The sequence below is a fragment of the Arvicola amphibius genome, chromosome 11, assembly GCF_903992535.2.
Source record: "Arvicola amphibius chromosome 11, mArvAmp1.2, whole genome shotgun sequence".
In the NCBI taxonomy this organism is placed as follows: Eukaryota; Metazoa; Chordata; class Mammalia; order Rodentia; family Cricetidae; genus Arvicola; species Arvicola amphibius.
The window spans coordinates 105,598,963-105,743,141 of NC_052057.2; the positions used below are offsets into that span (position 1 = coordinate 105,598,963).

At 44.6% G+C, this 144,179-nt stretch overlaps 1 protein-coding gene and 1 pseudogene across 2 annotated transcripts; one reads left to right on the forward strand and one right to left on the reverse strand.

Annotated features, from left to right (window-relative positions):
- Nucleotides 1–16,026: 16,026 nt before the first annotated feature.
- Znf462 (zinc finger protein 462) lies at nucleotides 16,027–93,622 on the forward strand. 2 transcript variants are annotated; one of them, XM_038348075.1, is made up of 12 exons: nucleotides 16,027–16,246; nucleotides 16,940–22,560; nucleotides 23,319–23,483; nucleotides 25,847–25,950; nucleotides 29,081–29,199; nucleotides 32,390–32,581; nucleotides 61,545–61,812; nucleotides 63,197–63,333; nucleotides 72,158–72,381; nucleotides 85,441–85,573; nucleotides 91,874–91,997; nucleotides 93,385–93,622. In XM_038348075.1, exons 1-12 carry the CDS (start codon nucleotides 16,027–16,029, stop codon nucleotides 93,590–93,592), a joined length of 7,515 nt encoding a protein of 2,504 aa, XP_038204003.1. In that variant the 3' UTR covers nucleotides 93,593–93,622. The 2 variants fall into 2 exon arrangements, with proteins under 2 accessions (XP_038204003.1, XP_038204004.1); XM_038348076.1 differs by having other exon boundaries at nucleotides 16,940–19,971.
- A 32,459-nt stretch (nucleotides 93,623–126,081) lies between these two features.
- On the reverse strand, nucleotides 126,082–126,378 carry LOC119825903 (annotated as a pseudogene).
- Between the last annotated feature and the right edge of the window lie 17,801 nt (nucleotides 126,379–144,179).

A 144,179-nucleotide genomic window follows, 5' to 3' on the forward strand; every position in this document is an offset into this window, starting at 1 on the left:
ATATACTCCATCAACTGAGCTACACCGCCAGCTCTGTGGTTTATCAGTGTATAAATTTTGGTATAACTACAAGATGTCCTCTAAGTTATCCCCCCCCCTTTTTTTTTGCCAAATTCCACATTTAGATTTGTACCTTTTTAAAACTGATAGTCTCCTTTTCAGATTTTGTGATTATCTGAGAAATTATTCAGTAGAATATTAAAAATAATTACCCGAGTGCTCGGGAATCTGCCTCCTTTCCCCCAAGCTCTATTGCAAATAGGAACGATAGCCGCTGTTCTTGATTTGTCATTTATTCCCTCTCAATTTGGGCATTAAGGACTTCCGGAAGCCTCCACAGGCACTTGAAATCCTCTGTCAATATCCCACAGATACTTGAAGAACACAAAAGTGTGTTTTCTATTTCTAGGATCTAAAATTTGAAATGTATCTCTTAACTCAATTTTATTAATGATATTAATTATATTCTTAGTTGTCTTTCTCCATGCAGTCTGTTAAATGCTTATACCTATTTCTTGTGTCTGTTGCCATTGCTCTGGTGTCTAATTGGTGCTGCTAGGTGGGCACAGATTTTCATTGTAAATTCTCATTGTGGATTGTGCTCTTACATTATAGAGAATTTGTCTCTGTCATCTGTCTTGACTTTAGCCATGGATAATACTGATGAGAGGCTCTATTTTATTTTATTGTCCTTCTTGATACAACGCCATCACTCTCAAACTTCGTGTCATTTGGCTATATGTATTCTTCTATAAGCAGAACACAATCATAGTTTTAGTTTTTCATTTACTCTGGGATTCTCTCCAGAGAAGGGGGCAATCCAATTAACACATATCAATGGAACTCGCTCACTTGAACTTGGTTAACTGTCTACATTCTCGTTTCTATTTCCGCTGAATCTTCTTTGTCTTCTGCATTTACACCACCATCCACGTTGTCTTTGATTTCCTCCCTCTGGTGATTGAACGCTACATAATTTGTTCTATTTTATTACTAATTAAACATTCATTTTAATTAGCACACTTATACTTTTATCTGAAGTTTCATGGAATTATGTATTTATTTGTTTCGCTTTTTTTTTTATATTGTCAGTACTTCATTATCCCAGGCTGACCTCAAACCTACTACACAGTAGAGCATGAACTTGAACTTCTTATTCCCCTGTTTTCACTTCTTGAGCACTGAGATTATAGGAATGTGCCGCTACATAATTTTACGCGGTGTGGGTAATCAAAGCCAGGGCTTCGTGCATGCTAGACAAGAACTCTACCAGCTGAGCCACAGCCCCACCCCTTCCCCCTTTCATGAGTTTTATTAACTTCACTATCAGATATTTACATAATACTCGTGTGTGGGCTATGAATATTCACCTAAATATGGTTATTCTCTTCACGCCTCCCTGCCATTTTATTAAAATATTTTGAGGATTTTTTTTAACCTTGTGTATACTTTGGGGGCTATTACAGAATCATTTATTATTATCATTCAGTTAAAAGTTTATATTTTGTTCGCAAGTATTATAAATCGTTTGATTGTGGTTGAAAGGGCAAGCGGACTCAGTGCACACGGCCTCTACTAATTTGAGCATTCCCTCTTGAGATCTCGAGTTGGGAACTTTGCTTTTGCTTGAGTGTACCGCTTACCAGTGAGTACTTTTTAAAATTTCGTTTCTAATTATCTGTCTCTGTGTGGGTGTGTGCACATGAGTGGAGACGTCTGAGAAGATCAGCGGTATCAGGTCCCCAAGTGTAGCTGTGCGCAGCCCAGTGTGGGTGCTGGGAATCTAGGTCTGGTTCCTGCAAGAGGTACACTCTTGTTTACCTCTGAGCCATCTCTCCGGTGCCCCCAGTAGCCCTTTGAAAAGGAGTTAATCGCAAATACACTATTGTCTTCTGTTTTCATTTTTGTTAACGGTGGGCGTTTTAGTTGGGGACTGACAACATGGGTCCTATTTTTTTTTTTCTCAAGTCTGTGTAGACACTGCCTCCCTGTTGGCCATTGCTGAATGTCTCAGTGAAAAACCCCAAAGGCCACTTAGCATTTCCCCCGTCTGTCCCAAAGTGATTCGAGTTTCGTGTTTCCCCTTTGAAGCCCCCATCACCACGTGGCTCAGTTTTGATGACTCTGCCTTACTTTTTCCCAGGGCGTCAGCCACTCCGTCGCCTTAACTATTCTCTACCCCCAGATCTGAGCGTGTTTTGTTTGGCTTTGCTGTCGACTTCTAGACTACGTTTCATCTGTCTGTTGGATCTCTGCTCAGCCCTTATCTGTCATCTTTCCTACCTGCTTTCATCTGCTTGTCCCCCTTCCTCTGCCTCTCGCTCAGTGTTCTGAAGACTGTTTTCCATATCATCAACTTTGTTTTTGGTTTGCGGACTGTTCCTCTTCTAACTTTCATATATTTATTAGTTCTACAGTGGTATTATTTGCGGCATCAGTTTCTTTCTTCAAGTGCCAGCTGCCTTTGATCTCATTCCGATGTCTTATCATCTCATCTTTGATCTCATCCTCCATCGACTCTCTGTTAATTGCTATATCTAATAATTGTCTTCTGTGTCCTGTTCTTCCCGAAGAGATTGTTCATTGGTCTTTTCCATGCCATGTCTTCCTTGTACCCTCCTGCAGTATATTTTTCTTTAACTTGTTGATTGTGATGTAACTATTAGAACCGTTTCTGACCCCTTCCTCACCCCTACATTTTCTGGGTAGTAAAATCTCCTGAAGCCCAGCTCAGTTCTCCCCAAAGTGTGTTTGAGGCTGACTGGTTTGTTTTCTTTTGGAGTCCTCTAGCAGTCTAAGGGATCCTGGTTATGTTGTACACGGCTAACGATTTGTCTCTGAACTCCGATTTTAAAGTTTAAGCCCCGTTCCTTTATATTTTCCCTTAGCCAAGCTTTGGTTGGCAGCAGCACCCATCTCCCCTGGAAGTTCTTGGCTGTATCGATGCATAAACCCTTCTTTTAAGGAATTTGCGAACACCTTTGTGTTTTCTGGGGTTTCTTATTGACAGTTTAGCCTTGTGTTGCCCTGTTATACAGACATCAGCCCACTTGTCTTGTGGAGAAGGCTCATTCATTGCAAAGGCTTCCATTGTGGAAGATTCTAGAGTCCTGAGGCTTTACACAACTCTTAGAAGTATTCTGATCCATCCCTCACCCAGTCTTTTTGTTGTTGTTGTTTTTCAAGGCAGGGTTTCTCTGTGTAACAGTCCTTGCTGTCCTGGAACTAGCTCTTGTAGACCTGGTTGACCTTGAGTTCACAGAGGTCCACTTGCCTCTGCCTCCGGTGTGCTGGAATTAAAGGCTTGTGCCACCACCCCCCAGCCTCTTACTGGATCTTTAAAACTGTCTAATTAGTATTCATTTAATCACATTGTCTTGGGATGTTTCTTGGGATAAAGAGCTGTCTGTTCGCTCCAGGTGGGAAAGACATTGGCCAACCAAAGTGGGAAGTTCAGCTGGGTGAACCAATGTGTTTACTGAGGCACATTTATGAGAACTTGAGGGAGCCAGTCTCCTGAATAGCTAGCTTGGTACCCTAGGCCAGCCTTCTCCCTCCTTCGTAGGCCTCCTAAAACCCTGTGGTGCTGGAGGTCTGAGGGAAGTCTCAGGTAGCACCTCTGAGGAGGGTCTGGTTTAATCTCCTTCCCTGGTTGTGAAGGTCAACTCTTTCCCAGTTCCTGGGACCCAGCCATTGCTTTATTGTCTTGCTAATTTTGTTGTAAAGGGGGGCAGGAACAGCCTGAGGGTGGGGATTTCCCTGACTGATATTTGTGGGGCACACCTTTAATCCCAGCACTCGGGAGGCAGAGGCAGGTAGATCTCTTGAGTTCAAGGCCTACCTGGCCTGTGAGTTCCAGGACAGCCAGGGCTACATCGAGAAAGCCTGTCTCGAAAAACAAAGCAAAACAAAAACAACAGAAAGAAAGAGCGAAAGGAAGAAAAGAAGGAATGCCACTTTGCAGTGAGTTTGAGATGAAAATTTGTTCTTTGACTTGGCGAGAGTTACCAACAATGCTCTGGTGTTGTTGGTCTCAATGGCTCAGTGGATAAACCACTGGGAAGCTGTCTTCCTTGCCAGGTGTTTCTAACTGCGCTTCTGCTTTCTGCCTTCCATGGATCTGACCCTAATATTTCCAGGTGTCCCTAAGGCTCTCTCAGCTGAGCTCTTCAGTGACTTTGTTGACAGAGCACATTTTCTGTAAGAAACAAAACGATGTTTCTCACAGGGTGGATTTGGCAGGCATAAAGCTCCTCCATAACCTTGCTCTGACTCCGTGAACTTGGAGTCTGAAGAAAGGTAATTCAGTGCTACAGCGCTTCTTCCTCTCTTCATACCTTTGTCAACAATTTTCAATCTCCCCATGTGCTTTCCAAAAGGATGAACACGCCGCTTGCACGCCTAAGACGGTCTTTGAACACGCAACAGGTTTCGCACCTTTCCTGGTTTCCTGGGTCTGAATTCAGAGCAGAGGAGACGCTGGAGTGACAGGGTCTGCCTCCCCAGTGAGGAAACTCATCCTTCTACTGAGAAGAAACATGACTTGAAGTGGGAAAAGCTGTTGATAAGCATGTATGCCCTTACTGCTGACTTCCGTTCTCAAATTTTGAATGTCAAAAGTCCCGGGAAGTCTTGGATAGGTTACTTTTCTTAAGACTTCCGTTTATGGTCTGAAAGAGGAAGATGTTGGAGCAGGTTGGGCTAGCTAGTCTTTTAAGATTTCTTTTCTAGTAAATGTTCTGAGCCTGCAGATAATCAGCTTTTAGAGTAGATTCTTCTGGAAGGCTCAAATCACAGCATAGCTAAGGAGGGGAGCTGCTCCTACATAATGTGCTCAGCTTTTGTCTGCTGAACACAGTGTCTGTGTATAAGGGGGAGAAATGTTTCTTGTGCTTTGTGCTTTGTGGAGAAGCATAAAGTAGTGTAGTGGAGGTATGGTTTGCAGAGGGGACAAGTATCTATCAATTCAGACAGTTTAGCAGTGTGATATCTACATGAACTGAACAAGGCTACTGGAGATTCCTTCTCCATGGAAGAAGCCTTGGAATTCCTAGCATGTCAGTAATCACCCAGTGGCTGTAATGTGGCTTCATTTTTTTTTTTTTTTTTTTTTTTTTTGGTTTTTCGAGACAGGGTTTCTCTGTAGCTTTGGAGCCTGTCCTGAAACTAGCTCTTGTAGACCAGGCTGGTCTCGAACTCACAGAGATCCACCTGCCTCTGCCTCCCAAGTGCTGGGATTAAAGGCGTGCGCCACCACCACCCGGCCGTAATGTGGCTTCAATAGTTTTCTTTTTTCTTTCTTTTTTTTCTTTTTTTTAGTTTTATTGATTTTTATTGAGCTCTACATTTTTCTCTGCTCCCCTCCCTGCCTCTCCCTTCCCCTTCAACCCTCATCCATGGTCCCCATGCTCCTAATCTACTCAGGAGATCTTCTCTTTTTCTATTTCCCATGTAGATTAGATCCATGTATGTCTCTTAGGGTCCTCATTGTTGTCTAGGTTCTCTGGGATTGTGATTTGTAGGCTGGTTTCTTTGCTTTATGTTTAAAAACCACTTATAAATGAGTACATATGATAATTGTCTTTCTGGATCTGGGTTACCTCACTCAAAATGATGTTTTCTAGCTCCATCCATTTGCCTGCAAATTTCAAGATGTCATTTTTTTCTGCTGTGTAGTACTCCATTGTGTAAATGTACCATGTTTTCCTTATCCATTCTTCAGTCGAGAGGCATTTTGTTTGTTTCCAGGTTCTGGCTATGACAAACAAAGCTGCTATGAACATAATTGAGCACATGTCCTTGTGGCATGATTGAGCATCCTTTGGATATATACCCAAAAGTGGTATTACTGGGACTTAAGGAAGGTTGTTTCCTTATTTTCTGAGAAATTGCCACACTGACATCCAAAGGGGTTGTACCAGCTTGCATTCCCAGCAGCAATGCAGAAGTGTTCCCTTTTCCCCACAACCTTTCCAGCATAAGTTGCTATCAGTGTTTTTGATCTTGGCCATTCTTACAGGTGTAAGATGGAATCTCAGAGTTGTTTTGATTTGCATTTCTCTGATGACTAAGGATATTGAGCATTTCCTTAAGTGTCTTCCATCCATTTTAGATTCCTCTGTTGAGAGTTCTCTGTTTAGGTCTGTATTTTTTTTTATTGGGGTAATTTTTCTTTCAATAATCAGTTTCTTGAGTTCTTTGTATATTTTGGAGATCAGACCTCTGTCTGATGTGGGGTTGGTGAAGATCTTTTCCCATTCTGTAGGTTGTTGTTTTGTCTTATTGACTGTGTCCTTTGCTTTACAGAAGCTTTTCAGTTTCAGGAGGTCCCATTTATTAATTATTTCTCAGTGTCTGTGCTACTGGGGTTACAATTAGGAAGTGGTCTCCTGTGCCAATGCGTTCAAGTGTACGTCCCACTTTCCCTTCTATAAGTGTCAGTGTGGCTGGCTTTATGTTGAGGTCTTTGAACCATTTGGACTTGAGTTTTGTGCTTGGTGATAGATATGGATCTATTTTCACTCATTCATTTCGTGAGATGATGGCAGAATTGGCTCTGGTTGGAGTCACTGCTGGTGACATGGGGTTTGCACATGCTAATGGCCAGTCTTCTGTGGTATGTTTGACTCTGGTCTTTTGGAAGCTCTGACTCATTTATTCCCTTCCATGACTTTAGTTCAACTTCTATTTGCTGTGTGTCTGTTGTACTGAATAACTCTGTCCCCAGGACTGAGCATAACAATGTGAACAAGACAGATGTCGAAAACACAGATAGGCCTGTTTCATTCGGTTCATTTATTAAGGACAAAGCCAACTGAAATACTCTACTGCGTGTGTGTGTGTGTGTGTGTGTGTGTGTGTGTGTGTGTGTGCACGCCAGGGGGCAGAAAGATGGAGATCAAACCAGAAGCAAAGGAAATAGGAAGCCTGAGAGAAACTGAACATGCGCAGCCTTGGGAAGGGCATCTCATGGGGGAAGGTGGTGCCTAACATTAGATGGGTCTTGTCTGGAGAAGACCCTTGGAAACAGTCTTTGAATGCAGATGTGAATAATGGAAAGACAGCCACGGGAAGATGGTAAAAAGCAACCCAATGAACTCAATCAGCAAAGTGGCTTTTCAGATGTGAGAAAGAAATCTTGTAAAACTGGTGTCTTATATAAAAAGGTTGAATATCATGGTCTAATCTCTTAGTTTAGCCAAACGATCAAAGGAAGAGCCTCAAAAGACTTGCTCAAGATAAAGATGGCATACAGAGACATCACACTACTGTCACTTTTTGGTTTTAGTGGCCTGAGAACAAATTCTTTAATTGGCTGAATAGGCATTCCTGCAGACTCACCCACCAGCTCTTTCTTTCCTCTTTCTCTTTAATGGCACAGTAGTGAATCAGACAGCATATCTAAGTTTTTGGACAGAAGTGGGTCTTATCCTTAAAGATTTTTGGAATGTGGGGCTTGGCCAAGTGTCTAAGCACTATAAAGTCCATAGAGTTTCATGGGCAAGCATTGAGGTTTGTTGATAGTTCTTGGGGGACAGCAGTTGGCCAGAGCAGATTGATGTGGTGAAAAATATATTGGGAATTGTAAGAGAATAAATATTCCTTAGCTGTCAAAGACAGTCTCCTCGTGGCTCCTCGTGACTGGGTTGTTAGAGGGCTTGTTTGCCATGTACAAAGTTCTGGTTCCATAAACCAAGCATGGTGGTGCACAAGTATAATCTTAGCACTGGAGAGCTAGAGTCAGGAGAGTCAACAGTTCAAGCTTATCCTTAGCTTTGTAGTGAGTTTAAGACCAGCCTGAGACTCCTTTTCAAAAAGCAAAAGAAAAACAAACAAACCCAAGAGAAAAAAATCCCATTTATTATGTACCCATTAGTCTCTTATGTAAATAAATAGTATGTTGTTTTGTTTTGGTTTGTTTTTGTTTTTTATGGTTTTTTTTGGGGGGGGGCTGCTAATTTGACAAAAAAGGAACACAGTCTACTGAAAGGCTCTACTATGCTATGGTAGAAGCCAAGAGAAGATCAATATATGAACCAAACAGACATCCCCATCTTAGAATGCTTCATAAATAAAGACTGAATCTTATTTGAGGGCCCTGTAGACCCAGCCATGGCTTGGCTTTCCAGTGAGCATGCTGTCTAACACTCTCAATGCTAGATACCTGAGCAGCCCTGTCTTGTCATGCTTAGTGTTGTGTGAGAAAAGAAACTATCTGAAAGGGCAATTGTGTCATGGCCTAACCCTTTCAGGTAGATTTAAGTCAGTTCTCATGTAAGGAGTGTATCTAGTTTGATGGTTTCTTTTTTATTATTAAGAAATCCAGAATAAATTGGGAACATGGAGACCATGGGAGAGGGTTAAGGGGAGGGGAAGGGAAAGGAGAAAAATACATAGCTAAATAATATCAATTTTAAAAAAAGAAATTAAAAGCCGGGCGTTGGTGGTGCACACCTTTAATCCCAGCACTTGGGAAGCAGAGGCAGACGGGTGTCAGTTCCAGGCCAAGCTGTTCTACAAGAGCTAGTTTCAGGACAGGCCCCAAAATCTACAGAGAAACCCTGTCTCAAAAAACCAAAAGGGGAAAAAAAAAAGAAATTAATATGCTTTTAATTGACATATAGTGATTGTACATATCATTGGGTGTGCAGTGTGATTTTTTTTTTTTTAAAAAATATGTCCGTGTTGATCCTATTGGGGCCAATGGCATATCTATTGCTTCACCTGTATCATTTCTTTGTATGGCAACATTTGGAATCTTCCCTATTATTTATTGGAGAATTTAAATTAGCTACTGTCAGCTAAAGTTACCCCACAGTGCTATATGGAAGATTAGAAGTCATTCCACCCAGGGCCTGGAAGTTGCTCAGACAGTAGTGTTTAGCATGTCTGAGAGCCTGTGCTTGATCCTTAGCACCAGAAAAAAAAAATAAGTTTTATCTTTACAACTCTATTCAACCCTGCTAACCGTCTTCTCCCCACCTCTACCCCAACATCCTTCTCAGGATCTGTCTCTTTGAGTTTCCACATCTAAGAGGAAGTGTGGTCTTTATGATCTTCCATTCCATCCATGTCACCCATGAACTTGTCCAAACTTTTTGAGTAAACAGCAGGTGAACAAATCTCCCAAGAGATTGGATTGGGAGTGTGGTGCCTTCCCCAAATAAAAGGAGTTGCTCCGACAAATCTTTCTTAAATACTCCACAAGTCAGCACCTGTTCCCCATTATTGCCTTTGAGTTACAAGAGATACACAATAGGATGGTTTCCTTCATTGACACCCGATGGAGAGTTGATGTCCTTGTGTGTGACTGGGGCTTTAGGAGCCAGGAGCAGTTCGGGTTGTGAGGGCTCATCCAATGTCCAAGGCCAGTTGGCCTGGCAAGTCCCTGAGGAAAGAGGAAATGCTCATTTTTGGTCTTTCTTAACGTGGAAGATGGCTTTCAGGGAGGGTTCTGCTTACTTTGTGTCTTAATCAGCTCGGCAATAAAAACCCAGCAGCTTGTCTGCAACTTCCCTTTAATTTTACAATTTTGATAATGAGAGTCCTTATAGTGTGGAAAACCTAGCCCGCATTCTGAGGACTCTGTAAATGAACACCGCCATTTCCTATCTCTGCCATTAGGGTGAGATTTGGCTCTGGAAAAGAGAAATCAGTTCTCTCTTGTTTGAAATTTGAGGGTAAGAATGGCTTCAAAGTTTTCAAAGAACTTCCCTGCGAGCCCATGACATTTCAGGGAATCCTCCTGGCCTCATCACTTCTAATTTATTTATTTGACACCAAGAACATTTTCCCGTTATTTGAAAGAACATGATGAGCCAGGTTCTGATTTTTTTTTTTTTTTTTTTTGTCCTGGTTGCATTTTGAGAACTTTAGTGTGGGAGAGGCATCTTCATTTTGTTTCTAAACCACATCTCAAGAAAATGGCCCCAGACACTTCTCAGAACTGAGAGTTACCTGGTGAACAACAGGTTTGCCTCCATAGACAATGAAATCTGCCTCCATAGACAATGAAGTCTAAAGCTGCTAAGACACCACCCAGCTTCCTCCCTTTCTTTTCTTCTCCTTTCTCTCTTTTTATCTTCATGTTCAATCCACAGGCTTCCTTTGCTAAGGACAGGGGTGTTGGCAGACTGCCTATTGGCTGGTTGGCCTCAGTTCGCCTTATATCATTGCAAAGGAATGCCTGAATTCTCCACAAGGTCCATAGTATCTTTCTGTACAAGATACTCACTACTCGCTTTCGTAACAGGTTGCTCGGCCAGGATCACTTCTTGCTTACATAGCTGACATTTTTTTAGCTACTTAAAGTACGGCTCTTGATGCTCATCTCTTCTTAATGATGACCTCCACAGGTATTCGTTGTGAAATATTACTCTGGTGTGCTCTATGACATTGGAAACTTTATTTAGCAAAGCAATCCTAAAATAAGAGATAACTTGGAGACTCTCATCCTTGTGCGGACGGTGACTGGGTTGTTAATCTGCCAATTTCTTGCTTTAGACGTTCTGTTTGTGTACAAGGTCCTGCAGATGGACAAGATTGGTCATGTACCGCAGAGGCTGCATGCATTGGCAGGATTTGGTCTCAGGGTATTTCCTGCTACTGTTTCAATTTGGTTTCATATGGGGGGGGGGTTATATATATATATATATATATATATATGACTGCAAATTGCTCTCTTCTCAATATTTGTTTTTCAAGAACAGCTGTGTCTCCCTTCTGAATTCCTTAATTATTTATCCTCCCTGATAAGTTAAACCTTCCGTTAATGTGGTAAATTGCCAAGAGCACACAGCGCTGCTTAGATCATGTAGCAAACTGTATAAACATTTGATAGGACATTTGAAGACACCACATGCTGAGCCACGATCTATACGACTACCGAATGCTGTGGGATCAATGAAGGGAGCCCGGCGTTGGCCTCCTTTGTTGCTGTTTTCTTAACTAACACAGGAATGACACACACACACACCAGTTGTGCTGATTCAGAACAGGCCTGTCCTCAGTCTTGCTAAACCATCAGAGATCAAGTTCAACCAAAAAAATTAGCTAGTTCACCAATGCATACTCATATAATATACATATAGCTATAATATGTATATGAAATATGTGCTTGTATGATGAGACAATCTGTATTTGTAGCTGCATTCTCTCACTACTATTTCTGAAAGAGATTCCCAATTAGTACTATTGAAAGAGTCTTTCAATGGTTTTAAATAAGTAGACCTTTCTCTTTGGGCCCAGCAAGAGCACATGATTAATAATGACCCAAAACACCCTTCATTGCCAAAAGTAACAACTCTGAATTTACAGATTTGTCACTTAGTATTTGGCGCCTCCGTCTTATTCTTAGGTTCTGGGCTTGTTACTAGAAATATCAGCCTATTCCATCTCCTAGCCCGTTGACCTCATTGTGTGAATAGCCTCTGACCGGTAAATACACAGTTTTTCAGGGTGGTGGTTAGGCTGCTGATTTTTCTGGCCCGACTGTTGGGAGATTTATGCATCCTTTCTATTGCCTATCTTCTCCTCGGATGATTCATGCTTTTCCTCAGGGGAAAGTAAGAGAAGCAAGGACAAATAGCAGGCGTTAACTCGAGCCCTTCATTAGAATTGTGACTGAGGAGGTCTGGGGAGTTCGCTATCTACTAAATGAAAGTAGGTTTCTGGAGTGGACAGAGAAGGAGCACCTTCTGGTATATCTGGATCTGGTTCTCAAAGGCTTTGAAGGTTATAATTAGTTGCTACTTAATCACATAGCTGTGGGGCTTCACAGCTTCGGTTCTGTTCTGCAGTCCTGTGGTCAGAGAGAGGATTAGACAGGCAGGCCTGGATTGTATTCATTCGGCCACTTCCTGGAGGCAGTTAAAGACCACCTTCTACTCTTGGCCATCAAGCGAGAAGAGGAGCATTGGCCAAGCTGACCTGGACAAGGGTGGAAAGTGTCAGGGCTCTTGAGAAGGCCTTGAAGCGGCAAGGACACCTCCAGCCTCCAGTGACATGTGTGCTTGGAACGATACACAGTGACGCTGTGGTTTGACTGCCTTTTCCTCCCCAGAAGGGAAACCCGGGGCACAATGGACCCTGAAGTTCTTAGCACCAGTGGGTGGACAACGGCATCAATGAAAATTAGTGTTGAGGAGGAGAAAGTGCGGGATGTGTCCGTGCCACCCCTTTCTTCGTTCCTCTGTGTGTTTCCCAGATCTCTAGCATGGGCTGTATGTCTTCAAGACATTGCTGAACATAGCCAATGGATTTGGGAGTTTCTCAGCCAAACAGTGCAGTTGAAATTCAGACTTTTCAGGATGAAGCAAAGAAGTCATTCATGAAAACTAGTTTGAGGAACAGTTAAGATGGCTTAGGGGTTCCTGTACTGAGAACTGGTCACTGAGGGTGAAGGGCGTTTTAAAAGGAGGTACCCTTGCTTCACAGGTGTTGTCTCACCTGTGGCGGTAGATGTGGAGCTATGTGAAGGAAGAGAATTTGACCTTAAGGAGCCTGGAGATATGGGAGGGACAGGAGGTGGGGATGTCTGTTTGGTTTACGTAACGATCCCCTGACCTTTAAAAACAACATTCTTTTCAGTTGGTTCAGAGACTTCCATTTCTCCTCTTGATTGTGCTGATTTGGTAAGTGAGGAAAAGATCGTTAATCTCGTAGTCGCGCGTGTTATTAAATGAGGAAAGCCAGGCTCTTCACTTTGAATCACTGTTTCAAAGCAGACACTTCCTAGGTTAGTCTCTTCCAGTTGCTGCTCTTCTGAGTCCATGAAACAGTCAAAGATATAGGCTCCACCCCCCCCCTCCCCAATGTTATTGGCTTCTTAGAGGATTATGCTCTGCTCCACAAACATACCTCCTGACTGACGGATGGATGGCTCATCTCACATTCAGCATGCTTGGTGGCTGTCCTTTCCTACCACCCCGCTGCTCTTGCGGGTTTGCCCATGTGTACTTCTACAGTCTCATAAATATATCAAGTTCCTTGGATTGTTTGGGCCACGCTAGCCATTTCTGTTTTCTTCTCCTGTCAGCATTCAGGAGTGCCGTGTACACAAAGACAAAATGGCTTTCCAAGTAGGCTACATTCTCATTTCAGTATTGGTGCGAACATCAGATTGAAGGCCACTCAGCTCTACCTGCTGGTAGCCACATGAGCTGCCTGGAGATTAACCTCTTCTAAGGCTCTGAGCTATTTTTGAGGTCAAAACTGCAACAACATTAAAGCTAGAACCCATTAGAAAATCACTTTCATCATCTCTTTCTTTTTCCAAATCAGTGGCTCCTTTTTTCCCCCCTTCTGATCTTATAACCCTTTAATCTCCTTTGTAGCCGAACAAGGAGATTGTTAGTGTTTGCATCCAATGAGGTTAGCATCCTTGATAGATAACAGCTTCAGAAGACACCAAGATATTAGAGGAGTGTGTGGAGAGATGAACTTCATCTCGAGGTTGGACTGCCCCAATGCTGAAGGTGCTCCGCTCTCCTGGGCCATTTTTGTGGATGGTTTGCGCAAGCTAGGCTCAAAGTCTCCAAAAGAGACGCAGCAGAAAGCCCTTTGTTGCATTATTTCTAAAGGCTTGGAGTTTGGAGGGAAGGGATTTTGTTTTCCTCTGAGCTACACAATGGAGCTTTCACAGAACCTCCTTTAAAAGGAATAGCTACAGCCTTTGTGTTGAAGGGTGTGTCTTTTGGCAGGGTCTGCTGATGCAGACAGGCTGGCTGGTGATTAACAAAGGTCATTAGACTTTGGAATCTGGCTAGCAGCCTCGGATGGTTCGTCTTCTGTGTGTGGAAGGACGCCTCCCAAGAAACCAAGGCATTCTGGAGGTCCCCTCTCCAGGCCACCCCTAAATTTACTGCTCCAGGGACGTCCTGATCTAACCAGGATTCTGCTAGGACGAACGGTCCAGCCTATCAGTCATGGAATAAAAGAGCCTTTGGAGATCTTGGTGAATGGCATTTGAGGAGGAGAAAGGTGCTGCTTTTCGGGAAGAAATGAAAACAGTTCCTTCTTTGTTGGGAAGAGCAGAGCCTAGGAGGAGCGCCCAGCCTGCCCTTGTAGCGTTTCACTGGTGATTGTCAGCCTAGCAGAATCCAAGAGAAGCCATGTTGTGCACGGAGGAGAGGCTCTGAGCTAAAATGGCTGCTCCTCCAGCTCAGAGGACTAGGGCAGCTTAGTGAGTCTTAGAGGTTCAGTGACGCAGGAGCTCCTATCTCCTGGAAGTGTGATAAACACATTCAGCAGAGCTGTGGCTTGCTTGGCTGAGATGAAAGGACTAAGCTTGGGGGATGGGGAGTGCGCATTGGATGATCTGCTTTTTTTTTTTTTTCTGTGAAGCATTCTAAATGCAGGAGTCGTCTGCACCATGGAAAAATTTGTTTTCAGGTCTAATGGACTGTGCGAAAGGAGAAGTGGGGTGGGGCCTCAGTGACTGCTGTAATTTGATCCAGAGCTGATAGCAACCTCTTCCACACAATTTAGGCTGGTGCTCAGACATAAAAGCTTGTGTATCTGGAATATTGAGACTTAGTTAGCTGAAAGGACTCTGGTGCCCAAGTTCAATGTTTATTGAAATAGGATAAATTGCTGGGTGAAAGAAGAGGAGGCAAAATATCTGTCTCTGTCTCACTCTGCAAAGCTCTGTCCAAAACTGAACTTGGGCAGAACTTGCTTTAGCAGGCTCCTGGCCAAAGCATTCTTTGGTAGAAATCCCTCACGCCCTGGCTCCTTGCACTCAACTGACACATCATGACCGGACTTTGTTCCTCCAGCAGAAATCACATGACTTTTATGTGAGGTATAGAAAATGGCATCATAAAAAGATTTGGCTGCAGCTTGAATTCGTAAGACACTTGGTTCTAGATGACAAAGACTTCGTAGGGCTTGTGATGCACTTCATGTAACTTACTTGTTCAGATAGTAACCGGCTATCTCCACGTAGGAACATATGTTAACATAGGAAGAACTGCACCTTCCCAGTATGCTTTTGACTTCTTCACGGTGGGACTTTGCGTTGAGTTAGCATGAAGCTTTTCATAGATATTAGTCACACAGCAAATTACAGAATAAGACAAATGGACCACATTTTGCTTTATTTCACACTAGGCTCCCAGGTTGATTTTGTTGTTGTTTTGTATCCAAGTGTATACTTGATGATTGTAAAAAGGAAAAGGAAAGCCTTGATTCAGAAGCCCCTCTTGAGAACTACTAGTCTCTGTGGTCTTCAGGTAAACCGAAGTGCCAAAGTACAATCCGAAACCTGAAACTGAACTGTCATCTAAAGTTGGTTGCTTGGAAATCTCATGAGAAATATTTTATGACCTAATTAGACTGGAGAAGCTGTTAGGTTTTAATTGGTAGGTAGTAAAAGAGCGAATAACCACTTACCTCATGGGTGAGAGCTGCACTATTTGGGGAAAGGAAGAAAGATGTGAACCCCAGTATCAATAAAATTATTAAAATAATAAAAGCAGCACTAAAAGCCACAGCCATTTCTAAGAACCAATCCTATTAGCATTTGGTGTTAAAACACTGATGTAATAAGATGGAACTGGAGAAAAGAAATGGAAATTTCCTTGCCCTTTTCTGGGTATGTCCTCTTCCCTTCTAAGAAGATTCTAGTTCAAAAAGAAAAGGTCCAAGGAGAAATCAGAATCAATATTAAGTTACCTAGGATTCTGGATGTGGTGGAGAAACTCAAAAAAACTGCACAAACTTTTGAAGTATTAATGTTTCCTTGACAAGTGGCATTTGAAGATCTGTCAAAGCAGAAAACATTTATCTGGGGTTTCTTTCCTTTGAAGTTAGGAAATCAAGGACTTTGTCTCTATTGTATCTGATTGCCTTTCTGTGGCCAGTGTTCGAGTTGGCAAAGAGGAACAGGAGAAATGTACTGATGTTGGGTTTCATTTCCTTCACGAATCTGTAGCCTCTCAAGGTTTGTGGTGAGCGCCCTCCTCGTGATGCTTCCTTTTGTCTTCTGCCTCAGGTTCCTGATGTGAGAGAGGGTCGCCCCTGATCATGGAGGTGCTTCAGTGTGACGGCTGCGACTTCCGAGCCCCATCCTACGAAGATCTGAAGGCGCACATCCAGGATGTCCATACTGCGTTCTTGCAGCCCACTGATGTTGCAGAGGACAATGACGACGAGCCACCATCCGGGTCCATGAATGCTAGCAACCAGACAGAGGTGGAGTTTTCTTCTATAAAGGATGAGTTTGTGATTGCAGAAGATTTATCAGGTAATCCTGCACTAAACTTACATGTCTGATAGAGCTTAATTGCTCTTCCATTATGATGATGATGATGATGATGATGACTATTATTATTATTATTATTATTATTATTATTATTATTATTTTGTTTTTGTTTGTTTGTTTTTCGAGACAGGGTTTCTCTGCAGCTTTTAGAGCCTGTCCTGGAGACCAGGCTGGTCTCGAACACACAGAGATCCACCTGCCTCTGCCTCCCGAGTGCTGGGATTAAAGGTGTGCACCACCACCGCCCGGCTGACAATTATTATTATTAAATGGAAACCATAGCTCTTATGTGCAGCTTCTGTATTTTCTTGCTCCCTGTTAGCTAGTTTTACTATTTAGATATGATATTTCTCTTAGTTATCCTAGGTGTTGATCCCTGTAGTGTCCCTGTGTGTCCTCATTTTAAGTTTGAGAACAAAGAATCTTGGAAAGTTCTAGAATAAATCTTAGAGTTGATGAAAGTTGTCTTTATTCTGTACCTAAAGCTATCCATGACATCTTCACTGTTAGCGCTCTGTGGATGGTCTTCAGGACTTCATGTTAAGTCATCCTGCCTGTTGAATGTGGTACTTATTAGTGAAGAAAAACTGTAACCGTGCTGATTTGTGTGGTGAATCTTATATTCTCTTTTGTTTTACTTTTCTCATTTTGCTCTTAAATGTTCTCTTTATAAAGGTCAAAGTGCAGCTGCTTTGGGAAGCGGAAGTTACTATGGCCACAGTCCAGGATATTACGGTCAGCATATTGCCCCTAATCCCAAACCAACCAACAAATTTTTTCAGTGCAAGTTCTGCGTACGCTACTTCAGGTCAAAAAATCTCCTCATAGAACATACTAGGAAGGTCCATGGAGCTCAAGCTGAAGGGAGTCCACCAGGACCTCCTGTGCCAGGATCCTTAAATTATAATATCATGATGCACGAGGGATTTGGAAAGGTCTTCTCTTGCCAGTTCTGCACGTACAAGTCACCTCGGAGGGCAAGGATAATTAAGCATCAGAAGATGTACCACAAAAACAGTCTGAAGGAGACCGCGGCACCACCACCTGCTCCTGCCCCACTGCCAGATCCTGTGATCCCGCCCGTGTCCTTGCAGGACCCCTGCAAGGAACTCCCAGCGGAGGTTGTGGAGCGCAGCATCTTAGAATCCATGGTTAAGCCTTTGACCAAGTCTCGCGGTAACTTCTGTTGTGAGTGGTGCAGCTACCAGACCCCCCGCCGAGAGCGCTGGTGCGACCACATGATGAAGAAACACCGCAGTATGGTCAAGATCCTTTCTAATATCAGGCAGCAGCAAGAAGGGCCGAATACGCCGGAAGTGCAGAATAATAATGAACCCAGCCCCACGTCCACCTCCCCCTACCTGTCTATGAATGCTGCAAGCCGGGAGATGCCCAACACTAATGTCTCCAATTACAGGGGCTCCGTCGGCAACTCCGTCATGAGACCCAATTCTTCTTCAGCTTCCAAGTTTTCTTCTATGTCTTACCCTCAGATGAAGCCGAAGTCACCTCATAATTCTGGCCTTGTGAACTTGACGGATAGGTCCCGGTATGGAATGTCTGACCTGACTAATTCGTCGGCTGACCTGGACACGAACAGCATGCTGAATGACTCCAGCTCTGACGAGGAGTTAAATGAGATGGACAGCGAGAACGGCTTAAGTGTTATGGATCATCAGGCATCAGGCCTGACTGCAGAGCAGCTGATGGGCTCTGATGGCAACAAACTCTTAGAGACCAAGGGGATTCCGTTCAGGAGGTTCATGAATAGATTCCAGTGTCCCTTTTGTCCTTTCCTCACCATGCACCGGCGCAGCATTTCCCGCCACATAGAAAACATCCACTTGTCTGGAAAGACCGCCGTCTACAAATGTGATGAGTGTCCATTTACTTGTAAGAGCTCATTAAAACTGGGGGCTCACAAACAGTGTCACACGGGTACGTCCGATTGGGACGCTGTGAATTCGCAGAGTGAAAGCCTCTCTTCCTCTCTGAACGAAGGTATGGTCTCTTACGAGAGCGCCAGCATCAACGGTAGGAAGTCAGGAGTCATGTTGGATCCCTTGCAGCAGCAGCAGCAGCCGCCACAGCCACCGCCTCCGCCGCCGCCGCCACCGCCACCATCACAGCCGCTGCAGCAGCCGCCGCCGCCGCCGCAGCTGCAGCCACCACACCAGGTGCCACCCCAGTCGCAGCCACCACCAACGCAGCAGCCACAGCCACCCACACAGGTCCCACCCTTGCACCCTTATAAGTGCACCATGTGTAGTTACTCCACCATGACTCTAAAAGGGCTAAGAGTCCATCAGCAACACAAGCATTCCTTCTGCGACAACTTGCCAAAATTCGAGGGGCAGCCCTCAAGCCTACCACTGGAAAACGAGACAGAGAGCCACCCCTCTTCCAGCAACACTGTGAAGAAAAGTCAGACCTCAATTCTTGGGTTGTCCTCCAAGAATAACTTTGTAGCTAAGGCCTCTAGGAAGCTGGCAAATGACTTTCCTCTTGATTTGTCGCCCGTGAAGAAGCGGACGAGGATTGACGAGATAGCAAGCAACCTGCAGAGCAAAATCAACCAAACCAAACTGCAGGAGGATGCGATCATCAATGTCGAGGACGATGAGGAGGAAGAGGATGACAATGAAGTAGAGATAGAGGTTGAGCTAGACAGGGAAGAGGAGTCAGCAGAACCCATCCTGGAGGTTCCTGCTTCCTTCTCCGCCCAACAGATTTGGGCCAGAGACACCAGTGAGTCCCAGAAGGAGCCCAACTACAGAAGTATCACCCATGATTATAATGCTACCAATGGGGCCGAGATTGAACTCACGCTTTCTGAAGATGAAGAGGACTATTATGGCTCTTCAACAAGCATGAAAGATCACCAAGTGTCCAACGCAGCCCTGCTGAACACTCAACCCCCTATCTATGGGACGGAACACAATAGTGAAAATACAGATTTCGGTGACTCTGGAAGGCTTTACTATTGTAAACACTGTGACTTTAATAACAAATCTGCCCGGAGTGTTAGCACGCACTACCAGCGAATGCACCCCTACATTAAGTTCAGCTTTAGGTATATCTTGGATCCCAATGACCACAGCGCAGTGTACAGGTGTCTGGAATGCTACATCGACTACACCAACTTCGAAGACCTCCAGCAGCATTATGGTGAGCATCACCCAGAGGCCATGAATGTACTCAATTTTGACCATTCAGACCTGATCTACCGATGTCGCTTTTGTTCCTACACAAGCCCCAACGTAAGGAGCCTGATGCCGCATTACCAAAGAATGCATCCCACAGTCAAAATCAACAACGCCATGATCTTTTCGAGCTATGTCGTCGAGCAGCAGGAAGGGCTGAATGCTGAGTCCCAGACCCTGCGGGAGATTCTGAATTCGGCTCCCAAGAGCATGGCGACATCCACTCCCGTGGCTCGTGGTGGTGGTATGCCTGCTACGTTTAACAAAAACACTCCTCCCAAGACTTTTACTCCGGAATGTGAAAACCAGAAGGACCCTTCAGTCAACACGGTGGTCGTTTACGATTGCGATGTTTGCTCGTTTGCAAGCCCCAACATGCACTCTGTCTTGGTTCACTATCAGAAGAAACACCCTGAGGAAAAGGCCTCGTACTTTAGGATCCAGAAAACCATGCGCATGGTGTCTGTGGACAGAGGCTCTGCCCTTTCCCAATTATCATTTGAGGTGGGTGCTCCATTGTCTCCCAAAATGTCCAACATGGGTTCCCCACCCCCCCCACAGCCCCCACCACCAGACCTCAGCATTGAGCTTTACTACTGCAAACACTGCTCCTACAGCAACCGGTCGGTTGTGGGGGTGCTTGTCCACTACCAGAAAAGACACCCAGAAATCAAGGTCACTGCCAAATATATCAGACAGGCTCCCCCCACAGCAGCAATGCTGAGAGGGACCGAAGGGCTCCAAGATTCCCCTCGGCCTCCCGCCCCCATGCAGCTCAACCGGAGCAGCTCTGAGGGAGAATGCCCTCCCGTGGAGACGGAGATGTTCTTTTGCCAGCACTGTGATTACGGGAACCGGACAGTCAAAGGTGTCCTCATTCATTATCAGAAGAAGCACCGGGACTTCAAGGCCAACGCAGATGTCATCCGGCAGCACACGGCCACTATCAGAAGCCTCTGTGACCGAAACCAGAAGGCCGCCAGTTGTGTGCTTCTCCCGGCTTCTGGTATGGAGCGGGACAAGACAAAACTCCGAGCGCTCAAGTGCAGGCAGTGCTCATATACCTCCCCCTATTTCTATGCCCTGAGGAAGCATATCAAGAAAGACCACCCTGCCCTGAAGGCCACAGTCACGTCCATCATGCGATGGGCATTTCTGGATGGCTTGATAGAAGCTGGCTACCACTGTGAGTGGTGCATCTACTCCCACATGGAGCCCAGTGGCTTGCTCCTGCATTATCAAAGGAGGCACCCCGAGCACTATGTCGATTACACCTATATGGCTACCAAACTCTGGGCTGGGCCAGACCCATCCTCTCCCACACTCACCATGCCAGCTGAAGCCAAAACTTACAGGTGTAGGGACTGTGTTTTTGAAGCTGTCTCCATCTGGGACATCACCAATCATTACCAAGCGTTCCACCCCTGGGCCATGAACGGTGACGAGTCCGTGCTGCTGGATATCATCAAGGAGAAAGATGGCGTGGACAAGGCCATCCTTGCACCCGAGGAGTTGATAGGCCCCGTGAATTGTGAAAACAGTCTGCCCACCCCCCTCCCCGAGCAGGAAGCTGAGTGCCCAGAGGATGCAAGACTTTCCCCAGAGAAAAGCATTCATCTGGCTTCAGCGAACCCTGCCATCTCTTCCACCCCGTACCAGTGCACTGTGTGCCAGTCTGAGTACAACAACTTGCACGGCCTCCTCACCCACTACGGGAAGAAGCATCCTGGTATGAAAGTGAAGGCTGCTGATTTCGCACAGGATATTGACATCAACCCAGGGGCGGTCTACAAATGCAGGCATTGCCCCTACATCAACACCCGCATCCATGGCGTCCTAACCCACTACCAGAAGCGACACCCGGCCATCAAGGTGACCGCCGAGGACTTTGTGCACGATGTGGAGCAGTCTGCTGACATAACCCAGAATGACGTGGAGGAGACGAGCAGGATTTTCAAACAAGGGTACGGTGCCTACCGGTGTAAGCTATGTCCGTACACACACGGCACGCTGGAGAAACTCAAAATCCACTATGAGAAGTACCACAACCAGCCTGAGTTTGACGTCTTTTCCCCATCTCCCCCAAAGCTGCCTGTCTCCCTGGAGCCTGAGATAACCACTGAAGTGAGCCCCTCCCAGGTCTCAGTGACGGAGGAGGAGGTGGGAGAGGATCCCATGTCTACTTCTCACTTCTCTACCTCGCATCTGGTCTCCCACACTGTGTTCCGGTGCCAACTCTGCAAGTACTTCTGTTCCACGAGGAAGGGCATTGCCAGGCACTACCGGATCAAGCACAATAATGTCCGTGCCCAGCCCGAGGGCAAGAACAATCTCTTCAAGTGTGCCCTGTGTGCCTACACCAATCCCATTCGCAAGGGACTGGCAGCCCACTACCAGAAGCGCCACGACATTGATGCGTATTACACCCACTGCCTTGCGGCCTCCAGGACCATCAGCGACAAACCCAACAAGGTGATCATCCCATCCCCACCCAAAGACGACTCCCCTCAGCTGAGCGAGGAACTGCGACGGGCCGTGGAGAAGAAAAAGTGCTCCTTATGCTCCTTCCAGTCTTTTAGCAAGAAAGGCATCGTGTCTCATTATATGAAGCGCCACCCGGGGGTGTTCCCAAAAAAGCAACACGCCAGCAAGCTGGGGGGCTACTTCACGGCTGTCTATGCAGACGAACACGAGAAACCCCCGCTGATGGAAGAAGAAGAGAGAAGCGGCTTGGAGAGAACCGAGGTGGAGGGCGAAGCTCAGGACGTTGAGTGGCTCCCGTTCCGCTGCATCAAATGCTTCAAGCTGTCCTTCAGCACGGCCGAGTTGCTGTGCATGCATTACACAGACCACCACAGCCGGGACCTCAAGAGGGACTTCGTCATCCTCGGCAGCGGCCCCCGCTTCCAGAACTCCACCTTCCAGTGTAAGCACTGCGATAGCAAATTGCAAAGCACAGCCGAGCTGACCTCACACTTGAACGTTCACAATGAGGAATTCCAGAAGCGTGCCAAACGTCAGGAGAGGAGGAAACAGCTTTTGAGCAAGCAGAAATATGCAGATGGTGCTTTTGCAGATTTCAAACAAGAGAGGGTAAGGATATGTTTTGATTTCCCTTCCCCCAGGAGGCCTCTCATCACTGGTGCCCACACGCACTTCTTCGTTGCCAGCCAAACTGCTGCAGGCTTCCTAGTGACTTAGCTTGCCAGAGAGCTCAATAAGTCAATTAAACATCTCGAGCTTGATTATCCCCCGTTCTATACTCACCCCACTCCACGGTCCTGCTCCCCTCCTTTTCTCCCTCTGACTCCTCCCATGGCTCCCCAGGGGAGGTTTGGTGTGGTTTCTATGTATGTCTTCTTGCCAAGTAGTGTATGCTGAAGCCTAGTTAGACAATGCTTGATTTTCCGAAGGCATTTGTGGGGCTGTTTCTTGGTATCCTTAGCCCTTCTCAGCTATGGCTTGGTCTCTAATGTTTGTGTCAGGAACCTAACATCTCAAGGAATAGATTTTTGGTTTTTTTTTTTTTTTTTAAATTTTAAATCAAGAAGTTCGTTAAAGGAATAGCTGCGCAACATTTCACCTGTGTAGACAAAACTGGCCTGAAAGCCAGGGAACTTAGTAGCAGTTACGACGGGCTTCTCCACAGACCGAGCCTAACTGGGTTTTAGTGACTGCGTCTAGTAGGCAATGTGTCACGGCTGATGAAGTTGATTTATATATATATGATACTTGCCTCTGTCTCCTTGGTCTACCTCTTTAAAGTACAATATCCAGTAAACTGTAAGAGGGCAGTGCCTGCCTTTGTGGGAGGGTGTGGTGTACTGATGGCGATCACTGTATTTTACCAGCCTTTCGGTCACTTAGAAGAGGTGCCAAAGATCAAGGAGAGGAAAGTGGTGGGCTACAAGTGTAAATTCTGCGTGGAAGTGCACCCAACGCTTCGAGCCATCTGCAACCACCTCCGCAAACATGTCCAGTATGGCAATGTCCCGTCTGTGTCTGCTGCCGTGAAGGTGAGAAGGGGAAGGTCCAGGTACCTGGCGTGTATGTATGTGTGCAAACATATGTGCGTGTGTGCATGTGTGCATTCACGCGCGCATATCTGAGTTATTTATTAACCCATCACTTGAAACACTGGGCAGAGTGTGGCTTGAGATGCGGGCACTCTTGAGTTATGCTTGTCTCGCTTCGGCTTGTTTTGATTTCTTTGCAGGTTGGACCTTCCGAATCGTTCTGTTCAGGGAAAGGTTTGCCTTTGATATGGTTTCTGATTCTGGGGTCACGGTTTGGTGGACCAAGATGGTCCTGCATTCTCATGTAAGGAGGCTCGGGGTCATGCTATTTCATGCTGCTTGTCAGTAGATCATCGTTCTGAATTGCCAGAGCCCATGGGAGGAATTGAGTGGGCTCTGCTCCCATCACCTGGGCCTCTCACTGCCTCAGCCATACCGTCGTTTGCCCGAGCATGCGACAGTCCAGGAGAGTCCGCATTTTTCTTCTTTCTAGGTTCTTTGAGTTGTGCAAGGGGCATTGATCAAATATAAAGCTAACAACCTTTGAGACCTGGTTTGTCTGCTACACTCATCTTTCCATATTATGCAGCCAGTGTCTTCCATCCCCCGGCCCCTGCCTTTACTAGGACTATCGGTTTTGAATATCATAATCCAAAAGCAGTTGCTGTTTCAATTGCCAATTCTCCACCGTACCTTCTAGAATATAGTTAGGTACTTCCCGCTTCTGAACACAGAAATTAATTCAGGTTTCTGCCCTTTTCATCTGGATATTGGAATATGTTTTTTTTTTATTTGCTCTTTCTTCACTTTGTGTCCTGTTTACTCTGAAGGTAAAGCTTATCTTTTCTTGAACACTGAACCCTTGTCTTTGATGAGAACACAGGCAACCCAGGGACAAGGAAGGTAGCTTATACTTTGCTGTAGTGTGTCCCAGGCTTGCTTCCTAGACTCAGACGAGAGAAAACTTGGTAATCCAACGAGCTACTTCAAAAGTGGATAACATAAGAATCAGCCTACTCCTTAGCTTTTGGAATTAATCACACATTAACCTTTATTTGGAGGTGGCATTTTTATCTGCGAGATAGAGGCTGGGAGCAAAGATCTCTGCTCAGGTTCATTTCCAAATGGCCCAAAGTTCTTAGGTGACTAGTGTCTTAGTGACTATTCTATTGCTGTGAAGAAACACCATGACCAAGGCCAACTTTTTTTTTCGAGACAGGGTTTCTCTGTAGCATTGGAGTCTGTCCTGGAACTAGCTTTTGTAGACCAAGCTGCCCTCAAACTTACAGAGATTCACCTGCCTTTGCCTCTCGAGTGCTGGGATTAAAGGTGCGCCACCACCGCCCAGCAGCCAACTTTTATGAATGAAAGCATTTCATTGGGACTTTGCTTATAGTTTCAGAAAGGTAGTCCATTATTATCATGGTGGGTGTGTGGAGTGTGATGGACTACTAGCAGGCATGGTACTGGAGAAGTAGTTCAGAGTTTTATATCCTGATCTATAGGCAGCAGGGAGAGAGAGAAAGAGAGAGAGAGAGAGAGAGAGAGAGAGAGAGAGAGAGAGAGAGAGAGAGAGAGAGAGAGAGAGAGAGAGACTGGGCCTGACATGAACTTTTGAAACATCAAAACCCATCAAAACCCATCCCCAGTGACACATCTACAATAAGGACACACTCTTAATCCTTCCAAAAACGGTTCATCAATTAGGACTAAGCACACAAAATATGAATCTACAGGGGCCATTCTCATCCAAACCACTACAGCTAGACCACGCTTTTCCTCTCCCCTCTCTTCCCCTCCCCTCCCCTCTCTCCAGGTCCCCTCCTTTCTTCTCTTAGAGCTATAATCCTAATCCAACTTTATTTTGGAATAGAGATCACAATTTAAAATTTCTTTCTAAAACTGGTAATGAATAAACCATCTTTAGACCAGAAAAGTCCATGTCCCATGTCTCAGGCCCTCTAGTTCCAAAGTATGTCACCCCAAAACCAACACGCCTGTGAAAGAAATGCTACTCCAGCTTGCCCTCCCTCCGTGGGGAACCAGAGAGGCACAGGAGAGAACGCTGCCAGGAAACGCTGACAAGCTTGGGAGATTGACGGGTAAAGAAGAAAGCTGGGGTGATAACAATGGATATTTATTTTGTTGGTGGGGCATGTGTGTGTGTGTGGTTCTCTTAGCAGGAAGATGAGGACCCTTCCCACTTATTCCTGGATGGAGTGGAAGCAGCCAGAGACGACAGTGGCACCCTGGTGGGCCGGGTGGATGGTGGATACTGCTTGCTTGATGGAATGTTGGAGGATGAAACCCGCCCGGGGGGATACCATTGCAGTCAATGTGACCGAGTCCTGATGTCCATGCAGGGGCTGCGTTCTCATGAGAGGAGCCACCTGGCCCTGGCCATGTTTACCCGCGAGGACAAGTACAGCTGCCAGTATTGCTCCTTTGTTTCTGCTTTCCGACACAAGTAAGTGCCACTGGGTCGTCTGCCGTGGTCATTGGGAGAGGATATTTTAGAGAAGGTAGCTGAGCTGCAGCAGGAGACAGACAGACACTCAGATGAGCATGAAAGTTCAACTCCCAGTCCCTACCTGTGCTAAGGTATCCCCAAACAAAAGAGGGACCTTGGCCCTCACTCTTGCCATCTATAAAATGGGCCCAAGAAGAGTATTGAAAAGGTGACATTAGATTTGGCCAATATGGGCATTTAAAAATCGGGAACTTGTGGAATTGTTATGGTTTACCCAAGGGAAGAAGGTTTTACTGCTAGGGCTTCCAAATATTTAGCCAAAAGTTGAGTATCATTTGAAGAATTCAAATTCTGTTTTGGGAGTTGAGGCATGAAGTAGGCAAATGAGTCCTGTTAACCCGGTGACTCAAGAGTCACTGGAAGGTAACAAGGCTATGGAGACTAAGGATTTGCTTGGGGGCCAGCCAGGTAGAGAGGTAGGGGAAGGCACCCCTTGCCATACCTGGCAACTTGAGTTCAGTTCCTCGTACTTACATGGAGAAGTCGGGAGAACTGACCTATGCAAGTGGTGGCCTGATTCCCTTATGCATACTGTGGCAAGTGTATGGCAAAACATAAACACTCTCGTCTCTCTCTCTCTCTCTCTCCTCTCTCTCTCTCTCTCTCTCTCTCCTCTCTCTCTGTCCCCCCCTTACAAATTGTTAAAAAATTCTGGGGAGTCTAAGAAGCAGGAATGTACCATGTGCCATCACCCCACCATAGCTTTAAAAGCGGGAATTTGGGGTGATGGGGGGGTCTAAAAAGAGTAAACTTTTTGTCGCATAAATTTTCTTCCTCTTAAGGCTGGCAGAATATTGGAGGTAGCTAGCTAGCTTAACTCTTATTTCTGCTGCAGTTGAAAATCAGTGAGACTTGTTCGCTTCAAGGAAACCAAGTACGGGTGCAACTCTCGAAAGCAGGAGGAGGCCGTGTGTCTCCGGAGAGCAGGGTAGACAGCACACTTTTTATTCTGGTCCAGAGCCTGACATCTAATCCGTACTGCAGCACTAAACCTGGTGTTCTTTTCAGTTCCTTAAGTATTAAACCATACCACACAATACACACGGGCCCTCAGTAAGTTATTTTGAATAAAAGAATAATATATGCTGTGCACTCTGTCTTGGGAAAATATGAAGAAGAGTAGGATATGATTGACTTATGAGAAAGAATAACAGCAGCAAAAGGACTGGGGAGATGAGGTGCACTTTTTAAAATGAGATTTCAGTAAAGCGCTGTGAACTTTTTAAATGTTTTTCATCTTTATTTTATGTGTTTTTGCCTGCATGTATGTATGTATGTATGTATGTATGAGGGTGTTGTATCTCCTGGAACTGGAGTTACAGATACTTGTGAGCTGTCATGTGGTTGCTGGGAATTGAACCAGGGTTCTCTGGAAGAGCAGCCAGTGCTCTTAACTGCTGAGCCATCTCCCCAGTCCTGAGTGCTGTGAAATTTAACAAAGAACAATGCACCTTCTGCCTGGGAGAGAGTTGGGAGGGTTTTATGGACATTGAGTCGAGTCTTAACATGGGAAGGTAGACCTGCATAGTTTGAGATGCCAGAGGAGGGAGAAGAGAGGGTCTGAGGAGGAGAGCGTGTAAGTCTCTCTGAGGTCTTACCTGGTGGTTTGGTTTAAATAAGCTTTAACTTATGTGAAAAGGAATAGTGGAAGTTACCTCCTGGCTACCTAAATAGACATCCTATTAGGTTGTCTTTAAATGCCAGGAATTAGTACATTATAATTACAGTACTGGCAAAAGGAAGAGTCTGGAATGAGTAACATATTCATAATTACTAACAATTATTGCACCTGCTGATATAGCAGGCACTATCTTAAGTATCTTCAATTATTACCTCTTTCTATTTACAAAACAGCCCTATGAGCTATGGCCCCATTATCCTCTCTATATTATAGATGGAAAAAGTGAGGCCTGAAGAGACTAAAGAGTTTTCCTGAGGCCAAGTAGCTCATAAGTAAATAGCTGGGATTCTGTCTCAGTTGGTCTGACTGTGTAGCTCAGCCAGGGAGATCAATTTAGAAGAAATAATAGGAGCTCATTTAAGAAGTTAGGGGATTGGCTTCAGGAATGAATCGGTAAAGACCATGTAACAAAGTAGAAGTGGCATCCAGGTTTGAGTCTGGTTGGCTGAGAGAATGGCAGGGTCGTTTGCGGAAATGAGGAGAACTGGTTTTGTAGGAAAGTGTGCTGGGTTTGGGTAGAGCAGGTTAAGTGTGGGCTTAGCTAAAGGGCATCCAGAGGGAGCTGTCCGGAGGCCATCGGTCGTGTAGTGGTGGCTCTCAGAAGAACAGTACATGTTTCGGTGGTGAGCAGCAAGAGTTCCCTGTGAGTCATTGAGAATGGAATGCAGACCTCTGGAGTACTGTACAAATGAGAACATCCCACACCTTGTTGGTTAGCTTTATTATTTTTCAGACTAATAATTATTAAGAAGTGCTAGGGGTTCATTCTAATTAAGTCATGCCCTCATAAACCGCTTCTGGAAGAGTGATATGCGCAACCGTGGTTGCTGTTTATCAGGCAGGGTTTCGGCTCACCCCTTCCTTGCATGCACGATTCCTTGAAACACACTTGCACCGTGCTCTGTTTGGATAGAGATCAGAGGACAGGGCACCTGGTGGGAGCAGGAGTATGCCATGCATCTTGAGCTCTCTCTCGCGCTCTCTCTCTTTCTCTCTCTCTCTCTCTCTCTCTCTCTCTCTCTCTCTCTCTCTCTCTCTCTCTCTCTCTCTCTCTCTCTCTCTCTCTCCATGCAACTATCCTAGAATTTACCATGTAGCCAAGGCTGGTCTTGAACCCCTGATGCTCCTACCTCTACCTTCCAAGTACTATGATTATAGTCATGTGCAACCACACTGGGCTTCTAGAAAGATCCTTTAATCCAGATTCTCCTCCTGCTAAGATTCCTCTCGCAACTTGGCTTCTTTATTTATTGATTGGTAATGGCGTGCCGTATCATTAGAAAACAACAGGGAAGAATTGGAACAGTTTAGACGTCTAATGTTAGAAGGGGCAGTGGGGAAATGTTTGTGGTTTTTAATCCTGGTTCTCTTTTCTTCCATCTCAAGCTTGGATCGCCACATGCAGACCCATCACGGACACCACAAACCATTCCGCTGCAAACTCTGCTCTTTCAAGTCCTCCTACAACAGTCGGCTAAAGACACACATCCTCAAAGCCCATGCTGGTGAGTTGGTATACGTGGGATTCTTCAGCGGCTCTTGAATTGGCTACCTCATGAGTGAAATTTAAAGTCTCCTTGAATGAGCATGGTTTATTCCTGGGATGGCTACATGTTCAGTTTTAAAGAGAATGCAAAATTAAATTTTGTTCGTAAAACCAAAGTCATCACCAATGCTTTGTTTGGTTGATGCTACCAGGAGATTAGAATATGCTGGTTTGGTTTTAAAAGAAATTTCTGAATTTCCTTGGCTTGATCATGGAATTATATTAAAAGGGAACTCTTATATCCACTAAGCTAACTACCAACTGAGATAAAATGCAGCTAACAGAAAACCCAGGAAGCATGAGGTTTCTCAGGAGATGCCCTTAGGTAAGCCATGTTCTTCCACTTGAGTCACGTGTGTCCAGGAGCTGAGCTGTTTCTGTCACGGCATGGCATTCGTCCCAGGCTGTGCACTAAGCTGTGACAGCCATCATCATATTCATCCCTACAGCACTGCAAAGGGAGAGGCGTTATGTAATTCTCTCTGTGCCTTCTGCAGCATTGGTTCTGAACGGTCTCACAGAGGCTGCCCAGAGCCTGGCTCTTCACTTTTGCCACCCACTCACTCATACAGAACCCATATCGTTCCCCTGCTTCACGATCGTTAAACCTGTTAAGCTGTTTTAGAGCCATGAAACTGCTTAAGTCATACAAGTGCCCTTAGCCCCACTAGGGATCCAAGTTGGAGCAAGGAGACTAGCCATGTAGGCTGGTTTCTGGCAGTATTTTTATGTCTCTGGGAAACTTCTGAAGTCCAAGGAATGAGTAACTTCAGAGTTCATCTTACTTTTAGAAATTCGTGTAAATCCTAAATTATTCAGCAGGGACAGCATCCTGGTGAGCTTTTCTCATTGACTTTTGCCTAGTCAAAAGCCATTTTTACCAGTGGGGGGGGCTAGGTGAATGCTTTGGCCTAGGTGAAGGTCTTTAAACAGTCCAGATGTTGCAACTTCAAAATACTAAGTTGGGTGCATGCTTCTAGAGCTTATTAAGCTGGCTAGCCTCCTTGTGCTCAATAGTTGACCAGAAGAAGTATCCAGAAATAAAATAAAAGCAATATAATTCTGCTGTCAGTACACCATGGGAGCTTGACTCTGAGCCACTGAGAGATCCTTGGTTTGGAAAAAAGTCATATGTTTGCTATAAGCCTTTCAATTTGTCTATTCTCAATTGATTTATTTATTTTTATTGAAGTCTATAGATAGGGTCTTGCTATATAGCTCAGAGTGGCCTTGAACTCACTGTCTCCTGGTTTTTAAATTTAATCTTAAAAATAAACATTTAAGAAGCCAGGAGAGGGCATATCTTTAGTTCTTGCATTTGGGCAACTGAAGCAGGGGATTCCCAGAGTCCAGGAGTTTGAGCCAAGCTTCAGTAAGATAGGACATACCACCTTTAAGAAAATACATTTAAAGTGCATATTTAGTGAAGGAAATTTGAAAACAGAAGGAATCTATTCTGTCATTTAGTAATGCTATTCTGTGAAGGCTACTGTTACTATTTGATACTTCCTGTCAACTGTTTTCTGTATAATTATTTTTCACAGTTGTGATTATAATGTCTGTAAAGTACATTTAAGTTTCAACTCATTCTTAATTTTCTGTTTTATAACAAGTTCTCAAGAATTTATTTTAATGATGGTTCATCAAGAGCATATACCTACATTTGTCTAATTGTTTTCTTTTGTTCCAGAATCTAGGTTGTTTCATATCTTTTCCGCATATATAGTATAATTTTTTTCATCAAATTGTTTATTTACATTCTCTCTGTGTGTACCATTGTTTGAGTATGTGCCATTGCGTGCGTGTGTGTGTGTGTGTGTGTGTGTGTGTGTGTGTGCCCGTGGGCGAGTGTGTGTGCCATTGTGCATGTATAAGTCAGAAGACTTCTTGCAGGAGGCAGTTCCTTCTACCATGTGGGTTCCAGGATTATAGCTTGGGTCATGGCCTATGTCCTCACGTGCCTTTACCCACTGAGCCACCTTGTGAGTTTACAAATAATACTGAACTCCAAATGAGTGTCTCTGTATTAAGGTTGTATCCCTCCCTCCATCCCTCCCTTCCTCCCTCCCTCCACCCTCCTTCCTCCTTCCTCCTTCCTTCCCTCCCTTTCTCCTTGTCTCCCTTCCTTGCTCGTTGGGATTTTTGTGACCGTATCTGCTATTGCAGCCAGGCTGTCCTCAAACTCAAAGACTTCTTGCTTTAGCTCAAATGCTGGGGTTATTGGTATGAACCCCTATACCTGGCTTGTAAGCTATTTTCTTAATACTCTCAGGAGTAGGGTTATTAGATCGGGGGCCAAATTGCTCTCTTTTTATTCTAAATGAGATTGATTTCCAGATTGATCAGACTAGAGTATATCTGTTTGATATCAGACAAACTCACTGACAACCTTCATTCTTAAAATGTAAGAAAGGTGGATTACAGCAAAGGTAAGCCAGCCACACTCTTGTCTTAATTTGATCATGGCTTTCTGGGCTGTAGTTCAGTTCAAATGTATTATTTATGGGATGCTGAAAACAGTATCCATGTTCCCCTTCTCCCTTATGCTTAACACCTATAATTCTCCCTCCCAAAGACCTGTTCCATTTCAATACTGTTGTTCAGATAGGAAATGGAATTTCATGATGAGCTTACCCTCAACCTCAAATCGATGTGGGGAGAAAATGGTTAATGTGTCAGATGAGGAGCTGTATAGTTCAGCAAAATTAAACTTTGAGAATCAACACAGTAGCCCTCCCGTGGATGGACAGCATGCTTGGAAAAGCCATTGAGATAAAGAATTAAACTTAATGTTTTCTGGGGTCGACTGCAACCTGCCATGATCGCTTTTTAGCGTAGAGAAGGAAGAAGAGATTTAACCCTTTCAGAATTAGGTGGCACAGTGGATGGGGACCATCCTAAAACCTCACTGCTGTAGCTAGAACAGGAGACACACGGGCACAGGTGACTTTCCCATGGAGCTTCAGGGCTTCTACGTTAGGGCCTGCGATTGTGAGGATGGGCAGGGAGTTGTCCTCGGAGGGTTTCTAGACCAGGCACCCTTCGAGCGCATCTCCAGAGGGAGCCAGTTAACGGTGTGGTTTTGCTTTCTAGTCCTCGTCCTCCTGACTCCCACCTTTCCTCTCTACCTCACCACCGTCTCCTTCTAGGTGAACACGCCTACAAGTGTTCTTGGTGCTCCTTTTCCACCGTGACAATCAGCCAGTTGAAGGAACACTCCCTCAAGGTCCACGGAAAAGCCCTGACCCTTCCCCGGCCACGGATTGTCGGTCTCCTGTCCTCACACGCCCACCACTCCTCTCAAAAGGCGACCCCCACCGAGGAAGTGGAAGACTCCAACGGTAAGAATGGTTTCTCCAGATGGAATCACCCATAGAGGACGGAGTGAGCTGGGATTTTTTTTTTTTCTCTAGAGGAAATGCTTACGTGAAAATATGATGGTTCAAATGAAGGGAAAGAGAGAAAAACTCTGGGGTAGGAAGACGTGCACAGTCTAAATATGCATGGTGCCCCAGTAGTAATGTCCATGGATATCAATAGAGGATCATGCTGGCTAGGACGCGCCACGCCAGTGCTGGGTTCTTCTATGGTAGATTCTCGTGAGACAGGAATGGAATACAAGACAGACTCCGTGTTGTTTCGATGGCTGTCTCGTCTTGTAAGGAAATGTTCTGCGAGGTGTATGGAGTGTCGGTTGCGTAAGCTAGCCGAAGCTCAGAATAGATGGGAAGAGGGAGTGAATGGGGCTCTCTTATCAGAGCGGGTCACGTGACATGTTAGAGGTGTCCGTGTTTTCTTATAGCTGGCGTTTGTCGTGGAAGCATTAATTGGGAAATGGGTTTAGAATTGCCTTGCACCGTTTCAGTTTTGAAGGTCAGGCATGAGGAAGATGTTGAGAGATGTGCGTTGTGACCAAAGCGACAATCTTGACTTGGAGCCAGTTAGTCGGCATGGCTTTTGAGAGCAAAGGGACACCTTGTTGTTCTGGTCAGACCTGGGTTTTCCAGCTTTCCCAGAATGCCTGTAGGATGGGCTCTTTAGTGGAGAAATGGAGATATAGGAGAGCTTGGAGCTCCAACCTTCTCCTCTGATGCATGGTACCTTCCGTAGCACGTCTGAGCCAGTCTGAGCTGTGGTCTACGGTTCTCCCAGCTTAGGGGGCCTTTCTCCCAGGAGCTACTCTTCATCCATAGGAGGGGCTCAGTAGACAGAAAGTGGAGCATAGGCCTGGATTTCTATTGTCTCCCTCTGGCAGTCGTGTTTCCCTAGGCAGTCTTATTTCTATTCCTGTATGTGAGGTTGAATAATGATAGGTACGAGCCTCAGCTGCTTGTCCTGAGAGACTAATGAGATAAGGTGCCCACGTCAAATGCCCGCTGTGTCTGACACACAGCAAGTGTTGGTGAGTGGCCATTTTATTTCTGTGGTTTTCATCTTTTGGTCACAGTTGTGATCTTTGGGACCATTTATGGCGAGTGTGGATTTTGCTTATTCATGTGAGGGCTTAAATGAAGAGGTTCTTGACGGTGTCTCGAGACTGTGATAGCCCAGCTTGTCAACACAGACTAATTCTCAGGCTATCAAAACAGTAATTAACGACTTTTATTTGTGAAGTCTGTGAATAGGCGGGAAGAGAGAGGTGAGCCCTGAGACCGAAATTAAAATAAAATAAAAAGTCTTGAGCATCAGATAGCACTGGGAATGTAAGAACTTCTGACTCACGGGGGGTGGGGGGGGTTCTTATGGTGCCTATGAGGGATTGAGCGCATGACCTCCACAGATGTAGTTGTAACTGCAGAAGGAAGTCGGTGCTGTCTGTGTCTTTCGTAAGACTCTCCCGGCTACAGTGGCGGGAGAGTACCTGTGAAAGAATAAAGGAATAGCCCCCTTCACCCTCCGATTCTCCTCCCTGGGTGTGCGGGGGTTGTAGTGTATTGTGACCAGAGGGCAAAAATCAAATCTGTCCTAAATTGTAAGGTTTTTATTAATGTGAATTTTATTTATTTATTTATTTTTTTTGTCTGTTAATCTGAAATGGAAGCTATACTCCTGTAGCCACTTGGGTGAAACTGATCCACTTAAATACTATCCTGGTAAAGCCTTTTCCTAGGACAGTGCACTCAGTAGCAAACCTCCTTCGTCTGCCTTGCGAGTTTGGTCTCAGTCCCGGGATAAGGGGATCCCCTAGCTTCCTCACTCATTCTTCTCCGCCCAGGCTAAAAAGAGCTGGGTGCTGCCAACTCTCCGAACCTGTGCTGGCTGCAAGCTGGTCTAGGCAGAGACAAACCCTAAACAAACACAAGACGGTTCTGGCCCTCCAGCACCAGAAAATGAAATGCTTAGAAGACATCGGCTCGCACATCTGAGCTTACTACAGCCCCATGCCTGAATGAAGCATAACCTTCTTTTGTGTATGTGTGTGTGTGGGGGGGGGGGTGTCAGAGTCTCAGAAGCTGGGCTGTGGAGAGGGGTGGGTTCTCAGCAACACGGCGGTCTGACATTGAGTGACTGCAGCTCACAGCCGCGGGAAGGTAATTTCCTCTATGCGGTGCTGCTTTTTGTTTTCTGTCTTGAGAAAGGACACATTTGCTTGGAAGCTCTAGGTGGTAACCATTTGCGGAGACCGGCGCAAAACTCCTCGGCCCTGTGCTGTTTTTAATGCACATAAATAACCCATATCCAAGGACCAGCCACGATTAGTTTAATTTGATGACAAAAAAAGTTGATTAGGAGGTGGGCTGAACAGAAAGGAGGCAGCAGACAGGCTGTTCCAGGGAAGGATAATTGTGTGGACCGAGTAATTAATAGTGTGTGCATTCGATAAGTATTTTCTTCAAGCCCTGCTTTAGATCTTGCATTGTTTAGCACGGCCAGGAATGACTTAGGAGGCCCACGCTAGGAGGACTATTTGCCAGGCAACTCGTGGCGGATTCCTAGAAACAGCTCAGACTGGAGGACGGAAAAACAGCTGTGGGGCTAGACGGTAGCCTGTAAATCATGCTTTGAATGGTGTTTGAAACACACATGTGAAATCCAATTGCACATTTTAATAGGGAGAAGCTGTGGGGCTGTTGGCTCTCATTTAGGGTTTTCCCACACAGCAGATGCCAGGACCCTGTGAATGCATGAACCAAAAAAAATGTGTTGCAGGCCTAGGGGGAGTGGAGATCCATAAACCCAGGGAAATGGCCAGTATGTCCTTGGCTATCTAAATCCCTAGTGAGCAATGAGAGTAAAACGAGTTGACAAGCTCGCTGCTGTTTTGCAGTGGGCAAGCGCTTGCTGTCTTGAGAACAAGCCAGTTCTTTCTGGCAGAGGGAAATAGTCCAGAGGGGAGGTTCTGTCTCTGCTCGTCGCAGTCCTAACCCAGAGGGATGCGCTGAATGGGGGGGGGGAGGGGGAGGGAAGCTGAGAAAGGAAAACTGGGAGGTAGAGGGCAGCCCTCAACCCCAGCTGCCTGGCCACACACCTGTTCTGCGCTTCAGCAGGGCTCCTGGGCTCTGAGCTGTCAGTCTTGACATGTTTCACGACTCCTAAATACTTTGCATGATCAGTGTGGTTGGGAAGAAAAGCGACGGCTGTGCGTGTGGTATTGGTTTTGCGCGCTGGATAATGGGAAGTGGCACTCACTTGCTATTCAAAACAGTGCATTAAGGGAAGACAGTGAGGTTGTCAACAGAGGGAAGTGTTCCGCAGGGAGGTGTTTACCGTGTTCCTTCTCCTGCCATATAAGATATAGGACTGCCTTTTCTCAGGCTGTTTCCAAGTCTCCGCTTTCAGTCCAGAGAACTGCGTACAGGCACAGATATAAAGTAACAAAGAAAGTAGGCCAATGGAGTTCAGCCATGAGGTTGGTTTAGGCTGAGAAGCTATACAAGACATGAGCAATGGATATGTAACTGGTAATTCAGCCATGTCCTGCCTTTTTCCTCCTTGAATGTTTCCTGGCCAAAACCAACCAAGCAAGCTAACAAATTGTTTTTTTTTTCTGCCTATCCAGTCCTTTCTGCCGTATGTCCTTGCTTGCTTTAAGAATTAGCTACCATGAGACTATTAAAACAGACGGTAGAACGAGAGAGAGAGAGAGAGAGAGAGAGAGAGAGAGAGAGAGAGAGAGAGAACACCCTGACACCTAGTTAGCAGCCCCAAGAAAAACACAAAAAATTTAGTCATTATACCACTCCAATGGAGAAGTCTTTGATTTTGTGAATTATTGTAAAAAGTATAATGAGCCATGAGAACTTTTTTCAGTTTTGGCAATTTTGAGGTAACAGGAAAATGTAAGGAGCAATGTGATTTGTTTGTTTTTTAAGACAGACTGGTCTTGACCCCATCATATAGCTCAGGCTGCCCTCAAACTTACAGCTTTCAGAAAATGGGAGTCCTGGGCTTTTGCCACTGTTTCTGGCTGTTCTGTGACTATGTTCTGTGACCATAACATTTTCAGTTGCCTTTTGTTTTGGTTTGACTTGGTTTTCAAGATAGGGTTTCTCTGTAGCTTTGGAGCCTGTCCTGGAACTAGCTCTTGTAGACCAGGCTATCCTTGAACTCACAGAGATCCACCTGCCTCTGCCTTTCGAGTGCTGGGATTAAAGGCATGCACCACCACCTAGCTTTTAGTTGCCTTTTTAAAATTCTAGATTATAGAGTATTTGACAATCACCTTTTCTTAAAATGAGGTATATCTTCCTGAGGAACCATAGGCGCCTCGCCTCTGAAAATCCCAGTCCTCTACCTTCACTCAAAGTTGACTTCAGTTATTCTTTTCCTATCGCAGAATGCCTTCGTCAACCAACCCTGATGTTTCCTCCCCTCTCTAGCTGCTAACTTCTTCCTCCCTGCCCACATCTGTTAAATAAGCTCCACAGGGCACGTTGAAAGATTTTCTCCTTGACTGCGTCTTTCTATAGTTTATGACTTTTCCTTCCTTTGAAGCATGCTTTCTAAACTCTCAGGGCCCTGCCCTGATTTTTATCACTTCTGTCCCTTACCCGAAGGCTGTATTTGCACTTGTAGGTGTACCATGGTTCTGTCCCTGTTCTAAATGGGACAGTCAGGTAGGCATTTGGGAAATACAGTATTCTTGTAACTGGTTTCTTGGAAACTTCCTAGTTCTCAATTCAGTCCACTGTACTGAGTTCCCAGACTTATATAAACTCCCCAAAGCTAAGAGAGTTTATATCCATTTAAGAGAGATGTTCCAAAGACAACCATTTAAGGATGAAGCCTTGGGGACCATTCTCACCGAGAGTTTCTGATGCAACCATCATGCCATAGTGAGCAGATCCACCTTCACGTAGCATTTGAAGTATCGTCATTGTTCTCTACATGAGACCGACCATCAGTGTGGAAAGGAAACTGAAGGTTGAGATGGGGTAGCTGGAGAGGGATGGGTATTGCTAGAAGGTTGCCAGGTAACAGGGGTGCCTCTTGAAGTCAGTGTATACAGTTGTCCCTTCAGTGGACAGTTTATTTTTCATGTCTCTGAACATATGTTTTTGGGAAAAATGAAACCCAAGCTCAATGATCCTGTATAGACTGAAGCAGACTCTCAAAACTCGTTGATGAGTAGAACTTTTCTTTTCCCCGAAGGATTGTCCCACCAGGCTGCTGATATGAAGCGATGCAATGGCTCTAAAAGTCTCATTTGTGCAGCTCATCGTGGTCAACTTGGATAATGTGTGGAATATCCCAAGGTGTCAAATGCAAGACATGGGGAAAGTCTTACCAGCACTAGTGTGTGGGTGACGTGTGGGCAAGCGCAGAAGGAGGGTGGTGTCGAGGCTATCTCTAAACTATCAACTCATTTAGCCTTGACTGTGGTGCTACCTGACACCTAAAAACTGAGATCCGGGATAGCTGCTTTCTGCAGAGACGCTTTTCAGGTCTCTAAATAGGTCAGACATAAAATTCAACCTTTGAGAGGATCCAATTAGTTTGCTAGGGCATCAGACCTTCCACACAGGTTCCAATTGCAATCAGATTTCTCTTGGGGTGAAAGAGAGAGAGAGAGAGAGAGAGAGAGAGAGAGAGAGAGAGAGAGAGAGAGAGATATGGTTTCTCTAAAAACGACAGTAATGAAATCGAGACTTTTGCACGAATAACTGGAAGATACAAAGATTTACATCGTTTAGAGCACGTGGGATATAAGACATAATTTTAATGGCTTTGACTATCATTTTTAATAGGTTCAGCTGGTCTCAGAATGATGTGACCAGACACTACTAACCTTCCCTCTTTGACATCAGAATTCCTTCATAAAATGTAGTCTGTAGTTTATTTTATGCTTATTGCAAAGCACGGCAGTTCTATGGCAGTTCTACTATAGAGTCTTCAGAGTTGGTGGCTCCCTGAAAACAGAGTGGCATCAAAGACTCTAGATTGCACTATGTGGTCTCCAGAGGAAAAGCTCTAAGCACTGGCATGAGTGGCAGATAGAAACCCTCCAGATTGATGATTGTCTTGAACTTGATCGTGTGGTAGACTCTTCCAAAGAAACCCACATGCCTGGGATTTGGAACCTGAAATGCTTTTCAATTGTTTGACAGTGAATTTTAATGTTTTTGAGCCAGCCACATTTGTGTGTGTGTGTGTGTGTGTGTGTGTGTGTGGAAATAGATAACAGTTCAAGTGTAGACTTTCAATGTCCTGGGAACCTAGTCAACTAGCCCATCCCCCTCTCCGCAAGCCAACAGGGACATTTGGTCATCAGAAATGTAAATCGCCTATTACTGAGCACACTCATAACTAGTTCCAAGTCACACTGGAGTTGACTACGTAATTCCACATCTATCTTTGGTAGCCTTGGTGACTAGGTGGAGACTGCCTGCTGACTTCCAGAAGAAATGGCTTAGAGCAGTGGTTCTCAACCTTCCTAACACCATGATCCTTCAATACAGCTCCTCATGTTGTATGACCCCCCCACCATAAAATTCCTTTCATTGCTACCTCATAACTATAACTTTCTACTGTTATAAGTCATAATGCAATCATCTGTGTTTTCTGATGGTCTTGGGTGACACCCGTGACCCACAGGTTGAGAATCAATAACCTAAAAGAAAATAAACCCCATTTTTAACTATGTAGAAAATACATTGAGTTATTATTACTCCAGTCATTGAGAATAATATTTATTCTTTTTGGAAAGGAAAAAAATCTCATCATATTATTGCCTGTCTTGAGTTTTCTGTCACAGCAGCAAAATCTTGATGTGTTAGTTTGATTTTACTTAATCAAAAGCCCTTCAAGTTGTCCTGAGACTTACCTGACCCAGAAGTCCCCTCCTCTTGCAAATATGACTGTTTAAGAGAGAATTTTTTGCATGCCTCAGACAGGGTATGGAGTCTGCGAAGAACAGCAGGAACTAACTCTGATTCAGGGAGAAAGATGTGGGGTGTCACTGCTGGGGCGCAGGATTATGTCCCGAGAAAGATTGGCTTGTGAAAAGAATTCTTTTAAGTGCACAGTTGACAACAAGATACCAAAAATAGTTTTGGAAGCCATTACTCTTCTTCTTTTTAAAAGTTATCCAAGTTTTAATGATGTGACCGGGAAGGGACGTCGTAGTAATGCGCACATTTCTTACACTATTTAGAATCCTCTATCCCTGCAGAATAATCCCAGTGGTGGTGGTGGTAGTTCAACAAAAATAGAGTTATAAAGGAAGGTCAAGGCGGCGTGACTGGCCGAGGTTTCAGGTAGAGGATGTCTTTATTTTCTGCTGGGCTCCTTCCCTTTGCTACCGAGGCCCAGAGGGGAATCAGTTCTGGCCTCTGGGCTCTAATCCTTTTGCAAGCTCCACCCAGGGAGGTGTTAGGCAGAGTGCTGCTGGCCCAGCTTAAATTTCATAAAGCCGCACACCCGCTCCTGAGAGCCTGCTCCGCGGCTTGGGTCTCCAGCTTCCTAGGAGACACACACACAGTATTCTTAGGCGGGTCTCACAAGCCAAGCCCCTTACGTCATCTTTTATTTTTCACGCAGAGCGTAGTTCCCCGCCACAACTGCGGCTAAAGCCACTCGGACGTCAGACCTTCCCAACCCTTAATCTAGTTCTTAGTTTTTAGCATTGCTGGTGATTTTCCTCCCTTTGGGCCAGAGGGAAGGCCATCCATTGTAGTTTATATAAGGACTCGGCATGTCTCCTTGTTTGCTTCCTAAGTGATTAAAAGCAATCATTTTTATTGACTTAGCTCTGCTGATTGCCTTAAATTGATCATCGGCCTTAATACGTCTCATGAATGTGAGGTAAAAAATGATTAATTTGGTTTTATAAGAAGGGAACTGAAGTCCCAAGGGCTGAGACGATGAGGTTAAAAAAAAAAAAAATCACAAAACCTAAATGTGCTAGAGTTGGGTTTCTTACATTAAATCCAAAGTCTGTGCTTGTCCACCTTTCTGCCTCGTCAGGGCCTAACGGCTGAACTGCACAGCTAGGCAGTGAGGTGGGCTAGCATAGCACACCTCTTCTTGTACGTTTGGGGGGTTCTGGAATTATTCCTTGCTATTGAGAGCTTAAGTTACTAGACATGCAGGTAGTATTAAGTTAAGGGACCGGAAATATGAAGTGAGAAGTTGTCTTTGTAGCCTGTAATGACTTGTCGCTCTGGGAAGGAGAAGGAATTGGCCCACAGAGGACGTGGATCTTATGCTAGGACCGAACTTCAGTCTCACTGGAGGGGAGGGTGTGTGAGAGTGGGGGAACGGAAGTGCAGGGTGGTAGGAATTTAACGCAGGGGGAGAGACCGCGGATTTGTTTAGGAGCAGGCTGAACTGTAAAAATCAACGGGGGGGGGGGGGGGGGGGGGGGGACACGGGACAGGACGGGGACGACACTCACCGCTGTGGAAAACGCTCAGTATTTCCGAGCAGTAAAGTCTATCTCCGTCTCTTCAGGAATGAGAATGTATTAAAAATAGCAGCAGCCTGAAGAGATGGCTCAGTGGTTAAGACCACTCTGTCTCCTCAAGAGGACCAGAGTTCAGATCCCAATACCCCCGTATCAAGCAGTTCACGACCACCTGTAACATCAGCTCCAAGCTTTCCTGGTCCCTATGGGCACAGCATGCATGTGTTCATACATGTACGCAGATGCTCACATATACAATAAATCTTAAGAGACACTGTGATCGGTCACAGTCATCCTTTTGATGTGGCTATATAAAACCCCCCTTCCCCACCGTTTGCAATATTTTTACCTACTTACAGTTAGAGAACAGTTTCATGGCCCTGCTTAGCAGAAAAGGCTGGAGTCACCTGTAAATTAGCCCCTCTCTACCCAGCAAAAAAGCTCTACTAATAGTTCACTGTAGACAAGCGCCATATTTGTTCTGTGAATAGACTAAACAACAAAACAAAACAAAGACAACTTATTTTATTATTTTAATCATTTTAAAGTTCTAGAACCATGAATTGAAAATGAATTTTCCCTCTTGTGGTTTTGTTCTCACTTGATGTATTCCATCACTCGATGAACCATAAATATATATATATACATATATATATATACACACATATATATTTGTATATACATACATACATTTGAAATTTGAGAATCTAGTTTTAAGGATAAGCAAGCCAAAAGCATTCTTTCTCAACAAGAAATACAACAAATGTTGAGTAGTTAAAGTATTATTGTTTGTTTTTACATGTGATATATATATATATATACATACATATATATATGTATGTGTGTATGTATGTATTTAAGGCAGGATTCTCAGAATCATAAGACCTTTAAAGTTTCCTAATCAAACGTTAATTTTATTTTCAGGGGTGCTCATCCCTCCTCCCCCCATACTTTAATAGGACCCATATCCCTGCTATTTTCTGGAAACCTAATTCATTTTAAAACGTAGCAAATTGGTCTATAAGTTAAGTGCCAAAATCAAGATTACTGACTGTCTAGCCTGTTTAGAGGAACGGGCTGAAAGTGAGATGTTGCCGGGGGATGAATACGAAGCATGTTTGATGCTTGATAGCTTTTGACCCTTCTAGCCACTTCCATTTCTTGACTTACCAAATATCTGTGTAATTATCAGCTACCATATCTGTCTCTCTGAGGTCAAGGACTGCCTCCTATTTTTTTTTTTTCCAGAGGCCTAGTACTTTGGCAGGCCATTTAATAAATATTTCTTAAATTGGCTTTAATTAGAGCTGCGAAGGGAATGACAGACAAAGCCAGTGAAGCAACGGCTCCCTTCTGCAGAGGCCTGGGGATTTTCGCAAGTTCACCTGAACGATCAGAAGCTACCATCAACTGGGTAGTATTCGGAAGCGCTGGTTGGATCTGGCTGTGTGTATCCCAGGGTGTGCTGGCTTCCTGTGCCACACGTCTCTCCAGTCACACCTTCCTCTAAGTTAACTGACTTGGGCAGCTTCTGCCCCTACTGGAACCACCATCTATGTTTCGTGTGTGTGTGTGTGTGTGTGTGAGAGAGAGAGAGAGAGAGAGAGAGAGAGAGAGAGAGAGAGAGGACAATTTGGAGGAGTTCGTTTTCTCCTTCCATTATGTGGATGGATCCCAGGGATTGAACTCAGGTTTATATGGCAAGTGTTGTTGTTTTTTTTTTTACCTAATAATCCCCCCATCTCTCTCTCCCTTTCTGTAACTCCAGTGACTTAATTCCCTTCTTTTTTTTCCCTCAAGACTATTTGTGCTTCTTTGTTTACTATTTCTTTTTTATTTTTACTTTCCTGACGTTCCAGAATTATCTTTTTTCCTCCTCTGTGGACTTGGTGCGAGTCTTACTGTTTCTTTCACATACCGCTGTATCCGTCAAACACTAGAGCATATTCATGGAGTGATTTAGCCAAAACTGGGCTCCCCAGCTTGGGAGAGTTGCCTTCCCCTGTCTGAATCCCATTGCCCATCTGTAGCTGCTTTGACCATAACACTCCACATCCAGCATCAGAAACTCAAACTCTCTGTAGCTCCTGCTTTGAGCTTTGCCCCAAGCCTGGTACAGACACTAAGTTAGCCATTCAGAGGAGCCTTTTCCAGCATACTGGCTTCTCTGGCTCCCTTGTCTCCCTCCAGCTCCAAACTTGCTGTCCTAGTCAGGGTCACTAATGCTGTGATGATACAATGTATCCAAAGAAACTTGTCAAGGAAAAGGTTTACCAAATTACCGCTCATCATCAAAGGAAGTCAGGACAGGATCTCAAGCGTGGCTGGAACCTGGAGGCGGAGACCTTGGAAGAGTGCTGCTTACTGGCTTGCTCACTGTGACTTGCTCAGCCTGTTTCTTAGGGAACCCAGGACCAGCCCAGGGACTGAAACCACCCACGTGGGCTGAACCCTCCCCCATCAGTCAGTAATTAAGAAAATGCTCTCCAGCTTTGCCTACAGCCTGATGGTAAAAGTCTCATAGAGGCGTTTTTCCTCAATTGAGGCTCCCTCTTTGGTGACTTTACCTTGTGTCAAGTTGACATAAAAGTACAATCGCTGAATCCCAACCCTGAACAGCCCCTTCCGGTCCTCACATCCTTCACTGATGTCAGCTCATCTTTCTGGCTCTTAACATCAGTCTTTTCCGAGCTGTTTTCCCAGGTTATCTTTGTTAATCACAAATCTGATTTACTGTTAAAAATAAACATGAGATTCTTCAGGCTTATCTCGATATAATGTCAGTGTATCCGTGAGTATGTCACAGTAATTTCTGCAAAAAAAAAAAAAAAAAAAGATAGAAGCAGATGAAGTTGCCAATGGCTGCCGCCTATCTCTCTTGTCCCAAAGAAAAAGGAGTGAGCAGCTGTGTAGTTAATAGCTACGGCAATCACAAATTATTGTACTTGTAAGTTGTGATTTTATTATTATGATGATTTTACAGTGTTTTAAAATTTTGCCTCTGGGTAAATTTTTAATTAGGAATTTGCAGAAAGGAAGATGAAGGAACTCACATCTACCTTGTGCGCAGGCTAAACTAATGCCACCAACATGTCTGCAGGCAGAAGCCTGTTGACTCTAACTAAACCACAGGCAGACGGTTAAATTGTAAATGAAATTCCCCATAGATGCGTTAAAATTAGTGAATTCTATATGTTGTTATGGCAACAAAATAAGATAGTTTTTCCTAATTTGTCTGCAGGATTATTATTATTATATTTTGCATTTTGGTTTATAACCTTCATAATGTATCCCTGAAAAGCATGACTCTTTTTGAGTCTTGATGATTATTTTTTTTTAATTTTTGAAATAGGTTTTCAATCTATAGCCAAGATCATCCTTGAACTGTTTAAATTTTAAATACATATATATTTGTATATATTTAAGATACATTTATATAATACATATATATATATAAATACACACACATATACACACACACACACACACACACACATATTATCTCCCATGGATGCTGGTCTCAATCTCATGACAATCTGGTCTCAGCTTCCTAAGTGGTAGGATTACAGGAATGAACCACTACTCCCAGACAGAAAACAATTATTTGAAAGATCAAGCTTGATATTCAAATAAAATATTTTTTCCCTTTTAAAATAGTTGGGTTTTTTTTTTTGTTATTTTTTGAAAGGCTACATTAGTCCATGGTTCTACTTCTGCAGTCTTTGATTGCCAGGCGTATCCTCTGAGTTCCCGTACACCTAGGGAGTGTGCTGAGGTCATAAATATTACCTACTATGAATGAAGACTGAAAACTGTTGGCCGAAAAAGTAGTGATTCTATTCAACGTCAGATTGCTTATTTATTCGTTTACTTATCAGTTTTGAAAATCAGAGAAGGCAAACTAACAGAGGAAAGGAAGCTTTGGTGGCTACTTTTGCCCTCGGTCATCTCAGTCTCAGGAGGGACTGCGGGGGCCTCATTATGTCACATAGGACCAGCTGTGCCCCAGAGCCAACTTGCAGACAGTGGGGAGCAGCTTACATTGTACCCTTGAGCTTCCTGGATCTAGAAGGGAGGCGTAGGTTATCGACAGCCACAGATCTGCGACACCTGATTATTTCATCAGCCTGTCCAAGTTCCACCCCAGACGTTCATTCCTTGTCTCTGCGGTGCCAATCAGACATCCTCGAGGAAAGCGTCCAGATGTTCCACGGTTCCTCTGCCCCAACTCCGAACAGTTCCTTTCCAGTGGAATTCGGGAGGGATGTAGCAGTGCTGGCTTGGGATGTGCCCCTAACTGTGCGCCACTGGATTCGTTTTTGATTGAGCCAACGCCAACAAAGATCGTTTTTTACTCCACTAGAGCTACTGAAAATTAGGCAAATGATCCTTTCGAGATGAGTTCAACATGCTGTTCACATTGACTTAGTCTTCAGATCACTGAGTTTGAGGGGGGTTCCAGGGCTGCTGCAGGCTGGGGTCCAGGAAGTAGCTTTCACACCGCAATGAAATGTGTGCTCTTTGGTGGGTGTCCTGCTGAGCTCTGTTTCATGCATTACTATCCTTAAATCCTCTCTGAGTCTTGCTTTCCCAAAATATGTAAAACAGCAATGCCCACTTTCTGAGGTCATTTCAGGGATCAAATGGATGTGCCCTAATATCCAAAATTATTATTAGATATTATTAAGTAGAGGTAAATATCTTAGCAATTCATGCTCATTTATCACCAGTCAAAGAATAGTGATTATTAAAAAAAAGGAGGGATTCCCTAAAACCCATGTCTTACCTTGGAATCTGAAATAAAGTTCCTTTCCTTTGCTTTCATCAAATCTAAAATAATTCTGTTGTGTGGCATTTTACTCTTTTGATTTTTGGGGGGCTCACCACCCAGCTCCCAAGTAAACACATACAGAGGCTTCTTCTTAGTTGTGAATGCCGGCCTTAGCTGGGTTTTTTTTTTTTTTTTTTTTTTTTTTATCAGCTTTTCTTTATGTTATCCAGACTACCTTTTGCCTCTGGGCTTTTATCTTTCCCTATTTCTGCATACCTTTCTTTACTTCTTTCTCTGTGACTTGCTGTGTCACTGGGTGACTGGCCCCTGACATCCTCCTCTCCTTGCTCTCTCTCTTTTCTTCGCTTCTCCTGTTCATCCACTCTGCCTGCTAACCCCTCCTATCCTATCCTTGTTCCTGCCCCGCTACTGGCCATTCAGCTCTTTATTAGGAGGATCAGGTGTGTTAGACAAGCAAAGAATCACAGCTTTACAGTTAATCAAATGCAGCATGAACAAAATTAATACACCTGAAAATAATATTCTCCAACATAAATCAGTGTTTGGGAAGTGATCCACCAGTCAAAGAATCGCCGTTATTAAAAAGGAGAGAATCCCCGAAAACTCATGTCTTACCTTTGGCTCTGAAATGAAGTTTCTTTACTTTGCTTCCTTTGATTATAAAATAACTCTGTGTTTGGAAAGTGATCCTGATGCCGTGACTCAAGTTATATAAACTTGAGTGTTGGTGCTTAACGGAAACCACCTCTATCAGAAACTTTAACATTTGGTGTCCCGAATGGGCCAAGAGGATGTTACGTCCCAATCTCTGACTGACCTGTTCCTAGTATTATGGTCAATTAGCAATACATATTTTCATTAATAACTATCATTTATTACCTTTATACTAGAAGTAGGAATTGTTTCTGTACACAACGGTTCCCTGAAACAGGAACTATTGACCAGGTTCCTGCTGTTTTCAAATGAAGAGAAATACCAGAGCTCTTTCTCCAGGTCACTTTGCTTCTGTAAACAAAGCAGGGTCTTACGATGTTGCCCTAGCTGGCCTAGAACTCACTATGTAGAACATGCTGGCCTCAAACTCACAGAGATCTGCCTGCCTCTGCCTCCCGTGAGCTAGAATTAACAGCAGCTGGCACCATGCCCTGCCATGCCTCACCTTTAAACCTCATTTGTTGAAATGCCAGATTCCCCTAAAACGCTAGGAAAGCTACCGCTATGAGCCTCAAAAAAAAAGCGCTCAGTGTTTGAGATATTAAAGCCATTTTCGAATATGACCTTCTGCAAGTCTTTTCTTGTAGTTGCCCTGGCTGCCTCGCTCATCTCTTGGAAGGATCCCTACCCCCTTCCTGGCTTCCTTGCCACTCAGTCTTTTTTGCCTAAAACTGCTAGGGGTCTGTATTCTCCTTTCAGCATTCCATGGAACCGCTCTCCTGAACTGGTCTCCTGTTGCCTGACTCCAGCGCCATTCACTCTGGAAATAGGCCTGACTTTTTGCACTGAACTCTGCTGCTCCTTTCTCTCCTTCAGTGGCTTGCACACTTGTCTCTTGCCCCATCCGTGTGTGTGTGTGTGTGTGTGTGTGTGTGTGTGTGTTCTATGGTAATTAAAATTGCTGATCTTTCTTCTAGGCAAATCCTCTTCCCGGGTTTTGGTCCTGCTGTCCATTTCAGGCCCCCTGACCTCTCAGATAATGGCTTCCCTTCTGCTGACATCGCTTCTACCTCAGCCTGACTGTCTGTGCGCTCCTCTGCTCTTGCCCCTCACAAGTTCATGCCCTAACTCTCACTCTGCAGTACTGCCTGGACCAGATCAACCACTTCCCAAACAGGCCCTTTTTTTTTTTTTTTTTCTTTTTCTTTTTTTTCTTTTTTTCTTGATGAAACCTTTGGGATTCATCAAGAATTCATCTGCTGGCCATGTTGGACCCATTTTATAGCAGGCAGTCGGTTGCCTACCTTGTCCTGCCGCTTCCTGTTTCATCTCTTGCCCAAGCTATTGCCATTCCACCTCTATTCCGTGTAGTCTCTGACTGCTCTCATTCTCTGTTCAGAAACATTTAACAGCTCCCCACGGCCTGTTTAAAAGCGGTTGGACTCAGGGCTCTCCAAACCCACTCTAACTCCAGTCTTCTTTCTGCTGCTGGCTGTTCATTGTCCTGCTTTTGCCAAATTGCAATGAGCCTGGTTTTTGCTACCTGTTTGCAGTTGTCTCTGCTTCCCCCTTTATCCATCTCTCCATCTCTCCATCTCCAGACCCCACTAATCCTTCAAAGCTCCCTGCAGATCCCTGCCCTTCTGTGATGGCTCCAGATACGAGTCCAGTCTCTTCCCTCCAAGCTCAGGATCCTGTGATTTTGTTTTTTCTTAGCCCTTCCTTGTGGCCTGTTCTGTTATCTCCATTATATTGCCTGAAGGGAACTCATTAGGGGCAAAGGTTTTATCATCTTCCTGTTCTAAACACCTGGCATAGGGCTGGCGTCTTCCTGGAGGAGAGGTCCTGTAATTGCAAAATGAAAGCTGTTGGTCTCCCACATTCCAGAAGTTTAAAGCATTGAATCAAGATCTAAAACTTGGTGTGTGTGCGTGCGTGCGTGCGTGCGTGCGTGCGTGCGTGCGTGCGTGTGTGTGTGTGTGTGTGTGTGTGTGTGTGCGCGTGCATGCGCGCGCGCGTGTGCATGCAGGCATCTCCAGAGCTCCGCACTTCTCCAGCTGTGCAGGTAACTAATCAGGGGTATTTGTTTCGTTCTCACTGCAGCACGGTGTCATGATTCCCCTGCTAATCCAAGAGTGCTTGGAATATGAAATTCAGTTAACTTTGTCCCGATCAATTGCTAATGTAGGAACTGGAGAGCTATCTCTTCCATTAAGAGTGCATACAGGTCTTGCAGAGGACCTGAGTTCTGTTCCTAGCACCTACTGCATACAGCTCACCACAGCCTTTAACTCCAGCTTCAGGGGATTCTAACATCCTCTTCCGGTCTCCTTGGGCACTGGCACTCACATGGACAGGTCGCTCTTGCACATGGATACACACTCATACACATAATTAAGGATAATTCATCTTTTTAAAATTACTAATATTGAGTAATTTTATATTTGTTGTGAATCGGCAAGCCATTTCTAAAGAGCTAATAAATCCAGAAGAATATGGTATTAGTCGACAATATTTTGACTACTCAGTGAGACTAAAATGAAACCAGGACATGGGTATTAAGTGTCCCTGAGTTGACACGTGGATGTTAAAACTACAGAGCAAAACGCAGCTTTGGGTCCTTTGGGGTGATACTGGGATTCAGTGATCTAGAAACGTTCCAAAGACCCCAGGCTATTGGCTGCCCGCTTGGATGCCGAGTGCATACTGTCTGTAGTGTGCCTATATACCGCAGAGTTGCCTGTGCTTCTTGTTTGCACATGAAGGGTATGTAGAGAGCAGAAAAGGCAGACCCCTGAGTTGCCCTCTTTCCTGTCCCTGGCTAAGCCTATAATCGAGTCCAGATGTGCGCAGCAGAAACAGTAGGGACTGAGTTTCAAACGAACAGTTCCAATACACCAGTAAAACCCAGACAAGAAACAGTAGTGTTTTCTACTTAACGGAGCATGGAGTCGGGTTGCTGGTGGGACTGTGTCATCGGTAGGGAAGGGGAGTCCATTTAAAGCAAGCTGCTTTATTTATTGGTTTGGGCCAGGGCAATGGTGAAACCTCTAGACATGGAAATAGTTCAAATACAGGGCTTCTAACTCACCCGCCCTGTTCAAGCCCTTTAATGACTGTACGCTTTGTTTTCAAAGTAAGTTCTAAGTCAGCAGAGAAAGTTCTTATGTGGGCCCCACTCTCCCTCGGGTCACCCTGCATCATGTCTTCACTCTTGTGCACTGAGCTACAGACTGTCGGTGCCTTGTCGAGTTGATTCAGGCCTCGCACTCTGGACCGTCACTAAGTTGTTCTTCCTGTATGACCTTCTGTACTTGCTCACCCTTCTACCTGTTTTATGGACCTACAGTCGAAAGAATAGATGGACCTACAGTTCTGGGAAGCAGGGCAGGCTAAGCCAGGTTCTCAGGAAACCCAAGATGTCCTAGTCAGTCACAGGAAAACCCAAAGTCCAAAATCATGCGACCTAGAAGTCAGTGACACTGTCCCTCAGGCAGTCAGCAAGAGATGCTCTCAAAGGAAAGCAGACAAAAGTGGCCGGGAAGCCACCCATAGGTGGACAGGCCACACCAGTAACCTGAACACCAAGAACCTTTCTCAAACTGCAAACAGGTTTGAAAAAAGCAAAAGGAAATGAACACCAGAATATTTACTAGAAAATTCACTGCGATTTGGGAATTAAATTTGTTCTGACTAGCTCATTTGAACAAGCTGATATGTGTCCATCCTGTGTGCACTGTTACCTAAGAAAATGGGGGTGACCATTTGGATTGATTATTTAGGTTGAGCCCTGCCTTTCTTTGATGTCGCTTCCAACATATGGATCAAACACAGAGTAGCCATGAATTTAGGTTTGCCCGGAGATAATCAGCCAAAGAGGACCTGTGAGCCTCTCCCTTCATGGCCATGTGAGCGGTTGCCACTCCATTCAACCCTGTAGCCCAGTTATGGTGATCCGATCTCTCACTTGTGAAAAATGACGCTGGAATACTCTTATTCAATGCAAAGTCTGTATAATGTGGGCTTTAATTGATGTGGCACTGAGAAGTCTTGGAAGCATTGCCTATGTAATAGGCCCTGCCCATCCTTCACACACGGTTGTCACATCAAGTTGGTCATTGTCATCTAATTTTGACAAATGGCAAACCAACAGTCTGCTTGGTTGAGAGTTTCTCCAGGGCTATGAGAGTCTTAGAAGCACGTTCTAAAGAGTATTGTCTGGTTCTTATTCTCTCCTTCATCTCCCCTTCAGGTTTCTCATCTATAGAATGGGAAGCAACAGTTCTGTAAGGTCACAGTGAAGATCAGTAAGAGACCATTAGCCCATACCAAACAGAGCCATAAACATAAAGCCAGCACTAGGTGAATCTCTCTCTGCCTCACTCTCTGAGCCCTCCAGCCCCAGGAAAACTTACTCTACACACTGCAGGCAGCTTCACTGAGCAGTGTTCCTCCAGGCGAATCTGAAGTGGGTGGAGAAACTACCCTAGGGGAAGAGCCTACTGTTTTAACAGTGATTAAAAGTACAGCTTAACCCAGAGTGAGGGTTTTCTTCCGCTCATGAGAGTTTGTGGAAATCAAGGAATGAAGGCTAAGAAACCCACTGGGTTTGTTGGTTCAGAGACTCCAGCTCGGGCCCGGTTTTAGAATAGCTTTGTGCTTTGAAGGGTGGCTGCTCATCCCTGTTCTTGATCAGGCATCTCCCTTCCCTCCTGATTTCCATACCGTCCCTCAGAGCCCTACATGTCTCTAAATATATGTGCTCAGGCCAGATGTGCTTTCTTCCCGATTTATCTTTTAAGCAATCACCACAATGGCTTCCTGTCTGGCTCACACAGCTCGGCTCGTAGCCAGCCCTGCATACACTGCAGCCAGCTCCTTCAAGTCGGTGGGCATCTCCCCTCAAGGCAGGTCTTGAGGAAGCACCAAGATTTCACCCATATGGCCTGTGAGCTCTAAGTACCTTCTGAGGTTACTTGGGAGCTCTCTGTGCAGGAGGACAAGTCGTTTCTAGAAAGGAGCCTTTGAGCTCGGTGCTTTTTGTAGGATAGCGCAGTGTGATAAAGCCATCTATAGGATGGAAATGAGCAGCGGGAAACATTCCTTTCTCATCACACAATTCAAAAGAGTTGCAGGTGAGTTATGCATTTTGGTATTGTGAGAACCTCTCAATTAACAATGGTGGATGCCACCCAGAGTTTCCTTAGAGAAAGGAGAAAAAAATCTTAGGAAGAGGCCCCTTTCCCTTGCATTCATTTGCTTCCCTGCACATTTCCAGCCCACTAAAAGAACAGAGTCTTTGAGTTATGAATGCCATCTAGTGAAGAATGTATCTTAATGCCTGTGGCCAGAGGGGGGGAAAAAGATACTTTTTAGAAACTGGGCCACACAGGAGCCTCAGGTTAGGGTGCTGTTTCCCCGTTGACTGTCTGCCTAACATGAAGCCATCTCGGCTTTTCTGAGCCACCATAAGCCCTTATGTAAGATGAGCAACGTGTGCATTACCTGTCTGGAGTGAGAGCATGTTCCTGGTGGAGGGAAACGCCTGAAGGTAACCCAGGAATACCCTGTCATTGGTGGCAAAGTGCTCTCTTGTTATATAAGTGGTCTTGGTGTGGACTGTGTTACAATGGTATGACTCGTACACAGCTGAGCATCTCACAAACATCTGTGTCTACCAAAGGCTGAGCCAAAGGGAGACGAGAATGCCGCGCATGGCTTCCAGATGTTCCTGCACCCGCTGTCTCACAGCTGATTCAGAAGTACAGCCAGAAATGAGGGCCTCTTGGCTTCTTAGAATGGCTGTGGACTCTGAAATGCCTTTCCATTCAAATTCCAGTGTATAGAAACCATTGTCCTTGTAATTAAGATCTAAGCTTGTCTCCCGGAAAGTAGGTCAGTGTTTCAGTGGGAAGGCTCTATTAAACTGGCACCCAAAATGAGCGTGGCATTTGGCCAACTGGATTTTGCTTTTAAGTCTCAGTTTTGCAGGCCCGTGTTTTCAGTTTGAACTCTGGGTATTTACAACAGGTTTATTGGACTCTTGTTTTAATATAGGCCCTGAGCAAAGTTCCAAAGGAAGTCAGCTTACAAAAACTTAGGAAGTAGTAGATAACTTGATGCCCATATGTGTAGTAGGCTTGCAAAGTGGATTAGAGCCCAGCACTTGAGAGGCAGAGACAGTCAGATCTCCGAGATCAAGGCTCTCTGGTTTGCATAGTGAGTTCCAGGAAATCCAGGGCTACACAGAGAAACCTTGTCTCCAAAAACCAAAACCAAAAGACAAACAAAAAACAAAAAGAAGGAAGAAAGTGTGGGCTAAATAAGTTAATCTCAATATTGGGCATCATGAATACTCGCAGAGGAGACCCAGAGGAGAATTGAGTGAGCGTGTGCCCAGGAGAATCTTCCCAGTGATGGCAAATTTGAATTGAGTTCCGTTTGATTGAGTTCCGTATCTCATCTTGAAATTCCTGAGAAGTTTTTATGGCTCATGTTACATTCAATACATACAATATGGGAACCATGTGGATCTGGGGTGAGGATGTTTTCTTTTTCTTATAAGGGGCGGATGTCATGATTATACTCATGTCTTATAATAGAAAGGACTCCAAGGGGGAAAAAAACAATGGAATTATATAGGTCTGTGAGGAATGTTTGAAATGAACACCATGAGGGCCTGAACCTGAGCAGCAACAGTGGATTCATGAGTAGATCGCAAAGAGCCTCCCGGGTGGTTGGTTTACGCGTAGACAAAAAGAGGAACATGCATTTATCTCCTGACTTGGTGGTTGCTGCTGCCATTGGGTGGAAAGATACAGAAAGACAAGGGGACATTTTAGTAAGAATAGGTGAAAGGGGACACGAGATGTCTTCTTGGACTGAGCTCAGATGGGTCCGGATTCCAGAAAGAGGGGCAAGCTGAAGCTCCTGCAGAGCTAAGCCTCTGACAGACCCTTCCAGAGAGCTGAAGTGTGACGGCAAATGAGTCTGAAAAGGAGAGAATGCCGGTGTTTTGGCCGCTTCTGTGGTTGTGAAGATGAGGGTCTTCTGTATCGTTTGTGACATCCCCCTCTCATCCCACCCCTGATCATATTTCATAATTTTGTTTTCACTCGTCAGGGCGACAGGAAGTTTTCAAAGTCTGTTTCCTTCAAGTTTGGCCTCAGACTTTATTTTCAGGATTAGGTGTTTGTTTTTCCGTTTGTTTCCATGACAACCAAGCCTAGAATCCCTATATATAGTCATCCAGCATCCATTGTTCCCCTGGCCATTGTATCATAATCTTACACACCCAGACCAGAGAACTCCACCCATGAAAGAAGACAGGAAGGTGCCAGGGTCCCTGGCCTGGAGATTCTCAAGACATAATCAAAAGGAGGAAATAAAATAATGTAACTGTCCCTAGAGATTTAAGGTTCCCCCAGAGACGCTCTCCAGAATTGAGATGGCATGTGTCTGATAGCTTCGTTTCGTACAGTTTTCTTTTGCAATGGCCCACTGAAACAGAACATCTCCGGGGAAGTAACTAGAAAGTTATATTGACCACCTGTAGTTTTTATTATAATTCCGCATGCCAGTTTTCTTGAACAGCAAGTATCTTGAGAAAGAGTAGGATTGAGGTACAACGGAACTTATATAGAGTGCAAATCTTTTTATATACTTAGATTTATTGAAGTTCGTGAGTCTTCTTGACAACTCTATGCTACATCCTCAGTATCTTAGCTGGTGCTCCATTGCTATGAAGAGACACCATGAACATGATACGTCACCAACGTGATGGAAAAAGCACGATGATACATAGGCACCCGAACATGATATGCCATTAGCATGATGGGAAGTATAGCAGCACATAGACAGACGAACATGAGATGCCGGGGCAGCACATAGGCAGTTGAACATGATATACCATCAGCATGATGGGAAACATGGCGGCACATAGACAGATATGGTGCTAGAGAAGGATCGGACGGTTCTATATCAAGATCCATAGGCAGCAAGACAGAGAGAGACACTGGGCCTGGCTTGAACATTTGAAACGCCAAAGCCCAGCTCTAGTGACACACTCTAACAAGGCCATGCCTCCTAATCCCTGTCAAGAAGCACACTCCTTAATGACAGCATTCAAATATATGAGCCTGTGGGGGCCGTTCCTATTCAAACCACCACACTCAGGAACATATATGTGCATGTATACTTACATATTTATATATATTTTTCTTCACAAATTCAGCCTAGCAAACATTTTCCAAATTTTAAATATTTAATATCATATTAACGACCTTGCATGTTGCTGTGTGGTAGATCTTTATGTCATGCATATGTGCTAGTTAGTTTTTGGTCAACTTCATACCAGCTTGGATTATCTGAGAGATGGAAATCTCAGTTGAGAAAATGCCTCCATAAGATGGATTTTAGTTTATTTTATTTTGTCTGCAGCTTTGGTCTGGCTGAGTATGTTGGCAATGCTCAAGACAACTTAACGTAGCATGAGGTATAATGAGGTGGTGCAGAGAATTGCAGATGTGTGCGTATTGACAGATGTGTGTGTATTGACAGATGTGTGCGTATTGACAGATGTGTACGTATTGACAGAGTATAGACTTGAAGAACAAAAAGTTCATTTGGTTTGATGGGAAATTTTTCACAGAAGAGGCAGCTCCTCAAGAGTTAAAGGATGGGTAGGAATTGCAGAAGAACAGTGAATAATCTGACTTGACCAAGGACCAGCGTCAATAACGTCCTTGGTGTGTTCAAGGAATTAGAAACTAACTGGAACCATGGGATGGGCCAGACCGAAGAGCCGTGTGCACATCAGATATATCCTTGTACCACAATCATTCAGTAAATAGGAGCAGATATGATGCTGAGTTGTAATTGTGGAATGTGAAGACCCAAGAGATCAATGGGTGTAAAGGCATGGGATGGAGAACAGGAGCAGAGATGATGGGGGCTGGGTGTCATGAGATCTTTGCCTAGCGCATGTCATACCTCTATAATAAGCCATGCATTAGCATTCAAAATGCAAGAGGAAGAATTTGAGGTAGCTGGTTTGCCCCATATTGAGTGGTTTTGAGGCATCCCCTGGGCCCCTTCCTCAGCTGCAGATGAAGGACCGGCGTTATCATCCCCAAAGAGCATTGCGTTTCCCAGTGCAACAGAATTCTCTGCTCTCTCCGGATTCCTAGGATATTGTTGACATACACATACATCTCAGACTGCTTTCTTCTTTTGTCAAAGTTTCTAAATGGTTCTATCATCCAAACTGTATGCCATGTCAGAAGCTCAGTGTGCCTCTAGCTGTTCTCCTTCTATCACTTCCTGGCTAGAGGTAGTGGACCCCATTCCTGTTCATCTCCACTTAACCCGTTAATCCCCATCCTCTTTTGGTGATCTCTACATGTGTTTAAATTAACCAACCTTTAGCTGATGCATCATCTGCTTTTCTGAAGAAAATGATGATCCATGTATAATTATTAAACCTTCCTTTTGATTGTTTAGAATGAGATCATGTTGCTACATGATCCCGGCTGGCCTAGAACTCAGCATGTAGACAGCATGCAGTCTTGAACCTGTAGCGACCCTCGTGGTTCTGCCTCCTGAGTGGTGATGGGATTACAAGGGTACATCAGCATGCCTCAGTTTTGATGTTTTTGTACTATGGTTGAACTTTGAGATTTTAAAGTTTTGCTTCCACAGCCCATACCACCTTCTTTCTGTTTGTGTTTTTCTATTTATATCCTCTCTCCTTGTTCTCATCTTCATTTTAAAAGGGACTCGATTTTAATATTTCATTTTACTTGTATATGTCTGTGTCTTCATCCATCTATATGTATATAGTGTTTGAGTGCCCACTGAGGTCAGAACAGGGAGGCAGATCTCTTGGAGCTTGAGTTATAGGAGGTTGTAGAAACCTACTACCTACCTACCGATGTGGGTCCTGGTTCTTCAAGAACAGCAAGAGCTCTTGACTGCTGAACCATTTCTCAAGTCCCTTGTTTTTATTTTTAATTATACCCTGTGTGTGTACACGTGTGTGTGTAACCGAGGAAGACAGAAGAGAGGGTCCGATCTCCTGGAGCTAGGTGTATAGGAGTTTGTGAGGTACCAGATGTGGGTACTGAGAATCAGCTTGGGTCCTCTGCTATAGCAGATCATGCTCTTTGCCACCGGGCCGTCGCTCAAGCCCGTCATCTTTAATTTTCCACTGTAAGAATGTAGTTGTTTAAATATCTCTTTACTCATCTCCAAATGAATGATGTAAAGTACAAGTACAGCTGGGGTCATGAAACATTCAGTATCTGCAGGTCTTATGTTGATCTCATTAATTAGTACAGTAATTAATACCAGACATATTTATTAATGGATACTCAGGATTCTCTTTGACAGCCCTGCTCCGTCTCCTGCACTCTCACAATCGGTCACTAAATGATGCTGACTGTCCCTCTTCCTCTCCCCCTCTTTGCAGATGTCTCTGTAAAATGTCCAGTTGTTTGCATTGTATCGTAACCAGTCACTTATATGTCTCTCTGAGACAATGAGCTGCTTGAAGACAGGGATCAAGTCTTACGGTCCCGGAACAGGTGTCCTGTTTACTCAGCAGCCAGTAAACATTTGCCGATGAATAATCCTTTGCCCTCTGTCCACCTCAGAAATGGACTTACCTTAAATTCTTTTGTCTCTCTTTTTCCTGGTATTTGATTCCCACTAACCATCGAGGCTGTCTCCCGAGTCTGCATAGAAACTTAGCTCCCATACAGTTGAATGTGGTGGCTGGCTACCCTTGTCTGTCTCTCGCAGTTTCTCTTCGGAGCTGCAGAACGTTAAGCCTTGACCTCCAGAATGGCACTGATCTGTGTCACTCAGCACGCAAGAGCATCCTCCCGTGAGCTGCTGATTCCTGCCTTCCTGCCTTCGGTTTCCCAGCAGAGCGGCTCTCTGAGACTGTGCACTTGTTTTTTGTGCCTCTTTGATTGCTTCAGAGGGTGGGATGAGCTTTGGAGATGTGAAGAAGGTCTGTTTCCCTAACAGCCAACTACCAGCGCGTTCCCCTGAGCTATTTCTTGAGGGAGCTGCAGCCACTTAGAAATGGTAACAGATCTGAAGATACCCTTTGTGACTTCTTTGGCCTCGAGTTCCCAGAGCCAGCAACGTCTCCTGGCCCCAAGACAGCGCTAACGAATGTGTGTTCAGCACTGTGGATCCATCAAAAGGCTCCTTCTTCCAGGCACACGTTCACCTTTCTGCCTTTGCCCTTGTGAAGGCAACTTTCTTGTGGTTGTTTCTGTACTGGCTAATGTTTGGAGGATGAAGAAAAGCTAAAAGTGAGAGGACTGACACCTAGCTCTGGCTCACACTCCAGGGGAATCTAGAATTAGCAAGAAATATCCAAGTAGCCCTCTAAGGAACACAGTAAACCAGAGAGAGCTGGGAAGGAGCCTCTGGAACGCAGTCTTTTTCTGCTTTGAAATTTCTGGCTGTCTTAGAGTCCTGCCTCCTCCCAAGTGCCTCCTCCCTTCATTTGTCTGTGTGTGCCATTCCAGCCCTGTCTCAACATGAGAAATTTTATAGTTGTGTGAGAACAGTTGGTCCAACATCTCATTATTGTTTTAAGACAGACTCTCACTACTTAGCCTTGGCTAACCTGGAACTTATTATGTCAACCAGGCTAGCCTTGAACTCTAGGTCTGCCCGTCGCTGCCTCCCCATGCAAGCCTCCTCTGGGACTCAGGCCTGCAATTCACGAACAAACTGGTATCTTCTATTGCATAGCAAGCTGGCCTTTTCAAGATCAGAGGAGTCATACAAACGAATGCATTTGACATCAGTGCTTAGAGTGTTACTTTATTTACAAACAAAGGCACCTGGGAGAAAGCCAAGCTCTGAAAGGTCCCACAAAGTAGGTTGCCGCAGCCCTGGGAACTGTTACAGATGTGTCATAGCTGCTGGGATTCGCTCGTGTGTGAGAGAGTTTGTTTACCTGTCCTAATTTGAACCAGGAGAAAAGGCGTTGAGAGCATGGATGGCGGCCATTGTTTCTTTGGAATTGTTGAGTCTCGTTTGTTGAAATGTTCTGCCGAGATTGCTTCCATTTTTCAGATGCTATACAAATTTACATTTTAGGATTTGAGTGGTTTTGCTGTTGCTGTTTTGCTTTTGTTTTATGAGAGGTGGGATAATGTGCAATCGAGTCTAGAAACAACAATGGAGTGTGTTCACTCGAAGGAGGCTCGCGTCTAGAGGGGTCGGCCTAAGGGCGAGGTGGGTGAGTCTGGTTGAATGAGTGGCAGGTGAGGAAAGGGGTTAGCCTGGCTTAATGCCTGCCTAGGAGCCATTTATTTCTTTATAGCTTTATGGGAAAGGGATTTCAGCTGTCAGGTACCTGGTGTCTGAGATGTGCTCGGCATGAAAACGAACCTGTGATGTGTTCCATTGGCTAGATCCCTAGATGTGTGCCATTTCTTGAGGACGCTTCAACCATTTAGTAAGAAACAAGCCTTTCCTTAGAACATCCTTTCCTTAGGATTGTTCTCCGGGTGGATTTGTGGTTGGGGCACAGATCTCCTTCAGCAAGACGTGGCTTTGGCCTGTTGCTTTCAGAAAAGCCATGCTGCGGAGCTGAGTGTCTAGAGAACGGCCTCTCTGTCAAGAGGGTTGGGAGTTCTGGGGACACTGGCTGGCTGTGCTCAGCCCTCCCTGGGAAAGCGTTCACAGTAGAGTGGAGTGTTGGGAACATCTCTGAGTGTGTGGTGTAACAGGGTCTTGGGGCTTAAACAGAGACACCATCTGAGAAATGGTAAACAAGCCTACTATTGAAGGAAAGAAGGAGAAGTTGACAGTCCATTCTTGTGGTTTTGAGTGGGTTCATCAGCTGAAGGTAGAGGAATAAAGGAGTGGAGATAAGGAACTGAGACAATGCCCCAGGGCTGTGCCTTTCCTGTCTTCTTTTGTCTCCCGCATACACACCTGTAGGTGAACCCAGGGAGGCTCTGTGGACTGCGTTACTTTCTTTTCCTTTTGTTTTATTTTTTGGCTCCTGGCAGGCTTGTTTATAAAAGCGGTTCTCTATCTTAAGGATCGTGCCCTGGGGGACAGACAGGGCAACCAGAAGTGAAAGGTATCTTAGTGTTTTGAAGGCAGAGGTGGGTGGGGCAGGAACGCACCACCCTGCAGTCAGGAAGGCAGCTCCTCCCACAGTTTGGCCAAGAGACCAATGGGATGATGGTTGATCTTGGTGTGATCAAGTATTAGTTTTTACAAGATTAGTCCGTATCCCATCTGGGGGAACTCTACCTTGGAAAATGAGGCATCCATCAGATGGGGAGAAGGCTTGTGTAACGTCGGTCCCCTCTTTGCTTATGAAGAAAGGAGAGAAACTTTGTTTCCATTCCCTTCTTCAGGGTAGTTCCACAGGCTGCTTCCTTAGAATTCACAGGCAGCCGCAGGCTGTGCGTACACCGATGTTGAATTGGGATCGCCAACTCCCAAGGAGTGTGCTGGGAAAAGGTGCTCCCCCTAACCTCCCCATCCCCTTTCGCCAGGACTTGCCATTCGCGCTCCTGGGGTTAAGGTTCCTGCAATCCATTTCCACCCTCCTCCCTCAGAGCTGCAAACTTAAAAATACCTTTCAGGGAAACTTGTTTGGAATTTCATTTTAATGGGATTTGTGAATAAATCTCCATCTTAATGCTGACTAAGCTTTAAACGGCTCTTCCAGGAGAACACTATTGGATTTTTAGATTTTAAATTTAAAATCTCTTGACTCCAAAGGCAGAAAACATTTTCGTATGTGTCGGAGTGCCATGAGCCTGAGCACTCCTGCTACAGACTGGCTTTTGAAATGATGATATTAAAGCGGCTGGTGTGAAAATCTGGGCTGGGGGGGGGGGGGGGGGGGAGGGCTGTTGCATCGTCGAATCCCTTTCCACATAGAAGCCTGCGTGCACTGGCTGGTTCGTTTATCCCCCCCCCCCCCCATGAGCATGGGTGTTCTGTGGTAGCCTGTTGTCACACTCCAGTTTGCTTAGAAAATAAACTAAGCCGGGCGGTGGTGGCGCACGCCTTTAATCCCAGCACTCGGGAGGCAGAGGCAGGCGGATCTCTGTGAGTTCGAGACCAGCCTGGTCTACAAGAGCTAGTTCCAGGACAGGCTCCAAAGCCACAGAGAAACCCTGTCTCGAAAAACCAAAAAAAATAAATAAATAAAAAAAGAAAATAAACTAAGTGTACTATCTTCCTTCCTTCACTTTGAAACTTTGAACCTCAGAATTTTGCTTTGAAACAAAACACGAGGCCACGAGCCCTCAAAGTCAGGCGCAAAGAGGTATTGTCCCTTTCTGTCATTCTGCGTGTGCTTCCCAGCTCTGGGGTGGAGAGTGGCGTGAAGATGAGAGGTGTCACTCCCCCTAAAAAAAACTACTCACGACTGACCAGTTGATGCTGGCCAGAAGAGATGACCTTCAGGTGGAAGGTAGATGGCTGGGGGCGGGGGAGGGGGTCCTGTGTGCAGCAGGTTAATGCTGGAAGATGCTCTTGGAACCTAAGGTCTTAAATGTGCCCACCACACATCATAGAGTGCTAGCCACGGGAAGAAGGGGCTGAGCTGATGAAACTTCACTGTGGTAATAGTTTCATGGTGTAAGGTCTGTGTGTGAGTGTGCACACACATGTGCGCACACATGTAGGATAGTGCTCAACATCTCTCTTCTTCCTCGATTGCTGTCCACCTTGATTTTGGGGGCATGATGTGACTAGGCTAGCTGGTCTGTAGCTCCTAGGTACCTTCCCGTCTCACTTCCCCAAGTCTGCTCTATTGTGTGAAGGTGCCAGCACCTTATATTGCAAACACACTGCCAATCATGTCTGCTCCCCAGCCCCAATAGATGTGTTCTGTTTTGTTCATTATGTCTTAATAGATCTGGTAGGGGAGACCCTGAGGTGAAGCGCTTTCAAGCAAGTACCACCCCACACTATGTCCTCGGTGGTCCAGGTCACTGTCCCCATCTCTCCACAGACTCCTCTTACTCGGAGCCCCCCGATGTTCAGCAACAGTTGAATCACTACCAGTCGGCTGCCCTGGCAAGAAACAACAGCCGTGTTAGCCCCGTGCCTTCTTCCGGGACTGCCGCTGGCACGGAGCAGAAGGCAGAGGCCATTCTTCACTGCGAATTCTGTGAATTCTCCTCGGGCTACATCCAGAGCATCAGGCGCCATTACCGGGACAAACACGGAGGGAAGAAGCTTTTCAAGTGCAAAGACTGCTCCTTTTACACAGGCTTTAAGTAAGTGTCGGGAAGAGCAGTTGCGGAGCACCACAGTGGCTGCCCCTGCTCCGGCCCTCACCACAACTCTCCCCTTACATCTCCCTGCCTGCAGCTCCAGGAAGGTTCTGCCAGGGTAGGAAAGGTTGGGTTCCGTCTTTCCAGAAGGAAGCTAGTTTCAGAAAGACTACTTGGGACCTGTTGAGGACAAATGATCAGAGCGTATGGGCTTCTAAACAATGTGGGGTTGGATCAAAGGTCTGCCCTGGTCCAGTACATGTTTTTCTTTCAGAGAGCGTGTGTGTGTGTGTGTGTGTGTGTGTGTGTGTGTGTGTGTGTGTGTCTGTGTCTGTGTGTATCTGTGTGTTAAACTCTAGGTCTCATTTTTTTAAACAAATGCATATTATTAAGGAAGCATGAAAAAGAACTCATTAGAAGGTTGCCAAAGGAGAACACTCCCTTCCTTAGAAGGAACTTATACCTTTTACTTAGCAATTTATCAGCGTATACACACACATGCCACCATGGAGGACACGAGAGGTCCCACCTGTGTGGGGGGGTCAGTTCATTCCTCCCATCATGGGGATTCCGGAGTCGGACTCAGACCATCAGACTCAGCAGCAAGCATCTCTACCCACTGAGCAGTCCTACCTGCCCACCACGTGTTTGCTATGAGGCATTCAAGGGTTGTCAAGTTTAAGGATGTGAGACAAAGGGAGGATGAGGCATCCGGGCCCCTCCACGTTTAAGCTGCTGCACTTCCGAGCTGAGGGAGCCTGGTCTCAGTCACCATGACTGACACCTGAACAACCTGTTCTCACGCTTTCCATGCAACAGTGCCAAGACTCGCCAAGGCAGGTTAGGAGTCAGCCAAGATTTAAAACAGCCCTTCCGATACCCAGTGTGAGGCAGAGTTGGTCCTCTGAGGGATTTTGCTTTTGTGTTATTTAATAGGTAATCTCTGTGTGTTTGTGTGTCTGTGTGTGTCTGTGTGGTGCTGGGCACTCTATCCAAGTTCTCAGTTATCTAGGTTGATCTTGAGCTCGTTATTTAACCCACACTAGCCTTAAACTTGTGATTCTCCAGCCTCAGCCCTTTGAGGAGCTGGCTTTTACAGACATGCTCCACCAGATCTGGCTCAATAGGCAATTTCTAGTTTTCAGGAATGAAATATTTAGGGTATTTATGTCTTTCTAAACCAAACCTCGATTCCAGCCAAGTAGCTGAGTAGTTGCCGCTGTATCTCTATGTCCATTGATGGGTTACCTGGCCAAGGAGTCTGTGGTCAACAAACACAATTTAGTTTAGACTTCTCAAGCAGGGGCGCCACATGTGACCCCTGCAAGAGGTGTGCCAGCAAGAGACACATCCGCGACTGTCATGGTCTCTGTCCCTTCTCTCTTAGATCTGCTTTTACTATGCACGTGGAAGCTGGACATTCTGCGGTCCCAGAGGAAGGCCCCAAAGATCTCCGCTGCCCTCTCTGCCTCTATCACACCAAATACAAACGCAACATGATCGACCACATCGTGCTGCACCGAGGTAACCTTCAGACTGGCTCGGGTGTCTAGGGTCCTGCTGGGAGGTAGTGCTGCAGCATTTTGAGGATGCTGCCTGTGGACCACAGCATCATTGCCCTCTCCCCGGGGCTTTGCTCCTCCAGGCTAGAGCCACAGTGACATCCGCCGATATTCAGTGGATAAGACACATCAGTAGAATTCCTTCCTGGGGGAGGCATGGGATAGGGAATCTCAGGAACCCTTCCACTGGGGTTGTCGACATCAGGAATTTCCCATTCTGAATCTCTTGCCACCAAGGGATTCTAGCTTTCTGGACAGTGAGCCTGGGGAAGGAAGGCATGAGGAAAAAAGACAGAAATGATTCTTTCCCAGGCACCAAGTGAAGTTTGGTTTGAAATGGACAGGGAGAAAGAGTTCCAGAGCACAAAAGTAGACTGCTGGGCAGAGAACCCATGGATTGAGTGCTAGGTCGTTCTGGTTTGAATCCTCTTCTGTACAGCTTCTCTGTAAGCTGGGATCATTCATTCTATGAGACACTAGCTGGTGGAGTTTCATAGTGGATGCACAGTGGGGGGGGGGGGGTCCTTGAATGTGCATTCCCGCTGAGCAGCAGGGACGCTTATGAGAGCACTTGGGTTGTTTCCCTTTATTTTGTTTTGCATTTCTGAAACAGGATCTCTCAATGTCGCCCAAATTGGCTTCAAACTTGAAATCCCCCTGCCTCAGTAACTTCCTGGGATTGCTTGAATTATAGACAGACATGGACTAGCCCTTTGGGACATTTTTTAAAGCTTTACTTTAGCCAATTAAAACATCACCAGCCAATGGGAGTCTTTTATATTGGAAGGAAACATGCTGATGGCACATTTTGACCAAAGGATCCTCCTTCCGGGTAGGTGGACAAAGGAGTACCTACTGCGAATCTCGTTTGTCCCGCAGTCTCATCTTCGCACCCCTTCCCATCCCTTGCCTCCCCCACTTTCTGTCTCCCTCCTCTTTCTCATCATCTTTCCTTTGCCTCTACCTTTTGAAAGCTTTCCAGTGTTTGCCACACTTGGCCAAAGGAGCATGTGTCCTCTACTTTCCTGCCCAGGTGTCCCTCGGATGCAAGGGTGGAGACATTTAAAAAGTCCCTTTCCCCAGGACCTTTGGACAGCATGCCTGTGATGTGCCTATATCATCCCAAATCTCACAGACAACGCAACATCTGCAGTGCTCTGTCAGCTTCTTCCTTCCATGGCAATCTACTAAGATGAGAGATGGTACCTGGCTGGGCCAACCACCTGTGAGCCAGGCAAAAGCAGCGCAGTAGTATTTAGTCAGGGATTCTTGGCGCTCGGATTCTTGCCTGGTGTTTTGCCTCAGTCACCTGGCTTCTGATCCCCGAGCCCATGTGTTCCTGTAGCTGTGTGCCCCATCCCAGCTTGGGTGGAAGCCATCAGTGGAGCCGGTGCCCAGAGAACATCATCGGTGAGTCCTTGCTGACTGCCGTGAATCCTCACTGGCTCCTGTCATTTCCCATATTGCTGCCCAGTGGGGTCAGAGCTTTGATGGCTGACAAGCTCGATGACTTTTCTTGTTGGAGCTGACTTAAGGAAGAGAGAGGCAGGGTGAGTCTTTCTGCACAGAGGCCAGGAACACTTGACAGAGAGCTCCCAGCACCCAGTTGCGCCATCGTCAGCACTATAGGCAACAGCAGCCAACACATGGCCTCCCGTTTTGTAGATAAGAAGCTGAAAGCTGAGGAAGACGATGGGGGGTTTTGCTTGTCTGTCTCCTTTCTGCTTTTTTAATTCGGTGTTTTTCTTGGGGGCTCTGCTTCATTTCACAAAGGATTTAAAGTAGCTCAAAGTCATTCCCACAGAGCTGTTGCATTAAAAACAAATGAAGAAGCGAAGGCAAATGTGAACGAAAACGAGGCCAGTAGAAAGTGCAACGGACAATAGGAATGGTCTCAGCAACAGTTTGGAGACGCCATGAGTGCCCGAGATCCCCGTCTTTCACTAACCGTGCTGGCAGATTTGTCCTTGACACCTTTGCCTACCAAGATAGGGAAAGAAACAGAAGCAGCTGGCTTTGGGGTGTTTATTAAGCAATTTCCTACAATCTAGACCCTGAAGTCTGGGAGGAATCTCTGCAGTGAACAGGCAGGGATACACAACATTGTGTATTGGGCCCATCATAACATACAGAGCATGTTGCATGCCTCAGAATATGCAATGCTGAAGACCAAAAGTGTTTCAGCGTTCTGAAGGCTTCGGATTTTGGAATGTTTACACAGAACGTCAGTTGAATAGACAATCAACATTCGTGCTGGCAATGTTTTGGATTTCGGGCTTATCAATCTATGCCGTAGGGTTGCAGAGAGGTAAAGTAACTTAGCCAGAGTCGCTCCTCCAGCAGGCAGGGAATCTGTCCCAATCTTTTGTTCTTGTGTCTCTTGCCATCTCCCATCATTGGTGGAATCTGTCTTCTTTTTGCTTAGGGAGAGTTTTCTGGATATGTGAATATTGTCCTCACCAAGGTAGAAATATGGTCCCAATATGTGCAGCAAGGGATCAGTAGTGTGGCTGCCATTAGTGAGCCTTCACTCACTCATGGACACTATGCTAAGTGTTTTTTTTATAGTTAACTCGCCAAGCCCAGCGTGGTTGATATGACACAGGTTCAGAAAAACTTCCCTACGGCCCAAGGGCTCTTGGGTAACAAGCTAGGATTGGAACCCAGGTGCGTCTGACCCACAGCTCTTGCTCTGAATCCCAGGCATCCCCCACTCCCCCTTGGGAAGCTGGTGTCACCTGTTCAGTGTTCTAGAGGTGGTGAAAACTGGCCTAAGGACAGAACTCTTTGTAGGGGATAGATGTCAAAGAGGAGGACCCCAATCCACAGGTGGCCGAGGGCTGTACCTGCTGACTTCCGGCTCTGGTGTCCATCTCCACTTGAAGGCAGATCAGAGAGGTCTTGGCATCTCAGCGATGCAGTCAGATGTCTGCCTTGCTGATCAACCCTGGGGCTGATCCCGGAGTAATAAGATGAGGCTTCTGCACCTGTGCACTGCCTTCTCTGGATGGATAAACATCTTTAGTCTCTAGGGTTCAGAGCCTGAGATGTTTCTGCGGCCTCAGTTAATTAAAAACCTTGGGATGAAAGGCAAGAAAAACAACTTCAGAACTGGCCCCGAGACAGACCTGCTACTGACAAAGAGAGTCGCCATCACTCTTTGTGGGGGCACAGTGACGCAGTGAAGTCAGTGAGGAGGAGAGAGGAGTCCGTTCCATGGAAGTCTGCATGGGAACTAATCAAGGATGCGTACTGGCCATGGCAAAGGGAACATCCTACTGGTTCCTAAGTTCAGCAAATGCCCATTGTTTACTTGCTGCTTGCTGCATTCCGTGTGGCCATCTGTGGATGGTGGCATATAGAAAACCCAAACGTGGCCTCCTCTAGATAAACACATGCAGAGCATATTCGAGACGGTGAATGATGGGTGTCTAGGAGTCCTGTTTGTGTTTGGGAAAGAGATGGGCCATGGACAAAGGTGACCTACGACCTGACCCATGGCAGCATCTCACAGGGAAAACTTAGATGGGCTACACTGGGATACACGGCTACCAACTTGGTGACACTAAATAGTTATAGAGGCAAGAATTATCACCAAGGCCGTGCTTCGTGTAAAACTTCAAGATAACTGAGCCGGGAGGTGGTGGCACATGCCTTTAATCCAGGCAGAGATAGGTGGATCTCTGTGAGTTTGGGGCCAGCCTGGTCTACAAGAGCTAGTTCCAGGACAGGTTCCAAAGCTACAGAGGAACCTTGTCTCAAAAAACTAAAAACCAAAACAAAGAAAAAAAAACTTCAAGAAAACCCTACTTGATAGGATGAGGAGGATACAAGTCAGCGACAGATCATGTTCCTATCCTGTGTGAGATTCTAACTTGGTTGCCTCGTCATGCCCTAACTCTTTGGCATTCTTTGGTATCCTTAGCTTATAGTGGCTTCCATCCAACTTCTGCCTCCTCCTTCTTGGTCTCTCAATGCCAGTGTGTTCCTTTTTGTGAGTTCTCACATAAAACCATCAGACATTGAATTGTAAGCCAGTCTTAATCTAATATGACCTTTTTTGTCTTAATTACATCCCCAAACTCTATCCCGATAGTCATATTCTGGGGTTCCAAGTGGACGTAAACTTAGGGGATACAATCCACCACTACTTGGGAGGGTAATTTATTAATAAACCACTTAAGCCACTGGGGGCAAGACCTATTTGCAGCATCAAACTATTCCAGGCACCCTAAGAGACTAGGAAGCCCTGAAGAAAGTTTGTTCTGGAGGCTTTGGAGGCGGATGCAGAAGTTTGACCTTTACTTAGTAGACAGACAGGAAGCCAGGAAAAATCGTTTTAAATGGGAGTGCCAGCTAGACACCTGTTAAATAACAGTCTAGCCAAGGTTGAAGCAAGGGATCGTTAGACCTCTCTGTTTCTTTAAGAGCTATGGATTTAAATAAGTCAACGTCCGGTGAGATCTGCTAGTTTAACTGGGAAGTTTTTTTCATGAATCTATCTGGTAGAACTTTGGGTGAGCTTTCATTTGAGAAATGGATTTGTAGCCTACGTACTGGCGTTTTAAGAAACGGGTCCTTCAGCCACCAAAAGCCAGGAAACATTTGTTCTCTGAGGGAAGTTGAACTTTAGCAGAGAGAGACATAATAACCAGCGAATGAGGCTTCATGAGTGCAGACTCTATGCATAGACCATGACTGGAAATATGGTGCTCATACACTGCTTGCCCAACTGTCCCTCATAGCAAGCCTGAAAATTTGAGCACAGATTGAATTGTGGGGCTTAAACCTTTTGACAAATATTTACGCTGTGGTTATGTGGCTGTGTAGTCACGGTGGTTGCTCTTCAGTGGGCGCTCTAACTTCAAGGTTCTCTTTCCTGCTTTAGTAAACGAATGTTGAGGGAAGCTAAGCCTTGAAGGTGGCGTCCTGGATGGAAGTCATCGCCACTAATTAGTTAGGGTCACTTTGGTTTTAGGAGAGAAAACCAACCAGACTGACAATATTATTTTGATTTAGGGAAATTATATGGTCCCTTCCATCAGTATCCTTACTTGATAGAGGTATTAACTGTTCCCAGCTCTCTCTAGAAATCGGCTAATGCCAAAACTTAATAGCTCTTACCAGGAGCAGGTGGCTTGTGCTTATGTATCTATTTGTGGCTTCTGAAAATAATGATATCTCTTTCTTTTCCTTCTTTTCCTCTTCCTATCCCTCTACTTCTCCTCGTCTTCCTCCTTGTTCTTTTCCTGACCCCGCCCCTTTGAAATGGGGTCTTAGAAAGCCAATCCTGACCTGATACTAAGTACCTTGCCTAGGCTAGCCCCACTCTTTCCTGCCTCCATCTCCCCAAGTGTGCTGACATTGGACTTAATGGCTTTCTGCGGTCTTTGGCCTTTGTCACTCGGTTGTTCAACAAGTAGTGAATGGGTCTTTGGGTTGATGCCTTGCACACAAAGTTTGTGGGTGTAAAGGAATTCCAGCTTTTCGCTGCCTTATTTAAGATTTACGGAACTCTTTCCAGGAGAGTTCTTCCCTGGTGACTCTGGGCTCCACGGCCTTGTGGCTTCCCGCTGAGAAATGGCACTCAGTGGTTTGGTTGCATTTCTGCAGCTTTTCCTCCTGGGCTCCTGGCATCCCTACAGCATGCTCGGCTCTGCTACACCTGTGTCGTCACTCCAGAGACCACACTCTCCGGTTTCGCGTCTCACTGTAGCAGCGAGAGCCAGTTGAGTAGGGGGTGATGAGATGGGCCATCCATCTTGTGGTGAGCTGGCGACATTACCGTATTTTTTTTTTTTTTTTTTGCAACCCTCACTGGGAGCCGAGTCACAATGGGCCTGATTCAGGCAGTTTCTTGCCCAGGGTAATTTTGAGAGGTGTGAAGTCAAGAAAGACCCATGAGTTCTCATAGAAATATGAGTTCCTATCGCCAAGGCAGGATTCAGTCCATACCAGTTTAGCTTACACATTTAGGTAAGTGAGGGATTTGGTCCATTTTAACTTATATCTTAGTTTAGAAATGGTAAGTTTTGTATTTCATTTTTTTTAATTTTTAAAATTACATTTAGTTATCTATTGTGTGGGGTGGATTGTGCAGATACCTTCAAATGGTAACACTAATATTAACTGATATATCCGTATATAACCCTGTGACGCCTAATAGAGGTTGCCTCATAACAGGCTTTCAATCAATTGTAAAGCCATGTGTTAGTTATTATTGCTATTAGCATTTGAACTCCAGAGCATGCCTCTGAATGCTTAGACCTTTGGGTAAAATTCTTAGTGATGCTTCGTGAAATTAGCAGCTGCAAAGAAAAGTAACCAAGGTGGTAGAGGAATGGAAAGGGGGATCCATACGAAGGCGGATCTGGGAGACCCAATAATTGATTGCGGGGTAACAGACCGTCAAGTGACTGAATAGCTGTCCTCGTGGCATTTGAGGTATTGTTACATGGGAAAGTGTGCCCAGCTGTTCGTCATCTCCACTGAAGTCGACAGATCTAGGGCAGATGGGCCAGGCTGGAGCCAAAGAATAAAAGAGGAAGCAGTAAAGATGACAAGATAAATCAGGAACAAGTATAGAAGGAACGGGAGGGCTGCGGCCTCAAGAAGGTGCCAAAAATGATCATGGCAGCCCTTTCCGTGAGTTCAACCTCAGTATGAAGTTGATCCCTGTTGCTGCTGCTACCCTGCTGTCCCCTACACAGTGTTTAGGGTCTTAGTCAGGTCTACTTTACGTGACGTCACGGAAGTTTGTGCCGGGTGTTGCTAAGCATGATGGTTCTCAACCAGTCCTTCCAGCCTCCCAGGGGTGCACTACCCTGCTGGAATTTTGGGGTGTACAGGAATGATCAGTAGAAGAATTTGGTGGATGAAGACCATAGAAGCTGCTAAACATACTACAAGCCACAGGACAGTGCTCCACAACAAAGAACTGTCTAGCCCCGTATGTCAGCCATGCTCTTAAGGAACCCAGGAGTAGGGGAGTAGAAGATACTAGCACAGACTTCCTCAGGCTAGCTAGCTTATGGCAAGGCATCCTCCTCCCACCCCGCCCTCCGCTTACATCAAACCATGGAGCTGAGTGGCTCAGAAGACTGTTAAACATTGCTATTCTAAGAAAATGTGTGGATTACTTTATAATCATGTGTTTCTTAGCTGTCTGCTATACTTTAGTCTAAAAAATATTTATATTTCTAAATAAGCAACTGGATCTTTGTAGAGGGAAAATAACATATGCATTAGATCTCTGGGGAGTATGTTGTAGGCACACACCCTCCACGCTTTCTCTGCCCAGCATTTTGCTGGCCGATGAGGCGCTATATTCAAGAGCTCCAAGGCAGTGAGTGGCCCGCAGTTAGAATGTTGTGGTTGAGACGAAGACGTGACATTGGGTGGGAGAAATTCCTTCAGGCCCGAATGCAGCCAGTAACGAAGGGGGAAGCTGGAGGAGGCAGTTGCATAGGCGTGCAAAAGACTAACATCGCTTCTCAGTGTCTCTGGGAATAAAATCATGCTTTTCTGACTTAATAATACATTGCTGTTTCTAAATACTATAAGTATATGTTGTGTGCGTCCATGTGTAAACTTCCGGAGTCTTCTGAAATCCAGACTCAGCATGAAAACACATGCTATATTTGATTCTTGCATATATAGCACAGATTTTAATTTTATCCCAGTTATGGATATCTGGCACATGTGCCAATATTCTGGGCAGACTGGTGTGAAATTTAATTTGAGCAGTTAAACACAAGGGTGAGAGAGTGCAAAATACACACGCGCATGCATTTCCAGCCCTCCAACATTTGGCATGTGGCTGAGAAAGACACCCAAGTCCGCTCTTTCCTGCTGAGTTTTCTTCCTCTTGTGGCAATTGGATCACAGATTTTTCTAGAGTGGCGCAAACCTTCAGTGGTTCCAACAGGGGTCCCCACCTCCCTCCCCAATGCTGCCCACAGCCGTTTCACTTGTAAGCTAAGTGTACTTGTTAGACGCTTTCTGGATTGTTGTTTTAGTTGAGATCTCTTTTAGGGGCTTCTTTGAGAACATCTTCACGGGGGTGGGGGGAGGTAGGAATAAAAGTAGCAATGAGGCCATCCTGGATTCACCTCTCAGCCCTGTCCGTTGCCGTGTCTGAGCTTTAGAACGTTTTTAAAGGTTGTTCCTCACTGGAGGTGTACCTCAGTGATAGAGTGCTAGCCGAGCCTGTATGAGACCCTGGCTTTCATCCCCGGGATAGAAGTAGGCTACTGTTCCTTATTTCTGTTTGTTCTGAAAATGGGAGTAACTCTAACCATGATGTTATCAGAAGGGGAAACACAGTGGTGGCACTTGGGTACCCAGTTGATACCCATTTCCTTCTCTCGGAGATACCTGGCATCCAGTCATCATTGCCCTCACCAAAGGACATCATAGTGGGTCTTGTCAATGATTGCTAACGTTGGTAAAGATGGCAGCCACTTCCACGCCCAACCTGCCTTTGCCACCTAACCTTAGAAGTTATCTAAAACCTTTCTGCCCGCTCCACATCGATTTCTACATCACTCTTGGTATTAAGTACACAGAAGCTTTTGGTCTCAAAGGACCCAGGTGTGCCAGAGGATTGTGTGCCATGTGGGGACGTCAGGGAGGGCCACTGTGCATGTGTGTGTTGTTCACAGACCAAGACCCAGGAGGAAGGAGTATCGGAAATGAGTGGGTCCGTTATTTTTATGTCCCAGAGAAGGAACATGTGCTTTCTGTCGGTAAAAATGCCCATCTCTCCGTTCAATTTGTTTCCACAGAAGAGCGCGTTGTCCCCATTGAAGTGTGCCGTTCCAAACTGTCAAAATACTTGCAGGGAGTTGTTTTCCGCTGTGATAAATGTACCTTCACCTGCTCCAGTGACGAGAGCCTCCAGCAGCACATAGAAAAGCACAATGAACTGAAACCTTACAAATGCCAGCTCTGCTACTATGAGACCAAGCACACGGAGGAACTGGACAGTCACCTTCGGGATGAGCATAAGGTACTTGCCCAGGACTTCCTGCCTCCCTCCCCTCCCCACCTCCGCACTCCTGTAGGGAGGGCCCCCGTGGGGAGACAGGTCACTGTAGTCATACTGTGTGTGAGACAGGGAGATGAATTAAAGTAATAATTACAGTAAACCTTCATTTTCTTAGAATAAAAGAAATATAAGATCATTGTAGAACTTGTTCAGAAAAGTAGGTAGGGTGGATAAGATACTCATACCACCATCATCCAAAACTTTGGGGTATCTTTTCTCTACTTGATTTCATTTGTTTTACGTAATTTTGCTTATATGTAAAGCGCCTTACCTTGCTTTTTTTGTTTTATATCCTGACTACAATTTTGCTGTCTTATTTTAAATGTGTTTTGCTATCACAGTGGGCAGGCTTCCTGGAAAGGGCAGTCAGTAATTCTGTTGGGCTCTGATTTCTATGATTTCACTGGCAATTGCTCAAACCCACCATTACCACAACAAGAAAGAAACCATGGTCAGTGCATCACTGAATGAACACAGTAGTTTTCGAATAAAACTTTGCCCAACCAAAGGAGACAGAGTGTGGGTTCTTAGTTCCCTACCCCTTGACTCTCGGGGTTTTGCTAATGACAGAGACTTCCAAAGGCATCACTGTGAATATCTGAACAATTTAAGAAACCGATTGTTCTAATGGATTAAGAAGGACATGCGATGGAGATTTGTGGGGTAAATTCTCTTCTGTGGTTTGCTGAGAATCAGAGCCATCATCGATGACTGACTGTCTTACTTGGGGTAGGGCTTATTTGGTTTACCATGGCTCTAGGTGATTACTCCAGGTTTTGCATATGGCCCCCAGCACAGGAGGAGTTATGATTAGCAATTGTTTCTGAGAATAGCCTATTGAAATCCTTTCGAATTAACTGAATCCAAAACAAAACGTCTACCAAGCATTTACTTGAGAAAAACACTTTGGATGCCGCTTCCACTTTTCTCGTTCTACATCCTCTCCCGCAGAAGCTCAGCCACTCTTTCTTCGTCTTCCAATCCCAAGTTATAAATATTTCCGTCTGAATCATCTAAGGGCTAGAATTTTTCTGCTTGGTCCTGAGCTTTGTCTCGGCCACAATTTGATGGCTTGATGGCAACTTCCAGTTGCCCGTGACTGCCCCGGAAGTTAAAGCTGAGCAATCAGGAAGCCGAGATTTCACTGGAAGTTTGCATATTCTTTAAAACGTCATCTGTCTCCCCGGGCATTGCTCATCCTAACGCACAGGAAAATGTATTTCAGAACAAGCTTCTTGTAGCCGTTCATGTGTGCATCATTTCTGCACGGTCATCTTTTGGTCATGGTGTTCAAGCTTTCAGGCTGGTACCTGGAAACAGGACAGGTCACTGTTGTTGACAGTGGTTTACAACCACTGAATTAGTCTCAATTCTTCCCGAGTTGTTGCAGTGGCTTCTGAGCTACTAAGAAACCTAGAGAAGGTTAGAAACTAAACAAAATAATGGAGCCAGCCAGAGGCTTCCTGGGCAGGGTGTTGAAGTCTAGGGAATGTGGGTTGGGAAGTGGGGTTCTTGAGAAAGAAGGGACCAATTTTAGAACTTTTCAAAAAAAGAAACCTGAGTAATTACATAATTACTTTTGCCCCGTTGCTGATTATATATGCATTAGGAAGCCGCTTCAGTATGGTGGTTGTTTTCTGGTTTAACCATGGAAATTGTTGTACCATGCTCAGAGGCCTGGTAGTAGCAGGCAAAGTCCTTGTACTTCTTGCATGTTGACACTCAGTCTTTGCTCCATAGACTGTTTGTGAATTTGATTGTGTTCTAATACAGCAAAAATTATATGAAGCATAAAGGCAGCCCTGCTCTCAAAGGCCTAAAATACAAAATAAATATCTTGTACTTTAGATCTTTTCTATTATACCTTTACCATTGTATGTTTTTAAACCTTGCCTTTACTTGTGGTTGACAAGTGTGTTAAGTCCAATGAGCGCCTACCAAAGGCTGAGAAGTCGCCACTTTGAGCATGCCCAGTGAGTTCCATCTTTGTCTCTGTTCCTAAGTTTATAAGATTCATGTTAGATAGAAGCACTTTCTTTTTCTCATTTTCTGTTCTTTTTTCACCCCTTAAATGACAGTTCTCAGATGATGGGCACTGGTGCTAGGTTCCCAGGAGAGCATGGCTGTTCATCAGGGTGAACAGTGTACACGTGTCAGAAAAAATGTACACATGGCAAAAGTATGGGGCTGGACGTGTGCTTAGGAGACTTGCTGAGGATGCAAATGGAGACGTTAATGACTGTATGACAAAACGAAGAATCAAAGGCCTGAGAGAATCAGAAAGAAGTACCGCTTATTTTATTTGCCAATCTTAGTAGCTACAAAATCCTGATGAAACTACATGAAAGCTACTAGAATACTCAGGAGCTTATTGAGGTAGCAGATATAAGATAGGTACACAAAAATAGATTACAAAAGACTAATTGTCTCTATTAGCATCAAAAGGAATACAACCTAGTTACTAAGAGCTACAGTGAAATAATTTAGTATTGATCATTTTGTGCCAAACTAACCTACAGATTTAATATAATCTCTGTTCAAAACTTTGAGAAGTATTTTTTTAATAGAAATTGTTAAACTGAATCTAAAATTTGTGTGGTGATGCAGATGACCATGGATTTAGTCCGGTGCTTTTCGAACTGTGGGTCACAACATCTTTGGGGGGTTAAATGACCTTGTCACGGGACACATACCATGTAGTGAGGAGCAGCGGGCAGGTCTGCTTTTCATCCCGCCCGGCTCCCAGCCACCTGGCTAGCTTATGGCCTGAAATAACAACACACAAATTGTATTCGTTTAAATACTACTTGGCCCATTAGCTCTAGCCTCTTACTGGCTAATTCTCACATCTTGGTTAACCCATTTCTAATAATCTGTGTAACACCACGAGTGGTGTCTTACAGGGAACGATTCAGCACGTCTGACCTGGCGCTGGCTCCATCGCGTCTGTCTCAGAGAGACATGGCTATTGCCTGAAGCGTCTTGCCTCACTCCCAGCATCCTGTTCTGTCTACTCCACCCACCTATGTTCTGACCTTATCAGGCCAAGCAGTTTCTTTATTAATTAATCAATGAAATCATCAGATGGATAGAAGACACACCTACATCAATATCAGATATCCTACTTATCAGATATTTGCGTTATGGTTCATAACAGTAGCAAAATTACTGTTATGAAATAACAACGAAATAATTTTATGGTTGGGAATCACTGCCCCATGAGGAACTGTATTAACAGACTGCAGCATTAGAAAGGTTGAGAACCACTGAATTTGTCTAAATGGTGAAAAGAAACAAAGTTGGGAGACTAGGTCCTTCTTGCTTTCAAAACGAAGTGAAGCTATAGTAACTAAAAGACTGTGCCATTGGTACAAGCACAGACGCACAGTTTAAGGGAACAGGAAAAAAAAAGTTCAAGAATAGACTGTCACGTAAATGTGGTCCATTGGTTTCCACCGAGCATGCCAATACAATAGAGAGATGGTGTTCTTTCAAAGGTAGTTCTGGAACAGCTGGGTTTACACATAAATTTCAACCCTTGGTCTTTACATAACTCTACCAAAAAAATCTGTTAAATCATAATATTTGGGCTAACCTATAAACATTAGTGAAATAAGGAATTCTGAGACACTGGGTGACAGAATAATACTTAGATAAAGCATAAAAGTTGTAGACATTAGGAGAAAAAAAAAGAATAAAAGTTGAAGGTCATCAGAATTAAATGTTTGCTCTTTAAAAGATGGCATTAAGAAAAGAGGTCAAGAAACAAACCTAAAACAGATATTAAGCCAATTATTTATGTACCAGGCCACGGAACCAGCACGTGCAAAGAACTATTTCAGTTCTACTCAGTATGAGGGAGAAATTGAATAGCCAATTTTCTAGAAAAGGACAAAAAAAGTGGCTAAATGCTCCATCCAGAAATGCTTGGCACAATCTACCCCCAGCAAAGCAGAGATTAAGGAGGTAGAACATTTTCACTATCTACCAAGGTGGTCGATCCCAGGCTGTCCGTACTAGGCTGTCAATACCGCGGTGTTGTTGGGGATGTGGAGGAAGGTGGAAAAGACCATGGCGTGCTGGGCGTGCTGGTCGAGCGTACAAGCGTACAGCTGCTCTCGAGTACTTTGGCAAGCTGTTTCAGTGTTGTGCACTGTGTTGACGTCAGACCCAGCAATCCTACCCTGGCTGTCTTAGTCACTTTTCTGTTACTGTGAGGAAACGCCATGACCACTCTTAAAAAGAAAGCATTTAATTGGAGCTGGCTTACAATCAGAGGTTTAGTCCATTCTTGTCATGGTGGGAAACATAGTTGTCCACAGGCAGATAGGGTGCTGGAGATGTAACTGAGAGTTCTATACCTGGATCCCCAGGCAGCAGGAAGAGAGACATCGAACCTGGCTTGGACTCTTGAAACCTCAAAGCCCACCCAAACAGTGACATACTTCCTCCAAGGAGGCCATACCCACTCCAACCAGAGGTCACCTCCTAATCCCTGCCAAGTAGCACCCTTCCTAATGACCAAGCATTCAAGGCTGTGAGCCTGTGGGGGCCATTCTTCTTCACACCACCACGTTGTCTTAAAGTAGATGGGTAGATGAAATACAGACCGTCTATCCAGTAGAAAGCTGCTCATGAGTAAGGAATGGATTACTAGCATTTCATGGCATGGATGGGTCTCAGATCACAGCAGATGGACAGAAGCCAGACTTCGGTTTCATGTGACTTTCTGGAAAATGCATAAATGTAGCGATAGGAAACAGCTCAGAAGTTGCCTGGGACTGAATCTTGAAAGTAAGGCTTGATTAGAAAGGATGTGAAGGATGGATCAGAGGGAAGGATATTTCTAAGCTGACTTGGGTGAGGGTTGTACCAATGAGTAAATCTACTTTTTTTTAAAAAAAAAAAAATAATTATTCATTTAAAATAAATAAATTAGATGGTCAGTGAATTATACTCTAATTCCCAAACTCAAGCCCAGAGTAAGCCCTCAGTAGTTGCTACGTTTCTGAAGTATGTCCTACGAAATTGATCGTTGGACCAATAGAGCCTGATTAATGCATGAGCTGTTGACAGTGAAATCCGAGTTGAGGATTGCTGCCACGTTTTCAATAAGACACTGTTAAGTGTCGTGCTTTTTATATTCTGTCGCAAATCACTTGAGAGGATGTTGCATGAAGGAGAAAATCTAAGGGAAAGTGAGGCACCGTAGGATGTGTTTTCCCCATGAAAGGATTTTATTAATCAGAGCTGGGCTTTCCAGGCTGGGCCATCTGAATGCTCACCGCCAAAGCTGGAGACCCCGAGGTGGATCTTTAAAGACACCAATACCCGTGTGCCAGGTGGACAGAAAGCTGTTAATATCAGAAAGGGTCCTCGAAGTCAAATACATCATTGCATTTACGAACCAAAATGTCAAGGGCACTTGATGTAGGCTGCCATGTTTATCCTCAGAAGCCAGAGTGCGGAGGAGAAGGGGCGACAATCAGAACCCTCATTTTAGAGGTGACAAACAGAACCCTGTCCTTCCAGACCCTTCTCCGTCAGTGAGCGAGGAATCGTGGAATCTCCTGGGATCTAAAGTAAAGAGCGCAGCTGTTTCATTTTATCACCCGTTCACTCCCTGCCTGTTTCCCATCTCACTAGGTCCTCGGGAAGGCCTCCTTTTCTTTTCTGTCCATTTCTCCTCCTTCTCCCCTCCCCCCTGAACATACACGAGGAAATCTTAGTCAGCAACACTACTTCCCAAAAAAAAAAACCAAAAAAAAAACAAAGCTTACATTTCTCACTTCAAAAAGCACACATTTTTAAAAGAAAATTTTAAGTATATGCAGTACCTTGCTAATGCTCGTTATGATTCTGAAACCTCTTTTCCACTTAAAGGAACGTAAAAATATATTATTTCCAACTTGGTTTTCTCATAAAATTATCATGTTCAGTATATTACATTTAGTACAGTCTATTCAGGCATTATACATTTACTAATTGAATTGACTTTGAAGTGGTTTTAATTTTTTATACAAATGGAGCCTCAAGCAATTGAACTCCAAGAAATGTGTATTTTTGACTCTGTGTGTGTGTGTGTGTGTGTGTGTGTGTGTGTGTGTGTGTGTATGCGTGCGTGCCGGCAAGCAGCAGTTTTCAGGAAACAACAGAACCTTCAACCCAGAAACAAACAGCAAGTTCTGGGCTCTTAATTCAGTTTTCTGAATTCATGAAATACATAGTATAGTACAAGTTTCAGAAAAGGAGATCTGTTTGTGTTGATTGCTCCAAGGCCACCAATAGAGTCTGGCCTTGGCTTGAAGAGCAGAGTTCACATTCAGCTGGCCTGGGTGGATCAAAGAGTTCCCTGGCCGACTCAGAAGGAGATAGGACACCCTGAGGAGGAAGAGGAAAGACTGAGGGGTTGTGCAGCCTTTTCGAAGTATGCCCTACCAAATTGGTTGTTGGACCAATAGAACCTGATTAATGCATACTTGAGGCATTAACCCGGGAAGTGGAGAGGGGCAGGGCAGAATCATGTCTCTGACACTCTGTGGATCTCTCAGATTTACTCCCTAATATTTATCTTTGATTTTTATTCTTTAATAAAATAATGCTATAAATCTTCCCTCATTTCAAACTATCAGATATACCTTTATCCACATTCATTTCTGGGCTAACTACCAGTGGACAGTCCAAGGCTTCCGGAGACTTCCACAGGCTCTAGGTCTCCCTGGAGGTTTGTGTTATCTCAACGTTGCTCTCCCTCCTATTGGCTTTGTTGGTTGATGTGTCCACTGGACATCTATCTGTCTCTTTCGTGGGGTTGAGAAGACAGAGAAGCCAGAATCAGACAAGTAAGAAATGTGACCATTTTTCAGAGGTGTGTGCCTTCAAGAGCCTTGAACAATATTTATCAAGTCAACATTAGACAAAAATGTTATTTACCCATAACCTTTGAAAGTATCCCCTGTCTTCCCCAGTCAAAACCCAATGCTCCCACTCCAACTTGCTTCTCTGCAGACACATTCCTGAATTTCTCTCCACAATCTAACATTGCCCCTCCTGCCATAGACACTCAACTAAATGAATCTGGAATTGCTTCTCAAAGATGAAATTTGAAGAAGCCTGTTTGTTCAACTTAGCTAAACTTGGTGGCCTTGCCAGCATCTTTTGCTTTTGTGTTTTGGGTTCAGAAGCCTGGCAACAGCTCAGCTGATCAGGTCAGAGCCTGTTGACACTGCCCTTCTCCTGGCTCCCTTCAGCACTTGTGTCTGGAGTTATATACCAAGGTTTCCAAATAAGTAGACTTCATCTGGACTTCGGTCAAGTTAAGTCTGTCAAAAACTCGACTGTGTTTCAAGAAAGTGGATCTGGTTCTTGTCTTCTGTGCTCCATACCTGTCTAGCTATTCCATGATCCTCTGTTTGTACTGTTCTTAATAGAACTTTTATTTTGAAGGACACATCTCAAGGCATGCCACTTACCCATTAGAGTTTGCAACACAACATTGTTATCCATACCTTTTTCCTTTTTTTCTTTTCTCCCCCTGGATTAGCCAGTCTCACCATAGCGAGCATTTTTTCCTGCATCCTGCAAGTGCTTTTACACTGTCACAGGTGGTTTGCTACAGTAGAAAAAAACCCCAGAAAACCAGAGATATGGCTCCCGAAGAGAAGAGAACCCACTTCATGACTCTAGTATGTGTTTTCTGTGCGTTCTCATCTTCTGACATGGACAACACCTGTAATTTTGTACACAGCAGTCCAAGGCCAAAAGGATGCCTGTCAAAACTACTGCATACATTTATAGTATATAACAGACATTCACTAAGTACTTTCTAATCTCTTAGTGTCTAGTTTTATCTTCACACCAGCAATCAAATTCATGGGATGCGAATGTTACGAATTCTTTATGCATTGTAGTCTCATGGGCGTTCATGTCACCCGATAAAGTTAAATAATGCTCCGTGCATGTGAAATGCACACCTGACCTCACAGTCTGCACCAGCCATACATGGCAAAGTAAGATGTGTTTGCTACCCCTAAGCAGATAGGACACACAAGCTTAAACCAAGACTGAGGATCCAGCGTGCTCTGTTCTTGATAGAAGCAACCATAATGAGATAGCACACCAGCCCAGCTCACAGCGGCCTCTGAAGAACTTTCAGACCACCTAGCTGCTTTACTGGCCTGGGATGTTTTCCTTTCCTTTTCTTCCAACTTAGTTGAGGCGTAGTCGACAACTAAAACAATATATTATTGAGGTTCACCGTGTGGTGCTCTGGAACCCTTGGAGGAAGAGTCCCCTTGTGCACTGCTCTTAAGAGTGGAAATTCATGCAGCCTTTGTGGAGAAGGGTCAGGAGGTTCCTCGAGAAGATAAAAATTGAGCTAAACCTGGTGACTCAGGCCTGTGAACCCAGTCATTCCAGATGTTGACAGGCTACCATGATAGTGAGAAGCTGTCTCATATATAAAAAAGTAAAAGGAGATACAGCTTAGTGGGAGGCATGAGTGGAGTACATTGGACCAACCATTCCTCTTCTGAATATGTAAGGAGAAGATGATCTGGTACACCCCCCTCCCGTGAGACCATGTGCTCCTGCTGTCATTGTATTGTTTACATGGCAACCACCAAAGCATCTGCTGGTGTGTAATAAATGAAGAAAATTATGGTATGCATGATGGAATATTATTCAACCAGAAAACGGAAAGGAATCCTGCCATTCAGGACAACCGGATGAACGTTGGATGTGTCCTCTCTTTAAGGTTTCATCATAACCTCTTTGCAGGGGCACTGCCACCTGAGAATGCAACATGCTTTTCAAATTGTTATTTATTTTTATGTAAACTAGTGTTTTGACTGCATGTGTGTGGTGCACCACATGCATGCCTGGTGCCCACAGAAGTCAGAAGAGGGTGTTGCATCGCCCGAAATTGGAGTTAATGATACTTGTGAAGCCATCATGTGGTTGCTGGGAATTGAACCTGGATCCTATGGAAGAACAGCCAGTCTTCTTAACCGCTGAGCCATCTCTCCAGCTCCTTTAACAGCATTTTTAATCTGCATCCTGTGGGCAATCGTACAGATACTATTTTGTTTTTCACACTGATTCCCTTCCTGTATCCCCATCTGATTTTCAAAGACAACCAACGAGCTGCTTGCAACTGTACCTAAGTCAGAGGTTAGCAGAGGGTGTCCCGTGGGCTAACACCAACATACCACTTGAGTTGGCATTGCCCCATCATCCAAGAAAGTGTTGGAAATTTTTAAAGAGTTGGAAAGCTCAAGAGCATATTTTCTGACCAACGAAGCAGTGCGGATTCCCTACCTGGCTTTCCGTAAATAGGTGTTGATGTGCGTTCAGCTGTGTGCATCTTCGCCCGGTGCTCCTGGCGGCTTCTGAGCAGTTTAATCATTGTGGGAGAAGCTCTGTGATCTGGAAAGCTTACACGAGTCACTACGTGGCCCTTTGCAGAACAAATATCTCTGCCTGTGCGTAAGTCATTCTCAGCATCACAGTGTCAGTTAGCAACCACCAGGCACTACGGATGCCAGCAACGGGCCATGGCTCCATGTGATCTGTTGTTACTTTTTTCTAGAGAGGGAAGATTACTCTGTCTGCTCTGATGGTGATAATAAATTGTCAGGAATAGGAGCATCCTGGTTGGGTGTCTCATGGGAAGATAAACTTGTGCGGCTGGTAGGAGGCTGAACTCTGCCCCTGAAACTCTAGAAACATGGGATAGACTTGCTTTAGCAGTTTTCCTACTTGATGTCTGTGATGCCGCCAGAGGATGCGAGTGGCAAGTTCCATTCTGTCACCAGGAAGCATGTCTGCATCAGTCTTTTCTGTAAGGCTAGGTTCCCATCTTGGTACAGTATGAAAATTCATGCTCAATTTGGTCATTTTTATAAGTTCCATAATTAAATAAATCTGGGGGACATACACGCTAAGAACAGATCTAAGGCTCTTTCGCCTCCTCTCCCCACCCCACCCCCCAGCTCCTGAATGATTTCAAACCAACAAATAAGAATGGCTATAGCTGTGCCTGGTGGCATACACCTGTTAAATCCAGCACTCGGGAGGCTAGAGGACAGGACAGACGCTGGTGAGTTTAAGGGCCCACTTGATCTACAAAGCAAGTTCCAGGACAAGCCAGGGGACAAACGAGGAGGTGGGGAAGGATGAGGTGGAGGATGAGAGTACGGCTAGGAGTATGAGGAGGATGAGGAGGAGGCGGAGGATGCGGCGAGGCAAGTAAGGAGGACTCGAAGAAGAATTAAAATAAAACAGCTGTTACAAGTTGCGCAGGCAATATGAGTAATAATGCCTACTCAGTGTAAACTCTGCCGGCGCAGGGAAGACAGAAAATCTATCCTCGGGGTTTGCAGCTCGGTCAGGGAGAGGCAGGGTAGGAGGTGAGCCAGTATGGGTACTGTGACAGGGAGAACCAGCATAGTTAATGCAGGAGCAGTGGCAGGAAGGCTTCCCTGGGGAAGGTATGGGGCTGGGCTGGGGGGCCGATTCACTGTGTGGGAGGGAGGGATGCAGCAGGTTCAGGAGTGCCAGCTTAGGAATAGGAATGTGCTGAGAAGCTCAGTGAGTTGAGGTGATGGGAACAAGGGTTGCTTGGAGAAGGTGTGTAAACCACAGTCCGCCCCCCAAATGGATTTTGTCCTCAGGGTGAAGATTGATATTTTCTAAGCCTGTAACGTGTGTGTGTGTGTGTGTATGTGTGTGTGCGCGTACGTGCGTGTAGATGGGGCTTTTGTATACACGTGTATGGAGCCTAGAGGCCACTGAGTGTCTTCCTCAATCACTCTCCAAAGGAACTCTCAACAATTCTGGGGCTCGCCTATCCAAAGTCCCAGCAAACCTTTCTGTCTCCAGCTCCCTAGAGCTGGGGACTGAAGAGCGCACCACCCCGTCCAACTTTTTATGTGGATCCCGGGGATTCAAACTTACTCTTGCACAGGAAGCTCTTACTGACTTAGGTCTCCCCAGCTTCCTAACATTCCCTTAATGATGGCTGTGGGGAATAGATACAGGAAGAGGGGAGAAAGGATACTGCCGAACCAATTTTGCAATGGTGATCCAGACAGGAGAGATGGTGGGGCTAAGCAGGGCGGGAGAAAGGCTTCTTTCTTCTGTGTTCAGATTAGCATTTAGATGGCTAGTTTGGGGGTTTTAAATGTTAGAATAACCCAGCACTATAAAGATTTTTTTTTTAATTTTAGAAATCTTCTCATTACATAGCAAAAAAAAAAATAGTTTTAAGTCTTAATTGCCTTGCAAAGATTATAGACATCTTCAGGATAGATAAATCCCGGGTTGTCCCGGGATGAACGTCTACCGTGAAAATGCCACATACTGTTTCAAAACTGTGCAGAATCCAAAACATGAACCCGTTTCCGAGGGAGGGAAAACACACAAGTGTCGTTCATCAGAAATCCCTGAAAAGGAAGAGGGACAAAAGGGCACTTGGTTTAAAGACAGATCTCCGTCTGGTACCATGAGCTTCGTGAGAACCAGGGGCTGCAAAGAGGAACCCCAGGCCTGGCATAGAGAGAGCAAAATCCACTGATTTCATGGATCCCGTTTTCCTAGCAAGACCAGCAAACCACCATGAACGAGCCTTCTGCCTCCCCTCAGATGTTCCAATCTTCTATCCAAAGTTGCCAGGGCGGTGTTAAGTCTTCTCTCAGCACTGCGTTGGCCCCGGTCCTCTGAGTCAAGTTCTCTCACATTTGCCACAGCAAATGATGACGAGCCCATCTGCCAGGCATATGGAATTGGTGATGCTCAGCAAATCTTTGTCCCAGCCTGGCCCCAGAGAATATTTCGAACTGTCTTGTGAGCCCTCTTTCCTCTCCTGTGCCCTCATTGCGCCGTCTACCACGGCAGCTGTGGAAGCGGCCTACCTAATTATTGATGTCTGCCGTCATTCGACAGCCATACTGTGAGCTTCTGGGGCAGGAATCGAGTCGTGTTTGTCTTGGCATCCCCCTCCCTGGCCTTCCACAGGGGATCGGAGCACCCACCTCATCCAGAGCCGTAATCTCTGGCTTGGTGCGTGTGGCTGCCAAAGTTCAGATGAGAGGAACAAAGAAGGCAAATTTTGTGCTCCCGTTGACCTGGTAACCAGAGCTCTAGTTTGGATTATTGCTTCCTTTGAGCGACTTTGAAGAAAGCTCAGGTTCCCCCATTATCCTAACTACATTTTAGGTAAATAAAAATCACCCACTGTGTGTGTACATGTTCTCCACTGTTGGTTTTGAGATGGGTCTGTTTCCTGAACCTGGAACTTCTCTTCCCGGCTTTTATGTGGTGCTGGGGACCAGAACTCAGATGCTGACCCTTGAGCAGTAAATCCTTTTCCCACTGAACCGTCTCATCAGCCCCATAGTTAACACACACATTAAATGAGCTCTTAAGGTTAGTTAGGCCGTGAGTTTTTGTTTTGTTTTCAGGTAGTCCTAATCTCATAATAGGCTGTGGTCAGTTTCAAACACATAGCTAAACTAGTAGCAATAATATGGTCTCCTATAGAAGCTAAGAGTCTATAGAGTTGAGAGTCAGAAGTCTTGTGGTTCTGGCTGGAACAGCCTAGAAGTGTGGCTGACAGGAAGAAAGTTCTGATTCTCATTGCTGGTAGTCAGGATACCTCTAAGAGCATCCTTGTATGCAGAGCTATTGAAAGGTTTGGGGAGCTAAAAGATACTCGTATTTTTTTTAACTCAGTGTTGACTCAGTATTATAGGTTTTGTGATGCCTTGGGCTTTGTTTTCGGTACCCGTGTCTCACAAGTTTGATAAGAAGGTTCAGTGATGTTCTCTGTGGAATGGGGAGTCGGGGACAGTTCTGTCACTGAGAGGCAGGGTGAAGAAAAGGACCTCTCAGGCTCCTAGTTTGTTTGGTCTCAGATGCAAACACACAGACATAGGGGGAAATTCTGCTGGAATGATCTCCTCCCGAGAGAGCCCGTGCGGTCTGGTTCATTATTCCGTCATCTGCTTGGGCCTTTTTCAGGTCAGCCGGAACTTCGAGCTGGTTGGACGGGTTAACTTGGATCAGCTGGAGCAGATGAAGGAGAAGATGGAGAGTTCCAGCAGCGACGACGAGGACAAGGATGACGAAATGAGCAGCAAGGCTGAAGACAGAGGTTAGTCTCCCCCTGCCCTCTGAGTCCCAGATGGCACCCAGAGCGTCCACAACGAGACAGAAGGGAGGCAGGAGGCCGCTGTAGGAAGAACAGAAGGAATGATCCTTCTTGGTTAAGCAGCAGAACAGACCGGCTTTGGCACCATCAGGGGCCCTGTCTTTACAAACTATTACCAGCTGTAGACACTCCAAGGAAAACAGAGATTTTCTTCCTAATTATAGATCTATGTTTGCTGGAGGGAAAAAAATACGGCTCCTGGCAAGGAAAACTAGTTCCGAGGAACCTTCAAAATGAAGATAAGCCAAAGAGCAGGCTGAATGACGCTGTAGGGCTATCGAGGAGCGGGAGTGAACTTGGGACTGCATACTCCTTTAGAATGATTGCTGCTAGGGTCGTAGTGAGAGGCTGCAGTGAGCTTGAACTCTCTACACGTTCCCCTGCAGAGCCTTCCTCTTAACCCCCTCAGGGCTCTGTTTCCACTCTGTCAGGAGGGAGAGACAGTGTTTCTCATGCTTCCGTGTACATGCAGAAAACACCAGCAAAGGTTTTGTGGGAGTTTTGAACTATTTTTCCCAACCCCTGCCCTTCTGATCTGTTCTGCCATTATTCTAACGATAAAAAAAGATTGCAAAACGTATTAGCTACGGATAACTCGTTTAGAAGAGCTAAGAAGTTGTCTTTATCTGCTGGTTAAACATGGAACACTCTGGGCGTGCTCACGCTGACTGAGGTGTGTGTGCCTACGTGTGTGTTGGGATGGCGATGGAGGGCTAGAAAGAGGAGGGTTCAGCAGCTAAGGATGCTTGCTACTCTTGAAAGAAACGGAGTTCAGTTCCCAGCACTCCGTTTTGGCAGCTCACAGCCACCTGTAACCAGCCCTAGGGGCTCAGATTCCTTCTGGCCTCCGTGTGTACCTGCACCCCTGTGCGCGTAGCCACACTCAAAATTCAAAAGAAGTAAGGTAGTCTGCGATGGGTTCTTTGAGTTACTGCAGATTGAGTAAAAAGTTCGTTCATGGATACTGTAAATATGAGGGAAAAGCATGTAGCTACCACCATTGCAGTGACAGGAAAATCATATTAATGGCCATTACTGAGCACGGTTTCTTTAGTCTCGTGAAGCATGAAGGGGTTTCCTCAGTTACCCGGTGAGATCATGGCCCCTGTCTATAGGACTTGGCTTCATGTTTTGATGAGATCACCAACTATCAAATAATAGTCATGGTGGCAGTTATGTTAGTGATGTTTGTCTACTAAGGTGGACAGTATATAGATGTTTTTTAACTTAAAATCTTCAAACTTTGAACTTTGATATTTTCTTTGGTTTTAGTTGACAAGCAACCAATATTGTATATTTAAGTGTTTTTAAAATAGGCTTAAATTGTGGACTGGCTAAATGGAGCTAGTTAATATAATTTTTTTTCTCACATACTTATCTTGGGAAGTAAGAACTTAATCAACTGAGCAATTTCAAACTTCAGTAGCATTATTAATTATAGTCACCATGATAGAAAATTGATCTCTAAAACTCATTCTTCCTATCTACGTGAAATTTGGTGTCTTGACCAATTTGTCCCCAGCTGCCCACCCGTGGGCTTTGGCAATACCCACGTCACTGAGTTTGACCGGGGTTTCACATTGAGTGAAACCGTTGAGGGCTTGCCTTTACGCACGGTTTATTTCCTTTCACATGCAGCCCTCATCCGTGTCGCCTCAGACGACAGGATTCCCTGCCTTAAAGTAGAACGGTGTCAACGGCAGGCCAGTGGGTGCGTGTGTCATCTGTTCTGTACCCTTTCACACACACATGGCCTCGGTGGTGGATTCTGTGTCTCTGCTTTTGTGAGTGCTGCCAGAGTGCCGGCCTCTCTTTGGTAGACTCGCTTCGTTTTCTTTGTGTGTCAAGCCAGTAGTGAGCTTGCTGAGGAACTTAGAATGGTCCATAATGGATACCCTAATTTTTGTTCCTAATTAGCTACGAGTCTACAGTGTTCTTTTCTTAGCATCACCAGCACTTGCTAGCGCTCCCTCTTTTGGTAGTAGACACTCTTAACTGCTATGGAGCAGCACCTAAGGTTTGAATTTGCATTCCCTCCTGTTCGTGATGCAGAATGTCTTTATTAGCTTGATATCCTTTGCATATCTTCCGAGAAATGCTTGTACAAAACCTTGTCTGTTTCTTAATTGGGGGAAATTCTTCACTCAAGTATTGGCTGAGTTGTTTGGGTTCTGCATACATCCGGGATGTTGACTCTGTGACAGATGTGTAGTCTAAAGATGTCACCTCCCCAATGTCTCTTTAAAGGCTCAGAAACTTTCAGCTTGATTTAGCTCCCATTTGTCTACTTTTTTGCTTTTTTCACTTGTGCTTGAGGGGGTCATGTAAAAAACATGAAAAATCGACCTCAGACTCACTCCTTGAGACCCGTGTCATGGAGATCCCCTGTTTCCTCCAGTGGTGTTTACAGCTTCAGGGCTTACATTTCAACCTCTTACTTTCTTTTGAGTTGTTTTTTGTTTTTGTTTGGGGGTTTTGTTTTGTTTTTTTTTTCTTTTGCTTGCTGGGAGATCAGGATCTGGTTTCTTCCTTCTGCCTAGGATGCCCGATTGTCCCGGTGATCATTGACAAGACTGTCTTTTCCTCCGTTGCATATACCTGGCAACCTTCTCAAAAACTCAATGGCTGTAAATGTAGGACTCACTTCTGGACTCTGCTCTGCTCCGGTGGTCCATGAATCTGGATTTTAGGCCTGTTTTGATTGTCTTAGGTTTTGCAATATCATCCTAAAGTCACAGAATGTGGCACTTTTTATGTTTTCTCTGTGTAGCTCTAGTTGTCCTGGAACTTTACTTTAGACCAGGCTGGCCTTGAACTCACAGAGATCCATCCACCTGACTCTGCCTTCCAAGTGCTGGGATTAAGGGTGTGTGCCACCACTGCCTGATTTCAAACTTCTTATCCTAATCACACTAGATTATTGTGTTTTGGGGGGGAGGTCTTCTGTAGTTATTTGGTATTATAAAAGTAAGAAAGGCCTAGGGATGTAACGGGCTGATAAGAGTACTTGCCTATTGTGTGAGAGGCCACCCTCTCACCCCACCCCACCACAGCCAAAAACATTGATTAAATGACAGCCAAGACATGGATCTATCAATAATAGGTCTAAAAACAAACTTATGGTCCTATCTAGAGTATAGTAGGTAACTAACTATAAAGCCAGCGGGGTTGAATCTCACAATCTTTTGGCTCCAGAGTAGATCTCTTACACTGTGCACATGTTCGACCCTGAAGTGATAAAATGTTCTTTATTAAAGAGAACCTAGCCATGAAATCTGGGGGTGCATCGGCCCTGGGGCTAGACTCTAAGAGCCCATGGCAGAACATCTGTTGTTCTTTTGTAGGTAGTTCTTTTCTGGTGTGTGTTTCTCAACCACGCCCTTCCACTGTGACAACCAGTTTGGGCCTTTGAATCTCCAACCAATAAAGATAACAGAGCCTGGCTGTCCAGGTGTGCTCACTAGTCAAGCTGCTTGCCTATGGCCAGCCTGAGAGGCGACACAAACCAGACTGCCTCACCTGGGGATCACGCCATTTCTTCTCAGGGAAATGCTTGTGAACCCAGAAGTGTGGCTTTCTCTCTGTCTCTGTCTGTCTCTGTCTCTGTCTCTGTCTCTCTCTCTCTCTCTCTCTCTCTCTCTAAAAAATCTTTTCACAAATATGTTCTTCACAGCAAATTACTATCCCTGCACTGTTTTGAATGTCCTCAGGGAGAGGGAGGGAAAGGATGGTCCCCAGCGAGGGCACAGAGAGAGGGTCCTTTTTCTTCCTGATGCTCTGTGACCTTGCTGTCCCTCTTTAGGAGATAAAAGATTCCTTATTGGGTGTCATGGCTTTCTCATGTCTAAGGCTGAGCACACGCTATTTCTGAAGCCATCAGCATTCCAGAGTCCTCTGTTTCCCCAGTGATGTCTCCCAAAATAGATAAAACAAGCCTAGGGCTGTGAGGAAGCACAATCCATGGTGAGATGTGTAGGGGTAGCAATCAGGCTGGTCCAGCTTGGCCTCTCTTTGCTCATTGGGCTCTCAGCAGGAGACCAGATAGTAACTAGAGAGAGAACTGGGGGGGGGGGGGGGGGGGGGGGGGGGGGGGGCTTCTGCTTCTCACTGGAAAGTCTTGTGTCTGCATTCACCAGACTAAACACATGATGGCAAAAGTCCTTCTCGTTTAAACAGTTAGTATGGGGGACTGACCCTAGTGCCTTAGGATTGCAAGCCAAAAACCGTCCCTCCTTGCCACCCATCCTTGCAAGACACTTCCTTTGTCCCATCCCCCTTTGAAACATCTAGAATCATCTTCTGCCATCTCAGTAGATTCTTGCCAAGAAGACAGAGTCACATAGCCTCGGGGTGTTTTTGCCAGACATCCTGGCTTCTGCAGAGGACAGGAGAGGGGGTATTAGCTCAGCTCTCAAGCTGAGGGAGAGTGATTTAAGATCTGACAGGTAGAATGCTTCTTCTTCTTGAGATAAGCTGAGCATGTGCCCTTGGAGACAATAGATGACTGGCTTCATGTTTCCTGAGGGCAAAGGAGCAAGTGCTAGCAACATTCTCCTCATGGGTAATCTGGGCTTTCATAGAGATGCCTTCCGCTGGGGGCTCCACGGCCTTCTTGCTACCCAGTTCCTTTCCAAACAAGAGAGCTGGGGAGTGTGCTCAACACAGATACACAGCAAGATCAGCCCGGGAAGCTCAGAGGGAATTTCAGAAAGCAGCCACGCATGAAGAAATTGAAAGAACCCAGCCGAACGCTGCCCGCCCCCGCCCCCTCTCATTATGCAACTGGGAGGAGTCAGGAAGGCATTCTGTTGATTTCTTGCCCAAGATAATCCCTGCTAAGGAATTAATGCGCGGAGCAGATGGTGCTGTCTCATTTCCAGTGAAAAGAATCAGGAAGATGGTCTGTGCAATTATTTTTAATGGCTTGTGTGGTGATCTTCTTAATTTGTGAGATGTCTCGTCTTTTGTGAAAACTGGCCTTGTTCACATAGCCTTTTGTGAAGAACAGAGCCCCAGTTAGTGTCCTGAAGATTTCATGAGCTATGGAGCATTTCCACCAGGAGATGTCTTCCTGTGACACCTCATCTGTGGGGCCCACAGAGATGACGATGATCAGATTTCCCCAAACTTCATCCTTTTTGCAAAAAGACTTACCAATGTGAGGTCTTGGCCCTCCGTGGGCCAATGTAAGACATGGGGGCTTAGGACACAGGACAGCACAAAGGCCGTGGGAGCCCTCACCTTTGAGCTTGCCAGGGGGTGTGGCTTAAAAGCAATTAGCTAAACAACCACGTTTATCAGACCCCTAACTTGTGCCAGTATCACAGGAGTAAACAAAACAGCTGCGTCAATATTTGATGTGTACACCAGACCGGTCCAGAAATGTCTGTCTGGTCCTGCATTTGTGAATATCACCGGTTGAGGAATAAAGACTGGGCAGCTGGAACCAGGATCCGTCATCGACTGTGGACATGCTTTCTTTTCTTTCTTAATGGTTCCATGTGTTTACTTATGGCACATGTGAGAGAGTGGCATATGCCGGCGGTCATACTTGCAGGAGTTCGCTGATTTTTCTTCTCCGTCATGTGGGCTCCAGAGAAGCAGACTCAGACCAGGCCTGGTGGCAAGCAGCACTAATCCCCTGAACCATCTCTCTCTCTCGACTAGACACGCTTTTCTGTAGGCCCCCACCCCCACCCACGTCACACTGTCTAGGGCCCCCGTTCCCATGAGGTTCTTTGCAGGGCTTCTAACTGTCCTGGGAACACGTTGAACTCACGTTATAAAGCTTCGGACTCACTTGGGACTGAGTAAAAAGCCCTGTGGTCTGTACTGTACGACTATGCTGGGCTCTTCCTGCAGTCTGTTTTCTTCTTGGTGAAAAGAGGAACCTGATTCAGAGAGACACTGAGTAGCGGCCAAGCTGTCAGGGCCCTCACCCAGAGTGTGCAGAAGGGATGGGTTAATTAGAAGATAAATGCCATGGGACCCGAGAGGAGACCCAGGAGCCTTTTCTGGCAGGAGGTTTGCTGATGATGGGAGGAGCTATTGCTTAAGTGACCGGAACTCAGGACAATTCCTGAGAGCTATCCAAGCATTGTGCCTCAGAAATACCCAGAGATAGTGAGAAGTCTGGTGACGGCCCACGGGGTAGCTTCCCAGGTAAGTCAGGAGCCGTTTCCCCGCGAATGTTGATTCTGGAAGCACAAAGTTCTCATGCAGGCCCTTTCTTTCTGTTGGCAGAGCTGATGAGATTTTCTGACCGCGGGAGTGGTGTGAACACGGAGAAGCGATTTCCATGTGAATTCTGTGGACGGGCGTTCTCTCAGGGCTCTGAGTGGGAACGACATGTGTTGAGACACGGCATGTAAGTCGGGGCCGTAAGAAGACCTTTGTCCCAAGTGACAGAGAGCTGGGAGGGAGGCTAGACTTTCTCTGAGAGTACGTAGACCAGCCCGCCCATGTCACTTTAAAACATCCGCCCTGACACAGATCAGGTGGCGCAATCCCCCAGACTCAAGGGTAGTGTGTCTCTTGGTTTGCCCATCTCTGAGAGAATGTGAACCTGGATCTGAGTTTCTGGCTTCTGTGTTTCTTGTTTTATGGATGGCCTTGATCATGCCCGTGACTTACCTCAGAGATACAGCTCCATTCCACCCACCTCCCGGGTAAAGGAGGTAAAACATTCCTACGAGGTTCTGACTGTTCACCTCTTTGAAGGCAAAATTGCTCTTTCTGCAAAGGAACCCTTAGTCCACCCCAAACAGAGAGAAGTGAGTTGTGGTTTGTGTGAGATGCCCGTAAGGTGTCCAGACTTCTGAGAATATAACTACATTTCTCAAGATGTAGGTGCTGACTGCAGGTTTTTAGATTTTTGTGTGTTTGGGTGATTTATTAATAGCCCTGATTAATCTTTAACACTAGAGTTGCTCCTTAATCATTATTGGCCAAGACCTAAGCTTCTGAGTTCAGCTGACGGGTTTAAACGTGAGGAAGTTCTTGCTATTTCCCCGCTATAGCTCAGGGAAGGAGATATCGAAATATACTAAGGTGGAAAGAAAACATGGCATAATCATAGCATAGGACAACTTTGAATATTTTTCGGGATCCACATTGTTAGAAAGAAAGAGGTCTACCTGACAAAACTTTGTTATTATATTCACATAGAAATTCCTTTGCTTTTAAGATCAGAGAAGTAAGGGCAGATGAGTTTCATTAGTTTACTGAGGAAAAACCTGTGAGGGGCCTGGGAGGTCAGTCAGCTAATAAAATGCTTGAAGATTTCAGCTCCATGCCCAGAATCCAGGTTAAAAGTGGTGGTGCATACCTTTAATCGGGAGGCAGAGGCAGGCGAATCTCTTGAGTTTGAGGTCAAGCCTGGTCTGCAAAGAGAGTTCCAAGACAGCCAGGTCTGTTACACAGAGAAACCCTGTCTCAAACAAAAACAAAAGCTGGGCATGGCGGTGTGTATCTGGCTTGCCAGATCTGGGGAGGCAGAGCCAGAAGGATCCCTTGCGCTTACTAGTTAGCCAGCCTACTAGATTTGACCTAGCAAGAATGCCCTGTCTCAATACAGAGAAAGATGGTGATGCCCGGGGAATGATCCGTGAGCTTATACACAGCCCCTGAACCCCACTCGCTCCTCCCCCCCACTCCCCTCCCCCACCCCCACTCCACTCTTAAGGGTTGAATTAGAGACACGTGCCACCACCTCTGGCTGATGTCTGTTTTTGCCGTTTGTTTTGTTTTTCCAGGGCATTGCATGACACCAACCAAGTGAGCAGAGACGAAGTCCATACAAAAGAGATGGTAGACGATAGTATGCAGCTGCCCTCCATAGAGGCGAAGGAAGACGATGAGCCAGTCGGGATAGACTTTTCTCTAAAGAGTGAAACGGTAGCCATCTGTGTAGTAGCTGCCGACAAATCTCTCCTGGAGGATGCAGAGGCCAAAAACGAATAAGAGTTTGGTGAAATTCTTATCAAACCTTACTTGAACCATGATGAAAATGTGGGCGGGCCGGCGTGGGCTGAGAAGGGAGGGGACAGAGAAGAGAGAACAAAGCTGCTCTTAGGACTGAACAATCTATTTTCAAAGCACTGGTAGCTGTGTGAGTGAGTATGTAAATTAAAGTTATTTAAACGATCGGAATATGTGGCTCCTGTCCTGTCCCTACATCCTTCTTCCCGGATCTTCACCACGGAAGTTTTCATCGGCTGCGGTTTGGGAAGTACCTTCCACGGGCACGGCGGGCGCTCTCCGTGACCCTCTCGGACAGTGTGTGGCAAACCGAAGCTTGGGGACAGTAGAAGACCTCTCCTAGGGGAACAACTTTGTGAGCGCACAACTTTCAGTGCGTTTTTCTAGTTTTAATACCTTAAGCTTTTTTTTCAAGACCTAACTGCAGCCGCTTTGGGAGAAAATAATAATAATAATAACAGAACAGAAAAAAAAAAAACTGCTCTGCATACAAGAGTCACCTGTTTCCTAGTACCTCAGACTTAACCAAGGGAAGTCTCCGCGTTTCTTGTACTACCTGTCGCCCTTGTGGTTAACTGTAGAGAGAGCTGCTGGACAGGATGGTGAACGGAGGGGAAAGAGAAAGACTTTTAAAGAAAGGAACACAAATTGTGCTTAAAATCCCCACGCGGGTTTTATTTCTTAAAATACTGTGATTTTTTTAATTATTTTAGTAAAAAACAAAACAAACAAACAAAAAAAAAAGAGAAACAGACTTTAATGGCTAGGTAGGTGTGTGTGAACTGTCACCCCGTACTCCAGGTAAGCCGTTTCTTAGTGTTCAGCTATAATTTAGAATTTGGTAGGGTTCGTGTGAACTAATTTTAAGGTGATTGTGGGGTTTCGTTGGCCACATGTTTATTTCCTCTCGGTCTGAGTGTTACGAACACAGCACAAATTCGGCTGTTCTTTTTCCATGTGAGTTGTCCTTTGTGTGTCTGCGGTTGTTCTCATTGGAGATCAAGGGAGCGGTAGAGGATTTGCGTGTGTGTGTGTGTGCGTGCATAGGAATTTTTATAATTTTAATACAAAGAGGTCAACGTCCCTTGTTGTTGTTGCTGTTTTGTTTTTCTTTTGTTTTTAATTTAAAGAACCAACCTCCCGGCATAGCTATGCAGCGCGTGGGCCAGACAAAGAGGTCCTCTCACCCTTTCGCTTCTTCTCGAGCGAACATGTTGTCTGTCTCACACCAACAATCTCTCCTCAACTGGGGCTGGCTTTCGTGTGTGATCTGAACTCTCTGTTTTGTTTGCTTTCTGCATTGTGAGGTTTTCTCGTCTTGGGGAGCCATTCTTTCACAAGCACAGGCAAGAGATGGCATATCCTGCAGGGAGCCTGAAGAAGGGCTTTTCTCTTTCCATCCAGCTGTTGTGTTTTCCCCACATGAGCTTTTTTCTTTCTTTTCTTTTTCTTTCTTTCGACTAGAGCATCTTAGACTAAACCTAAGTCTACATTTATAGTATGTTCTGATTGTGAACAAGGGGTTTCGTTCCAAAAAGTATAGAAGAGCTTTCTTGAAGCTTAGGTTTTAGGTGTGTGTGTGTGTGTGTGTGTGTGTGTGTGTGTGTGTGTGTGTGCGCATAAGTACACATGTGTGATGAACGTGTATGGGCGAGTGTAAGTCCTTGGGTTACTATGTTTCTTCTTTTGTTTTTGTTGGTTTTTGTTTTGTTTTGTTTTGTTTTTGTTTTTTTAACTTGGAAGGGTTGATGGGTTGGGGGGCGGGCCAGAAGGGATAAGGGACTACTGAGATGACGGTGTCCCACATAGCTTCAAGTAAAATCCATGGAAAGATGTCAAACTTGTGAAGTAAGTACTTACTTGAAAAGCATGTTTTTGTTTTGTTTTGTTTTAATTTTTTGGGTTTTTTTTTTGCTATTAAGAATTTTTATTTGTAGGGTGTTAATTTAATTTTTTTAGGGATGGGGGGCCATCATATGGAAAGCAAAAAAAGGGGGAAAGTGTGAAATATCTAGACAAAGATTCTTTTGTGTCCTTACTTGTTTTTGATTGGCCTCATTTCCAATGTACTAAACAGTTTCATGCCTGGATTGGATGTTTGCGACAATTACCAAAAACAAACAAACAAAACAATGAAAGAAAAAAAGAGAAAATAATTGTGACATGCTTTTATCACTACTTTATTTTTCAAATAACATGTAAATATTGTAATCCATTGGATTTTGTTTTGCTAACCTGTTAATAAAAATATGGGACCATTATCCTTTTAACAAGGCTAGAATGTCATTTTTTTTTCCTTTTCCAAACATATACCTGATATTTTGTGGCCGCACATTTTTTGGGTGCATTCTGTTTCTGTTGACTGTAATGACATAGAATTTACAACATTTTTTTGTTGTTTAATTTATACAGAGGACATTTTTTTCAGAGCTTGAGAGAAGAAAATAAATAGCAAAATGATAACCTATTGACTCCAATAATCAGTGTTTCCTGAAACTTGATGAAGGACAAGAGGGATCCTGACTCCTTGAAGCCAAGGGTTTAAACACACAAAAAATGAAAAATAAAAAAAAAATAAAAATAAAAACCACAAGTAGGTTATTCAAGTTGTTTGCAACATACATTTTGTAATGAAATGTGAGAAATTAATAAAGAATTTTTTTTCACATGTGTCTATGTGCATCTGTCGTAAGTCATTTGTGGGTGTGATTACAGACAGGCAGGCTGGCAGTGAATGACAAAACCCGTTTCCAGTCTACGTACTGAATCTGTTTAGATGTGGAAAATGGGAGATCAGGGTGAGGGGTGAGCTGGAGTTTTAGATGTCAGCATTCCTGAATCAGGACGTGCAACAGCAGTGAGAATCTTATGGAGGGAATGTTTTCCACCACAAACGAGAATCACTTGGTTTGGTAGCTCACACCTGAAATCCCAGCGTCTGGGAGGTTGGAGCAAGAGGATCACCACAACAACTACCCCCACCACACACACGCACACACACACACATGTACACCCCCCTCCAACATAAATTGTGGATCAAAATGAAGCTTAAGGAGCAAATGCCAATACTGGACCCTCATCCAGGAACTCTGAGCCCATGATAGTCACAGCCCCTGGAGGATCCTGATTCTCACCTCTACCTCCTCAAACCCTGTGCCCCAAGTTACCTTACTGTGTTGTGTCTCAGACACAAATTATCACCATTCCTTTAAAGGTTTTTGAGCCACCCTGTTAGCAGTCAAAGGAGGATTTAGTCACAAAGACACCCTGGTTGCCTTGCCCTTCCTTAATATATTCTTGGCCCTTGGTCAGTGGAGAGTCGGGAAATAAGATCAGACACCTCAAGGCTGTGTGTGTGTGTGTGTGTGTGTGTGTGTGTGTGTGTGTGTGTGTGTGTGCTGGAAACGTACTCAGATAAGCAAGGATGATGCCTAGGGATGGTAGCTGTGAGTTGACAAAAATACATTTTGTGAAGCTATATAGACTCCACCAGGTGCCTGGGTCTGGGCTCGCTCAGTAGGCAACAAAACAAGCATCCGTCAGGCAGAATCATTCTTCTAACGGTCTCGGGAGCCCTCAGGATGTAGTAGGATTTCGCATTAAGCTTTTCATTCAACAGGCATCCTTGATGCAGAGATGCTGTTCTCCAGTGACTTCCAACAACAGTTATGAACAGCGTCTTTAACTGAGTTTATGTCTAACCCATGCTTTCTCTCTGTTTTATGTAGAGGAGATGGGACTTGTAGATGCCCTGGCCACGGGTAAGGACCACAAAGCGAAGTTTAACCCCTCTGACTTAGCATAGTAGAGGGCTTTGAATTCTGTGGTGTGGTCTTCCTCTTGTAACCCTGGCTTCTTCATCTGGTAATGTGAGGAGACTTTATCATGGCACATATACACCAGGGCCACTGCGAGAGCTTAGCAGGTAATCTCCCCAGGTAATAGCACACGCACATTATGGACTTGACCCGGTCACAGTCCCAACTATCCACTTAGGGGTTGGAAATTGTCTGGTCCAGACTACCAATGAGTCCAGAAAGAATGTAAGCCATGAGCTTCTACCACCGTGCAAAACAGAATAACGGGAGACATGGAAACCTTGTGTTCTTCAAAAACACGAGATGCTCCTCCCATCAGCCAGGTGCTTATACATTTTTTAGTAGGTGTGCTGCCAGCAACTTGACAACAGACAGACTGACACGGCTCGGGTCTTTCGACAGCTTACAAACGAGGAGGGTGGAACGTCCATCAAACGTTCTGCTGGGGCCTTCATGCGATCTTTAGGAAGCCTTGGGCCTGTGCGTTGATGCAGCTAGCCCTCTATGTACTGGTCTCGAGGGTGAGTGTTTTCTGTCCGCCTAAGGAAATGCCCTTGATTTAGGAAGGCATATGGCAAATATATTGAGTGGGCCTTCCCGCCTATACTTAACAAATGGTGCTGTGGGATATGTTCCACCCAACCCTCATCTCCACCTCCCCCCTTTTTTTTTCATTTTTTTTCCACTGCCAGGCCATCACTCTTAGGAATAAACTTAACAAAATCAAGCAACTCCTACCTTGTACAAGTGAATTGGGGGAAAAAAAAAAATGGGGCTTTTAACATAGGGGAAACCTTAAGAATGTCTTTTTAGCGAGGGGTGGTGATGTAGATGTTTAATCCCAGCACTCAGAAGGCGGAGGGAGATCTCTTGAGTTCCAGGGCAGCAAGTTCCACACTGGTCAGGGATATGTAATGACACCTTGTCTCTAAGTAAATAAATCAGTTTACTTTTATAGTTCTTGAAGAAATGTCAGCGGGGAGGAGGCTATTAAAGTAACTTCGGTCCCTCCCACGTTCATATCCTGGAATGTTTTTTAGCCCTTTTGTTGTTGGTTTCTCCCTCCTTCCATGGTTCAAATATGGAGGCGGCGCATGCCTTTAATGCCAGTGCTTGGGAAGCAGAGGCAGACGAATCTCTGAGTTTTGAGACCAGCCTGGTCTAGAGAGTGAGTTCCAAGACAGCCAGGGTTACACAGAAAAACCTTGTCTCAAAAAAACCCAATAGATCAATGAATAAATAATACGATAAAGAGTTATATATATATATATATATATATGTACATATATATATAAATATATAAATCTTCACATCACGATATAAATATGTTTCGTGTTTCTGTGCAGTCATTGAACTTAGAACCTCTCAGACTGCATAGTATACTGGCTGATAGAAATTGGGAAGAGTGATCCGTAGCTCCTAGGGGTTGTTGAACCTTCTATGGTTTTTACATTTCACTTAGTATTTTGCCAGCAGCTTCCTCACCGGCCCAAGTTCACAAAGCTGTGCTAAGTGTGAAAGGGCATAGAGTTTCCAGTGACCACAAGCAACTCCGGAGGAAAGGGCTAATTTTACTCACACTTCAACACCACAGCCCATCGTGGCGGAAGTCAGGGCAGGAACTGAAGCAGAGGCCACGGATATACAAAACAAAGGATACCTGGCAGGACTAGATTTAAGGCTGGGTCACCTGCATTCAGCCACAGTGGACCCTTTGATTGTGTTATCTCTTGAGCGGGTTAATTAAACCCACGTACCTTGCTATATTTCTTCTTGTTGTTGTTGTTTTTGTTTTTCAAGACAGGCTTTCTCTGTGCAACAGTTTTGGCTGTCCTAGAACTTGCTTTGTAGACCAGACTGGCCTTGAATTCACTGAGATTCGCCTGCCTCTGCCTCCCAAGTGCTGGTATCAAAGGCGTCAGCTACCACCCAACCCGGTTCCTTGCAGGATTTAGCATGAGCTGGAGTGACTAAATGTTCAGCTATCTTGTTGGGTTTTGTTTGTTTGTTTGTGACAGTGGTTTAATGTGTTGCCTCAGCTGTCCTGGCAATTACTATATAGACAAGTCTAGCTTGAACTCATAGAGATCTGGCTTCTTCTGCCTCCCAATTAGAGGTGTTTAGCAACCATGCCTGATGTGCCCAGCTTTTGAAAACATATTTTTCAGTGTTTCTTTCTTTCCTTGCTTTGCTTCGTTTTGTTTTGCTTTAGAAAAATCTCACTACCTAGCCCTGGCTGCTCTGAAACTTGCTTTGCAGACCAGGCTGGCCTTGAATTCACAGAGCTCTGGCTGTCTCTCCACCTCGAGTGCCGGGATTAAAGGTGTGCACCACCACTCCTGGCTTCCACAGCTTCTTTTTTTGCAGGTTTCTGCAACAAGAGTCCCAATTCTGACCAGGAAAATGTAAGAGAAGGGACTCATGAAATTTTCTAAAAAAATTTTCCTCTGTGGCTAGAGGTTCTACCTCTTTCTCCAGATGGTCTTTTCACTCGTACTCCTTTATTTATTTATTTACTTTCCCCCTTCTTTCTGCAGTTTCTCCTGGAATAGATGGCAGCAGCAATCATGAGACCGGTCACATGAGTATGAGTGCTTTCTTTCCACTCAGTGATGCTCGAGGGGTCACTAAACAGAAGGTGACTGGTCCATAGATGTGCTGGAGGAGTGCTGGAGGTGGCACTGGGGAAATCGAAGGCCTTAAGGATTTAAGCTATGGGCATTTAGTTTAGTTTGGTATTTCTAGACAGAAGCAGGTTGAACTGCTGCAAAGTAGAAGCTAGTTGACGTCAAGGCAAGTTCACTACCATTTCGTTAACTAAGCTCAATTAGTAAAAAGATCCCAAAGCTATGTTAAAATGGAAGGCTGTCCTCTGTGTTGATTGAGCCTGAAACGGTGGTTTCTTGCAGCCCTTTGGAAGAGAGACTTCAGTCCTAATGGTCACTCTGGTCAAAGTTCAGAGCTCACCAAGGGACATGACAGGGCCCACTTGAAGGGGAAACACAGGGAACCTCTTTGCCACCCCACCTCTTCTCTATTGGGCTCAAGTACAGAAAAAAAAAAAAAAAACAGGTTTCCATAGTCTCATGAGCCCGGAGTATGTAGGGAGCACCATTCAATCAGAGAATTCACACGACACCTCCAAGGATCGCAGTCACCATTCTCTGAAAATGTCAGGCAGTTCACACCGCCTGTGGCTCTGGTGCCAGCTCCTTTCTTCTTCTGGAATCACCTGGTCTCTGCTGCATAGCGAAAATGTCACTTCAGGTGGGAAGCCCTCCCTCTCTCCTTCCCTAACACAGGGCAAAGCCTCGCCCCCCACTCTCCTCATCCCTGTTTTCACCCATGATCCACGAAGACTGGTCACGTTCCAGCGCAGGTCTCCATGCTTCAAGAATTTAGCCCTTGCATTCGCTTTTCTCATCACAGATGACCACAAGCTCAGTGGGTGAGAACAGCAGCAATGTTGACATATGTGTAAATATTCTCTTTGTTCTGAAGGCCAGAAATCGAAAAGCTGTGGGGGGGGGGTTTCTTTTGGAGGCTTTTGGGAGACTCTGTTCAGTGCTCCTCTTAGCTTTTGGTAGCAGAGATGTGTGTTGTTGTTTTTTATTTTATTTTACAGATGTACGAGTCTAGTCTCTGCTGTTTTCTGCACATCGTCTCCTCCATGTTCCTATGTTCTCTCTCTCTCTCTCTCTCTCTCTCTCTCTCTCTCTCTCTCTCCTCTTTCTCTCTCTCCACTACTATTATGTTTTTAAGGATGAGAACCCAGGGCAGTGTGTTTGCTAAGGTGCTTCTTTTTCACTTCTAAAGACATCAGTTATTGGATGTAGAACCCATCCCCACCGAGAATGACTTTGTCTCAAAATTGCTCACAACACCCCTAAAACACTCGTTTTCCCAAACAGATCATGAGGATCCCAGGTGAATGTATCTTTAGGATGGACAAGTCACTATCCAGTCCACCCTTAGCTTCGCCAACCTTTGAGGTGACTGCTGTTATTGGCATGGTTTGTAGATTAGAGCCCTCAGTGAAAGGTTCAATCGTTGCTGAGGCTTCACAGCTCAGATGGGGTTTATAGGCAGCCCAAGTCCTTCTTGCCACTGCTGCTCCACCACATCTCTTTGTCTTATTTGTTTCTGTCTTGCAGCTGCCATACACAGACCCTGGCCCCGGATCAGAACTCAATAACGTCTCAGGGAGAAAAGGATGGATGGACGGATGATGAAGCGCTCTGCTCTTCCTTCCTCCCCCCCCCCCCCCCCCACAACTCAGCCCAGACTCTCAGAAGCAGAGATGCATTGCAGTCAGATGCAGCTAGCCTTTTTATATTCAAATATATTCCTGTTGATACCAAGTGTTAGTTCTCATCTGATTTGGCATCAATGTTACATTTACTCTCTGAGCTTGATATTGCTTTTTTAAAATCTCTAAGTAAAAATATGCAGCTTGGGTACATGAAAAATGTCTTTGTCTGCAATTCCAGGCACTCCTGAAGAAAACCCCAGAGAGCTGAACTCCAGCAGTCCTGCTGAAGGGCCCTTTCACCAATCCTTTCCTCCTCAGAGATGGACAGAGCCTGAACAGAGTAACAAGGAGAGAAGAGAAGGGGGTAGCAGAAGTCAGAATTCTCTGCGATAGCGGTGGAGACACATGAATGGACATGCCAGCATGCTTAGTGTGAGCATGAGCAGCTCTTAGAAGGGATTTTTGTTAGTGGGAGGAGATGGGGGAGCTTCCTTTGTATCCTATCCTTCTAGACACCACCACCACCACCACCACCACCACCACCACCACCACCACCACCACCACCACTACCACCACCACCCACTGAATGAAGAAAGGACAGAGTCACCCTGGGAGTCGGAGAGGAGACTTCCTTTCCTCTTCAACTATTTGGCTTTTTGAGTTGAACCTGGAAAGCAAGCGCTCTGTCTATTCATCATTTCTCTCTTGAACTCGCTCTCATTAACAAAGCAGCTAAGTTTGGTTTAGCTGGCTGCATGCACGACTTCCAAAAACCACATCACAAGGCAGAAGGAACGTAGCTTCTCGCAGCAACGGCAGCTTCACCACATTGTTTAAAGACAGGAGCCAGGCAGCAACAGTACTTCTGAAACCCATTTAATATGTGTGAAAACATCAGATTGAAATTCTGACCTTTCCCCGGAGCTGAAAGGACCCGCTCCAGGAGGCCATAGGAAAAGACTGCCACTACAGGCCCAAGCTCATTCGTGGCTCCCATTCCTCGGGCTTTCAGTGGCCCTGCCTCCCGTCTGTCCTTTTCAGGCCTAGCATCAACTCAGAGACTGCTGGGTGTTTCAGAACAGGGAGTGCTGCTTGGGACCCAAGAAGGAAAGGGATTGTGAGAGTTAATATAGATTGTCAGCTTGACCAGATCTAGAATTACACAGAAGGAAGTTCTGGGTATGTCTGTGAGGGATTCTTCTGATCAGGTTAATTGAGGTGAGGAGACAGCAGCACTATTCTATGGGCTGGGGTCCTGAACTGCTGGGGGAAAAAAAAAAAAAACCAGGAATTTTGCCACAGCAATGAAAAAAGGAATTAGTACAGGGACAATCAAGATACAAGTGTCAGAAAAAAACAAAACCTTCCCCTAGAGTGGTGGATAGGTTCTGGGATGCAATCAGTGGCCCAGGGAAGGGACTCTATGTGGAGGAGCCTTTTAGAGGGTTTTTTTTTTTACTTTTAACAACATGTATGTGTCTGTGAGAGGTTTGCACACGTGGGTGCAGTTCCAGCGGAGGCCAGAAGAAGGCCTGGGACTGGAGGCAGTTGTGAGCCACCGGAAGTCAAGGCTGGGAATGAACTCAGGTCCTCTTACAGAGAAGTACATGCTGAGTCACTAAGCCCGTTCTCCAGCCTCTGATAGATCTTTGGATGATAGCCCAGGTGTTTGGGGCACCACGGAAGAGGCATGCAACCAGAAATGTAAAGTGGCTGAATTTCGAAACCATGTCACAATAGAGAACTGTGGTTAATAGTCAGATCCGTACTATTCCACTGACTCTATGCCTTTGGGCAATCAACTTGACCTCCTTCTCCCAATTGCTCCATCTTTATTACTGGCCTGGAAGTGTGCAGTCATTCACAGTCAGCTTTCTGCATATGTAGCTTCTGCAGCTACACATTCAGACAACCACAGGAAGGAAAAATACTTGCTTAACAGAAACTTGCGTCTGTGCTGAACATGCGCAGACATGTTACTCTTGTCTCTGGGTCCTTCATAATGCAGTCGGGCTAGTCACTTAGCATTTCCATGGCATTGGGAATTACACGCAACTGTGAGAAGGCTTAGTGGATGGAGATGTACGTGTGGGTAGTAAATACAGTTTTTCAGTTTGTATGAGACACTGGAGCATCCTTGGGATGTCTTGAAACCAATCCCCAACACATACTGAGGGACAAGTTTGCAAGTTGTAATGCATAAATTAAATGTGAGGCACTGAGCACTGTACTATTCCCATAGTTCCTTTGCCATAACACCTTCCCAAAATATGCCCAGTTGAGTCAACTAATCTTCCATCCCTATTGCCATTGTGGCTAGGTCCTTGGTGACTTGGAACACTTGTTTCTCTATCTGTGGAGAGCTTTGTCCCTCTGTCTCTGTCTCCGTCTTTCTGTCTCTGCCTCTCTGCCCACCCCCTATTATTGTTTTTGAAACAGAATGTTGCTATATAGCTGAGGTTGTCTAGACATTTGGCCAGCCTTGAACATACAACCCTCCTTCCTGAGCTTCTCCAGTGCTGGGTTGATTGTAGGTATCTGACCCTAAGTCCTCAGGGTACCGATACATGTGACTTGCTTTGGGAATTATGATAAAGTTGAGAGCTCTTTGGTGGTATAGCTGCCAAAGTAGCACAAAGGTCGTTAGAGGAAAGGTATTGGCTCCTACAGGGCACAGGTCAAGTTAATCCTGAGTCATAGTCTTGGGGAAAATTTATATGTATTTATTTATGCATGTTTTTGCATGTGCATGCGTGCTATGGTATTAGCAGGGAGGTCAGATGTCAACGTGAAAGTTAGGCAGTGGTGGCACATAACTTTAATCCAGCATTCAGGAGGCAGAAGCAGGGGAGCGTGATCTGCATAGTGAGACCCTGTCTCAAAATAGATAAATAAACAAAAACAAACAAACAAACAAACAAAATAAAGCCCACTTCCCCCAGGACACATCTCTCTTCTTCCACGTGGATTCCAGGTATCAAACAGGCCAGCAGGCTTGGTAGCAAAGCATCTTTTCCAGCAGCCCCATCTCTGTAGCCCGGACAAAACATTTAAAAAATAACCAACATGTCTCCCAGAAGAGTCAAGTAGAATCTGACCCAAAGGCTAAGGCAGCGAAGGAGACAGATAGGATGTGAAGACAGAGGCAACAGGCCTTCTCCTCTCACTCCAGGCAGCATGGCTCCCCCACAGGTCCTGATGGAGAGCTCATGTTCTCAACAGAAGCAGCCTTCACGTTTCTCCCGAGTAACCTAGGTGACTGTTGTCAAAACCCGCACAACAGAGGTCTTGTCTTTAGCTAAGCTCTTGGAAAACTATGAATGCCTTTCCCAGATGTGAGATTCCAAACGTTTTAGGTTTTTAAATCAGCAGAGATCAAGAGTTGTGTCCTGTCTGACATCTGAGCTGTACTTGCAGGTTTACTAGGAAGAACTGGTCTTGGTCGTGGTGGCTGATGTTTGTTGAGACAGAGTCTCACGTAGCCCTGACTGACCTTGAACTGCTATGTAGCTGAGGATGACACTGAGTTACTCTTCTTGCTCCGTTCCCTTTCATCGCGTCCCATCACAGTAGCTTTTCTGCTGTGCTTCCTGCATGCTAGGTGAGCGCCCTACCCTGAGAGCTCATTCGTGTGGCCATCTCTAGCACCGCTGGTTTTAGCTTGGTTTAGTCACAAAGTCATACTATTGTGTGTAAACGTTCTTGCCCTATGACCTAATATGTCTGTGCTTTGATTTTGATAAAGTCATTGAAAGAACCTAAGGATGGGGTGGTAGAAAGTGTGTTTAAGGACGATTGTGCTAAGGGCCCAGAGTTTGTGTTTCCAGCCCCTAACTTGCGTCCACCCTGCTTCTCAGGGATGTGATGAGAGCAGGTGAAAGTGGGGGCCCTTGGGATTTTCTCAGTCTCTTTGACCATCGGCTCCACTGTTAACTTGAAACGAAGCCAGGAAGTCATCCGCTGTTGCAGCTCTTCTTTCCTATTCTGTAAAATAGGGTGGTCACAGGTAAAGCCTTGCCTATTCTTTCTCAAAGAATGGGCTTCTGAAATCTTCCCCATGGTCCTTAGAAAAGGAGCTTACAGGTTTGAAGAATTAAGGCCTGTGAAGGTTAATAGTAATTGCCAACTTGAAAGGTCCTAGAGTCTCTAGGAGACAAACTTCATGTGACTGCAGAGTTTCTACATTAGAAGGACAGAGATAGGAAGACCCACGCTAGAAGTGGGTGGCATCACTCCGTGGACTGAGGTCTGAGACTGGATGAATAGAAGAAGGCAACTTGAAGGCCTATGTACCTTTCTCTGCTTCTTGGTCATGTGTGATGTGACCACGGCTTCATATTGCTGCCACTATGCCTTCCACACCATGTTGTGGTTCAAACTATGGACCAAATTAAGTATTTCCATTCTTAAGTTGCGTTTGCTGGCTATTTCGTCATACCAATGAGAGCCGTAACTAGTTCAAGCCCTCCCAGAGAGCAAAAGGGAAGATAGGGCCACACCAGCAATAAATGTGTGAAAGAATCTCAGGAATGCACGCTTTTAGAGTTTTTGTTTATTTTTTATAGATTTATTTTAATTTTATTTGTGTGTGTGCACGCGCGCACGTGTGCGTGTGCACAGGCGCACGTGCATGCACATGGTGCCTGAGTGTGTGAGCAGGTAAGTAGCCACAGAAAAGGGTGTTGGATGCTCTGGTGCTGGAGTAATAGGTATTTGTGAGCTGCCTGACATGGATGCTGGGAATCAAACCCTGGTCCTCTGCAAGAACGGCAAGCATCCCTGACCAATGAGCCATGCCCCCACTCTGTTTTTCCCTAAGGTAAAGAGAGGCACAAAATGCCATTCATGTACTCCACAGTGGCCTGGTGCTACATGATTAGTTTCTATTCATTCATTCTACTTTCATAAGAACATCTTCAAGTTCTCTGTCCCTTTAAGTTTTTAATAAAACATGCTGAAAATCCAGACTGTAGCGGGAGGGGGTGGACAGAGTAAGAGGTGTTCACTGTTTGGTTGACTGCTTGGTTGGTTTCTGCATGCGGGATATTCTCTTTCTGTCGGTTTGCTTGGTCATTGTTTTGCCTTACTCCCCAGAGATTCAGTCTCAAGATACTGAAAAACACAAATGCCATGCACCATCTGCCCATACGCGGCTGACTCCTCCCCTGGGACTGGAAGTCCCTGGGAAACACCACCATTAACCCAGTTGCCAAGGAGAGATCTCAGCGTTGGCTGGTTCCTCCCTTCCACTAGCGTCTCACCTCTAGTGCGTCTATCAGCCTGTAGCCACACTCACGCCTATGCTGGGGCTATACTCTGTGTATCAAGGTCCCTCCCGTCACTGCCTATCTGTTTCCTGCAGTCTAACCAGACCATATGTGGAAGTCTAGATGGTAGCAAACCGGATTCCACCATTCTCTGAATTACAACATCTCAAGACCCTCGGCAACATCACTCCCTAGGCCCTCGCCCCAGATCCTACTTAACCTGACTGCCACTCAGAGCTGACACCCATTGCCTGTGCTCCCCCAGCTACTCCTTACCTCTATCCGATTCCTGTGTCTTCCACATCTTCTTCTAATTGCTTGAAACACTTCCTCCACCCCGATCCTAGCTAATTCCTTTCTGCTTTTGTTTGTTTTCTTTTTGAGACAAGGTCTCTGACACAGGCTGGCTTCCAACTCCATATTTAGTGGAGGGTGGTCTTGAACCTCTGATCCTCCTGTATGGAGCTAAGAGCTGGGATTGTAGATATTTAACACCATCCATAGTTTATGAGGTGCTGGGAATACTTGCTGAGGGAGCATTCTAGCAGCTGGACTACAGCCTGAGCCTGCCTTTGCCTTTAAATATCTCACATTTAACAGTTCCGAGCCCGAGTTTTCCTCCAATAAACCAGTACTACCTACCTCATAGGTCGTTGAAAAAAAATAAATTAATCCACATGAAGGTCGGTGCCTAGCAGTTCAACGTATAGACAGTAGCCATTATTATCTGTTCCGGAGAGCCTTGACCTTGAGCCACACTCCTCTCCACGGCTCTGTGTTTCTATAACAACCCCAACTTTCCTTATCCCACTCCTTAACAAACTGGATCCAAAACGATTTGCTAGAATGTGTATTCCTCGAGAAGACATACAAGGTCATATTAATCTGTGTCTCTGCCCTGTTTGCTCAGGAACACAGAAGGGACCTAATGGGTTTTAGTTGTATGAATACATCTCTGGCCAGGAAGCTCTCTTAGCACTGCATGGACATCCTCACAGATAAACTGTGGAAACTCTTTTTCTAGGGCTTCTGATAAAATACCCCGAAGATGTGTGGGCTCCTGCCATACCGAATATAGAGATGATCATGTTACACACACACACACACACACACACACACACACACACACACACACACACATCGGGATTGTGGCATTGCAGGCAGAGCCACTTCCTCTTCTTCCTCACTGAAGAGGGGAGGGGGAGGAAAATAACTTAGTCATTGCTGTCAATCCCGACAAATAAACAGCCCCATTACACACTCCAGAACTCGAGCAGCACCTAATTAGGCACAGGTTCAATCAGCAGCAAGACTCCGGTTAGGTTGTGAGTGGCTCATTTGCGCTGCAGAAGAGATGGGCTCGCTGCTGATTTGCATGCAAACAGGGCCTCAAAGATGCTCAATTAAATAACTGCATTAATATTTTTAAGGCTCATTCCAGGTGAAAAGCCCCCCCTTTTTTTCTTCCCTGAGAAAAGAAGCAGGGAAGTTGCCAAGATGCGTTTCTGAGTACCTGCTGCAGGTTTATAAAGGTTTTTATTTGTCTTCTGGTTATAAAAGCAATATACTCACAGTGTGAACACCTCGGAAAATGTAGGCAGTAAAGCAAGGAACAACCATCTGCAATAACCTTAGAGATCTAATCTGTTCTGCACTGGACTCGCTTACGGCTACATACAGAAACTCCACAACTGATCTTACCTAGTCCTTGGTTCTGAATGCTAAGTTTATGCTCATAATTCTCAAATGAATAACTTCACCAGCAAACTCCAACCTGGATATCAACAAGACAATGCCAGAGCACGTAAATGTTTAATACTTTCAAAAGTTCAATATGCACGCATGCGCACACACACACACACACACACACACCACTTGATTTCTCTCCTCTCCTCACAAAGCTGGCCTCTATCCCTCAGCAAGCTTTCCCGTATGCATAAATGCTACCTACCGTCTTCTTCCCTGTTGCTTAAAACCCAAATTAGAGGCCCTACCCCTATCCCTCGTGCACATTCTAGCCAGCAGCACACCTTAATTAGCCTTCCCCAGATCATTCCTGGTGCATCTGGAGGATTGTGAATGTTCTCAGGTTGTAAGGTGTGAAATTTTCATCTGCATTACCACCTCCTAAAGTGCAAGAGGTCAGTATTTCTTGCCCAAAATACTTTAAGACCATTTCTATCCCTTGGTTTTCAATTTCTCTATTCTTCGCAGCCAGGGTAGTAAGTATCTTGTTATTGTTATTAGGCCTGACACATGAAAGTACAATTTTAAAAAAATGTAAATTAGTAACCCAGGGTTCTTGATCATGGAAGTACCTGTATCTGTTTGCTGCATCAGTCTTGTCTGGAGTGTGAAGTTTAAGACAACATTCTCAGAAGTTGTATGCATGGCCTACAGCGAGCTTGGGTCTTTTGGTTGGTTCACAGTTTTTTCCTCTTACTGACTAAAGTCATAATTGCTTCTTTGATCATTTCATATTTATATTCTAGGATGAATTTTCAATCTATGGTGCAAATGAATAAAAATATCACTTTCAAAATATTTTTCTTATAACTTAACTTAGTATTCATCCAGGGCGTCTGTGTTGCTTAATGATTGAAAACTCAAATATTCATGATTCTAGCACTCTTTTTTACTTTTAATGGTGTGTGTGTGTGTGTGTGTGTGCACATGTACCAGAATGCACATGTGATACTTTTCCATCTTTTAGAGGTTGGTTTCTCCTTTCATTGTGAGATGAGCTATCAAACCCAGCCTAACAGGCTTGCACAACCACCTCCCTAGGCTAAATCTATGAAATTCTTGAAAAATCAGTTACTTGGGGTTTTCTCTATCATTTTAAGTTTTACCTCAGTCACTCTGGTGATTTTTTTCTTCCTTCTTTTGCTCAAGAAGACTTATTTCGATTGGCAGAGGTAGTGGACCTCAGCATAACTTGATCAACTTAGCTGTGGAGAGAAAAAGTAGATGGGACCTGTTTCTACACCATCATCTATTCTAATTAGACTCTAAGAACTTAGCTCCAGGTAGTCTTCAATTAGTCTCACTTTTATGAGCTAACATGATTGTAGACAAAGAATGTGCTTTCGTTTCACAGCCACCCAGACCCGATAATCATACAGAAACTATATGAATTACAACACTGTTTGTCTAATGGCTCAGGCACATTCCTAGCTAGCTCTTACATCTTAAACTAACCCATTTCTATCAGTCTATGTATAGATATGAGGCTGTGGCTTAACAGTAATGTTCTGGCATCTTTCTCCTTTGGCAGCTACGTGGCATCTCCTTGACTTCTTTTATTCTCTCTATATATCTCTCTTCAGATTTCCCACCTGGCTTTACTCTGCTAAGCCATTGGCCAAGACAGCTTTATTCATCAATCAATAAAAGCAGCACATATATAGAAGGACATCCACATCATCTCCCCCTTTCTGTTTAATTAAAAAGGAAGGCCTTAACATTTCACATACAAAACAGTTACCAAGAAAGAACTATAGTTACAAAATTTAGTCCTTTTACATTTGACAAATTAAGGAAATACTTTATCATCTATCCTACCTTTGTGAGTCTAAAGTTTTATATCTAATTTATCTTTTATCATAACCAAGGGAAAAAACCCAGATGGATAGAGTATTGCCTAAATAAACAAGAAGTGTATTGTAAGCAACTTCCAAAGTTTTAGAAATGACAGAGACATCTCACTGTCTGGACAGTCACCCAAAGTTTTTCTGTAATATTGAGGCAACCATCTTCAGCCTACAGGCCCATAATATCTGGCAGACTTTTCAGTGAAGCAGAAAATTTGAAGATCTGCTCTGCCTTGTAATGTCCAAGTTCATCAGTTGCTTTCTTCTGTGTCCTGCAGAATGTCTGGCAGTTTCTTCTGTGAAGGTACCTTGAAGAACCATCCCATCTTTTGGAAAGTTCAGCAGTCACTTTACTGTGGGTCCTTCATGTCCAGTTCATACAGTATACCATCAAGCAATCCAAGCAAGAGCAGTTTCTTGCCCAAATAGCTAGTCTTGTCACACTGAAGGCAAATTCCACAAGTTTCTTCAATGCCCATCAACCTCTCTGAAGTAATTGGTGCTGCCAGAAGCAGACATGTCTCACTGTTGAGAAAAGTCTAAGTTCTTAAAACATTTTAAATTCCATGTTCTGTAGATCTTTAAAGATTTGAAGAATACCTATCTACCTCAAATATATCTCTGTATATCTAGAAAACCTAACAAGCATGACTACAGTTTGACTATTTAGAAGACTATCTGTTAATCTGTATTTCTTAACTATACATTACATTTATAAATGGGCTGCACAAATATCTTAAACAAGAGCAGAAATATACATATAACAAAATCGACCTTAAATGTAAAGTATTCATTTCTGTATCATATCCCCTTTTTTTCTTTAGAAAGATTTGACTGACTATTAACCATTTATAATCAGTCCCCTTTAAATGAAAACAAACATTTATAAACAATATTTAGAAATTTTTTTTTTTTTGGTTTTTTGAGACAGGGTTTCCCTGTAGTTTCTAGAGCTTGTCCTGGAACTAGCTCTTGTAGACCAGGCTGGCCTCAAACTCAGGGATCCACCTGCCTCTGCCTCCCGAGTGCTGGGATTAAAGGCGTGCGCCACCACCGCTGGGCTAATATTTGGAAATTTGGGCATAGTTTTTATGCAACTTTCTGTTGATTAGGGGCACTTTTAATCAGGTGTTTCATGGGGTATCCTGTATGGTTGGTCCAGCTCAGCCAGCAGTCCTGAAGCTGTCATGGATGTTGGACCACCTGGGCCATCACTTCAGGGGGGTTTGTTTGTTCAAACCATATTGGCCTGTAAGGAATCCAAAGCTTTCTATCCTCTGTGGAAACAAAAACAGAACCTGTTTTCCAAAGAAACATGTCCTTAGACTTAAATTTCAAAGTCAAGATACCTTTAAAATATATGTATGTTGGTTTAGCTTAGCAGTTGATACAATGAAATGTCTTTCTGTACTTAGCTCATTTACAATCAAAGAATTCAAAGAAAACACAATAATATACATAATCCAGATTCTGTGTATTTTCCATCTTTACATGCCTATTTTTTTACTCTTTCTTTCTTTCTTTCTTTCTGTCTTTCTTTCTTTCTTTCTTTCTTTCTTTTTGAGACAGAGTTTCTCTGTGTATTTTTGGGTGTCCTTGATCTCACTCTGTAAATCAGACTGGCCTTGAACTCACAGAGATCCACATGCCTATGCCTCCCAAGTGCTGGGATTTGTAGGAGGGCCCACTTGTTCATCCTGGCTGCCTGGCTAGCTTAACCCTGAAATAACCACACAGAAACTGTATTAATTAAATCACTGCTTGGCTCATTAGTTCTAGTTTCTTATTGGCTAATTCTTACATCTTACTTTAACCCATATCTATTAATCTGTATATCACCATGAGGTTGTGGCCTACCAGCAAAGTTCTGGCATGTCTGACTCTGGTGGTGGCTCCATAGCATCTCTCCATCTCTGTCTTCTTCCTCCCAGCATTCCATTTAGTTTTCCCCGCCTACCTAAGTTTTGCCCAAAGCAGTTTCTTTGTTCATTAATGATAACCACAGCATACAGAGGGAAATCTCACATCAGGGATTAAAGGCATGTGCCAGCACACCTGACTACTCTATTACTTTTTTTAAAGGACTTGCTCTATCCTTTTTCTTTTCTCTCCCACGCCTATATGTATTTTTAAACACACTATAAAACATTCAGAGGTTTTTATGTCTGAATCTGTCTTTGCTATATATCTCCATCTTTTTCTGACCACACATGGCCCCTCCCTTACCATCAAACCCAAGGATCAATTACTCCAAATAGCCTGCTGTGGTTTGAATGCATTTGACCCCATAATCTCATAGGAAGTGGCATTATTTGTTGGGGTGGGTATGGCCTTGGTGGAGGAAGTGTGTCACAGTGGGGTGGGCTTTGAAGTTTCCTATGCTCAGGATACTGTCCAGGGTCTCCGTTGACTTCATGTTGACTGTAAGATGCAGGACTCTCAGCTACTTCTCCAGCACCATGTCTGCCTGCACGCCGCCATGGCTCTCTGCCATAATAATGGACTGGACCTCTGATGCTATGTGAGTCCCACCCAATGGAATGTTTTCCTTTATAAGAGTAGCCATGGTCTTATTGTCTCTTGACAGCAGCAGAAACCCTAATTAAGACATATCCCTTATTCCATTCTCTGGCTACTTTTCCTGGTCCCTCTTGGCATCACAGGAAGCTTCCAGACTCTTCCAGGATGGTCTGCTACTTTGAACCTTTTATGTACCTTGCCTCTATTCTTCTCTGCTTCAGCACTGGGTGCTTCCCCTCACTATCTTTGATAAGGTCAGCACAGGCTATTTCTTTAGACTTCCTATATCTAGTTAAGTTCTATCGTCTTCCAGATTGAGGGGTGCTATCTCTCCGGCACAGTGAGGGAGAAGCAGGGAAGCAGAGTTGGAGGCACTCTGCCTGACTTCTTCCTTCTGCAGACAGATGTTGTCCAGCTGCAGAGAAGAGGACAGACAGCAGGTGCTCTCCAGCTGTCAGTCTTTCCAGATGCAGAATGTAACAGTTCCCAAGGCCACACCCTCCTTAGGGCAGTTTATGTCCAGGGACTAAGTAAAGTGGGGGTACGGGGCTTCAGTCTTTCTGCCCAAGACAGAACAATTCTGATGAATCACGCTTACTCCAGAGTTCCTTCTCCCAACACTTAGTCAGGCTTCAATCACAGTTTGGCCTCTCTCTCCTGCCGAGTCCTGCTTCTTTCTGCTTCTTGCCTGGGGCTTTAACTGCTAGTCAGCATTTTGCACCTCAACATCATTTCAGAAGAGACTCGTAGAGACCCCAGCCTGAAATATCTGAAAATCTAAACAGTGCTCTGCACCTTTACTCAGAAATACTTAATACAGCTCTCTTGCTTTTCCTTAACCCCTGCCCCAGCCCAAGCCTTGGAAATTACAGTAAATGTTGCCTTTCCTCTAGCATCATTCAGTGTCTCCTAATCTTTGGACACACACACACAAAAGCAAAGCTTTTGAAAGAAACTTTTATACCAACCTGTATTCCTTCGTCTGGCCTTTGAAAGGGTGGCTTTGAGACTCAAGGTTGAAAATGGATGCCTTTGTTCTCCTGTGTTTGTCTGTGGCCTTCCTTCAGGAGGCGATGAGCTTGAGACCCTCTGAGTGCTGCCTGAACTAAGTGGAGGGTTCTTGTGCTGCGTGAGCGTGGAGGTCTGTGTGGCAGGAGAGAAGAAAATGCTTGTATTACCTCAAAGTCTTTTTTTCTTGAAAAGCATGATCTCATGGAGCCCCAGCTGGCCTCTAACTTGCTAGAGCAGAGAGTGATCTTGAACTTCATACCCTTCTGACTCCACCCTCCTGGTGTTGGGATTAGAGCATTTTCTACCACATGCTGTTTATATGGTCCAAAGCTGCGCTGGGCTTTGCGGGTACTGGTCAAATGTTCTACCTCCACACTCCATCCCCAGATCTTTAAGACAGTCTTACCCTAGCTTTCTTGCAAATATCCCTAACTGTCAAAGCACCAATGAAAACAACTGGAATTTACCTCTGTTCTGGTTTTGAAACCCATGCATGGAGGGTAAAGGTATAGCAAGGGAGAAACTCTAAAACCTTAATTGTCAGCACCTGAAAGCTAAAAGATGCTCTATCAAGAACTTGGAAATGAATATTCTCCTGGGGGAGATATGCAGATTCATCTGAATGAGGGAGAGATTAGCACTCTGAAAAGCAAATCAGCCTATAAATTCTACCATTCAAAAGCTGAGGCAGGAGGATTTCAAAGTCAAGATCTGCTTGGGATACAAAGTGAGGTGGACACCAGCAACATAGTGAGGTGGGCCCCCTACACACACCACACACACACACATACACACATACATGCACACACACACATACACACACACATGCACACACACGCACACACACATACACACACATACACACATACACATATACACACACATACACACACATACACACACACCCCAGATCCCCCCCACATACACACCCCCATACTCCCCTCACACACACATACACACACACACACACATACACAAACACACCACATCCCCCACACATACACACACCCCCGTATTCCCCCCCCACACACACACGCACACACAAGGAATCTAACTCAGAAGTTGACCACTTGCTTAGGATGTGTGATGACTTAGTTTCAATTACAAGTACTCGGGGTAGGCAATGGGGAGAGGAAGGGCATGGAGATAGGGTTTTGTTGTACATCAGTGAATACATTATTCAGCGAGATCGTGGAGTTAGAAATAAAAATATTAGGCAATATCAAGAAAAGAGTGAGAAACAGACAGGAACTTCTTACCTGTTGTACGAATCAACGTGTACAAAATACCTGGTACTCTGTTACAGTGCTGTTGAACCAAGCATTGTTAGCACCTTCTTGTGATGGTTAGCTTTCATCGCCAACAACACACCACCGGCAATTACCTGGGAAGAGAATTCCAAGGGGAGATTGTCTATTTTGGTTTGGTGTGTGGCATCTTTGTGGGGAGGGATTATCTTAATTAAGGTAACTCACGTGGGAAAACCCAGCCCAGTACGAGTGGTACCATTCCCTAGGCCTGGAGTTCTGACTATACCGGGGTAGAGTGACTGAACTAAGCACCAGCAAGCAGGAAAGTGGCCTGTATGCTGTCATTGCTCTCGGCTACTGACTGTGGAGGTGACTTGACCAGTGCTTTGAATTTTCTGCTTTGATCTCCCATATGGTGAGCTATAACCTGGAATTGTAAGCGGACATAACCCCTGTCCCCGCTAAGTTGCTTTCTGCGTGTGTATTTTATCACAGCAGCAGAAATGAGCCAGGGCATTTCCCTTTAGTCTAGACTGGGGCTGAGCTCTTCTTTCAATATCAGACTACACAAGAAGGGATAGCAAGGCACTCGAGGCATAAATCTTAGACTTGATGGCTTCTAATCCTGTGCTCTAAGGAGCCCTGGGCCTCTGTGTTAGGAATCTGGGTATACTGTTGCAAAGTCGTAGTAGAAAAAGAAACTCTGGTAGAGAAAAGAAGAGACCCGGCCATCCCAGCATTCTCCAGGTCCTCCGCCCTTACTGATGAGCCAACTCTAGGGCAGGAGCCTCAAGGGTAGCCACCAGCAAGACTAGTCAAAGATTTGGACAGCCAAGACCACCAATTTTGTGTTTTTAGACTTATGAGACACAATGCAACATTTTCCCTTGTAAGCCAGTAGATTTTAAAAAATGGTCTGTGATGCTTCAGCTGATGAAAAAGAGGTTGGAGCTTACAGGCGTCAAGGCTTCAGGGCAGGCCCTCCCAATTAAGAGATGAATTCAGCACCGATAGCGGGGTATACTCCATTAAACATGCGCCTCACCTTCTGCCCTCTGTGATAACTGCAGGCTCGCCTAACAAGCTTCCTACCTTTCCACGAGCCCCTGGTTCCTGCGCTGCCACGCAATGCTGACTGGAGAGACAGAAGGCACTAGTTAAAAAAAAAAAAAAAAAAAAGACAGAAAGAAAAACTCTAAAATGATTTAATGTTGTATTTTAAAAGGTATTGTGTAAGTATGTAGGCTTATAGATGTTTAGGTGTGTGTTAAGAAGATAAACCTCAGTTGTTGCTCCTCAGATGAGAAACACTTGGGTTTTTTTTTTTTAAGTTGTTTTTTTCTTACTTTTTTTTTTTTTTTTAAGACAGTGTTCCTTTGCCTGGAACACACTGAGCAGGCACGGCTGGGTAACCAGTGAACCTTAGGACTCTGCCTGTCCCTGATGCCTTCCAACTGGAATTACAATTGTGCAACACAACCCCCAGCTTTTTTGTTGTTTTAAACATGGGTTCTAGGGGATCAAACTCAAGTTCTCACACTTGCAAGGCAACAGCTTTACCAACTGAACTGCCACTCTGGGCCCAGAGAAAGTTCTTTTGTGTGCTTTCCTTATCAGTCCAATCACCCTCAGAGCAATGGTTGCTGCGTTGCTTACTCCCTGAGTTAGTTGTGACTGTCCTTGAACTCCAGATAAAGAAATACGTGCAGTCCATGCTCTTCTACATCTGGCTTCATTCTCTCACCCTATCGTCTGTGAAATTTATCCGCTGCTATGTAAGTTGGTCATCATTCTCTCCCATGGCTGTCTACCGTTCCATTGAATAGATACACCAATCGCTGGCCAGTGGATTTTATTCCAGTTGTTTTGAGTTTGGAACTAGTAAGACGATAGACAAATATAACTAACAAATGTATCAATGGTATATTCAATAACTATAGTCATAGAAATTTAAATTAAACTTTTGATAACATACTATTTCACATTCACTAGAGTGGTTAAAATTAATGCAGCTGGTAAGGCCCAATGGATATTGTCCTGGCTAGTTTAATGTCAACTTGACCTCCCTCCCCATGTTGACTTTGGTCATGGTGTTTCATCATAGCAATAGTAACCCTAACTAATACCAACTGGTACCAGGAGTGGGGCATTGTCGTGACAGACCTGATCATATTTTGGGAAGGATTGTGGAAGGACTTTGAAACTTTGGGCTAGAAGAGTCACTGAGTGTTGCGAGCTCAGTGGGCTCTTCTGTAGGAGTCTGGAAGGTAAGAATGTTGAGAGAGGGGCAGACAATGGAGGCCTGGCTTGTGAAGCTCCAGAGGAAAGCAAAGACTCTCCTGGGCTCTTTGTGTGAAGAATCGGTGGTTCTGGTTAGCTGGGGCTGAAGAATCAGCTGTGACTAACAAGATCCCAGAACTGCTGAAGCGAAACCTTTGCTTTGCTGGGATACTTGATGCTGGTCAGCTGGACCCGAGACATTAGCAGTGATTAAGAAGGGACCAGCATCACTGAGGTGAAATCTTCTGGGAAGTGTTTCCTACGGGTCAGCAAGCAGAAGCTGTATTCTAGAGGTGGTCAAGGTTGCACCTTATACTGAAGATGGATTTGATAATGCGTAAGTGCCACCTAGGTGGGACTGGTTTTGAAGGCAGGAAGGGGTCATAGAGAGGAGCTGAGGCTTGGCACTATAAGAAGCCAGGAGGGGCCATTGGTGAAGGTACAGTCCTAGTGGCAGCTAAAGGGCCAGGAATGGAGGAGTCACGCAGAGAAGTTGAAGATTAAAACCTTGAAGAGAGCCTAGAAGAGGCAACTGGTAGAAGTGCAGCCCGGTTACAGCAGACGACTCCCAGCATTTTGGAGACGCCAGTACTATGAGATGACCCCAAGAACAGCAGCAGTGGTGGAGTGGAGCCAGCAGGAGCCTAGAAGACAAGCTGGGTGTGCTGCAGAGGTCAGAGCTGGAGAAGTGACACGAGCCCCTTGGAGGAGCCCAGAAGATGGTGAGTGACTCCCAGACTTCTGACATTGAGTTATTTACATTTTTGGAGTTTTATTTTGCTTTGATTTGATTGTGGCTGTGCTCTGGTTCTTCCCTCTTGAAGTAAGGATGTATTTTACTTATTTTTTTTTCTTTTACAGAGCCCACAGTTAAAAGATCATTTTGTTTGTTTGTTTGTTTGTTTTTATATCCAGACCAAAGTTTCCCCTCCCTCTTCTCCTCCCAGGCCTTCCACCACCCCATTCCTCTACCTCCCGTCCCCCCATCCACTCCTCCTCTTTTTCTCTTCAGAAAAAGGCAGGCCTCCCATGGATATCAACCAGCCATGGTATATCAAGTTGTGCTTAGACTAGGCACCTCCTCTCCTATTAAGGCTGGATGAGGCAACCCAGTAAGAGGAAAGGGCCACAGAAGCAGGCAACAGAGTCAGAAACAGTTCCTGTTCCCACTGTTAGGAGTACTGAAAAAAGACCAAGTGACACAAATGTCACATATACACAGAGGGCCTAGGTCAGTCCCATGCAGGCTCCCTCGTTGTCAGTTTAGGCCCTGTGAGCCCAGGTTAGTGGATTCTGTGAGTTTTCCTGTGGTGTCCTTAACTCTTCTGGTCCTACAATCCTTCCTTCCCCTCCTCTGCAGGATTTCCTGAACTCTGCCTAATGTTTAGCTATGGGTGTCTGCATCTGTTTCCATCAGTGTGAAGTCTTGTCTAATATTGCACTAATCTATGAGTATAGCAGAATATTGTTAGAGATCATTTCATTAACTTTTTTTTTCTTTTTTTGCCAGTCACATAGGGTTCTATCCTAGGCCTCTGGACTACCCCACGTCTATGTCCTGGCTGATGTATGATGTACTTCTATATATGTGTTGCTTTTATAGGTTGACCAATAAAGCTGTTTTGGTCAATAGCTTGGCAGAATATAGCTGGAAGAGATATATAGAGAGAAAGGTGGAGTCAACGGGACACCATGTAGCTGCCAAAGGAGAAAGATGCCAGCCAACTGCCCAGGAAACAAGACATGTAGAAAATGAGGTAGCACCATGGATCAATAGAAATGGGTTAATTTAAGACATAAGAATTAGCTAGGAATATGCTTAAGCCATTGGTCAAACCGTATTTTTTATTTTTTTTTTAGATTTTTATTTATTTATTATACAACATTCCATCCATGTATGCTTGCAGGCCAGAAGAGGACACCAGATCTCATTATAGATGGTTGTGAGCCACCATGTGGTTGCTGGGAATTGAACTCAGGACCCCTGGAAGAGCAGTCAGTGCTCTTAACCTCTGAGCCATCTCTCCAGCCCTTGGTTAAACAGTATTGTAATTAATATAGTTTTTGTGTGATTATTTGTATCTGGGTGGCCATCCAGGAAACGAACAGTCTCTGCTTACAAAGTGGCGCCCACCATCTGGGGCATGGATCCCCATAAGACCTAAAAAAGCTTTAAAAAAACCTGCAGGGCTTCTAGACCCGCAAAAATGGGAGCCAAGCATAGTTTCTTGGTAGTCACAATTTTTTTTCAGATAGACTCTGTTTGCTGGAAGTGAGCAGAGGCACAGTTCCTTTAATAGAAGGCTTCCTGACTCAGCATTAGCAGCAAAAGCTGCTTGGCTTCTTTTAAGAGTAGGCTTCCTAGTTCATGCTGGCAGCATGAATTCTGGGCCTTTTGGGAGATTCTGCACTTAAATAGGGTTTGTGAGCAGCATGTTACTAGTTGCTTAATGGTGACATAGACCCACTGTGTCCCTGGAGCTGGGGTGGTGATCATGGCTAGCAGAGGCAGAAGACATACTCCTCCATGCTGGACAGGGCGGAGCCAACAAGCAGGGCTGTGCCATGCCCACTTAGCATTTAAAAAAATGGCACTCCTGGTCAGAAAACAATTACAGATATGCAATAAAGACAAATTCAGACAAAAATAAACCTCTGAATGGGTCATTGTGTGTTTAAAAGATGTATGATGTATGTAGGCTTGGGAGAGAGAAAAAAAGTATAGACACTTATAAAGATAAGTAAATAGTTTTAAAAATGAAACAAAGTCTTTAAAGAGACAGTAAAAGTAATATAAAAGAGTACAGGTAGTCATATATTTAAAAAGTTAAAAAAACATGTAAAGTCAGAATATACACAGAGTCTGGATCATGCATATTATTGTGTTTTCTTTGAACTCTTTGACTTCAGAGAGACATTTGTTTCTTGGGGCTGCTAAGCTAAATCAACATATTTATTTTAAACATATATCCTTAGACTCAAGTTTTGAAGTCAAGATGTTACTTTGGAAAAGAAGTTCTGCTCTTGTTTCAACAGAGGATAGAAACCTGTGGATTCCTTTCAGGCTAATGTGGTTTGATGGACCAAGAGCCCCCAAAAGGTCTCCATGAAACCTAAAAATACTCCACAAAACAAACAACGGGAAGCAGTTTTGTGAAAATTATCCCCAAATTCCCAAAATGATTGTTCATAAATGTTTGTTTTCATTTAAATGAGGTTGATTATAAGTGATTAATGGTCATAGTCAATTTCTAAAAAAAATAAGGGGAATATGATATGAATACTTTGCACTGATATGAATCATTGATATTGATACAAATTTAAGGATGATTTTGTTACACTGCATACATGTATTTTTGTTCTTATTTAAGGTATTGTTTGCGTAGCTCATTTAAAAATATAATATATAATTAAAAATTACAGATTAATAGATAGTCATTTATCATGGTCAAACTTGTAATCATGTTAGTTAGGTTTTATAGATATACAGAGATATATTTCAGTTAGATAGATAATCGTCAGTCTTTCAAAGATCTACAAAATATGGCATTTAAAAGATTTTTAAAACTTAGACTTTTCTCAGCAATGAGACAAGTCTGCTTCTGGTAACACCAATCACTTCAAGAGGATGATAGGCATCAAAGAGGCTCCTTATCTGGTTTGCTAGACATTTGGGCAAGAAACTGCTTTTGCCTGGACTGCTTGATGGTAGGCTGTATGAAATGGACATGCATGACCCACAGAAAAGTGACTGTTGAACTTTCCAAAAGACAGAATGATTTTTCAGTATTCCTGCTTCACACAGGAAACTGGCAGACATTCTGCAGGACACAGAAGAAAGTGACTGACAAACTGCCCATAGGTGAAACAGTCTTTCAAATTTTCTGCTCCATGGAAAACTCTGCCAGATATTATGGGCTGAAGAAAGATGCCCCAACATTACAGAAGTACTTTGGGTAACTGTCCAGGCAGTGAAATGTCTCTGTCAATTCCAGAGTTCTAGAAGTTGCTTACAAAGTACTTCCTGTTTACTTAAGTAATATTATATCCTTCTGGGGTCTTTGAAGAATTGAAGACAGATAGTTATAGTTTTCCTTAGTTATGATAAAAGGTAAATTAGATATAAAACTTTCCAGGCACAAAGAGACTAAATACTGTAACTATAATTCTTGCTTGATGCCTTTTTTGTTATATATAATTTTGCTATGTTAAAGTTAAAACTTTCCTTTTCATTTAGACACAAAAGGGGAGATGATGTGGGATGTCCTTGTATATCTGTGTTGCTTTTATTGGTTGATGAATAAAGCTGTTTTGGTCAATGGCTTGGCAGAATATAGCAGAATATAGGCTGAAAGAGATGTATAGAGAGAGAGAGTAGGTAGAGTCAAGGAGACACCATGTAACTGCTGAAGGAAAAAGATGCCAGCCAACTGCTGAAGAAACAAGACATGTAGAAAATGAGGTAACACCATGACCTAGTGGAGATACACAAATCAATAAAAATTGACTAATTTAAGACATAAGAGCTACGAAAACACTTGAGCCATTGCCCATCAATGTTTTAATTAATATAGTTTATGTGTGATTATTTGCATCTGGGAAGCTTGGCAATGAACGAGCAATCTCTGCTTATATCGGCCCTCCAGGTAATGTCAGGCATGTGCTCCCTCTCATGGTATAGGTCTCAAGCTGGACTAGTCATTGGTTGGCCACTCTTGCAAATTCTATACCACCTTTACCCCAGCATATCTTGTAGGCAGGATAAGTTATGGATTGAAGGTTTTCTGACTGGGTTAGTGTCTCCATCCCTCCACTGGAAGCCATGCCTGCTTACAGGAGAGGAGGGGAAGAGACTGAATTCTTAAAGAGATTTTAGGTTTTAACAGAGACCAGATTTTAACGTTTGAATTTGTAAAGACTTTGGACTTTTAAAGTTTGCATAATGTTTCATACTGTGATGTTGATGTTAATGTATGATCTTGGAGATGAACAATAAAGGAAAGGTATGGCTTAATACGGATGTGTTTGTGTGTCAAATTGATAAAGGCCAATTGTCCCGGCTAGTTTTACGTCAACTTGACTCAAGCTAGTTATCTGAAAATTTCTAACTTCAACTGAGAAAAACTTTCTAAGATCTGACTGTAAGGCATTTTCTATATTAGTGATCAATGGGGGGAGTTCCCTGGCCATTGTGAGTGGTGCCATCCCTGGGCTGGAGGTCCTGGGTTTTATAAAAAAAAAAAAAAAAAACAAGCTCAGCAAGTCATGGAGGGAGGGGTAAGCTATTAAGCAGCACCTCTCCATGACCTCTGCGTCACTTCCTGCCTACAGGGTCCTGCCCTGTTTGAGTTCCTGTCCTGACTTCCTTTGATGGTGAACATTACTGAGGAAGTGTAAGCAAAATAAACCCTTTCCTCCCCATCTTACTTTTGGTCATGGTGTTCCATCATAGCAATACTAACCCTAACTAGGATGATACACTGGTGGTAAAATGTAAATGAATCCATCACTTGGAAAATATTTAAGTTTTTTTTTTATAAAGCAAAACATAATAACACAGACATTCCACTCTCAATGATTTACCCAAGACAAAACACATAACTTTCTAATATCTACTTACTACAAATAATGCATTGATTTATTATTTTTAGAAATATCATTTTAACTCCGTTCATGTAGGTTCACATTAGAAAGAGATAAATTTGCTTTTGTGTGCTGACAGAAAATCAGGTTTCTCGATATAGAGTTGAGTAATAGATATGAAACGGTAGCAGCTCTTTTAAGCCAATAAAGAGCATTTTAGGGTTTCCTCTGTTGAGCGGACACTCCATTGTGCTCTCTGCTAGCAAAGCCTCCCCTTCCACATCACCATCTGAGTGTGGTGGTGAAGTTCTGTCAGAAAAAGTGAAGGCAAGAACCACCCATAGAAAATGGTGTCATGGAAGACACCAGCTTTGAAAGACAGAAGAATGGAGTGAGACTGAGACCAGTATGAGGAACGTCAAAGGGAAAGGGTTGAAACAAAGAGATCCCAGAAGATCAGATATGGCAAAGAAGTAAATTAGGAAGGTTCTGGACAAGCCAATGATTTTGCCTGTAGAAAGTCAACAGTTACAAAGGCGTGATGGAAGGAAGAACCAGGCAACTGTGTTGAAGGGAAAAGAAAAAATAGAACCTGTGGCCATGGATGATTCTTTAGAGGTAGGGCAGACAATGAAAGAGGAAGTGGTTTTGTTTTTCTTGTTACTTTGTCTTGCTGGGGAGTAAGCCCAGGGTCCTGTGTATGCTAGGCAGATCCTCAACTGCGGAGGTCCCTACCCAACAAGAAAGGTTTATGCATGAGGAACTTGACCACATTTCTAGTTTGAGGTGAAGGAAAGCACAAGCATACAGAGGCTGTTGATAAAACAGGAAGGAGTTTAATTGAGAAAGAATTAAGAAGAGGAAGGAGACAAAATCTTGAATACACTTAAGGAAAGTCTTAAGCTGATCTAGAAAGACTATCATTTGCACAAAGAAAGACCTCTCTTACTCTGTGGGAGGAAGAAAAGCAAATTGGGCAAGCACCAAGGACACCAATGGTAGAGCTGGGGAAATCTGACTAGCCATCATTTTTTTTCAATGTGACATGGGACACAAGGGCACATGCAATGAGTAAGGCCTAATAATGGTGATTGGCCTAGGGGGAAAGTGAAGTTTTGAAGCAAAGAGAGGAGCAAGGAAAAGAATCAGTATCTTGCGAACATCTTGATAGGGAGGGTCAGGGGCCCTGCACTAATGAAGTGATGGATTTGAGATAAAGCAAGCCCATAGTATCACTGTGCACTTTGATTTGGGGGACACCAAGTTCAGAGTAGAAGAGAGAGAAAGAGAACAGTCTATATGTATGTGGAGATTGAAGGGGTTGGACAAAATAGCAATGCTAGCAAGCTAAGTTAGGAAGATAGAAAAAATAGGGTGGGATTTGATAGGATCAAAAATGTTTGTGGGATCAGAAACAATAGGGCCAATGTAAGGAGAAGGCTTAGCAACAGCTGAAAAAGAGTCACGTGCTTCATAAAAACTGGTGACGGTTAACGGCTTCATTTGTGTCTGAACCTGACAAGGGCAGTCTGGGAGCGTCTTGATCCCACTCTCTTATCTCCACCGTCCACACCTAGGATGGGCTACTAAGCTTGTATACTCATTGTGGGTCATCAGCATTACAAAGCCATCGTGAATAACAGAAGATTTGTATGAAGTTATATTTACTAATAAAAAGACTACTCAAGAAAGAGCAATCCTAAAGAATCTCACCAAGGCAAAAAGACTCATTCTTAGCAAAGAGATATGATTAGTTGATGTAGATATTATATGGGAAATAATAACCTTTGAGATATAGTAATAATTACGGGTAGGTCATAGGAGATTTCTTGCTAGGTTATACTCAGTCACGCTATCACGCTGTTGGAGCTGAGCCATGAGCTCCTAGCTATGTGGGCAGATAAAGTAACTCTGCAGAGTCTGTTTTATTGTGTAAATGACTTTCCCATCAAGGCTACAGTATGGACAGAGTGAGAAAATAAATATGAAATGATGTAGACGTCTCTCCAACCAGCATAGCCTTCCTTGGGACTAGCTTTTTGAAAAGGAGAGTTGGTTAAAATGATTAGGTAAGCTCATTATTTTAAATAAAGTTCCACCAGCTCCTACCCTTGATCAGTAAAGAACCCTGGAAGGTGGCTGAATCCATGAAGGGAGAGAAGAAATAGCTATGTCAGAAATAGCTCCTTTAATGGCTCCTATGCTTTTGATTTTCTACCATGAGTTTTAATTAAAACCATTTAGGCTAGTCATGGTGGGTTATGCCTTTAACCCCAGTACTCCAGAGCAAAAGGAGTAAGTTCAAGGCCAGCCCTGTCTACAGAGCAAGTTCTAGGACCCACCAGGGCTCTGTAGACCAACCTTATCTCAAAAAACTAAGTCAAACAAACAGACAAAAAACACCACCACCACCAATAATGAAACCCACCATTACAATAGTTCAATGCTTCACATGGATCATGAAACTTTAATAGTTACAAATTAGACTATCAAGTCAGGTGGGGTAGTAGGTGCCTGCAATCCCAGCAGTTTGCGAGACTGAAGCAGGAGGATTTTAGCTTGGAGACAGCCTAGTCTCGGTAGTGGGAACTATTAGAAATCTGCATTAGAAAGAAAAAGAAAAAAAACCTACCAATTCTGAGGTGTTAATTCATTTTGTACACCTGAAAGAAGCACTGCATACTTATATTCCTGTTATCTATAACAAGATTATAAAGAGGTGGTATAAATAGTTATAAGATAAAATACAGCAGGATTAGAAATGAAGCAAGGTCAGCTAGATCTCTGCACAACTGTGCTGTGAAGACACAGGTGGTTTAAGATCAGGTTTGGTTATGGAAGCAATTCAGCTCATCTTACAGGAAACGAAAGCAGGTGCTGAATCTTCAAAGCTCTGATCAATTATTTTTAGTATGTCTCTTAATTTTTCTGTCCTCTGATTTCTTATCTTTTGTGCCTAAGGCTTGAATAGGTAATCACTTGAGAGGATATCAGCAATAGATAGACCATGGAAGAAGTGTCAACAAACACAAGGAAGCAAATCTGGCTGTCACTATGTACAGTCCACCCAAACTGTTCAGCCACATACCCTTAGATAAACCCAATTATTACAGGGGAAAAAATGAATAATTCCCTGATAGCTTCTGCCGTTTGTATTCCATCTTGGTGGACAGCGAACTCAGAAGTTCCAGCATGTTTGGCAGAGATCGGTAATGAAGCAGGGGTAGCCGATTCTTGAGTAAGGCTTGTGGGGTGTGGCACTGAACATAGCCCTTAGATACTGCTAAAATAACTACAGACCCAATGCAGGAAGTTGTTCCATTCATGGCCCGCCTTTCAAAGTATGGCCAGCACCTGTGTAGGAAGCCATTTTTGACCACAGGTGGGTAAGGGCTCTCTCTCCTTCCCCAGCCAGTTGCCAGTATTGAGAGCCTCTGAGGAGTGTGATCAATCTCTGGAGCTGGGCTGGCCAGTTAGCCAAGGCAGAAGGTTGAACCACAAAGCTCAGTGAGCGAGTTTGATCAATAATTAAATAAACTGTTTCCCAAGTGTTGGTGAGAGTGAAGCTGAAGGCAGACTGCACAAGGCAAGGTTGGCAGTAGTAGTGGTTTGGAGTGTCTGCGCTGGGTTCGGGAGAGTTCTAAGCCACTGAGCCAAGGAGAGTGAACAGTCACATCGTTATTGATATCAGCTCTCCTGAGTCATGGTGGAAGAGACAGCTTCTCCATCTCCTCGCTACTGAGACACCACATTTGTTAAGTTAGACTCAAGGACCACGAACACGACCAGTGATACTAAGGACTTGCTTTTCCAGCCTTTAAGGATCAGATGGAGATTTGGTTCACCATTGCACCAACTCCAGACTCCAACAGATGTTAAGACAAGAGGCAAGAATGAGTGAGAATCTAAGAATCTACCTTCCAGTGATCTGGGAAACTCCATTTGCCTTTTAAAAAAAACCCTTGTTGTTTTCCAGGGAGGGTCTTATGTAGCTCAGATTCTTGAACCTGTTACGTAGGTGAGAAGTGACCTTAAATTTCTAATCCTCCTGCTCCTACCTCTCAGTTCTGGGATTACAGCCACCACCCCCAGTTTGATGTGGTGCTGTGGATCAAACCCAGGGCATTGGACATGGTAGGCAAGCATTCTACCAACTCAACTGCATCTTCAGACCACTGCTGTGTTTGCTAAAGTATTTGGGACTGCAGTCCAACAAAAGTTAGAAGGAATAAGAAGAGACAAATTTGTGGAAGCATTAAAACCATGCTTACAAAAAAAAGTTATACAAATCTATGCGGTCACGCAGTGGCCTTTCTAAATCTGAGGTTTTATTTTGGCCTCCCTTCATACCAGTGAACCATCTCTTCTCTGCATTCATCAGGGTCTCGGAGTACCCCTACTTAGTGCTTACTTGATCCCAGACCGTGAGTTTCTTCAGGGCAGAGGCTGATCATCTGTTTCTCCTCTAGCATCTGTTGGCACATAGTAGATTCACAGCAATTGCCAAATAGTTGAAAAAAATAAAAGAATTGGCTGGGCATGGGGCCGCATGCCTATGATCCCAGCATTCAAGAGTCAAGAGAGGTAGAATCATGAGTGTGAGGCCAACCTAAGCTACATTACAAGCTGAGGAGAGCGTCATATACACAGCTGTGTCTCAAAATAAAAAGCCCCAAACCCCAAGAGATGGGAAAATCCCATCAGCATACCAGGAAGTTTCCAGCTCAGTTGCAACTTTGCTTCCTTGGTTGCAACTCCGTTTCCTGCTTTTGCTGCACTTTCTACGTCTGCAGCAGCAGCCTCGATGGACAAGCTCCTGGCAAGACTGTCCAAGTCCTCCAGCTGCAAGTGAGGGACACAGAGGAGGACGTGCATCTTAATTTTTGGCATGAAAAACATCTCCCAGATGCTGAGCTGGGTTGTAAGTACCATCTGTCCTGCCACAGAGGATTAGAGGGAAGAACACCTTTGTCTGAATCCAGGGACAGTGCAAGCATCAAGATGAGCTGTTAGTATTAACTTGTCTGCACTCCACCTGACTAATTGCCTTCCACAGAACCTGCCTAGGGCTTCTAGTTGGAAATCAGGCGGCTGGTGCCATGGCAGGTCTCAAATTCTCATGTGTTTGGTTACATTCATTAGAAAGAGTTCTGGAAAGGATGAGAATTAAACATCTTGGAGCTTATCCTGGAAGGTTTTAAGCTGGTGTACTCTACTATTTGATGCTTGAAGAAATGATGGACTTCATTCTGACCTTGGGTTCTTTCATACATTCCCTCTCATGGTTTTTATCCCATCCACAATGACTGGGTCCTGATGCCAGACACAAGGGGCACAAAGGGAGATGCGACATTATTTCAGGAATCTGGACAGCCACTCACTGTCTGGGGTGGGGAAGGAGCAAGAAGTGAGGCCTGTAAAACAAAATACAATGAACTGTGGCAACCAACAGAATAGAGGTTCAGAAGTTTCTGGGCCTGCAGGGGAGGGGGAAGTAAAAACCCTCAGAGATGTTTACTGGTGGTTAAGTCTGTGCTTTGTCCTGTTGTCATGGATCCCCAGCCCCATCATAATGTTCTCCAAAGAAGTCTCACTGTCAGGACTTACCCAGCTGGGTCACACCATCTTACTGTCCTCGGTGATAGATACAAAAGACAATACATGTACCCCCCCCAAAAAAAAAGATCAAAAGGGTCTCCCATGAAAGCATGTGTTAGGTTGCTAAGAAAAAGAGGATTGGTGTCCCCACTGACGTCATGAAATGGACCCCAATCCTGACTCCAGAGACCCATCATAAAGTATTTGGGAAGCAGACATTTCTTGTGTCCCAGAAGGGGGAATAATGGAACTAGAAGGGGGACAGAAAAATCAGCACACAAGACATGTGTGTACATATAGAAATGCATGTGCACATTGTGTGTACACAGCCATGCTTATGGGAGGGGGGAGGGAAGATAGAGAGAATTCCCATATGAAAGTATAAGCTAAATGATTTCTAGAATGCTTTGTGTTTTGACAAACAAAATCTTTTAAAATATATTCTTTGTAAAAATTAATTTAGCACAAAATAATAGGTCTCATTATGACATTTTATGCTTATATACTATTATACATTGCTCAAAATCACTACCCCACTATCCTATCCTGTCCATTCTCTCTCTACTCACTCTTAACTGGTCCCCTTCTGACCACCCAGATTGTCTCTCCTCTGCTTTCATATTTTAAACATACATACACACACATGCACACACACATACACACACATGCACACACACATGCACAAACACACACACACACACACACACACATCTAGATTCCATATATGATATCCGATGTGATATTGGTCTGAATCTAACTTATTTTGTTTACCATGGTGATCTGTGGTACCATCCATTCTTCTGCAAATGTAAGTTCATTCTTTTCTATGAACAAATAAAACTTGGTTTTGTGTATGTGTGTGTGTGCAATTTTTGTTATTCATTTGCATGGATATCTAGGTTGTTTCTATTTCTTTCATTCTCCAACAATTTATTATTTGTACTTTATGTATATGGGTCTTCTGCCTGCACAGATATGTCTGAACATAACACATGTGCAATGCCCGAGGAGGCCAGAAAAACATATCCGGTCCCCAGAATTGGAGATACAGATGGTTGTGAGCTGCCATGAAAGTGCTGGGAAGTGAACCCAGATCCTCTTGAAGAGCAGCCAGAGCTCTTAACCACTGAGTCAACTCTCCAGCTCCTGGCTCCATGTCTTAGCTATCATGAATAGTGTAATACTGAGCATGGGAGTGCAGTTATCTCTGTGGTTTGCTGACTTGGAGTCCTTGGGCTATATACCCGGGAGGAGCTCTACATGGGCCACATGGTAGTTGTATTTTTGTTTTGGGGGGAACTTTTACACTAATTTCTGTAGCAGCCGCACCAGTGTATGCTCCCATCCGCAGGGGATAAAGGTCCCTCTTCCCCCACATCCTCACTAGCAATCACTGTTGCTTGTTTTCTAGGTGATAGCTGCTCGGACTGGGGTGAGGTAGAATCTCAATGTACTTTTAATTATCATTCCCCTCGTGGCTAATGATGTAGATGATTTCTTCACGTGTGTAGTGGTCATTTGTGTTTCTTCTTTTGAGAACTATCTGCTCAATGCCATTGCCCATTTATTGGCCTGAGTGAGGGGCTTGGGGTGTTTAATTTTCAGAGTTCTTTACATAATCTGGAGCTAATCTCCCATCAGGTGCACAGCTGGATGATGGAAGCCAAGGAGATTTCTTTTAAGTCCCTTTTGGTCTGGGCTCATTTGTTTTTGGTTCCAAACATACACTACTCAGGGACTCCTGGGTGACATGGGAGCCACACACAGTGTGGCCACACACAGTGGTTCAGGTAAAGCAGGATTTGAACTGGCATGCTTCACCATCCCACCAAAGAACAAGGCATTTCGGGGGCTCTTCATCTCCTTGTCACACCTGCATCTTTTTATCACATACTCTGTGCCGTTCACACACGTGCACAGGTCTGAGAACCTCTGCTCTAAGGGGAAGCCACTACAGCTAAGGGTGGGACAGCACAAGCCTGTGATCCCAGAACTTGGGAGATAGAAGCAGAAGGATCTAGAGTTCAAGCCCGATGTTGTCTGAGACCAGGCTGGGCTACAGGAAACCTGTCAGAAATGAAGATGCGAACAAAGGATATCTGACTTCTCATATTTCAAAGAAGTACCAACTTCTTCCTTTATCAAAGCAGACATTCCAAAGCCGGTCACACTTGGGACCCATTCTACTTTTGTGTCCTTTACTAGGATATGTGTTTTCTTTAAAAAAAAAATTTCATACAATGTATTTTGGTAAAAATCTTTCCCCTTCCCCAACTCCTCCCAGAACTAGTGAAAGGGGGGACAGAAAGAGTATAGGAGCCAGGTGTGGTGGACAAGTCCAGGGAAACAGTGTTCTCCAGATGCAACAGGGTCAACGTGCATGCATGGAACTCAGAGACTACTAGGGAGTGACTGCTGAGAGCATGCCCAAGCCAGAGACCTCTGCTGGACTGGGCCTGAGCCAGAGCCCTCCACAGGAACAGGCCTAAGCCAGCAACCTCCCCAAGAGCAGGTACAAGGGAGTGACCACCAAGGGAGCAGGCCTGAGCCAGAGACCACTGGCGAAATTATAAATAAAATTGGCAAATCAAATCCAAGAACACATTGGAACCATCATCCACCATGATCCCTGATACATAAACCACATAAAGATATTACTAAGAAAGAGAATTACAGATTAATATCTCTCAAGAACATTGATGCAAAAAATAATGAATAAAATACTGGCAAATCGAATCCAAGAACACATCAGAAAAATCATCCACCATGATCAAGTCAACTTCATTCCAGAAATACAAGGATGGTTCAACATATGAAAATCTGTCAATGTTATCCACCATATAAACAAATTGAAAAATAAAAACCACATGATCAGCTCATTAGATGCTGAAAAAGCTTTCGACATAATACAACATCCCTTCATGATAAAAGTCTTGGAGAGAACAGGGATACAAGGAGCATACCTAAACATAATAAAGGCAATATACAGCAAGCCAACAGCCAACATCAAACTAAATGGAGAGAAACTCCCAGCGATCCCACTGAAATCAGGAACAATAAAAGGTTGTCCACTCTCTCCATATCAATTCATATCAATTCCATATCAGTTCTTGATGTCCTAGCTAGAGCAATAAGACAACAAAAGGAGATCAAGGGGATACAAATTGGGAAAGAAGAAGTCAAACTCTCACTTTTTTTTTTTTGCTGATGATATGATAGTTTATATAAGCGACCCCAAAAATTCTAAGGAACTTCTACAACTCATAAACACTTTCAGCAAATTAGCAGGATACAAGATTAACTCAAAAGAAATCAGTAGCCCTCCTTTACACCGATGATAAATAGGCTGAGAAAGAAATCAGAGAAACATCACCTTTCACAATAGCCACAAATAGCATAAAATATCTTGGAGTAACTCTAACCAAACAAGTGGAAGACTGCCCGCTTGTTCATTCCTGGCTGCCTGGCTAACTTTGACCCAAAATAATCACACATAAACTGTATTCATTAAATCACTGCTTGGCCCATTAGCTCTAGCTTCTTATTGGTTAACTCTTACATCTTAATTTAATCCATTTCTATTAATCTGTGTACCACCACGAGTTTGTGGCCTACCAGCAGAGTTTCAGCACATCTATCTCTGGTGGGGGATCATAGCATCTCTGACTCCCCCTTCTTTCACCCAACATTCAATCCAGTCCTCTCTGCCTACTTAAGTTCTGCCCTATCAACAGGCCAAGGCAGTTTCTTTATTCATTAATGGAAATCACAGCACACAGAGGGAACTCCCACATCAGAACTTTAAATCTTTGAAGAGAGAAATTGAAGAAGATACCAGAAAGTTGAAAGATCTCTCATGCTTTTGGGTAGGTAGAGTTAACATAGTAAAAATGGCAATCTTACCAAAAGCAATCTACAGATTCAATGCAATGCCCATCAAAATCCCAGTAAAATTCTTCACAGACCTTGAAAGAATGATACTCAACTTCATATGGAAAAGCAAAAAAAAAAAAAAAAAAAAAAAAAAACCAGGATAGCCAAAACAGTCCTGTACAATAAAAGAGCTTCTGGAGGCATCATAATCCCTGACTTCAAACTCTACTACAGAGCTACAGTACTGAAAACAGCCTAGTATTGGCGTAAAAACAGACAGGAGGACCAATGGAACTAAATCGAAACCTGGATACTAATCCACACACACCTATGAACACCTGATTTTTGACAAAGAAGCAAAAAATATCAAATGGAAAAAAGGAAGCATATTTAACAAATGGTGCTGGTATAACTGGATATCAACATGTAGAAGAATGAAAATAGATCCATATCTACCATCATGCACAAAACTCAAGTACAGATGGATCAAAGACCTCAACATAAAGCCAGCCACATGGAACTTCATAGAAAAGAAAGTGGGATGTATACTTGAACATGTTGGCACAGGAGACCACTTCCTACATATAATCCCAGTAACACAGACACTGAGAGAAACAGTTAATAAATGGGACCTCCTGTAAGAATGGCCCAAATCAAAAACACTGATGACAACTTATGTTGGAGAGGTTGTGGGGTAAAGGGAACACTCCTGCATTGCTGGTGGGAGTGCAAGCTGGTACAGCCCCTTTGGATGTCAGTGTGGTGATTTCTTAGAAAATTAGGAAACAACCTTCCTCAAGCCCCAGCAGTACCACTTTTGGGTACCCAAAGGATGCTCAGTCGTGCCACAAGGCCATAGCAGCTTTGTTTGTCATAGCCAGAACCTGGAAACAACCTAACTGCCCCTCTACCAAAGAATGGATAAGAAAATGTGGTACATTTACACAATGGAGTACTATACAATGGGAAAAAATTAATGACATCTTGAAATTTGCAGGCAAATGGGTAGATCTAGAAAATATCATATTGAGTATGGTAACCCAGACCCAGAAAGACAATGATCATATGTACCCACTCATAAATGGCTTTTAGACATAAAGCAAAAAAACAAAAACAAAAATACCAGCCTACAAATCACAATTCTAGAGAACCTAGACAACAATAGGATCCTAAGAGTGACATAGATGGATCTAATGTACATGGGAAGTAGAAAAAGTCAAGATCTCCTGTGTAAATTGGGAGTGTGATGTTCATGGGAGATGGTAGAAGGGAATAGAGGAGGAAGGGAGGGGGTGGAGAAAATATATAGCTAAATAAAAACAATTTTTAAAAAAAGTCACACAAAAAGAAAATTAAAAAAACATACACAAATTCTAACATTTCATCCTTGAGCAAGGAATGTTGATATAATCAGACAAAACCTTTAGTTATTTCGGTTCAAAGTGGTCCTTTAATAGCCAAGACCTTGTTGCAAATAAATTGGTATATAATAAATATTCTAAAAAAGAAAAAGAAGAAGAAGAAGAACTCACAGAGATCAACAGCAGACACAACAGGGTCGAAGAACTCATATTGAACTCACAGGGAAGACCTTCTTACGTTTTGAACTAGGGAATGCCCAACGTAGAGGAGAGGAAATGGGCACAAACATGTTTCTTCCTGTCTTACCCTAGATCTTCCACCGGCACTGAATCAAGATGATGATGCAGAAAGACACACCTAAGATGTCAACCTGGAGGCTTCATTTGGACTTTACTCATCTGACAGGAGAGGGAATTTTGATTTTGGAAACTTGAAGTCATTTTTACTGGAGAAACCTAAGTTACTGGACAAACTGAAAGTTAGGAATGCCGTTCATATTGAACACAATCAGTCATTTCTGAGAAAAAGTTCTCTAAAAGGCATGTAAAATATCTTACCAAGAAATCCCTTAAGAAGAAGCCCCTCTGTGATTAGCCAAGGAGACTTAGGCACTTTGTTATTTTCAGATGAGTCAATATGAAGATGGATCAGAGTCTTCAGGGGTAGTCAGCCTTCTCTTTTTAATATAATGGAGTATGCTTGAGAAAGCAACCTACAGAAGGACTCGAGTTTATCAGCAAAGAAAAATCATTGTGCTCTTTAAAAATTTTCCCTGTACTTCTGGTTTCCTGTGACTGTCTTTAAAGTGGGGGGGAGGGTCTTAAATATGAGATTTCCTGTTTTTAAATGATTGAGAAAACACTTTTTCCAACAAGACAAGTGAAGGCTCCGTAAGTAACTTGTACACAGCCCAAGTCTTCTGGCTTCCTTTGGGGAACAGTGAAGCATTATATGTATATATGCATGAATGTAGCATGAATAATAAAAACCCAGAGGCATATATTGTGGTTCATCCTGAAGATCAGAAAAGCAAAGCCGTCAAGCCGCTAGAGAACTCTTACTTCTAGGAAATCCTCAGACTGAAAGAGAGCAAGTTCCTGTCTCTTCCTGGTTTATATTCCTCTCTAGTGCTGGGATTAAAGGTGTGAGCCACCACCACCTGGATCTGTTTCTGCATTGATCTTGTGTGAGTCAGGGTGGCCTTGAACTCACAGAGATCCAGCTACTTCTGTCTCCCAAATCCTGGTATGTGACACCACTGCCTGGCCTCTAGGGACTTAGTTTTACCTTCTGGTATTCAGTTGAGCTTTATTTATAAAACACAAATAAATGAAATATAAAACACTATACATAAACATCAAGATGCTAATGGCTGTGAGAACCTCACGCCTCTCATTGCGCTGAAGGGAATCAAATCAGTAAAGAGCAGTTCCTATCTTCATTAATAGCAATAAAATAATAATCGGCACCATTACTGATGTCTCTGTGTAGTACCATGCTGGTGTCTGGGGATCTGATCCAAGTGGTTACCGAACAACCCCACTATGAGTAGGGTTAGGAATCCAGAGTCCTCAAGAGATTTTTAAATAAGCTAAGAAAGAATGTCCACCAGGGCTTGAAATGGCTAGAGAAACAGGAAAAAGTACTGCAGAGGGGAGAGAAAGGAAGACAATATAGTCACAGCAAGTGTCACTCTCTTTAAGGTCTCAGATAAGTTACTCTAGAGATGGAGGAGGAGTGGATGGCAAGAAGGTAGATGGGAATCTGGGGAGGGGAGGAAGTTAGGAGGGGAAGCTGCCGTTGGTATGTAAAATAAATGAAAAATATGTTATTTAAATAAAATTAAAAAAAAAAAAGCAAAAGAAAAAAAGTTACTTCAGAGTGTGAGCCCAGGAAAGCAAGTGGTGGCACCAGTAAGGATCTTCTGATAGCCCAAAGATCAAGAGAATAGGCTGAATATAGAGACAACACAAGGAGTTCAGACAAAGGTGGCCAGCTGGTAGGTAGACCAGATGGATGCACTGTGATGTCAGACAGACCTGGCTTAAGGCAGCTGGCCTGCATCAGAGTTCCATGATACCTGCCAGATGACTTAGACCGTGTCTCCCTTTCTTTATTATATGTTGAAGCCAAACAACGCGCACTTGGCAAGTTTGCTGCGAGAGTTACAGGCATGGCATGCATAGGGCTGCCACAGGGCAATGGAAATCTTAACGCTGTCATCACTGCCAGAGACTGAACATCTCTTGAGCAGAGCAGTTCAGTCTCAAGAGCCAAATGAAAGGAGTGCCAAATTCTATTACCTGGGCAGATCCTGCTGTGGTCAAAAGGTCTTCGTGAGTAACTTCCCCAACGTGAACCTCTCCCTCGTGATTACAGAACGATGCTTCTGAGACTGGCACTGATTGGTGGGTGGGCAGTGGTAGTCTGTAAGAGACAGTTTTTCCTTTGTGCGTGCTAGTGGAGGGGGCAGGCAGCTTCCAATAAGGCATCAGGTTACATTGACTTATTGGCAGCAAGCCTGTTACCTGCCCTCTGTTTCTGGGCAGTTCCTGCTGCAGAGTTTACAGTCGATTGATTGTTTCTTTCACATTGTATAATTGCTTCATTGGAGGCTTCAGATGGTTTGTTGTGTTGGCAACTTCCCATAAAACTGCACAATCAGGGGAGGAGACACTCTAGTCATAGGGGGTTAAAAACCCATGTGTGTGTGTGTGAGTGTGTGTGTGTATGTGTGAGCGTGTGTGTGTGTGTGTGTGTGTGCGCGCGCACACTCATGCATACATGTGTTTGAAAGACAACATATTACGTGCACTGTGCTGGCTAGTCTTATGTTAACTTGACACACAGACTAGAGTCATCTGAAAGGAGGGAATCTTAATTGAGAAAATACTCCCATATGATCAGGCTGTAAGGTGGGTATTGTGGTGCATGGCTTTAACCCCAGCACCTGAGAAGCAGAGGCAGGATTCTAGATTCTAGCTTCTAGATTCTAGAATCTAGATCCCTGATTCTAGCTTCAATTAGAGATACAGGCCACTTAGTTGAATCCCTCAAAGGCAGCCCCAACCCAGCAACCCTATCCTGTGCTCTGTACCCTCAGCCCTCTCTGCCTGACCTGTGCCCTCTCTTCTTGCCCATAGCAGAAAAAAAGCTTCACAATGTGTATAGTGTCACAGAGTAATCTGTCTGTCACCTCTACCATCTTCAAGCTCCATACCCATATGGGGCTCCTGACTCCCATGCCTCATCTCTCTGATCTGTTTCCTCAGTTGGTGCAATCCCTCAATTCCACAGTCGCTTCTACTGTGTCCTCCATGATCCACTGTGGCAGCCGCTTCTAGTCCTGCTCTCTCTGAACTGCAGGAGTCAGGGGCACCCTTTTAAAGGCAAGGCTGAGAACATTGCTTTCCTATTTAGAACCCTTCAAAAAGTTTCCAATGTCTGCAGCCTAAATCCATCGAGACTTTATTAGGTCAGAGTGTGCTGTCTTCTTGGTACCTTGCGTTCTTCTTTGAAAGGGGTATTTCCTTCTTCACAAGCAGATGTCAGGAGCCCCGTCTTCCCTATTCACCCCAGTCTCCATGATCAGCAGGCTGCCAGCCATGGAGAAGGGGCTGGGAAACTAGCTAGCTAGCCTGTGGCCACAAAAGAATAAATAGCAGGTGTCCTCACTTGCTGGCTTTCCAAAACCCTCCTTTCAGAGATGACTTTGGGGGTAGAAAATGGAACACTTCAAAGATCAAATGGGCAAGACTCAACGCAGGCGGTCGCTTTGAGAACCGGGTACCTGGCCTCTTGCTAGCATGCATTTCTAGTCTCTGTTGTACCAAATGCTTCCTTCCTCTCCAGCCTCCATCGCTACTCTGACACCAGCACCCTCTCCTCCCCAGTCACCGCGTGCCCAACTCACACCACCAGCGCTTGGTGGGAGCATTGAGTTTTGTCTTTTCCTCTCTTTTCACCCGGAAAAAAAATGTTGATTTCTTCTCTAAAAGCGACCACTTCTCTGGCTTCCCGGGAAAAGACAGTGGTTCTTTGCTTGTCTTAGTCAGCTTGGAGTGCATCCATCAGACACTCAGTTCTCACTAGAAAATGAAAGCCCAAGATGAAGGTACCAGTGCAGTTCAGGTGAGGACCAACTTCCTGGTTTGCAGATAACTTCCCGACTCTCAATTCTTTGTGTCCTCTCTTGATTGGTAGAGGAGGGTACACTTTAGTGTCTATTTGTAAAGTCAAACACTCTGAGACCTCCACCCTCATGCTCCTATCTACATTTAATTTTTCCCTAAAGGCTCAAATGCCATCATAACATACGGATTCCCAGGGGACACGAACATCCCTCAGTCCGTTGCATGCTTCCACTGACCTCCGTACTTTATTAAGCTTAATCATTACAAGAGCTACAAATACCAAACACTCACTATGTGTTATCAAGTCTTTATTTTATTAGATCTCCTAGGTCTCTGAAGGGAGTTGGTACTTCTGCCCCTTTCTCTAGAAATGAGGGACAGCCCACTCGTCCAAAGGGGTTCACTCTTGACTTCAAAACAAAGGTATAGCCATTCTCCTTATATTGCAGAAACCAGGAATTAATAAGAATTTTCTATCCAGGGTCTGGAGAGATGGCTCAGAGGTGAAGAGCATTGCCTGCTCTTCCAAAGGTCCTGAGTTCAATTCCCAGCAACCACATGGTGGCTCACAACCATCTGTAATGAGGTCTGGTGCCCTCTTCTGGCCTACAGGCATACACACAGACAGAATATTGTATACATAATAAATAAATAAATATTTTTAAAAAAGAATTTTCTATCCAATGCCAAAATGTACAGAGTTTCGTTTGCACAGCCATACAGGCTCTGTCCTGACCCCAGCTCCTCCATGGTAGCATGAAAGGAGCCATAGAAAGGACATAAATGAATGAACATGGCTTTCTTCCAGAAAAACCTTACTTAGCACTTTGGAAATTTGAATTTCTTTTAGTTCTCACACGTCACAAAATAGACTTCTTTTGATTTTTTTTTCTCCAACCACTTAAGGACATAAAAACTAAGCCTAGCTCTTGACTATATAAACACATAGAGCTTGCTTATCCCCAGTCTAAACAACCACAGTGAAATTAAAACAGTAATTACTTTTTAAAACGTGTCTCCCTTCATATGCCTCTCCTAGAGGATTCATCCTGAGTCTGTGAGAGGCCACTTAGCATTTCCTATCTCAGGGGTTTCTCACCGTAGCCTTCTGCCTCAGTCCAATCCCATTCCCCAGGCCAGGGCTGTTGCCTGGGCTCCTTCAGGTGCCGACTCCTATGTTCTCCTCAGCCAGACTGGCCCTGAGCACCCTCCTGGAAGCTGGGACAGCCTCTTCTGTCACTCGGGTACTTCGCTGTGCCCATCCTCCTCCAGGTCTCCCCATCTAACCAGGCACATTTGTTTGTCATTTACCGCGTTTACTTCTATGAGGGAGGTGTGCAGACTGCAGCCAAGGACTGGTCTTTTGCTCCCTGCCAGAAAACCGAAAGCTAGACAGTTCTAGCCCCCAGTGAGCACTACGCTATCCACGTCACGTACAGACATCCAGCACAGAGCACTCTCAGCATTGAAAAGCTAGGCTGAAGCTAGGCCTGGGAGTGTCTGTCCACGATCCAGCACTCAGGAAGACTGCCGTGAACTTGAGCGAGCCTGGGCTACACAGAGAGACTGTATTTAGACAGGCCTACGTAGTGAGACGCTGTCTCAAAGCAAACAAACAGAAAAACAAAACAAAACAACAACAAAAAAAAAACAAAGAAAATCAAAACTAACTAAATACATTTAAAAAGGCAGGGCGGCGGAGGTGGGGTAGAGCTAGGAAAAAGAGGCAAAAGAGCCCAGTGTGGTGGCATATCCTTACAGTGTCGGCACACAGAAGTCTGAGTTTGGGAATATGGGGTCACCCTAGACTACTTGGTGTGTTCAGGGTAGCTTGGGCTAATTGTGAGGCCATTTAATAATAAACAAAATCAAATACAAAAAACTTGGATGAAGAGCTTGATAAACATTGGATCTTATGTTTCCCCAGAGATCTGACTGACTACTGAGTTTGCACAAGGCCTTTCCCATTGACCATGGAGTTTGTGCTGGCCAGACACAGCCCTGGCCTCTTCTCTCCGAACTCCCTGCTAAGTGGCTCTGGGCTGAGCTTTCTTTGCTGTGTGAACTCCTGACCCTGCTCCTTCTGGAATGCTGAGCTGGAGGAGGAGACAGGAGGTGATGAGGGCCTGGGGATCAGTCTCAGACGGGAGCAGCAGATGGAGTTGGGGACGGCTTGGTGAGAGTGGCCTAGAATTCTGGCAGGAAAGGGAAGAGGAGCGCGCCAGGGATCCTGGTGCGCTGGCAGAGGAGGCCTGGCTTCTTGTTCAGTTAATTGAGGTAATTTCTGCTGCCACCTTTTGGATAGAAGGGAGACTCTCCCTCTCCCCGCCACAGACCCCTTCCCTGCCTCTTGCTGCATTCCGTTGTACAGGGTCAGAACTCTAAATTTAGCTCCATTTATTTAGCTATTCCTTAAAATTTTTTGTCACCTAGAAAAATAATTATAGGATTTCTCTGACAGCCTGAGATATACAGAGTGCACCAAATTACAGGTATAATTTAGAGACCCAACTGGAATCACCAAATAAAATTGACAGCAGTGGCCTAATTCCAGAATAATCTACATGGTACTGGAGAGATAATAATCTACCTGGTTCCTCAGGCTCTTCTGAGTCTGCATATTAAGCCAGAAGGTTAAAGGAGTTGAGAAAAACTAAAGGGAGATACCTTGAGGCCTAGGCGTGCACCCAGCTTTCCTTCTACTCGGCAGAACCCACCCCCGAGAAGTCCATCTTGGCTGGGCAGAGTAGAATCCAGCCTCTACTCTGCCCACCCAGGAATCTGACCAGGTGAGCAGGAAGAGTAGAGGGCAGCTTCCTTCTCTTCCTTTCCTCCTTCTCTTCTTCCTATCACCGTCAACTGCAGAAGCCAAAGCTGCTCTCCCAAGGCGAAAATGACAGCCAGGAGACAAGAAAGCTGCTCACAACTCCTTCTGGGTAGTGACTTCAGAAAGCTACAGAGAGATGGAAAAATCTGCTACCTATTCATTTTTCAGACAGGGCTGAGTGCCTTCGTCTGCAAGTTCTGCAGGTACAAGATCAGGGTCTCATGGAGAGGAGGCAGACAGAGGAGCTAACCAACTTAGACCCGCAAAGGCCTAAGTTAAAAGACTTAGAAGGGACCAAAAGTCTACAGTGTCACCTTGAGCCATAGGTACCTTTGGATATCCTCTACCACCTGCCGCCCAGTAGACTCCTTGATTTGTTTATCATAGCCTGCCTATAGGAAAGAAAGGTTTTCCAACGGAGGTGGCCTCAAGAGTCAGGAAAATGTTCCAGGACTCCCTTTAAAACCAGGTGTGGTGGCTCACACTTATAAACCTAGCACCCATGAAGCGAAGGCAGAAGGATCACTCCAAGTTCAAACCCAGCATAAAAGGCTGAAACACAGCCCGAGACCAGGCTTCAAACAACCAAACATAAGGGCTGGAAATGTAGCTGAGCTTGTAGCATGCGTATTCAATATGCACAAAACTCTAGGTTCAGGTCTCAGTCCTACATAAACAAATAAGCTTGGCATGGAGTGGAGTGGGGCTGCATGCCAATCGTTGAGGTACCTAAGAGGGGGGACAAGAACATCAGAACTTCAAGGCCTGCCTGGACTACATGACACCCTGTCTCAAAGCAAGCGAACCAAAAAATCAACACTTCCTTAGGAAGCTAACGCTACAGAAATTAACCTTTGCACAACTTTTCGTCTATTTCTGAAACATACCCCAAGGACAAACCTGAACTTTCTAGCCCTGCCCTCTGCACCTCCCGACAGGGCAGCCCTTCCCATACTCCCTGCTTCTGGCCCCGGGCTTGGAATATCTTGACACAGACTCATCCCTCTGGCAAGAAGTCCCCCAACTGACTTGGAGGCTCAACAGCATCTTCTTTTTTTTTTTTCATGGTTTATTTTTTTTTATTTAAAAATTTCCATCTCGCCGGGCGGTGGTGGCGCACGCCTTTAATCCCAGCACTCGGGAGGCAGAGGCAGGCGGATCTCTGTGAGTTCGAGACCAGCCTGGTCTACAAGAGCTAGTTCCAGGACAGGCTCCAAAGCCACAGAGAAACCTTGTCTCGAAAAACCAAAAAAAAAAAAAAAAATTTCCATCTCCTCCCCTCCTCCTCCCCCTCCCTCCCTCTCCAGGCCAAGGAGCCATCAGGGTTGCCTACTCTATGTTAAGTCCAAGGTCCTCCCAACTACCCCCAGGTCCAGGAAGGTGATCAACCAAGCTGACAAGGCTCCCACAGAGCCCGTCCATGCAGAAAAATCAAAGCCCAGCACCATTGTCCTTGGCTTCTCAGTCAGCCTTCACCACCGGCCACATTCAGAGAGTCCGGTTTGGTCACATGTTCCATCAGTCCCATTCCAACTGGAGTTGGTGACCTCCCGTTAGTTCTGTCCCACCGTCTCCATGGATTAACGCACTCCTCACGGTCCTGACTTTCTTTCTCATGTTCTCCCTCCTTCTGCTCCTCATCAGGACCTTGGGAGCTCAGACTGGTGCTCCAATGTGGGGCTCTGTCTCTGTCTCCATCCATCGCCAGATGAAGGTTCTGTGGTGATATGCAAGAAATTCAGTATGGCTATAGGATCTGGCCTTTTCCGGCTCCCTCTCCTCAGCTGCCCAAGGAACTAGCTGGGGGCATCTCCCTGGAAACCCAGGAACCCCTCTTGAGTCAAGTCTCTTGACAACCCTCAGATGGCTCCCTTAATTAAGATATATGCTTCCCTGCTCCTATATCCACCCTTCCTGTATCCCAAGCATCCCATTCCCCCGAGCTCTCTCCATTCTCCCCTTCACGCTTTTCTCTCCCCATCTCCCTTTGGTCCCGTCTCACCCCACCCCCAAGTTCCCAATTTTTGCCCTGCAATCTTGTCTACTTCCAATATCCAGGAGGATTACTATATGTTTTTCTTCGGGTTCACCTTCTTATTATCTTCTCAAGGATCCCGAATTATAGGCTCGATGTTCTTTAATTATGGCTAGAAACCGATTATGAGTGAGTACATCCCATGTTCATCTTTTTGGGTCTGGGTTACCTCACTCAGAATAGTGTTTTCTATTTCCATCCATTTGCATGCAAAATTCAAGATGTCATTGTTTTTTACCGCTGAGTAGTATTCTAACATGTATATATTCCACAGTTTCTTCATCCATTCTTCCACTGAAGGGCATCTAGGTTGTTTCCTCAACAGAAGAAGTTCAAATGGCCAAAAGACACTTAAGGTCATGCTCAACCTCCTTAGCTATCAGGGAAATGCAAATCAAAACAACTTTGAGATACCATCTTACACCTGTCAGATTGGCTAAAATCAAAAACACCAATGATAACCTTTGCTGGAGAGGTTGTGGGGTAAGGGGTACACTCATCCATTGCTGGTGGGAATGCACACTTGTGCAACCACTTTGGAAAGCAGTGTGGCGGCTTCTCAGGAAATTCGGGATCAACCTACCCCAGGACCCAGTAATTCCACTCTTGGGAATTTACCCAAGAGATGCCCAATCATACTACAAAAGCATCTGCTCAACTATGTTCATAGCAGCATTATTTGTAATAGCCAGATTCAACAGCATCTTCTTGTCCAGGGTTCATCCACCACGTTACCAGAGGAACCACCTCTTCTCTGGACACTGGCTTTACCTGGGTGTTTCTCTTTCATCTGCTTTGTAGGCAGGGCTCCTCTGTTCTTGGCTTTCATCTCCAACCCCAACCTGTCACAGCCTGCTCTGCCCCCTCCACAGATCACCCGGAGCTTCCTGGTCCATTCCTTGTCCTCTCTTCAGAGGCCAGGAGCGTAGCAGCGGTACTTAGTAAAAGTCCATAGACTACTGATGCTGCAAGCAGCAGCATACACCAAACGTTTATAGAGAATGAAAGCATCCAAGAACCATAAAGGTTATAGGCAATGTATTATTTAGCACATACAACAGTCATATGAGGAAATTCAACTTTAGCATGTACCAAGTTATCATAGCATGTGATAGAATACCTATGAGCTGTGAATGCAGCCCAACACAAATCTGTAAATTTGCCTAA

Bases quoted from the DNA above. Each gene is read 5' to 3' on its own strand.
- Znf462 (XM_038348075.1), top strand. From the start codon at position 16,027: ATGGAGGTGCTTCAGTGTGACGGCTGCGACTTCCGAGCCCCATCCTAC. The intron at 23,484-25,846 runs GTGAGAAGGGGA...ATGTCCATGCAG, and splicing joins CTGTGTCTGCTGCCGTGAAG to GGGCTGCGTTCTCATGAGAG. The intron at 32,582-61,544 runs GTAAGAATGGTT...ATCTCTCCACAG, and splicing joins GGAAGTGGAAGACTCCAACG to ACTCCTCTTACTCGGAGCCC.